At 34.5% G+C, this 125,700-nt stretch overlaps 9 protein-coding genes and 1 long non-coding RNA gene across 10 annotated transcripts; 5 read left to right on the top strand and 5 right to left on the bottom strand.

Annotated features, from left to right (window-relative positions):
- Positions 1-12,391: 12,391 nt before the first annotated feature.
- LOC115981910 lies at positions 12,392-16,199 on the top strand. The gene is made up of 6 exons (XM_031104339.1): positions 12,392-12,562; positions 12,729-12,881; positions 13,740-13,823; positions 13,918-14,043; positions 14,275-14,355; positions 15,771-16,199. Exons 1-6 carry the CDS (start codon positions 12,469-12,471, stop codon positions 15,845-15,847), a joined length of 615 nt encoding a protein of 204 aa, XP_030960199.1. The 5' UTR covers positions 12,392-12,468; the 3' UTR covers positions 15,848-16,199.
- Positions 16,200-23,221: 7,022 nt separating this feature from the next.
- Positions 23,222-33,980, bottom strand: LOC115981761 (PITH domain-containing protein At3g04780). The gene is made up of 8 exons (XM_031104107.1): positions 33,842-33,980; positions 33,076-33,162; positions 32,531-32,654; positions 25,098-25,146; positions 24,956-25,013; positions 24,765-24,811; positions 24,580-24,657; positions 23,222-23,602 (listed from the first exon to the last, which is right to left on the bottom strand). Exons 1-8 carry the CDS (start codon positions 33,878-33,880, stop codon positions 23,548-23,550), a joined length of 537 nt encoding a protein of 178 aa, XP_030959967.1. The 5' UTR covers positions 33,881-33,980; the 3' UTR covers positions 23,222-23,547.
- Positions 33,981-35,127: 1,147 nt separating this feature from the next.
- On the top strand, positions 35,128-37,135 carry LOC115980040 (probable ribose-5-phosphate isomerase 3, chloroplastic). Its single transcript, XM_031102237.1, has 2 exons — positions 35,128-35,630; positions 36,378-37,135. The coding sequence occupies exons 1-2, from the start codon at positions 35,273-35,275 to the stop codon at positions 36,878-36,880; spliced, it is 861 nt and encodes a 286-aa protein (XP_030958097.1). The 5' UTR covers positions 35,128-35,272; the 3' UTR covers positions 36,881-37,135.
- Positions 37,136-40,359: 3,224 nt separating this feature from the next.
- LOC115980039 (peptide-N(4)-(N-acetyl-beta-glucosaminyl)asparagine amidase) lies at positions 40,360-52,245 on the bottom strand. Its single transcript, XM_031102236.1, has 17 exons — positions 51,971-52,245; positions 51,830-51,883; positions 51,564-51,752; positions 51,332-51,430; positions 49,904-49,990; positions 48,289-48,371; positions 45,285-45,398; positions 44,347-44,401; positions 44,179-44,265; positions 43,484-43,539; positions 43,317-43,376; positions 43,115-43,202; positions 42,208-42,960; positions 42,032-42,092; positions 41,356-41,458; positions 40,867-41,001; positions 40,360-40,789 (listed from the first exon to the last, which is right to left on the bottom strand). The coding sequence occupies exons 1-17, from the start codon at positions 52,046-52,048 to the stop codon at positions 40,705-40,707; spliced, it is 2,187 nt and encodes a 728-aa protein (XP_030958096.1). The 5' UTR covers positions 52,049-52,245; the 3' UTR covers positions 40,360-40,704.
- Positions 52,246-57,006: 4,761 nt separating this feature from the next.
- Positions 57,007-60,192, top strand: LOC115982257. The gene is made up of 2 exons (XR_004089576.1): positions 57,007-57,314; positions 59,883-60,192. It is a non-coding gene; the product is annotated as an uncharacterized LOC115982257 (long non-coding RNA).
- Positions 60,193-67,389: 7,197 nt separating this feature from the next.
- On the top strand, positions 67,390-67,860 carry LOC115980629. The gene has a single exon (XM_031102859.1). It carries the CDS (start codon positions 67,390-67,392, stop codon positions 67,858-67,860), a length of 471 nt encoding a protein of 156 aa, XP_030958719.1.
- Positions 67,861-70,645: 2,785 nt separating this feature from the next.
- LOC115980088 (protein ECERIFERUM 2-like) lies at positions 70,646-74,624 on the top strand. The gene is made up of 2 exons (XM_031102361.1): positions 70,646-71,239; positions 73,554-74,624. Exons 1-2 carry the CDS (start codon positions 70,817-70,819, stop codon positions 74,511-74,513), a joined length of 1,383 nt encoding a protein of 460 aa, XP_030958221.1. The 5' UTR covers positions 70,646-70,816; the 3' UTR covers positions 74,514-74,624.
- A 60-nt stretch (positions 74,625-74,684) lies between these two features.
- LOC115980089 (probable aldo-keto reductase 1) lies at positions 74,685-80,632 on the bottom strand. The gene is made up of 7 exons (XM_031102363.1): positions 80,253-80,632; positions 77,915-78,082; positions 77,509-77,712; positions 77,154-77,326; positions 76,857-76,953; positions 75,738-75,891; positions 74,685-75,067 (listed from the first exon to the last, which is right to left on the bottom strand). Exons 1-7 carry the CDS (start codon positions 80,310-80,312, stop codon positions 74,889-74,891), a joined length of 1,035 nt encoding a protein of 344 aa, XP_030958223.1. The 5' UTR covers positions 80,313-80,632; the 3' UTR covers positions 74,685-74,888.
- An 8,940-nt stretch (positions 80,633-89,572) lies between these two features.
- Positions 89,573-96,025, bottom strand: LOC115979450 (probable aldo-keto reductase 1). The gene is made up of 7 exons (XM_031101499.1): positions 95,733-96,025; positions 93,086-93,253; positions 92,678-92,881; positions 92,335-92,507; positions 91,878-91,974; positions 90,744-90,897; positions 89,573-89,986 (listed from the first exon to the last, which is right to left on the bottom strand). Exons 1-7 carry the CDS (start codon positions 95,790-95,792, stop codon positions 89,808-89,810), a joined length of 1,035 nt encoding a protein of 344 aa, XP_030957359.1. The 5' UTR covers positions 95,793-96,025; the 3' UTR covers positions 89,573-89,807.
- Positions 96,026-113,887: 17,862 nt separating this feature from the next.
- On the bottom strand, positions 113,888-120,051 carry LOC115979228 (probable aldo-keto reductase 1). The gene is made up of 7 exons (XM_031101206.1): positions 119,731-120,051; positions 117,247-117,414; positions 116,833-117,036; positions 116,492-116,664; positions 116,195-116,291; positions 115,058-115,211; positions 113,888-114,277 (listed from the first exon to the last, which is right to left on the bottom strand). Exons 1-7 carry the CDS (start codon positions 119,788-119,790, stop codon positions 114,099-114,101), a joined length of 1,035 nt encoding a protein of 344 aa, XP_030957066.1. The 5' UTR covers positions 119,791-120,051; the 3' UTR covers positions 113,888-114,098.
- Between the last annotated feature and the right edge of the window lie 5,649 nt (positions 120,052-125,700).

The raw sequence follows: 125,700 nt of genomic DNA on the forward strand, positions 1-125,700 counted from the left end.
TCTGTTCTTCTTTTTTCTTTTTCTGTCCCGATCCCCCTCCTCAGGTTCTTCTTTTAATTTATATACTCCCCTTTGCGCTCTATCCTTACCGCACACGTGTAGGTTGTGTCCGGAGGATTTCTTTTTGTCCCATCTGGTACCTCCTGGAACTTCCTATGGGCAGCTGTAAGGCTGCTTCCTTACTGTTCAGGTATCACCTCCACATTAATGCAGCCAGAGAGTTGGTTGAGAGGTCATTAATGCGGAGGCAGCTGTAGTTACAGATATTTGTTTGCCTTATCTCTTTCATCTTTAGTCGGCTACTCTATCCTTTGTGGTGACCTAATTCTGAGATCTGATCGCGGTGAGACCACGTCCTGATCGTCCTCGGACGCATACTGCCGAGGAGCATGGTGTCCTCGGACGGGTTTACGGCCTCGGATGGGCCACGGGCCCAACAATCCCGAACCAATTCTGAACCCTATGGGCCCATCAATCGAACGGTCCCCACAAGTTTCATTTAGAGTAGCTATGTTTATTATCTTTAGTGTATTTATACTGTGCTACATGATATAGGGAGAAAGAAAAAAAAAATGAGAGAGAGAGAGAAGATGTTTGAACGCTTTGGTGCAATCACAGCCGGTAGCAAGGCACAATGTTTATTATATAGTATAATAATAAGACATGATTTGGATATGAACTTCTATAATATTAATTTTATTACTATTAAATACTTTTGCAGTGAAAACTGAAAAAATTAAATGATTATTTTTAAATAATTTCGAGTGTGGTTCTAGTTAATTCAACTAGTAAAATTTTTTATGGTTGAATAAGAAATCTAGGTTCAATCATCGCCTACACCAAAAACTGATTAGTGTCTTGGTTTAATGATAAAAAGTTATTATCAAAAGTAGAAGTCATAGATCTGAGTTAATTGTGAGTTGTGATTCATTCAGGTCATGAATTGAAATGGTTTAGAAAGTTTATGGTCTTTAACTCTTAAGTAAAATTTTTTAAATTTAAAATGTACATTAACTTTGAGTGCCAGTTGATAATATCTTTTTGAAATAATATCTCTTCCAATTAAATCCCTTAATTTTTATTTAAATGTAAGATATATCATATGTGACATTTAAATAAATAAATAAAAGTCATGTATCGCACATCCAATTAAAAATAAGAGGGAATCAGAGGATTCGTTAAGGGGAGATCCTCGGTATAGAAATTATAATGTCTCCAAGAGGATGTGTAGTTTCAATAGTGTATTGAAAAAGAACCCTTTGGTTTTCTTAAAACCATAAGTGTAAAAGATAAAGAGCCATTTGTCAAGGACTTGAGAAATCTAAAATTCACTTCCAAATAGAAGCTTCTTAAGAGTCTTTCATATCAGCATACTGGATTGGTCTTAACCCCACAAAGTACTTCACCAAAAAAATATAAGAACATAAAAAAAAAAAAAAAAAAAAAAAAAAAAAAAAAAAAAAAAAGAGAAATGAAAGCTACATGTGAAAGTCACGCAATTCATTTTTTTTTTCTTTTGTTTACGCTTTGTTACTCTTTCACTCCTTATATATGTATGTAATGTATCTGTCTGTCTTGACTTATTCCTTCACCACAAAATTAATTTTCTTATTTCTACAAATTTCTTTGTTTTGAGGCCATTGTTCAATTCACCAACTTTTGTACAATTTTGACTTTTGAATCCTAAAGAAGACCTTAATCGGCACTCTTCTAACATCAGTTTCTTTCTAGATTTTCTCCAAAAAAGGAGTTCGGTAGCACACCGGCAAATAAATTATACTTTGCCGTCTCTATAATTATTGAACAGTGTTCAAATTTTAGACAAATCAAAGATTCACCAAATTTGGAAAAAAATATATTTGCCGTCTCTTTAGTTTATGCCGTTCATTATTTTCTTTTAGAGAACTTGCTTAGCAGTTAGCACTTGAAAACCTTTCTAATGATCATTTAATATTTATAGAAGTTTCTACAAATAAAATAATAATTTAATCCATTAATAATTTTTTTAAATATAAATTATAGTTTGTGTATATATATATATATATATATATATATACACACACACAATATTCATGAAAAAAATACTAACAACTAAGTAATATAGTACTGTGGGGCCAGAGAACTTACGACCCGGCCCACTTTCCACTAGGGCCCAGGGCCCGTGCTGAGGAGAGTAGTTGCCGAGGATAAGCAGTTAAAAACCAAATAGCCTATAGATGCAGCCGAGGATGACCCTATCCTCGGCATCTCAAAACTCCGAAAGGAAGAGCGACATGTCGTCAAAGGCAACCTCCAAGGCGCCCTCAGCTAAAAAGTCGAGTAGAATGGGACTCGCATGAGGGTACGGAGTGGGAGTGGTTCAAGGAAAAGACGTCCCCTTTGCATTGAATGTGCTCATAGACGTCCTAGCTGTATTAATGGGAAAAGACTTCTGAATAGGGTGGCTTCGATTATTGCAACTAACAGAAAGTAGAGGGGGGCGGCCGATGGGACAGGTACTCAAGTAGGTACCTGCCTGACTAACAGATGGAGGGTTAAGATCAATTGAGAAAGGCTATATAATGTGAAGGCTTATGCGCCAAAGAGAGGGGCAGAAAAAAGAGAAAGACTTTTGGAGCAAACATCTAGGAACCTTAAGCTACATGGATAAGATCCATGGACAACTTTAACTCGTCCCTATGTAACCGCCATAAGTACCACTACTAGTCTCATTCCGGTGACCAAGGTCTAGCCTTTCAAGCCTACACTCTACAAATTCTATTGTTTGGGCCCTTAACATGCGAACCCAATATCATTTTAGGGTCGTTTCAAATTGAGTCCTTACAATTGGCGCCGTTTGTGGGAAAGGCTTGTGTGTTGGCACTCCATCACTTCCAGAGGACCGTTGTTGTGCCCTAACATAAAGTCCCACTAGGGGCTACGCTTTGAAGTGTCAGTAGCGCGGACGGTTCTAGGGGCTTCCAACCTCAGATCAACGTCCCACACCTTGGCCGAGGGGCTAATCCCCCCAAACTTAAAAAAGCTAAGTTTTGGACAGAACTAAGGTATTGCATGGTCCTCGGACTCAAACCTATGGGGAAACCAACTACTTAAAAAGCTAAGTTTTGGACAGAACCAAGGTATTGTATGGTCCTCGGACTCAAACCTATGGGGAAACCAACTACTTAAAAAGCTAAGTTTTGGACAGAACTAAGGTATTGTATGGTCCTCGGACTCAAACCTATGGGGAAACCAACTACTTAAAAAAGCTAAGTTTTGGACAGAACCAAGGTATTGTATGGTCCTCGGACTCAAACCTATGGGGAAACCAACTACTTAAAAAAGCTAAGTTTTGGACAGAACCAAGGTATTGTATGGTCCTCGGACTCAAACCTATGGGGAAACCAACTACTTAAAAAGCTAAGTTTTGGACAGAACCAAGGTATTGCATGGTTCTCGAACTCAAACCTATGGGGAAACGAACTACATAGAGGAAATCTAGGCACCAAATTAGGCCTAACAATACATATGACCTCTCGGATGATGCCCATATCTCCATTGAAATATGTTCAGACCCCAGTTCAACGCCCTATGGGCACAGGTAATTTAGAATGCCAGGATAAGATCCCAAATATATCATATGCGCAACCATTCATATATATTAAGATAGATAGTTCACAAAAAAAGAAAAAAAAAATCATCATGAGATATGCAACAATAGTAAGTATCGGCAAGGGCAGCTGACATGTAGTTTAAAAGCAAAAGGAAGAAAAGAGTTTCATATATGTGTTCAATAGGTTTAACTATGAGCAAATTGTAAGGTTTTCAAAACAAAAAGGAAACTAGATAAAAATTAAACTAAAAGCAAATACGAAGGCTGGCCAAGGCTTCTACTTCTTCAATTTCATTTTGGCCACATCTTGGGAAGGCCGAGTAGGATTAACTTCGGAGCCCTGGGAGACATCCCCTTCTTGGGAAGGCTGAGCGAGATCAGTTTCGACGCTATTGGGGACCTTAGTAAGGGGAATTTCCTGTAAGGGCTGGGCAAGGATGGCTGGTTCCTCGGCACCAGAGATCTGAGCATTGACTTTAGGCTCAGCACCCTCTTTGGGCACCTCGGGAGTCAGACCTACAGGTACTTCTGTTGCATCATGAGGTTCTCCGCCTTCAGTCGACTTGCCGGAGGGGACGATGGTCTGAGCAGCTTCTGACTGAACAGCACTGGCCTCTTGTGGATCGCTCATAACCTCGGAGCTAGCGGATGGCTGGAGGGTAAAATACGCTCTCCGCCTTCCACAAGTCGGACGAAGCCTTCACCCCAGCTTGTTTGAGGGTCTCTTCCCAAACCTGAGAGCAGTATAGCCTGCATACACCTGGGATTTGAACTTTAAGGGAGGCTTGGGTTTCAGCTACTCCCATCTTGTAACCCTCCTCCTCGGCCTTGTCCCTAGTAGTTTCTGCCTCGTTTCTGGCAAACTCAGCCTCCTGCTTGGCCCTCACGATTTTGTCCCGAGCATACTCCGCCACGCCCCTAGCGTTGTCTATCATGATCAGTTTCTCCTTCAAGTCACTGATCTGCTCCTTAGCTATCTGCAGCTGCTCCTCAGCGGCGAGTAGGCACTTTTTCTGTTCCTCGGCTTGCGTTTGGGCGCCCTTTAAACCCGTTAGGGCACTATCCCTGTCTCGGGTAGCATCCTTCAAGTCCTTCCTAGCCTTCGCGAGGTCAGTCTCGGAAGCTTTGAGGGTCCGCGCAGCATCTATGCGTTTGGTGCATTCACTCTCAGCGGCCTTACTCTGCTTATTAACTTCTTCCTCCATCCTATAGGTGGCCTGGAGAGCCTATCAAGTGAGATAAATACATCGTGAGTAATAGTCCGGGAGCAAGAGTTAATAGAGTTTTACGTTTCAAGAGTCTTACCATACCCAAGTACCTCTTCGCGCTGAGGAAAACCTCCTGCATCCTTATGTTCTTCAATCCTTCCACATCGATGGGAAGCAGCATGGTTCTCCCTAATGCGTCGGCCACATAACTGCCCTCGCCATCTCCAAGGTCCCTCATGGACGCGGTTTCTAGCAATGGCTCCCCGTGGAGCATGGGGGCAGGAAGCCAAGCACTCGGCGCGGATTAGGATTCGATCCCTTTCCCCTTGCCTTGGGCGGATTGAGCCCCGGTCCCTTTTCCTTTGCTTTGGTGCCCAATCTTTAGCTGTTTTTGGGCTCGCGAGGTCTCATCCCTCTCTTGAGAGGATTGGGAATTTCCCCCTTCCATGGGCTCCTTCCCCTTGGGACTTCTCTTTCTCTTTAAGTCGGTGGGCTCCGGCCAAGGAGGCAGAGCTAATTGAGGAGGAGCAGAAAGTTGGGGACGAGGAGACTGTGGCTGCGACTTAGTAGACGAGGACCTAGTCTAAATGGGCTGAGGTTAAGGCGGGGGAGTTGGAACACTGGATTGTGGTTTTCCCTGTGCACCCTTCCCCGGTTGACCCTCGATGAGGTTGAGTAAGTTGGTCGGGAACTTTCTCTTCAGACCCATCTCGGCTCGAGAGGATGTTCCCACTGACGATAGTTCCGCTTTGGATAAGGCTGGGTCTCCTAGATCACCAGAAGGATCTTCAGACAGGTCGGCTTGGTCAAATACCCCAAATCCCTCCTCGGACGGGCCCAACTCACCTTCGTCCTCCGCTGCCTAGGGAGATGGGGAAGTGTCCACCAATGGGATGCCCTCCGGGATAGGAGATCCTTCAGAGATCAGAAACCCTTGTTCGACTATGGTAGTTTTTGGAAGCCGAGGATGGTTAGCGTTGATCATGTGCTTCAGGTCGGCAAATGACTTCTGAAGAGGAGCGTACCGTAAGATTTTGTGAGCGGCTCTAACTTGACCGTCCTCATCGTTTACAAAAACTGCCGCTTGAAGAACAGTCTCCAAGTCTGCCCGGTTAACCAGATGAAAGTGTCGATGAAAGGCATTTGGGTCTGCAAACAAAAAAAAAAGGAAAATGTACATGGTTAGTAACCGAACCACATCAAATCAAAATGGCGCAAAGGATTGACACCCTTCTACTCTCTATACCACACCTGGTTCTCCCTCCACCATTGGGCATGGAAGACCATCATGTCATTCCCCAGATACGATAAGAAAGTCCTTGTTCAACCCCTTGTTAGAGTCGGGGAGGCACTGGATTAGCCGAACCCTATCATCTCTAGTCTTCATTTAGTAGGTTTTGCCTTTTAATTTTTGGAGATTGTAGCACCAATTCATGTCATGATGGGTCAGTCTTAGCCCCATTTTTTCGTTTAAGGCATCCACACAACCTAGAATCCAAAACATATTGGCGGCGCACTGAGTGGGAGCCAATCAGAAGTGCCTAAGGTAATTCTTCATTACTGGCCCCATGGGGATTCTCATACCCCCCCTCTACGAAGGCGAGAATGGGGACTACTACCTTACCCGTCCTTCTCAGAAGATGCCACTCCCCCATCCTACAGTGCCTCAAACTAACGTTAGGGGGAATCCTATAATCGGCGATGAACTTTTCCATCACCTCTTCAGTATCAACCAATTTTCTCAGTTTAACTATCTCTAAGAGCTACTAAACAAATTCAGTGGATGATGGGAGAAGGAGAGGAACCAGAGAAAAATAAACCCAGAAAAGAAAAAAAAAAAAAAAACACATGAGTTAGTGAGGGCAGAGAACTTATAGGAAAGAGGAAAGGTATCTCGGATAGGCTTTTTTTGCTGGAGATAGACTTGAATTCGGATGAAAGTTTGGGTAAACCCAAGATATATGCGCTAGAACTCTTAAGTGCGAAAGTGAAGAGACAAACTGGTTCCAAAATCATTTATACCTCCCATCGAAAGTAACTGCCCGAATTTTACCGCCCATAAAGGCAAGGGAATCTCCACCATTAGATCCCCATCGCGTCGTTGAACGTGGGAAGCATAGAGTCACCTGCATTTAATGAGGACACGCTTCACCTTCCAAAGGCTTCAGGAACGTGTCTCGGGCAGACGAAGAGTCTCAGGAAACGATAAGTGACAAGGATTGACAAGTTTTGACAGAGGCCTAATGTCATCAAAACCCTCCTATCCGTCTGAGGAGCCGGATAGTAGGATTTTGAGGGGCTATTGTGGGGATAGAGAACTTACGACCCAGCCCACTTTCCACTAGGGCCCAGAACCTGTGCCGAGGAGAGTAGTTACCGAGGACAAGTAGTTAAAAACCAAATAACTTATAGATGCAGCCGAGGATGACCATATCCTCGGCATCCAAAGACTCCGAAAGGAAGAGCGACATGTCGTCAAAGGCAACCTCTAAGGCGCCCTCAGCAGAAAAGTCGAGTAGAATGGGACTCGCATGGGGGTACGGAGTAGGAGTGGTTCAAGGAAAAGACGTCCTTTTCGCATTGAATGTGCCCACAGACGTCCTAGCTGTATTAATGGGAAAAGACTTCTGAATAGGGTGGCTTCGGTTATTGCAACTAACAGAAAGTAGAGGGAGGCAGTCGATGGGACAGGTACTCAAGTAGGTACTTGCCTGACTAACAGATGAAGGGTTAGGATCAATTGAGAATGGCTATATAATGTGAAGGTTTATGCGCCAAAGAGAGAAGCAGAAAAAAGAGAAAGACTTCTGGAGCAAACATCTAGGAACCTTAAGCTACATGGACAAGATCCATGGACAATTTTAGCTCGTCCCTACGTAACCGCCATAAGTACCACTACTAGTCTCATTCCGGTGACCAAGGCCTAGCCTTTCAAGCTCACGCTCTACAAATTCTATTGTTTGAGCCCTTAACGTGCGAACCCAATATCATTTTGGGGTCGTTTCAAATTGAGTCCTTTCAAGTATTATACCATGGTAATACTTTTTGCTGATATAATATTTTGAAAATTCCCTTATTAGATTGCATGCTTTATTTGTTATTAACACACGTATTGAATCTTGTGTCAATTAGATATTATTTACTATTCAATTTATTAAGTCATCTTTTTTGCGTAGTTTAAAAACAAAAAACCAAAACTTGAAATTTATGGATAAGAAAGTTAATGATTTTTTATCATATTGAAATTTTGCAAACAATATTGATATAAGAAGAAAATTTTCAAAATTCATATCTAATAAAAAATATATTGAGTAAGGTAACAATTTTTAAAGTTATATCATGTATAATTTAAACCTTACCTATATTTATGTAATTTTTTTTTTAATAAAAAGAATTCTATGGTATATTTTCATTTTTTAGGGTAAGGATCCCATAATTATCATAATAAGCTCAATCTCTAAAGAAGGCCTTTTTTTTTTTTTTTTTTTTTTTTTTTTAAGTTTCAGGCCAAAACACCAAATGAGGTTCATTTTAATAAGGGTAAAATTTGAATCAAGTCTCTTATCGACAACCTTACAAGTCTTTCATAAATTAGAGAAATTATACAGTCCTCATGATGGACTACGCTATTTGTTTATCATTTTATTAAAAAACTCTCACTTGTTTAAAATTGCTAGGACGATCTAACAATTTTTTTTTTTTTTTTTTTTTTATCATAAGTTGACTTAACAAATTTAAATATGTGAGAGTTTTTTAGTGGAATGATAGACAAGTGACATGGTCTACCATAAGGATTATATAATTTCTCCATAAATTACTAGTTTGTTTTTGTTTTTATTTTTAGATAGTATTATATCTTGGTTTTTTGTGGGTACCTAAGGCATGCTTAGGCATGCTTGGGCATGCTTGGCAACGTCCTAGGCATGCTTGCAATGTCCTAGGCTGTCCTCGGCATGCCTTGCAACGTCCTCGGCATGCTTTGCAACGTCCTCGGCATGCTTGACAACATCCTTGGCCGACCTAGGCATGCTTGCAACCTTTGCGTCCCACATCGAAGGAAAGCCCCCCCACTTTCTGCCTTATAAGCTGTGAAGCAAAGGGAGTAGTGTACCACCAAGCCTTCTGCCGTTTGATTTAGATCTCACCGTCGAACGTGGGAGACAGGGGCGTTGTCAAAATTTAATGTTGCCAAAATCGGGATGCTGAAACGTCAGAGGCATGCCCAAAAACACGCATAGGTACGGGCTTATGACGTCAAAATCCACCTTCTATCTCGAGGAGTCGAAAAGTAGGATTTTGAGGGGCTATTGTGGGGGCCGTTCGATCAATAGGCCCATTAAGGTTAGGATTGTTGGGCCTGTGGCCTATCTGAGGATGCATATCCGTCCGAAGAAGCCAAGTCCAGTCATAAGGTAATTATTGAAAGGGGTGGTAGTCAATATCACGAGGGTGAGGTGCTGTATTCGTCCGAGGACGCTATACTCCTCGGCACTGTGCGTCCGAGGACGAACAGGGCGCGGTCTTGTGGCAGCCGGGCCTCAGAATTATATCACCAATGCAGATAGGATCACAGACCAAGGGTAAAAGGGAAAAGATAAACAAATATCTATAACCACAGCTGCCTCCGCATTAATGACTTTTCAACCAACTCTCTGGCCACATTAATGTGGAGGTGATACCTGAACAATAAGGAGGCAGCCTTACAGCTGCCCATAGGAAGTTCCAGGAGGTGCTGGATGGGACAGAAAGGAATCCTCTGAACCCAACCTACACGTGTGCGGTGAGGATGGAAGGCAAAGGGTGGTATATAAACTGAAAGAAGAACATGCAAAAAGGAGGGATCGGAAGAAAGAAAAGAAAAGAAAAACATAGACAAAGGAAAAGAGGAAAAAGAGAGAAAAAAGAATTGTATTGATTACCAAAGAAAAACGATCGTTGTGCCAACTTTAGACTTTCAATATACGTGAGAGTGAATCTTTTTATCATCCAAAAATTAACCCAGTTCTTTACACCCACGCTCTACAAATCATATTGTTTGGGTCTTTTTACGTGCGAACCCAATACTATTACGGGTCGTTACAAATCGTATCCTTACATAAGCAAAAATTAGTCTAAATTGAAATTTACACTCTTGAAGTTTGGGGTAATTTTGAATTTTTCTCTTAAAATATTAATTTTTTTATTCATAACCCAAAAATTACCTATCGTTGGGAAGTATATCCTTCTATTCATATCCGTTGATGAGTTCTCCATCAAATGCTAACTCATCCCAAAACGATGTAGTTTTAATGTACACCATGTCATTTTGTCCCAATCGATAAAAAAATAATTCAACATTTTATTTTATTTTCTTGTAAAAAAAAATTGTTTATCTCATGTTCCAAGAAAATCGAACAAGTATTTGTTCACATAACTAAAACTCATTAAAAAGGCTCATCTCCATGAATCTCACGTGGTTGAACATACTCTCATCCTCTAAAATCAATAAATGAGTTTCAACCATGAAAATACCTTAAAAACCAAACCATAACAACCTAGCTAGCACCAATTCAAGCTCAAAATATAAATAAACAAGCCTCATTTCTAGTTGAATTCAACCTCTTTTCACAATGGAGCCTATTCACCCCATTCTATTGTCATTTGCTGTTGCATATATAATTCATACTTCAATCTCTTAACATTGCTGCACGAGTAAAATGAGGGAGAATGATTTTTTTTTTTTTTTGGGTTTTTTTTCCTTCTCTTTTTTGATAAATGCTAATTTTTATTTATTTATAGGTGTGTATTTTAAATAACTATATTTCAATTGGACGAGGCTTTAATGGGCTCAAAACAACTGTAATATTAGTGTTAAAACTAGCCAACTTGTTAACGGGTATAGCCATGGAAGGATTTTTTTTTTTTTTCCCCCCCCAAATATTAGGTAACATTAGGGGGGTACGGATCGAATTTTTGAAATTTTAGTGAGACAAAATTTAAATCATTTGAGACTTTTAGGGTGTAAATTAAAATTTAATCCAAAATATAAATCTAACTTTGATTTAACGTAGAATCAACCTATGTAACACAAAGAAGAAGAAAAAGAATCCTAAAGTACTGGACAAGCTATTATACACCTGTACTCTTGTAGTTCATCCCTGACTTTACAAACCTCTGGATGGGGTTAACGCCACCAATTTTTTAGTGTATTTGGGCAAAAATGAATATGCATGCACATCTCTTCACGTTTTGTTAGGCGCAAACTGAGACTTTTGCCTGATTATTATTATTATTATAGTAATTAACTTATTTTATATTTTATAAAATGTCAGGAAGTAATTAACTTAGTAGCAAAAAATCTTCTCAAAAAAGAAAAAGAAAAACTTAGTAACAAACAATATAAAGTGTTGAAGTCGTTTAAGAATGTCATGCACTTCTAAAACCGTGTTTTTAATTAGATACAATTTTAAGTTTGGTAGAATAAAGAAATTATACTTTTATAACACGATTTTATATAATAATGTAAACTCATTAGTTTAAAAGATGATTTTAATTAAAATATACACACATATAATTTTCAAGGGACAAAGTTTGATAACAAATTTGGTTGTAGTAAAAAACTACAACTCCACTCAATATATTTTTTTTATTAAATGTGAATTTTAATAAATCTACTATTAGATTATATTTTGTTTTTATATTCTTTATACTTGCAAAATTTCTAAAAAATTCAGGATAATTAACTAATTGTAAAAGATAGTTAGATTTTTAAAATATGTAATCTCGTTAAACTTTTTAGTAGAAACAATATAGTTTGTAGTCAAACTTTATCCACTTGAAAGGTATGATATTTTTAGAATAAATTATTCAGCAAGATACGGCAGACTTTGTGATCAAAAAATAAGGAAGACTTGGACCGCTATCTCTTCTGCAGCTGACTAAACCTTCACGCGCGAAGTCATTTCACTACCAAACCCAAAAGGAAACTTGAAGCCCAAACTTCGCTTAACGAAAAAAAAAGAAAAAAAAGAAATAGACGTGGTCGAATGGTTCTCAATATAATATTAGTTCAAATTGCAAAAGCTTATGAAAATGTGCCAAAAAAAATCCCAAAAATTATTCAATCAAATTGGTTTTCTTTTTTTTTTTTTTTAATTTTTTATAGAGGTAACTAAATTAAACCTTTCAGCGTATACCATATGATATGACAACAAATAACATTAATATTTTAGTATTGAGGGAACAATATATTTTGGTAAGGTAATAAGAGAACTTAGAGATTACTATACGTTGCATGCATTTAGAAATCCTTGTTAATTATGCTCATCAAGTTTATGTGATTTGAAAGATAGAAATATTTCTACCAAATCCATTTAGAAAATATATTTAGTCAACTAAACAAGATAAATCAACATAGATTATTTATTGGGCAGGAATGATATAGATTGTAAAACAAGGTATAATCAATAGACTACAAACGATCCCTAACTATGAATATGACCAGTTTAGCAAAAAAAAAAACTATGAATATGACCAAAAAAGTCACCATTTCACAGAAGCTTCTACGAAGAAAACTTCAAATTCTGAGGTCTTTATATAGCCATAATGATATGGGATCACATCTCTTCAGCCCTCACCTTCTCTTTCAAAACCTCTCTCTCTCTCTCTCTCTCTCTCTTGGTGAAAGAAATGGCTTCCTCTAAGTTAGTGGCTTTTCTAGCTGTGCTTGTGGTACTGCTTCCCATGTCTGCACTAGGAGCAAATAATACTGATCCTTTCTTAGGTATTTCCACCCTCTTCTTTGTACTTTTAGCTGATTGTTTTGGGTGTCATATACACATGAACATGTTACATATAAGCGTACGCTTTGATCTTCTTACTCAAAAAGATCATAAAATAAACCCCAGAAACACTCAATAATGCTTTTTTTTTTTGGGTTTGAATTGCAGCAAGGGTGTGTGAAGAAGTGGAATGTGGAAAGGGAACTTGCGTAGCAGATCTAAGTTACCCACTTGGTTTCCAGTGTCAATGCGATCAAGGTTGGAAGCGTAATGATGATGGTTATGCGGATCTCGCATTTCTTCCCTGTGTGATACCTAATTGTAAGTTCTTTTTTCTTCATTTTTTTAAAATAAATTATTTATGATTGTATACTATAAACCTCTCCCACAAGAAATACTCTTTATTATTATTATTATTTTCTGAGTTACCTTTGCTTGATAGAGTACTATACAACTTAGGTGCATATAAGAAATTAAGAATGGCCCCACTCATTAGTTTGGATGGTACCTTCTCATGCACTGAGTGCATGAGTATGTGAGGAGTCTTAATTCTGGGGCGGATAAAGAAAAAAAGTCAACGGCATAAGAGTGAGTAATATTTGGCCAAACCCAAATTGTTGTAAGGAAAAAAAAAAAAAAACCTTAGGCCATAGAACTTACAGAGAGCGATGCTATAAAATGTAATCAAGTCTTTATAAAATTAAATGACTTATATAAATATTGTCTCTATTCTCATTTATTAGAAGAACCAAGGTGCGAATATCTCTTTTTCTATTATTATAAGTTATAATTATCGAATTATTAAAATAATAAAATTATTATGAACCATTGGTACTTTGAAACCCAGACTCAAAGGTATTTTCTCTTCTATTCCTCTTTGGATACTGATCATCCTAGTGAATCAATCTCATATACCGTGAACAAAGTTGGGGGAGAAGAACTGGTTGACTTTTCACCCACTATGAACAAGGAAATTCAACTAAAGCTGCACAAAAAACATCATTGTCCACAATAGTTTGGCACCATAAATGAACATATAGACATATGGTCCAATATTTGTATAGTTGAATATTATTAATTAGAAAAAAAATAAAAAAATCTGTGATTTTAATTAACAAAATAAGTCAAATTTTCATGCATGCATGCCTTTTAACTCTTTTAAATTTCTTGTTTGTGCAGGTACTTTGAAATACTCTGGGTGCCAGCCAACCCCTCCTCCAGTTCCAGAAAAAACGAATCCATACAACCTATCTGCCTTTGACCGTAATTACAATATAATAATTTTGATTAAATCTTAATCAATTTCTCTACCTTTGGACTAATTTATAAATATTTTCTTATTTATTTATTTTTATAGCTTGCTACTGGTCCTATTGTGGACTAGGGTCATGTACCCGGAACCAGACATATAGACATCTCTGTACATGCCAGTCGGGTTCTTATAATCTTCTCAACATATCAGTCTTCCCATGCTACAGTGAATGTAAAAACCTGAACCTCTTATTTTTTTTTTTAATTTATTCTTGAAAAACCTGAACCTGTTGTGTTAATTTGTATAAGAAGAATAAAAAAAGTTTTTAACTATCATTTTTATTCCAAAACTTAATGAGAAGTGGTGCATTTGATTATTTAATTAATATAATAATGATAATCATGCAATATATATGAAAAATAGTAAAATACTGACTGGAGCTTTGGAATTTTGTGTATTAAGGTACACTTGGATCGGATTGTGCATCGCTTGGGATTAAAGTTTCAAATAGTAGTTCTTCAGGTGGAAGTGGGACTAGTCAAGGTGAGAATATTGAACGTGCAAAGCATTTCTTCTTGATATTTTTTTTTCAGTCTCGGGTTCGGGCTCCTTTTTTTTAAGGATTTTTTTTTTTTCATTTTTTATGAACATGGTAGAAATTAACAAATCTACGTGGATAATAATTATTTTCTAGGAATTGAAGATTTCATTGGGTCTTGATTTATTATATTATTATGAAAAAAGTTTTTTTCTTTTTACCAAAAAAATAGTTTGGAAAGAAATTCTTTAAACTCTTACTAAAAAATTAACATGGTTATATATTTTGAAAATCTGCATGTTCTCTGTGTTCTTAACCTGCATATCAAATTTCGTTCAAATCAAGATGTTTATTACTATTCGATCTATAAAAATATTTTTTATACATAATTTAAGATTAAAAAATTTTGAAATTTAAATGATTGATGATATAACTTTTTTTTTTTTTTTTCCTTTTTGAGAAGATAATATAGTTTTTAATTTTTAATTTTTTTGAAATTTTACAAATATAGAGTATAATAAGAAAATATAAGAATTTGTTAAAATTTACATCTAATAAAAAGATGTAAAGGAAGTTTGAAGAGTTCCTAAATTTTGTCGAAAGAATATTCCCTAAGTTTTTGCAAGACTTGGCCGGCTTTAAAGAATTGTTCAAAGACAGATGTCACATACCGAATTGTTACATAAGATTTTTTGCTTTTCTGGGCAAGCAATTGTTACATAAGCTTAAACGTCTACACAGTTGACTTGAGTGCATCTTGTATTGTTGTGTTCAAATTAACACCTACCAATTGGTTAATTATGTTATGATGATAATATAGACAATAATGTAAAGTCAAAATTAGCCCAATCTATGTTTAATTATTATGGCTTTTGTGTGGAGTTTGTAGTATATATATTAGAACCTCATTTTTTCTTCTTTGTGTGTGAGATTGTTTCTAACTTTATACATATAATGCCAAAACAAAACCTTCCAATATAATGGTCCTTCTCACATCTTAATTTTTTATGAATGCCCACGTCTTAAAATTTAACAATATCACTTTAGGCCAAACTATTTCAAACAAGAATTATTGCTCCTAGATCATGACTAAATATATATATAATAAGCAAGATTATTTTTTTAAGTGTTCTTTCATAAGTTCTCAAAAGGAGGATAAATAGAAATTTTGAACAAAAGACTTTTACTTTATGAGATGTGTACTCTAAACAATTATGCGCTATCTCTTGATATCATAATCAAATTATGTACATGTAAAATGGAAATATTGCAGACATAATCCTAACTAATTTGATTAGGATTTATTGTTGATCCCAAAATTTTGAGATTAAAACTTTATTATTGTTGTAAAAAGAAAAATTGCATTAACTGACTAAAAAGTCACAAATCTGATGTTGATCTCCTTTCTTTTTGTTTCCAGCAAACTCATTTCTGCCAGGAAATTTCCATTGGATGACTCTATTGATGGTGTCAGTGGGTCTGGTCTTCTGGAAGTAGTAGGTTGCATAGTATTACATGAAGATCTAGCAAGCTTGTCTCTCCTATACGGCTTCTAGTTCCATCATCACATATAGTGCGAGATATTTGACATACACATATACGTATACAAATTCATTTGGAGCTTTTGTTTTTGTCTGAATCATATGGAGCATTGTTGTTTTCATTTTTCTCCTGCATTTTTATGTACAAAGCTTGTATTAATAAGTCTGAAACACAGTCATGGGTGGAGAATGGCTGCTGTATAGAAGACAGTAGAATAAAAATTAGGATTATCTGTAGTTGTTTTGTCTATTAAACACTGATGTGCATACATCATCATTTATTTATATATTTATTGGAACTTAGCTTATTCTACTTTTTTTTCTAAAATTAAGAAGAAGGAAAAAAAAAAAGAAAAGAAAAAGCCAAACGAAATGTACAAGCACTTAGGGCACGTTTGATACTTAATGATCCATAATATAATAGTTATTCCTAAAGAATAACCAATCAATTGTTATTGCAGCTATCAAGACCCAAATCCCTAGAATATGAATTTAGATGCATGACAACTTACTGAGCTTACATAACTCAATAAACATAAATATTCCAAAGATTAAATAAAACTCTCAAATAAACAATGCTCTTAATAAACCTCTTACAATATCTAAAATCCACAATTTAGAAATAATCTTCAAATGCTGAAAAATCTTAAGCGAAGTAAAAATAACAAAAAAAAAAAAAAAAAAAAAATCCTATAAGGCTTCAAGCATTATTGAAGTCGCCTAAAAACTCTCATGCTCTACCTTGCACCTTACGAAGTGATCCAAAAGTTCTGTTTTCCAACTAAACTTTAATCTGAAAATTGTAATGATGGGGTGAGCCACACATTTAGTAAGCAATTATACACAATACACAACAGAATAGAGTCAAACAAAACAGGAGTATTTTGATTTCACAAATTCACTCAATGATATCCAATATGGTTTTCCAAAACATATAATGAACCACTTAATACATAAGTAATCAAATCTTAAAATCATTCAAAAACACATACAAATAATTGATCAGAGCACAATGTCACACATATACACATATTACATATTCTCACATACAATTTTTGAGCGGATACCAACATCTAACCTCTACTGATGAGGGATCAACATTTATTCTCACATACAACCCTGTGAGGTGACTTACACATATATCTGATTAATTCTAAAAACACTTATTTTGAGTCACGTATCACAAAAGCAAAGTTTATACAAAATAGAATCATTTATTTGATATTAACAATTATTCCAAATACAGAGGCATATTGAAGATCACAATATCAAATTGAACATAAATCAAATGATGCTTGACTCTCATAGAAAATGAATAAGAACTGAGGAGTTTATATAAATATTTTATAATTCTTGAGTAAGTTTGAAAGCTCAATTTGCTAAAAGAAATGTTTTAAATACCATTTGGAAAAAGAAAAAATAAAAAGGAATATGACTTTGAAAATCACTTGGATTTTAAACAATTTATAGAACAAGAATCTTTTTAGAAAACTTACATTGAAACACAATTCTTTTCGGAAAATACTTTAGTTTAGAAATCATCTTTTAAACAAGATTTGGACATTCAAAATGTTATTTAAAATTTGAAGTTTCTCTTTAAAACACTATTTAAAAGTCGAAGTTTTTCTTTCAATGATGAAAAAATACTTTCGATAAACTTTAGAAAACGTAAATTTAAAAACATTACTTTTGAAAACCTTTGACATCTAAGAACCTAAAGGATAAAATTTGTGCATATTATGCATAATTATTTACCTCTCTTGCAATACATTTGAACACAGTTGAACACTTTAATCTTCCGTAAGTTCTAAACAAAAGAATGTTTTAATCAGTAAGCATGAAATCTAATCCTTACAAACCTTTTGTTTCCTACTGTCCTACAAAAATTAGGTAAGAAAACTACTTTCGTATGTACCATTGAATTAAGCAATTTAATATTCCTTATCAAAGTCCCACCGCAACAATATTTCCCCAAAACTAATCTGTACTACTAGAGTTCAGACAAATTTCTATAACCACAATTGATATTCTAGGCCACCCTGAAATACTCTATAAGATCCAAATATATATTTGTAGTATCCATGGAAAATCTCTACCCGTAGGACTTAGCAACCTATAGCATGTATTGACTAAAATTTTTGAAACTTGAAACAATATTATAGATTACAATAAGAGTCAAGAATTCAGCACTACTCCAAGGTTGTGTTAACTCCAGGAACTTTTGAGACTAAATCCTTTTTTATATTTATATATAAAAAATCTCTATTCATCGCACTGTTATGAGCATTCAGGGATTTCGTGAAAAAAAATCACTTAATAACATAAAAACAAGAATTTTTGAATCTATATATTGGCCTTATCCAAACAACATTACTAAAATTGTAAGACACAAAACTTCTAAAGGCTTATCACCTATTCATGCGTTCATATGGAATAATCATGCAAGCCTTTTTAATTTTTGTCTCTGACAGTGAGAAATCATATCTTGAACAATTTGTTTGCCTCTTTAATTGTATGTGTTTTAAACTCCAAGGGAAAAATACACCTCCTAGCCTTCTTGGTGATGAAACTCTAATTCATCTCTTCCTCTACCCTATATTTAATGCATCAAAAATGTGGACTTAGTGGGGTAATAGGTTGCAATTACTAACAAAAGTACTTATGGCCTATCGATTATGTGTGTATATATATATATAATAACTTCAAATAAAGATATGTGGGGGCATTACAGCAGCACTTACTATTACCTCAAGATTTGACCTTTAGAATTAAGCTAATTATGATTTATGAAAATAAAAAGATTCATGTATCAAGGAAAAAGTTACTTTTGACTAAAATTGTGTAATAAATTCTATACAAAAATCTTTACAAAATTATCTACTTTAGAAGTACAATCAAAACCATGGGCTGTGGTTACAAATCAAGGCATTAAGGGTTTATTTGGATACCACTTATTTTGCTGTAACCAAAAATTTATTGTTGAAAGTACTGTAGATAAAAGTAAAAATTAGCTGAAATAGTACAGTGGAGCCCATGAATAGTACCAAAAAATGTAGTGGGGCCTATGAATAGTACTAAAAATAAGCTGAATGATGAAATAATTTTTATTTTTCATTGGTATCCAAATGGAGGCTAAGTAGAATGGTTTGAAATTTTTAGTTCATACCCAAAACCAAAGAGAATCTTGATTTGGTTGGTCGTGATCCACTCTAAATACAATAATGTCTCCTCTTTAGAGGACTTTTTATGATTGTAGCATCTAAAATCTGAGAAATTATTAGGTCCACCAGGAGGACTACTGACGTAGTCCTCTTTGACCTCCCAACTAATAAAATGATTTTATTTATGCAAATGTGACATCACTTTGTATTTTTTATTTTTTATTTCTTGTGTTGATTAGGAAGTTCACTCACGCATTTGCATAAATGATATTATCTCATTGATTGGGAAGACCACATAAGTAGTCTTCCTAAAAGACCTAATAATTTCTCCTAAAATCTCTCCTAAAGAAAACCCAAACTTAACTTCCCTTATTTATGTTTCACTTCACTGCTAAAGAAAAAAAAATCCATTATTTTTCTTTGCTTAGTAACACACACTGCACTCACAAACTCTTCTTCATTTGTGAGCTCTACAAAAACATGCAGAGAAAATCCAAGCTTTATTGTCTCTTTTCTTGTGCTACCTCCCAAGTGAAAAATCAATTTCACTAAATTATAAACTACACTCTTAAAGTTTGGGGGTGCTTAGATTTTATACCATGAAGTTTTAAAATTTGGATTTTACCCCATGAAGTTTTATTCTATTTGCACCAATGGCCTCTTCATTCATAAATTTGGTTAAGTGTCACGTAAACTTGTCACGTGTATTTAGTTTGTCCAATAAAATGATGTCATATCATTTTTGTAGCCTAAAAAAATTTAAATAATTAAAAATGACAATGCAAAATAAAAATGACGTGACATCTTTTTTTATTGGATAAACTAAATATGCGAGGCAAGCTTATGTGGCACTTAATGAAAAATATGGATGGAATAACTACTAATGCAAATAGAATAGAACTTCAACATATAAAATTCAAATTTTGAATCTTCCCAGTGTAAAATACAAATACCCCAAATTTTAACGGTGTAATTTACAATTTAGCCAATCAATTTTTATCTCTCTTAGTTTCATACCTAATTATACCATAGGAATGACTCTTGCGCGAAAGCCATCAAATCCTATTTATAGAACTTCAATCCTTATTTCTTAGCGAATGAGTACATTACTTCTTTGACATAAAATACCAATTATTTATTTAACAAAAAAAAAAAAAAAAAAATACCTTCCTTCCACACCAACAAGAAAATCCAATTAACTTTTTAAGTTAAAATAAGAATTTGAGACAATTTTCCAATATAAAATTCCTCAATTTGAGGTTTCAATGTAAAACATAAATCATTAATTAAAAGTCATTAATTAAAATTGAAGCAACAAGTTCTGTGACTTATCCGAAATTTCGATATTCTCTTTTAGTCTTTTTTTCAACTTTTTCCCCCTTAAGGGACTGGCTTTTAAGACGAAACTTTCTTCTTCTTCTTCTTCCTTTTTTTTTTTTTTTTTTTTTTTTTTTTTTTTTTTTTGGGGGGGGGGGATAAAAAATAAAAAATAAAAAATAAAAAATAAAACCGAAAACACTAAAATCATGTTTGGTAACCTTCTCCAATCTAGAACTTCTAGAACCTCAAAAGCGACTGAGCACCCTTTGTCAAATGTAAAATGTCAAATCGTAAGTACGAATAAGTAAACAGTAATTAGATTGTTGAAAGGAACTCTTGTTACATTTACAATTTTTTCATAGACAAATAGGTCAAAATCAGATTAGGCCTAAATTTTAATCCAAAATGTTTTCTTCTGGGGCACTGATTTTAACACGAAAAGTTTTTTTGTCCACTTGGTTTATTTTAGGTGGGGGATCATGCTGAAACTTGCAAGTAAGCATGTGACTTATTTTAATGGTCTGAGCCTACTTAATTTTATTATATATATATATATATATATATATATATATATTTTTGTCATAGTCTTTCTTTTGAGGGAAGTCATCAGAATGGATGAATTGGTCAACCAGTTTGGGTATGCACATCTCTCTAAATTTTAGAGTGAAAAATTGTACCAAACCAATTAATTTGTAACCCCATGCATATAAATGAGATATGTTTAGAAATAAATATAAATAAAATTTCCCAAATTTATATATAATACATGTGATGTTTGTATATTTAAAAATATAAAATAGCTACTTATAATATAAATATAAATTTATTTAAAATAAATGAAAAAAATCATTTAAATTGTTATTCATGAAATTCTCAATTTTAATTTGTTCCACTATCCTGTTCCCTCTACTTCTTTTCAAACCAAATGAACCATAAGTCTTATTATTTACACTTTAGGGTAAATTCCACAAACCTACCCTGAGATTTGTCATAATATCCAACTAGGTCCAACACAATTTAAAACCTACCAATTTCATCCTAAAAGACCATTTTGTCCCTAATTTTTATTATCTCTTCTTTCTCTCTCCTGTCTCGTTACTCTCCCTCTCTGTCAACTCTCTTCTCTGAGTTCTCTTTCTTAGAACTCTCTCTCTAATCGATGAAACCCATGAGTTTTGGTCACCGGAAACACCACCCAGCAAAGGACTTCCCGATTCCCACCGTAGGTTTGAGTCGTTTGACGCCATCAGTGCTATTTAACGGACTCTTGTCCCTCTCAGATCGGAACCCACGCGGTGGTGATGGTACTTTAATCTGGTCACCGGCGAAACCCATAAGCTCGGTTATCGATGTCAGCAACACCACCATGCAAGGGTCTTCTCGATTCCCATCAAGTTTGATGCCATCAACAGACTCTCGCCCCTCTCTCTCTTATCAGAACCCATGTGGTGGTGGTGGTGGTGGTGATGGTGCTTCAATCTAGATCTCTCCATTGTCTTTGCAGCGGCGGCATGGATCTTGGCATGGGCTTTAGATTTCAAATTTGGGCAATGTTCTTCAGGGGATGATGACCCAATCTCGTGGTGTGGTTTTTTTTTTTTTTTTTTTTTTTTTTTTTCTCTGGTTTCTATTTTGATGTTTACAATGGGGTCTTGGGTGGTTTTGTATTGATTTTCTGTGTTGTGTTTGGTTGGGATTTTTTCTGGTTTTTGGGGATTTTTGTTGGGTTTTTCTGGAGATTTCAATGGGGTTTACAAGCGGATTAATGGGTTTTGAAAGAGTGATTTTTATGTGCTTTTTTGTAGCATTTTCAGGGGATCTTCAGTGGGATTTTGGTATTGTTCTTTTGGATTCAAAAATTTGGGTTGGGTATTTTCGGTCAGAGAGAGGTTTGAGAGTGAGAGATACGAGAGAGAATAGAGAGTTTGTATGTTTAGGGGCAAAGTTGTCTTTTTAGGACCAAATTGGTGGGTTTTAAAATGTTCTGGACCTAACTGGTATTATCACAAACCTCAGGGTAGGTTTGTGGAATTTACCCTACACTTTATTATATGGGGATTTTCCTAAAACCTCTTATAAAACGATGACTACTGATTGTGGTCACCAATTTAGTCAACTGTAAAGTCTTTTGTCATCAAATAAAAAATCTGAAATTTAATATCCACCTACACCAGTTAAGTTGTCTAGCCAAAATGACGAAGGAAGAAAAAGGCTACATCATAATTGATTTCGAGTATCTTATTGCATCTTTTGAGTGTCTACAAGCCTCTGCAAACATTACCCTCAAGTCCGGTAACTAGGACTTCAAGCATTGGATAGAGATCTTGGCTCATTCAGCTCCAGGTTTCAACGTGAAAGATGTGATATGCTTAAAGACATCTTCATTCAGTGCATCATTGCTTTGATTAACTCTCTAGGATTCTTGTATAAAAGGTTAGTTTATCTTTATCCAACTCAGAACAGTCAATATCTTCCTATTGACTGGTGTGCTGTACAGAATGCTCTGAGAATCAAATGTTACATGTGATTGTTTTGTTTCCTTACATTACTGAAGATGCACTATTTAGTTGGACAATCAAGCCAACTCTACTGAGAAGATAATAAGACCCAGCTATTAAGAAAAGGTTCTGATCAAACTTTCCAATCAAATTTTATACAAGTTCATAGTTTAAATTATTCAAGGCAACTAGGCAGTGGTTGAAATTACAGGACAAGGAATATAGAAACTACTTTTATGGAAAAATCATTAAGAATTATTCCAGATGTCAGTACAGAAAGGTAGTAGCACAGCCTGTGGCACTTAATCAAGTATTGAATGGAAGACAACACACCTAATGCAGCCACACATCTCAAGCAAGGCAGAAAATCATATCAAAATAAAAAATTTGATCCCAATTTCATGCAGTTGGCAACTTTGTTTCCAAGATAAAGTTTCAAGGCAATCCATAAACACATACCTCAACGGGATTTAAATGTAAGCCCAAGTCATTAATCCATCAAATTACCACTACCACACAGATAAAGGTATGTCAGAAAGCCATATAACTTTTCATGCATGAAGCTGTCTATGCTGTAAAACCTATAAAAAAATTTAAAAGAAAAATGAGAAGCTTGTACATGTGTCCTAGTGATCGAACACATATATCCAACCCCTTTTATATTTTTTCTTTTCGGGTCAGTGCTGATGATCCTCAATCTTCTTCAAACCCTTCATGTCTGTCGTCTCCACCCTGCATTACAAAAGAAATATTACCAAATTCATTTGATATATTTATCGCGGACACTTTGTGACATGAAAAGGAAAAATGTATCATTAACACCTGACCATGTAATAACCAATATTAAAATGGTGTCAAATTCTAAATCACATAATAGGTTAGATTCTAAGAAAACTGAGTACTAAAATGTTTGCTCTGTTTCAAATGCTGAGTTAAAGTAAGAATATGTGATAAAGAAATGTGACATTTGACAAGAAATAAAGGGAATACAAAATTGTTACATGTGTTACTGTTTATTCTGTAGAAAAGACACGGATACCTCCCAACTAAGTTGCATAGAGAAGAACTAAACTAAAATAAACTGTAGGGAATAATGGGTGAAACCCTGCTCAGAGATATCAAAAGATTAACCAGCGATAGAAAGTCAGGGAGAATGCATTCTAATCCACCAAAACATTTTATGATAGTTTATAACAGTTGCTCTATGAATCTGTCAGACATTTGGCTTGGTCTGATCAGATCATCAGTCTTTAGACAATACAAATTGCAAATTTCACTTTTGCCCATATTGCCATTATTTGTCAGTCAAATGCAATAGCACATATGTGAAGGAAACAACCCTGCCCCCCTTTTCTTTAATGGATAATTCTCTAATATGCCCTTCAATATTAATTGAAACAAACACACCCAAAAGCATACTAATACAGGCATAAACACTCCATGTAAATTAAGTATAACTAGCTCTCTTTTTTATTTTTCTTTTAATTGGGTGGTGGACCAAAAACTGACTAGATAATTAAATTATAAATTTACAACAATTTATCTTAGTATTGAACATTACTTTCTTTATTATCAAAAGGAATCTGAACATTATAATTTCCTTTAGAGAAGAGAGAGTGGTTTTAAAGCAACTGAAGAAAATGGATCTGAAGGGGAAAATAAAGAAACAAAGGAAAAGGGAAAATAAACATAGCTGGTTAAAAACTTACGTTGATCCAAAAAGGGCAATCTTTTGAACTTTTGTGATGTCAGAACCAGATTGATTGTCCTCAATAAAAATTGTCAAGCTGATCCAAATTATTAAGATGGATCAATTGTTAACTTTTACTACAAAAGCAAAATTATTAAAAATAAATTTAAAAAAGGAGCAAATCAAAACCAAGAGATAACATACCTACGAACATTTTGAAATTTGACATACTTCAGAAGCACTGGCTTCCCCTGCAAAAGTATACCAATAAAGTATAAATGGAACACCCAACTGTACATCAAGCATTCTAATATTATTTTGTCAAAGTATCTTGAACACATATTTTCATGAACGGGAAAAACCCTTGCCATAAAAGCCTAGACACCAAAACCAACCTTGATATTGTCTGGGGACAGAACAACTGTGTCACTTGGAGGGAAGTCATTGACATTGCTGCCATTATCATCATGAAGTACAATCATGAGTTATTTACATTGTTGGTCACTAAATATAACAGTAACTATCCTCAAACCATACCTGAAGCCCATGTGCTCCTTATTTGAATAAAGTTTCACTGTTTTAGGACCTGGAAAATATTGGTAATGTTAGAAAACTAAATATAACAAAAGCCAACAAGTGGGATAATGTAGAGTTCAAAGTCTATGCAGGATACATATATCTGAAGATAATGAATTCACTCAAAATTGACTAAGAAAATGCTGAGATAAATAAGGACAGCACACTGTTGGGAAAACTATGCAAGGGAATAAAAAGTGGCAGCATGACAATAACCATATCAATGGAACCTCATCAGATAAACTTTCAGCTCAGAAATAACATATTTTGATTTAAATAAGTAGTCATAGAATAACATCCTTGGCAAATGTGCAGATAAATCATTTTTGGAGGAAAAAAAAAGTAATGTGATCTTAAGGCTGAACATATGAAATATTCTGATATTCATCCCCCCAAGCAGTATTCTGTATTCAAGCCAGATTATAGAGTACCCCATTGCCCATTAATATCTAAAGGCCAAGATGTAAACCTTCTAATATCTAAATTTCCAAATAGAAACTGATCCTACTACTCCTTTTGATTTTTTTTAAGCAAAAGTAAAAAACAAAGGTTGCAAGCTGACTGGCTTCTTTTATATTTATTATTTTATTAAAAATCAAAGATTTGTTCCCAGGAAAATTTTGAGAACACAAACTATGTCATCAAATCTAGAAGAAAATTGGGATAACTGGGCCATGTGGGGTGGCTTTCATATCTCATATTGATATAAAAGTTTCTAGTTTATAAGGGGAGAGCAAATTACTTCATAAAAAGTAATAGGGTTCATCTGATTAGATGCTTCAGAGCTTGTAGATGTACAAGTTACAAAAGTAATAATACATAATACTAAAAGAAGGGCCCAGAAGAAGTTTTTTTTTTGGATAAGTAATGGAAATTTTATAGATAATAGTCGCCCAAGTATGCAAAAAGTATACAACTGGGGACCATACAATCATTCATGCAAATTACATAAATCTATCAAATCAATAATAGAACATAAAGACTGACAATGAAAAACTGACATCCAAACTAGCAAAGTTCCAAGAAAAAATAATTTGAGATGAAGCATAGTTCTCTCTGTATCTTTGAAACTCTAGTTGTTCCTCTCCCTCCACAAACACCACATCAAGATGAAGAAGAAAATTACAAGATGAAGAATTAAAAGAAAGTACATGAATATAATAACCATTACTTTTCTGTCATTACCCACACGTGAAGGGTGAAACTGTCGTTACAGTATCTAATATAAATAGCAAACCCACGCGTGAGTTTATGTTTAAGTTGACTACTGACAACTTGGCGCTGAGGGTGTCTAAATCAGATGGGGGAAAACGAGTGGTATCTTGGATGAACCCAAATACTTCTCACAAGTCCAATAAAAGCGGGCCTGTTATTTTAAAAAACGTTTCTGTGCATGACAAAGCCCATTTAGTTGACCCGAGAGGTAAGGCCCATGTGGAGGTTTCTTATCCTGTTAGTTTGGGCGTGAGTGTGCATGGCGATCAGAGGGAGAGTGTAGTAGGCGAGAGTTCAACGCTACCGATGGAGTCAACAGTGGTATCGGTGATGCCTGAGGCTCCAACGGGAGTTAAATCGCCGATGTCCAGTCTCGATCAAGCTACGGAGCTTCTCGCCTCCAACCCAATGGGTTCGCACCCTGATAGGGAAGGCGGTATCATCGCTCAAAGAACAACGGTGGAGTTGCGACACCCTGGGTATCTTGAATTTGTGGGCTCAGGGTCGAATCCGGCTCAAGGTCCTCAGTGGGAAGACTCGAATCGTTTTTCTCTGATGTCCAACTTGGATAGGGAGGGGGACCCTTAGTCTGAGGAGGAAGTGGAGGATGTTTTTACGGAGTCCCATCACGAGGTGAACGATGGTGGTGCCTCCCAAATAGGTATGATGTCATCAGGTGTTGAGCTTGTAGATGGGTTGCAAAATGGGGGGTCGAGGCTTTTGCTTCTTCCATGGGAGCAAAGTGGAGCGAAATCTAGTGTTTCTGGTAGTGGGGAGCAAGAGAGTGGTCCTCTGGAGTGTGTACCGCTATCTTGGTGGGATCCTAAGGTAGTGAAGGATAAGGTGTTGACCAGGGTTGATGAAGAGGGTGAACAATCTAAATGGGTGTCCACAATGATGAGAAGTTTTTGCAAAATGGTGGGTTTTCCTATTGTACAACATGAAGCTCAATGTGTGGCTTTATTTCGTCTACTGGAACAAGAATGTCTTGAGGTCGTAAACGAGGGGTGTGTTCAAAGACCTATTAAACTTGGTCAAAAAGGTCTTAGAGAACTTCGGGGTCTAGTATCCATAGAAAATTACGATGGGTCCTCTTCTCGTTATAGAGGTTCGTCAAACTGTTTTAGGGCTATTGGCAGTTATAAATGACTTTAAGACTCCTTTCTTGGAATGTTAAGGGTTTGAATAATCCTCGAAAGAGGGAGGTTTGTAAGAATCTCCTTAGGGAATGGAGGTGTGATATAGTTTGTCTCCAGGAAACTAAGCTTTCTTCAATAAATTCTGCTGTCTTGCGTAGCTTATCGGGTAGTCCTTTCACTAATTGGGCTGTCCTGTATGCAGTTCAAACATCTGGGGGGGTTTTGCTGCTTTGGGATAGCGGGTGGTTGAGAAAATTGATGTGTTGGTTGGTTAGTTCTCGGTTAGTGTACTTCTTAGGGGTGTTTTGGATGGTTTTGAATGAGTTTGCACTGGCATTTATGGTCCAAACACAGACCTACATAGGGCTGCTTTGTGGGAGGAGTTATGAAGGGTGCGTACTCGATGGAACAAGGCTTGGTTTTTATTTGGTGATTTCAACGTTATTAGATATCCTTGCAAGAGGCTTGGCTGTGACTCTTTCAGCCCAGCCATGTTTGCTTTTTCAGATTTCATAGAGGATAATTTCCTAGTGGATTTACCATTAGATGGGGCTTCTTTCACTTGGTTTAGGGACTCTGAACCAAAGTCTATGTCCCGTATTGACAGGACTTTGGTCTCTGCAAATTGGGAGGACCATTTTGGAAATGTGTCCCAGAGGGTGCTTTCTCATGTTATTTCTGATCATTGTCCGCTTTTGGTGGAAACTGGTGGTGTGGGTAGGGGGCGCTGTGCTTTTAAGTTTGAGAACATGTGGTTAAAGGTTGAGGGTTTTGTTGAGATGGTTCAACAGTGGTGGAACAGTTATTGCTTTACAGGTTCTCCAAGCTTTGTATTGGTTCAGAAATTAAAGGCTCTTAAAGAAGACCTGAAGAAGTGGAATAAGGAGGAATTTGGTGATTTGGCTTTTAAGAAGAAGAGTTTGCTGTCTGAATTATTGGGTTTGGATGCCAAGGAAGATATTCTGGGCCTTTCGCATGAGGAACAAGCTCTTCCTCGAAAGAGACTTTCTGGAAACAAAAGTCCTGTGCTCTGTTTGTGAAGGAAAGAGATAACAATACATGCTTCTTTCATAGATTAGCAAATTCTCATAGAAGAGCTAATCATATTAGCAGCGTTGAGGTTGATGGTGTTTTATATGAGGATGTACGTTCTCAGGTGGTCCAATTTTATTAGGAACTTTATACAGAGACAGACATCTGGCGTCCAATTGTGGATGTGTTGGATTTTGCTTGTATTGGGGAGGATGATAGGTTGTCCCTTGAGAGGGATTTCTCAAAAGCAAGGTTTTCAGAACCGGACCGGACTGGGAGGTCGGACCGTGAAAACCGGAAACCGAGATGAAAACCAGTTTTTTAAGCATAAAGAGCCGGATTTTTTGTTAATTCCGTGAACCTCTAAAATTGGGGTTGGACCGCACGAACCGGTGGCAAGAATCGTGCGGTCCAACCCCTTTGCAATTTTTTTATTATTTAATAAAAACAACTTAACACAATTTTATTCTACTTTATTAAATTATCCATCTCTTACAAGGAATAAAAAAAAAAAATTATAATTAAAATCCTTCAAAGATATTCAACTTTACTTCAAAAATTAATCATAAATTTTAATATTTTCATGGTTATTATTTTATTTTATTAACTTTCTTATTTAATTATTAAATATATGCTTGAAAATCATTAAATTTCCCTCAAATATATAGATATATTAGTCAATTTTGCTAGTTTTATAAATTTAATATCTATATTTAGGTTTTAATTAATTATTAAATTAATTATGATGTCATCACGGTTCGACCCTAGTTCGACCTCAAAAACCTTGAACCTCTCTCTTTTATGGTTCAATGAACGGTCTGGGTCTGAAAACCTTGCTCGAAAGAAGTCACCTAGGTTCTGGCAGAGATGGAGGGGGATAAAGCCCCTGGTCCGGACGAGTTCACCATGGCATTTTTTCATAAATGTTGGAGGGTTGTGGAGGCTGATGTTATGGCTGTATTCAAGCATTTTCACAAGTATTCAGTTTTTGAAAGGTCTCTAAATGCTTCTTTTCTCTCTTTAATTCCTAAGAAATCTAATGCTGTCAATATAAAGGATTTTCGGCCTACTAGCTTGGTGGGCAGTGTTTACAAGTTGCTGTCTAAGGTGTTGGCGAATAGGTTGAGAGTGGTGTTAGACAGTCTAATCTTGGAGACTCAAAATTCCTTTGTTGGTGGAAGACAAATTTTGGACTCAATGTTAATTGCGAATGAGTGCCTTGACAATAGATTGAAGTGTCATTCCCCGGGTGTAGTTTGTAAATTGGATATAGAAAAAGCCTACAATCATGTTAATTGAGATGCCTTACTTTATTTGTTGAACAGGATGGGCTTTGGGTTGAAGTGGAGGGAGTGGATTAAGGCTTGCATTTTTACTATTCGCTTCTCAGTTCTTGTGAATGGATCCTCGGTAGGCTTTTTTGGAAGTTCTCGTGGGTTGAGACAAAGTGATCCTTTGTCCCCTCTTTTTTTCCTTTTGATTATGGAAGTTTTATCTCGGATTCTGAAGAAAACTAAGGATAGTGGTCTACTTCGTGGTTTTCATGTGGGACTAATTAACTCTATCGGGGTTTGCATATCACATTTGCTGTTTGTAGACAATACTATTTTGTTCTGTGATGCTTCTAGAGACCAGTTGTTGTCCATTAGACTGGCTTTGTCTTGCTTCCAAGCTTTTACTGGTTTGAAGGTAAATGTGGGGAAGAGTGAGATTGTCCCGGTGGGTGAGGTTGGTAATATAGGTGCTTTGGTTGACATTCTTCTTTGTAGGGTGGGTAGCCTGCCTATGAAATATTTGAGAATGCCTTTGGGCACCCCGTATAAAACTGCATCCATTTGGAATCCTATTTTGGAGAAAATGGAGAAGAAGCTGTCTAGTTGGAAGCGTCTATATTTGTCTAAGGGTGGTAGACTTACACTCTTGAAGAGTACCCTCTCTAGTCTTCCTACATACTACCCATCCTTATTTACCATCCCTGTAGCTATGGCTGACAAATTGGAGCGTATTCAGAGGAATTTTTTGTGGGGGTCTTCGGAGGAGTGTTTTAAACATTCTTTGGTGGCTTGGGAGAAGGTGTGTTCACCTCTAGAGACGGGTGGTTTGGGGGTTAGGAAGTTAGTTCACTTCAACCAAGCCCTATTAGGGAAATGGTTATGGAGGTTTGGCCAAGAAGGAACTCATCTTTGGTGGAGGGTTATTGCCACCAAATATGGAGAGGGTCAAAGGGGGTGAAATACTAAAGAATGCAGAAGAGCCCATGGGTATGGTCTTTGGCGTGGTATTAATGATGGTTGGGAGAGGCTCTCCAAACATTTGGCTCTTGTGGTGGGTGATGGCTCCCGCATTCTTTTTTGGCATGATAGGTGGGTTGGGGATACCTCACTTAAAATGCTCTATCCTCAGTTATATGCGTGTTCAAATGACAAGGAAGCTTGCATTTTTGATTTGTTGGGTCATCAGGAGGATGGGAGTAATAGATTTTGGAACTTGAGATTTTACAGGAATTTTCATGAGAGGGAATTAGAAGATGCTTTCTCTTTCCTAAATTTCATTCAGTCTTGGATTCCAAGAGGCATTGGGTGTGATAGTCCCCATTGGTGTCTTAATGGGAATGGTAAGTTCGATATTCGGTCTTTTTATAATAAGATCAGGGGTACATCTCTCTCTAGCTTCCCTTGGAAGGGGATTTGGAAAGTCAAGGTTCCTAAAGGGTGGCTTTCTTCTTGTGGACCGCAGCCCATGGTCAGATACTTACCTTGGATAATTTGATGCTCCGGGGCCTCCCTTTGGCGAATAGGTGCTGTATGTGCTGCTATTCTGCGGAATCTGTGGACCATCTTCTCATTCACTGTCCTGAGCTTATTCTTTGTGGGTGCAAATGTTACAAGTTTTTGGGATTCAATGGGTCATGCCAGGTTTAGTGGAGAGTTTGGTGTTTTGTTGGAGTAATTGGTTGGGGAAATTTTTCTCGGACATATGGAATATGGTTCCTGGCTGTTTGATGTGGGTTGTTTGGATGGAAAGAAACAAGCGCTCTTTTGAGGCCATAGAGAAATCGCTTGATCAGTTACAAACTCTCAGCCAAAGTACTCTTTTTGAATGGGCTAGGAGCTAGGGTTCCTCAAACTGTTTTTCTACTCTGGAGTTTCTTACTTCCCTTAGAAGTGCCCCTTAAGTTGCTTTTCTTAATTCTGTTGTTTTTGTTTGCTGCTTTTTGTGTTCACCATCATGAACACCTTGTATTTGCTGTTTTCGTTTTTTCTTCAAGATTAATATAATTCTTATTACTTATCAAAAAAAAAAAAAAGGTAGTTTGGCCTTTCCTTTTAAATGTAATCTAACTAATACATATGTAAGCCAAAGACCATTGGCACTATTGCAATTTGACTATAAAAAATTATGAATATTCCTAGGGGATGGAGAGACGGAATTATCTATTACTCCATTGTGTGGTGGTCTATGAACTCCAGTCCTTTGATTTCTCTATGACTGGGGCACGTTGGGTAATGCCTAAAATGGTTCTAAAAGAACTAGGTGGGTGGAGGAATTTGTTTGATCAGCATAGGAGCTTAATTTGAAATATGATCCCCCTTTGATTAATGGGTAGTTTGGAGAGAAGGAATTGGAAGAGCATTTAACGATGTTAGGTTGAAATCATTGATTGAAAGAAGATTGCTTCAGAAAATCAGTGTGCTCAAATGTTTGATCACACTAACACATGTTCTGGTTTAGAGTTTATTGATTAAGCTTCTTTTAGGGGTTCTTCAGGTAGACACCCTATGTGCATAAAGCTCCCCTGAATCATTCATTGAAAGAAGATTGTTTCAGCGGGCTCGAATGTTTGATCACACTGATGCATGTTCTGTTTTAGATTTTATTGATTAAGCTTCTTTTAGGAGTTCTTTACGAAGACATCCTATGTACATAAAGCTCCACCTTTATTAGTAAGAGTGCATGTATAATAAATGTACATATGTACATATTCAAAAAAATTAAATTGATGAGTACCTTCCTCTTCAGATCCTTTAATCAGAATAGAATGCAGTTTAATAACTTGGGTGAAAGGTATATAAATCAAAAGCTGCTCATCAGCATCACTCTCCAGATTCAATCCATCATCTTCTCTGTAACCCTAATCCATAAAGAAACATACCAACTATTACTGTATTACCTTCCAACCAATGTTCAGCTACTAAGAAGAAATACAAAAGGGAAAATAAAAAAATAAGATTTCATAGACATAAATTTATAGTCACCAAGCGTAATGTAACTATGTCGCTCTCAAAAAACCCTTTTGCACTTAAACGGCCAGATGATAAAATAAACTTAATCTAATTCTTTCCCATCAAATTTATAAGCATCCATGCCAAAAGTAATAACAACTATCAGCAATATTAATTTACAAATAAACGCCTCCCGAATTGTTTACCTTTTAAACTCATAATCTTCCACACAAAGAGTAAAACATTTTACTCAATTTCAATGATGCTAAGTAAATCAAGAATACCAATGTTTAAAAGAGAAGAAAAGAGTCTTAAACTCTGAATAATTACCTGTTTAAGTGCATTGGGAACAGAGTGGCTAGTGCTTTGGTTGAGGCATTCAACCCCAGACCAGTCTATGAAGTCCACTAAATCAACCTGCCATTACAAAAAATTGCAATATCAGAATTAGCACTTTGAACCTAACCCAGATTGGTTACCTAAAAACTACAAAAATTTCAACTGGGTTTCCATGCTCAAATACCCAGCTCTTAGATTCCAAGTTTTTCAATTCAGTTTCCCACTATTTCCAAGCAACCAAACAATTAAAAGGAAAACTAAGTTCAAATACTCAGTTCCATTGTGCCCTTCAGTTTGTTGACAAAAACTATGGTTAAGGAAAAGAAAATTGCAAATCTTAATTCTTAAAGCTGGGTTTACAAACTAAAGAGACCCACTTTCTGAATCTTCAAGCTAAAAAAAGAAACTGTGATATTGGAAACTGAGCTTTCAAAGCATCCAAAACACGTTTCTCAGATACCAAACTTTTCCCAGAAACCAATCAAAAATTAAGAAAAATTGGAACTAAGATGTTATCTCTTCCATTGTCCTCTCTAATTTGGTCGCCAAAAGAAATTGGTAGAAAAAATTTATAAAAAAAAAAACTTGAAAGTGGGTTTTTAACCACAAAGAAGAAAGATTATTTCTTTATTAAAAAAACCCAGTTCACAGATTTTAAAACTGGGTTTTTCCATTGATTTTCTCAGGGTTTCTGAGCAAACAAACAAAGGAAAATTTAAAAAAAAAAATGGAAAATTTGAGAACCCAGAAAACGTACCTGGTTTCTGTGAATTGCACTGGCTGATTCCCCAGACATGGCTTCTCTGATTGTATGAGAGAAAAAGAGAGAGAGAGTCTGGAAAGAATGAGAAGGACAAAAGATTATGTATAAACGAATCCAAGAGGCAAAAAGAATATATGAATACCTTTTATGAAAAGAGAAAAATTAATATATGAAAACCTCTGAACGACATCGTTTGTTAATTTTTGGTATTTTGGCTGAGTTGGGTAATTGGGTTGTGGTTGTGTCCGGTTGGGTTGGACTCTGTGTTTTGCGGTTTTTTGCAACCCAAACCAAGACTCAGAGTAGCTGTGAAAAACAAGCCAAATTTGAGTTGAATTGCAACATCCAATTTTGCTTTAATTTCAATTTGGTCATGCAACTTTTAATTAATTCATTCAATATTATAAATTTTATTTTTATTTAATGTAGTATTTTCATCTAAAACTATGTCAAAAATTCAAGAATACTAAAACTAAGTTATTTTAAAACTCTTAATAACAATCATTTTATTGGAAGTGAATGGAAAGACTACATTAAAAATGAACGTAAGTTCTAGAATTGAAATGAATAAATTAAAAGTGACAAAACTGAATTCAATATTGAACCAAAAATAAATAAATAAATAAGTCAAACTAAACACACTAAAAAAAGCTTTCACTAAATGTTCCTACAAGTTCAAAGAAGCCCCAACCACATGGGCTTACATTAAGTGAACATTTGGGATGCACTTATAATATTATTGCGATGTTTCTTACTATTTTGCAAATCCCATGTAAATCATCTACTTAGTGATATTTTTTTCTACTATGTGTAGGTCTCACATGACATGAGCTACATATTTTATTTAATTTTTTACATTTTATAAACAAACACTAAATTCTCAAAGTTGTTGTGGGTCACGGACTCTCATAGTAAAAGGATTAAGGTGTTTGAAATTGAACGACAGGTAACAGCAAATACTTTAATGGAGAAAGCATAAATGGGGTTAGCATAGCTGCCATTTAGGTAGCAGCAAAAGGAGCAGCTTTAGAAAACAATTAAGAAAGGGAGAAGTAAATAAATAAATATAAACTGTGAAAGCCTTTATTTATTATTATTATTATTATTATTAAAAAAATAAAATTAAGAAAAGGAAAGAAATCCCCTAGATCCAATCTGCACCAAATGATCCTCATCACCAAGACCACCTATGACTTTACCTACCCAACAAAAAGTCTCTTTCATAGTATCTCTTCCAAAAAAATACCCACCAAACCCCACAATACAAAAAAAAATACCCACATCCCAAAGCCAACTAACCAAAATGAGAGATACAGAGAATTCATAGATAGAAGAGAACCAAAACACAAACACTCACAAATTTCTATATATTTTTTCTCTCAAAGTCTCTCACTCTCCACCCAAATACAAAAAAAACCTACAAAAATGGCCTCCTCTTCCTTATCTCTCTCCCTCTCCTCTCTCCACCACCACCACACCTCCACCACCCCACTTATCCTACGCACCTCCAAGCCCCTTAACCTGCGCACCACCACCCACACCTACAGACCCAACTCCATAAAAGCCTTTTCTGCACCAGTTCTCACCCAAGATGACCTCAAGAAACTGGCTGCAGACAAGGCTGTGGAGTACGTGAAGCCCGGCATGGTCCTCGGCCTCGGCACCGGCTCCACCGCCGCCTTTGTCGTCGCCAAGCTCGGCCATCTCCTCAAGACTGGTGAGCTCTCTGACATTGTTGGTGTCCCCACCTCCAAACGCACCGAGGAGCAAGCTCGCCAACTGGGTATTTTTCAAATTTTGACACTTTTTACTGAGAGAATTACTTGGTGTCAGTACTTTGTTTGATATGAACATGTTTGAATTGAGACACTGTAGCAGACAGCATTGATGGTAATTTGATGACAAAGTGTGGCAATTGGGTGGTGTTAGAAATTTGATATTGAGAATTCTTGGTGCCGAGTGCTTGATATAACATGTTGGGACACCATGGCATTTACCTATCAAAAAAAATGTTGGGACACCATGGCATTGTAGAAATTTGATAAGATTGGTCAACTGGGTATTTTGTTAGAAATTTAAATGTTGAGAATTCTTGGTGTTGAGTACTTGATATAACATTTTGAGACGCACCACAGCATTGTTCAAATTTGATAGCTATTGCTTACTGGCCATTGTTAGAAATTTAGTTCTGAGGATTCTTGGTGGGTTGTTGTTGGCATAACATGTCAAGGCACCACAGAAGGCATTGTAGAAATTTGATAACATTTTGCTAACTGGTTTTGTTGGAAATTTACTATGGAGGATTCTTTGTGTTGAGTACTTGATATATAATACGTTGAGATACCACAACATTTGATAACATTCACTAATGGAGAATTTCTGGTGCCAAGTACTTGATATAATATGGAGAGAAACTACAACATGGTTGGAAATTTAATGTTATTAGTTTTAGAACAACAATGTTATGTCAATCAATTGTTCTTATGACTATTATCCGGTGTGGGACTTAATTATCTGAATTACTCAACAGGTATCCCTCTCTCAATTCTTGACGACCACCCTAGCCTTGATCTCGCCATAGACGGGGCCGATGAGGTTGACCCAGATTTGAACCTTGTGAAAGGCCGCGGAGGAGCACTTTTGCGAGAGAAAATGGTGGAAGCTGCCTCGGACAAGTTTGTAGTGGTTGCAGATGATACGAAGCTAGTGACAGGACTAGGAGGAAGTGGGTTGGCAATGCCGGTTGAGGTGGTGCAGTTTTGCTGGAAGTATAACTTGATAAGGTTGCAAGAGTTGTTTAAAGAAGAAGGGGTTGAGGCAAAGTTGAGGTTGAGTGAAGGTGGGAAACCATACGTGACGGATAATTCCAATTATATTGTGGACTTGTATTTCAAAACACCAATAAGAGATGCATTGGCAGCTGGGAAGGAGATTTCGACATTGGAAGGGGTTGTGGAACATGGGTTGTTTTTGAATATGGCGACTGCGGTGATTATTGCAGGAAAGAATGGGGTGGAGGTGAAGAATAAATGAGATTTTGTGGTTTTTGACTGTTTGAGGTTTTATGTGACTGTTGTTGTTCAATATATATATTTACTTTAATGATTTTGGGCTTATTGTTGCCACTCTTAGATGGGTAATCCGGGCACTTGTTTGCATTACTTGGGCATTTTGAATTGTATCACTAGAATTTGAATAATGTTTAATGAGGGGAATGGGATAAAGTGAAATTATTTAATGGAAAATTTCATGCTAATGTGATTTTGGGGCATGCATTTATGGTTTAAACTTGGAATCTATTCTCTTTTAATATGTTATTTGAATTTTATGAGTGAAATAATTATTTGCGATTTCAATGAGTTATATTATAGGATTTTCTTGATTTCTTTTGAAATTAGCCAATAAAGATGAAGGTATTATTCCATCCTCAAAATGCTTTACATCTTTATGGATTTTTGTTTGCCAATTGTTCCTTACAATACACGTGAACTTGGGAATGAATGAAGCTAAAAATGTTGATTTTTTTTTTTGTTTCCTTTCTTTTTTTTTGGTTGTTGGGGGGGGGGGGGGGTTTAAGAGAAAATTGGACTGTTAGCATGTTAGATACAAAGAACACTGATCTGATATGTTCTTGAACAGTAACATGGCAATTGCAGGTTCTTCAGTGGCCTCTGGTTGGTACCTAACATTTTTGTTACGACTTCAATTTAACAATCTTGTAAAAATGACACAGGAAACCCTTACATTCCTTCAGGATTCAGCTGTCAGAAACTCTGGTTTTCATTAGTGTCTCTGTAAATTGCAACTTTGGTAAGGGCATCAGATATTCTTTCAACTTTTGACTAATTGTTTACATTTTGCACTCAGGAATACTAGGTATTATGGGCACAGTCAATGGCAACTAGTGAAGAAGCAAGTGTAGTTATGTTTTTTTGATAAGTGAAGAAAGTGTAGTATGTGCAATGGAGATTATAATAAATGAGATTTAAGATAGTTTAGGCCATTTTCTGTAAAATGCCTTCTGCAAAATCTCTCTCTCACTCTCTCTCTCATGTATGTGAATCAAGAGTAATATTAATACAGATATATACTTGCACCACCACCTCTTATCTTTCACTAGCCTGTTTTACTTACTCTAGGAGCTTTTCTCATAATATCCTTTCAAATTTCCTCACATGTCACATGGCTGTTTTAAGATCACTGATATTGAAGATGAAGCTCAGCATATATTTAATCTTGAATGACTATAGTGGATTTTCTGTTATTTTTGTCAATATGTCAATATAATCAAATTTGCTCCATGACTGTGTTTCATTGCTTCAGGTCATAAACTAAACATGAATGTGGCATTTCTTTTCATTTCATCTTAATGTCACATATCTTTATCCTTCAGGTTCATTGCATTTACTATATTTTTTTAGTCAGTTTGCTTGTTTTGAGTTGAAACATTTTCAGATGCCGAGCTAACATTATAGCATTTGCAGATTTTAGTTATCAGATTTTTCTGAGTTTGGACCTTTAGTTCTGAGTTTGGACCTTTAGTTCTGATTCTAATGAGCTGAAAGTCATCTCTATGGTTTTAACATACTATTATCCTCTCCCAAAGAAGAAAAAGAAAGAAAGAAATAAAATGCCAGAACAGTAGATCTTTTTTTAATAATTATTTATTATTGGTAAGTTACATATGCAGTTATGCACCCAATGGGTCTTGAACCCAAAACGTCACCCTCCAACCAATTACTATGGGAGAAGAAAGGGTCAATGGATGGAATTCCTGCTTGAAATTTTTAAGATATCATTAAGACATCTGCTTCAGTTACCATGATTAAAAGCATCTGAAGAGAAGATTTTGTATATGTTGAACTTCATCACTTATTGAAATTTCTTCTCATTCGTGGTGACATCCACAACGTGATGTTTTGTGTTTTTTCTTACAATAATGGCAGGCACTTGATACCCATAAGTATGTTGTCTTGTAAGCTTCTCTTATCTTGGTTATTTAGTTCATAATTGCACTGATACAAATATATGTGTGCTGTAACTTTTTGTCTTCATTTGCTTTTTTTACCATCTTTGCTCACATATTCTGAATTTCCTTTCAAGCATAATAGTCTAGAATGCTGATATTGATGGCTTAACTGAATCTTTAGAACTGCAATGGTGGTGCTTCTGTTATGTTTTTTCCCCTTTGCTTTCAAGATTTCACTTTGTATACCATACATGCATGTCTCTCTCTGCTTTTCAGTCATTGCGCATGACACTGGTCCTTCTGATATATTGCTCAGGAATATATTTTCATTTCTAAACACATAAAGAAGGAATATGTTATTGTTCAGTCTGCATTTTATATGTTCGAAATATTTTTTATCTTCTGAACTTGAAGACTATATATGTTCTGAGCTGCTGTGCTATGTTGTGAACTTTTGTAATTGTTCATGCTCGGGCAACTTCCCATCTTTAAGGTTGGCCTCAGCTGTGATTCTACTTTAGCTAACAATGATCATAACTAAAAGTTGTAGTGTTAACTGTTGTCCAGTTCATTATTTGGGGTTCTCATTCATGCAATATAGTCAACATGACTTATATCCTTGCCTGGGAATTCTAAGCAAATTTCAGTAAATGTAGTCTAGATCAAGGGCAGATGGAAATAGTAGTCTTCTTAATACAGCTGCTATTTAATAATTCACATAACCCTAGTTGTAGCTTGTAAGTCCTTGACTAGTGTTGCCTGGAGTGGATGTTCTGGGATATTGGTTAAGCACCTTTGTTCATCAAGAGTCAACTTTCAGGTGAAAATGGAGTGAGTAGGCTGATGTCAAATAAAGAGTCTTGTGAGTTGTGAGGCTTTTATAGATATGCCATAATTAACATTGGAAGACCTTTGTTGTCAGTGCTTAGGATGGTTGATACTTGATAGTTAAATTGAATTGTGGCTCAGTCTTTTAGTTGAAAATTTTTGAGTGCTTAGTGTGTTCACAATCGCATTCACTTGGGCCTTCTGCAATCTGCACATGCTATTGTTAAATTACATCTTATTTTTTTGTTTTCAATGGAGATAAATTTTAAAGTTAACAATGAAGTACCTGCTATAAAGTTCCCTTATAATAATGCCAGTCAAAATGGAAACTGAGAAACCCAAAGTAAGAGAAACTCAGCTACTTCTACTCAAGTCATTGCCATTTCAACCGCATCTAATTTAGCCTACTGATTGCAGAAACATCAACTTCACATAAATCCACCAAAATGCACATTTTAGGTCACCTATGGTAGTCCTCCTATGCCCCTCTCAAATTGATGACAATACTACCTATGTTACAGAGGTGAAAGCACAGACTTTTACAAGAATAATACTGAGAATGACAAGAAACATCTCAACAAGAAAATCTGCTGGAAATTTTGACTTTCTATTAGACAAAAGCATTGATGTTCAAAAAGAAAAGGAAAAAATCGAAGTTTCAGATCCCACAATATTCCAGGACTCTACAGTACATGATACAGTCAGCAATCGGCAGTGAGGGATAATATCATAGTTTCCTTTATTTCTTTTTAGTATTACTCATTAATCAAGCATTTATCGTATTTCAGTGTTGGCCAAATAATGAGAAAAACAAACATTTGAATCATCTAACATACACACCTAAGACCATAGGGCTTAGATCTTCTACAAGACTTTGCAAATTGCGGACGAAATGAAAGTAATGATTACAACCAATCAGAAGAACATTTTCATGCTTCATTAACTTCCCTTGGAGTTTTCCTTACTTTCCAATGAGGTGATCATAAAAGCAATGCATCATCTCAATTGAGAAAGATATAAAAAATCATCCAACTGGGATACCAAATTCCAGTCTATCAAATTAACTGCCTTTGGCATATAGGTCAATGCTACCAAGTTGGAGCCGTGAATTGTCTTTAACATCTCGAACCGCCAAAAACCTAAACCTGTTAAACAAGCCAATAATTCAAGGACGGACCAGATGATGAACATGTTTGAACAGATTTTGAGAAAATATTTTTACCTGAAAACATTGAATTGAAGCCCTACTGGTGTAATCTTAAATGTTCTATGCTGGAAACGGTCTTCAAACATCTGAGAAGTTTGTTTATCCAGAAGGTGCCAGCTGGATCTACCATCATTGCTTCCCTCAACAACCCTAAATAAGAAAAAAAAAAAATAGATGATTGACAAAATCTGGATGCAAATAGTGGGTAAAGACTAAAGACCTTCAAGGAAATTTATAGTTGAAGATGGAGTTCACAAAATTAAAGAAGAACAGCAATTTAAAATGTCTTAAGGAAACCTCAGAAGGAAGCCGTTTTTTCTCTTTCATACTGCTATTCATAATAGCTTCACTATACTCATTTGAAATACAAAATGAAAACAATAGAAAACAAAACAAAGGCTAGGGCTCAGAGATATGCCCCATGTTGCACGCACTGAGACAGATGTAAGCCAGTAATTATGCATCAGACATCAATTAGTGATTGGATATTCTAAGAGAACATACCAATCCCTTGGATCCCTTTCTGGTACATCATTGGCTGACATTAACTCATATGCCACAAGTTCGTGCATCTTATCATCTGCTACTTCATACATAATCCAACAACCTACAAGATCAAATAATTTGCCATACACCATTAATCAGGTAAACACATTAATTTGTTCATATTCTCTGCAATAAAAAAAGCCCCCCCCGGTACAACACATCACTAGAATTATACGTTGGCCAAGGTCAGTCAATCATTAATCAACCTTTGAACCCTACTAATGTTACCAGTATAGCTTCAATCCAAAATCTATATTGCTGCTAGCAACTTTTGATCACTTTGCAGTGGCATAGACCAATTATCACCTTTTAAGTTATGTATCTAAAACATAGAAATAAGGCCTCTTTTAAGTCCTTGGAATTACATAAACTCATCTCAAGATTTAGAGACATGTAGACACCATAGTGATGGTCAGTTATCCTTGGGGACTATGACAGTGCCAGATACGGTAACTTGATGGATGGCAGAACAAAAATGATGGAACATAAGTAGTAAGAAGCATTAAGCATTCCTTCTCAAAATCATGTAAGAAATTATTTACATAATCCTATACTTCCTTTTTTTTCGCTTTGCTTGTGTTTATCTCAGTTCCAATGCAACAATGGGGTGAAATATTTATTTGTTATGTAGTACCTTTTGCACCATTAGGTTCTTCCCATTTAAAATTGCGAGTTCCATCAAATGCTGATGTGGCCTGAAATATGAGAAGATGGGGGGAGTCACATGGAGATTCATTTGAGGTGCACATGCAGTATATTCTAAAACTAGTGAACAGATGAAACACAAATGCAAGGGAAAAAAGAACTCACAATTCCCACAGGAAGCTCCTCACCACTTGCACGGACAAAACCGGAATGTATTCTGTTTAATTTCAGAAGTGGCAATGATAGAGAATCTTCAACAAAGTTGTCAATTTTTTTAAGGTTCTGGATCATGTCATCCAAAGCATCCAACACAACAGGCAATCCCAAAGAGGTTTTAACAGGATCACCAGCCAGACAAATGTCAACCCTCCCATCAGGGTCTGCCTTACTCTTCAGAGAGAGAGCATTAAGTAACTCAGCAAAAGAAGGTAGCAACTGATGCACGATAGCTTGTATAGTATTTGATGCTGAATCTATGGAGGCCTTCCTCATTTTAAAAGGGGTATTCTTGAGATCCATGAGAATTTTTTTAAAAAACTCGAGTGCTTTAATGGCTTTAATCTTAGGATTTTCTTCCTTAACAAACTGAGAAAGTACTGGACAAAATGCATTGTAAATCCTTGTAACATGCTCATCTACACATTTACGAACCGGGCAAGAAGAAGTACTTAGAGAATCAGAGCCAAGTTCTAGTCTAGACTTGCGCCATTCTTTGTCTCCACTTTGTCTTCCAGGTAATGAGATTGATGCATCATCTGTAGAATGTAAATCTCTCTCGAGTGCTTCTCTTTCCATTTGGTCACACTTGTCAAGCTCAGAAAGCACCTGAGAACTAATGCCTCTTCTACATTCTTGTGTTATAGTAGCAAGGAGAGCAGACAAGGCAGGCTCTGTAATGATGTTTCGTCGGGGCAGAACCTGTGAATTTAGACAACTCATCCTCATCAACAATTCAATCTAATAGTGTGTGTCTCTTTCTAAACGAAGATCTTTTATTTTTATATTTTATTAAAAAAAATGTTAATGAAAATCTTGATGATGAAAAATGCCACAATACTATTTTTAGTATTACCTCATGCCACTTCCTTGTGTAGCGTTTTGTAACATCACAGACCCCATCTTTTGAAATGGCTATTGCATAATTTAATTTCTTATTCCACCTACAAGAAAGGCATGGGTTCTGATGTAATATGAATGAAGAATGGACATAAGAGCTTGTCTGGTATGACAACACAGCAAAGAAGTAAGTTTGGGTTGGCAAAACTTAGAAGTACCCCTTTTCATATAACAATGGTTTGTCATATACTCCTTCACAAGGATCAAGATGCATCCATCTGCACAATAATGGTTGTTAGAAAACATCCACTAGCACAATAGTGAATATTTTCTGAATGCTCCAAAAGAAGAAACTGAAGAGCAGCAATTGGTAAATGAAGCCTACCTTCCTAAAAGCTGTGAGAAGCACTCTGTCCAAACATGATCACCAAAATCCAATATCTGAAAAATGAAGTGTTATAGTACCAAGAAAACTTCTATTCTCTCAAGCCTCAAGTACTTCCACATAACCAATAACTAAAAATTCCATTGAAGGTCATAATGCTTAGAAACACCAGCCTAAATACTTTGAAAATTATATGGTACCAACATGATCTATATTCAAAAAATTAAGAGCAGAGAACTTCTCATATCCCAAGCTTGATTTAACAAATGAGATGCTAAGCGAAAATTATTGTACAAGTATCCATATCATTGTTACCATATTATGGTATGAATCTATTGGACAACATTGTTAGATAAGTGTTTGATGTGAAAGACAATGCTTTATCACTTATAGGATTATAGCCATGTCATTTCAGCACAACACGTAATTCGAGGATTTTAAGGTGTCCATATAGCATAGGTCCTAAGGTGCAGAACTTTGTGATTTTCCATCCCATTCTATTAAGGGCCATCCTATATCCTATTGTTTGGATATAATTCTTTTTTTTTTTGATAGGCTATTGTTTGGATATAATTCATTATTCCAAAAAACCTAGGCTCTAATACAGATTTGCTCAACGCAAAAGAAGTGTGAATTTTAGTGTGAATAATTATAAGATGTTTGGTAGTTTATTAACAAGCTGAGAACTGACTAACCAGACGTGATTCATAGCCAAAAGCTCGACAATAAAACGTAAAGCAATTGGCCCACTCCCCGCAACGCCCTCTTCTTGTTTCCAAAAGCTGCAAATAGGATGAGAGAAAATGAAAATTCTATGAAATAAAGCATAAACTTCTTCCCCAAGTCAGGAAACTAATAAGTACCTTTAAAGGATCATTATAGCGTGGGAAACGAGTAATTTTTGAGCAAATTTTGCACCTGGGAAAAAAGTGACAGATAATGGAGTGGACCAACAGGTAAGACATTGGCAAAGAGCATAAAATTAAGTAAAGAAATAACAGAAATCCATTTCTGATAGACCCAACTATTTGCCACTGAACTTAGAAGGGCTTTCATAAGCAGAAAAGTAGAAGATGGCCAACATCAATCAGGTCAATCTATGAAATGCTTGTCACAAGTTCTCCAATTGACAATCAGACAAGGTATAGAAACACTTAACTTGATTATATACCAATACATAGATTACAGACTAAGAAACTGGCTTTAAAGAACTTCAAGAAAAGCAATATTACAATTTATATGCAGAATTTTTAAGGAAATAGAAGCAGGAAATTGATCCTAACACGAGATCTTTAGTCAAACATTGGTCACAAACAATAAGTGACACAATTAGCAAAGATACATGAAAAATCTCTAATGAAAAGTAGAGACTCAGGCCTCGGCCAAGAAGTTTGCTCATTCTTGACCATGCAAGGATGGTTTAAACTCATCTTAAAAATGATTATGTACAAACAAGATGGTTAACCGTAGTAACAGTAACATATAAGTGCCAGTCAGTTGAACTACACAATACAGAAAGTTACATCATAGACTTTCCATAGCAAGTAGCCCAGTAGAAAGACTGGACATGGTATCCCTTCCCCCTCTCCCCATTGAGGAAAAAAATCAATGATTACCGATTCTATATTGGAAATGCATTAATTATTTGCTTATTGGTATGTCCTAGGAAATAGATTAAAAAGAAACAGATTACATATAATGTGGGTTCCAATGAAAGTCATTAAACCACATATGACAAAAACTAAAATTGAAATCTAGAACAGAACAATCATATTAGGAAAAAGTAGATTAATATTCATACCGATATAGTTCAACTCGAGATGCTCCATATTGACTTTCTGAATCATCTGGAGACCCCATGCCTTGATTTATGGTTTCACTGCCACAAACATCACAAGGAGGCACATTGACCCACCTACGATTCCAAAGCATATGGAAAATATACAAAAGCAAGATTCAGCCTGTCAGCCATTCATTGCAAAAGGAAAAAAAAAAAAAAAAACACATGACAATGAAATATTATTCTTATAGGTCTTCAAGTTTCCAAAAGCAAAGTTTGCACATATTACTTGATTATAAACTTCCATAAATGTATTTTAAGGAACTACTTATCAAAAATAAATAAATGTATTCTAAGGAACTCTACAATTCCACTTCTAAAGCAACTAAAACCTCTTAAATTTAAAAACCCAAGTCATACTGACATTTTTTCGATTTAAACTTCAACAAACTGATCCTGTGACCAAACTGGCAAAATTTGACACTAAAAAAATCTTTTAAGAGTATTCCATAACTCTGTCAGGCAATGCACCACTTTCCCTAAGATACAGGAGCTTTAAATTGATTTCAACAACCTCCACATAAAACTTGATATTCAAAATGAAACCACCATACCAACTCAGGTAAGTTCATCAAGCATCAAAAATGTCTGAACCATTCAAACAATCCTCACTAACAACTAGGCCCTAAAACTGGATCATAAGGGGGTATTTGGTTTAGCCATTTTCATCACTCAATTCTAAAATTTTGTGGGTCCCACCTCAGGTTCTCTTCTTTGGTTTCATTTTTATTTTCAATTCTTATATCTCATAACTCAAAAAATTGAGTTATAGCAATGGAAACTGAAAACAAGTTTTGTTAGTTTTCAAGTTATAAGAAATAAGTTAAGCTTGTAAAAAAATTTAAGTTGCTGGGACCCACACAACTGACCGATCACTATCAAGTCAGATGGCACTAAACTCATTTCATCTCTATCTAATATGCAGTAGAAGAAAACACACACACACCATTCACCTCACAGAAAAATTTTCTCCTGATCTCATCTCTGATCTCTCAGTCTCTCTTTTGATCTCAGTCCAACAGTTGTTTAGTTGATCTCATCTCAGGAGAACGCAAATCTCTCTATCTCTCTAATTTCACTTTCTCCATCTTTCTCATTCTCTCATCTCTTTCGGCCTCTCATCTCTCTCAATCCTACAATCCTACAAAATCTATTTGATTCAGATGTTTATGTTGAGAAATTGGGCTTTGATTTAGATGAAAAACCATGTGGGAACATGAGTGATGCACGTAAGTTGTTTGATGAAAGTCCTGTTTTGGAATTGGTTTCACGGAATTTGATTTTTGGCAGGTTATGTTCAGGTAGGGAATGTGGAATGTGGAGAATGCCAAGTCTATATATGAGCTTGGTAAGAAAATCATACTGAAAAAAATACAAAGAAAAAAAACTTGCAGTTAGTTTTGAAACTTGGCAGGAAAATCATTGACAAAATGATTTGGTTTTAAAATCCCATGCCTAATGGATGGCTGTGGCTTTCACTTCTTCCCTTTTGTTGCTCTTTGCTGGGTTCTGAGATGTAATGAAGTACAGGAACAGTCACACGGGTGAGTTAAAGTAGAGGACAACATTACCATTCTGACTAAACAGTAGACGACGGTGAGTTAAATTAGCTTTTTTAAGAGAGAAAGCCAACTGTATTTGGGATGCCAAACACGGTGAGAATGAGTTATGAGGAAATAGCAAAATGAATATGAGTTCTGACTTATAAGATGTGAGTTATGAATTGTGGGTTGTGAGTTTTGAGGGGATTTTTGCAAATGGATTTTACTTGATGGGAGTTTCCCCTATCTAAAACTACTTACAAGAGAACCAGTTTTTGGAAGAAAAACATGCACTTCTATCAAAAGTAAAAAAGATATACATTTGACTGAAAACTTTGATTAACTTCCCATTGAGTTAGAAATTACCATATAAAAATGAGTGACTACTTCATGTTTAGATGACAACACCAAGGGGTTCAAATTAACCAAATTGGGCACTATTTTTCTTCTTCTTCTTCTTTTTTTTCTTTTTTTTTTTTTTTTGTGGGGTGGGGGTTGGGGTTGGGGGGGGGGGGTTACAAATCAATATATAAACATTCAAAATCCAATGGGCTGGATCAAGAATTTAAGAAAACTAAGGACATGATAGCAGCTTCATATTCAGTTCTCTCTATAAGGTCAATTATTTTGGCATTAAATTTTTGTTGCTAATCAAGGTTTAAGAGTTGTGGGTGTGTTTTTAGTTCATCACCTTTTCACCAAACTAGAAATACATCATTGAAGTTTATTGGAGGAAACATTTTCATAATATACCAGAAGTATGACATTAAAATCAAGCCAAAGAAAAAGTCGGTAGATATTCAACTGCTAATGAGAAATTGATCCCTTCACCCGACCCTTTTCCCCTTGTTCAGTTCTAGTGAAACCTTCCTGTATCTGACTTCTGCTTGTTTCTAACATACTGTACTCTTTTCCTTCTCCACTTTTCCTATTGGAGAACTACTAAGCTCTAGATTCTTCTCATCACCAAATTTTGTTCACTAATATTAACATAATTCTTGTGCAAAATCTATGATCCCACATAATTCATTAATTACATCAAAATGGAAAAGACTAATGACATTTCTTTTTCTTTTTCGTATTTTATTCCCTCCCGATTGAAGATAAATAAACAAAGAAAATTACTTGTGTAGGATAGAGTTCCCAAAGCTACCCAAATTACCCTGGTGTGATGTCACACCATTGTAATATGTAGTTCTATGCAATCCTGAAGTTATAGAAGAAATATATTTGTAAGAAAAGAAAAACATGATTCACACTATCAACTACTTGTTATTGCCATGTTAAGAGATGTGCAGATTTTTTTCTTGGGTGGGGGGGGGGGGGGGTGGGGGGAGTTTGCCTGCACTATGATATGCAATTGCAGTATTCAATATGTTTGTGTGGAAGTACAAGAGCAAAAATAGAAAAGTAAGAGAAAACACCTAAAGGATTTTTTGAACCAGAAAAGCAGCTGCAGCAGGAAGGCATGATCTTGTTCCACTTTTGATGGTTCAAAGTTCCCCTCCTAAAAACATATCCAAATTACCAATTACATTAAAAAAAAAAAATTTGCTCATGATCAATACAGTCTTTGCAAAAGAATCATTTGTTATTGAGTCCTCAATAATAATGTAATTTCAACAACATCACAAATACAAATATCCAAGAAAAGCCTAGCCAGATAAATTAATAATAACAAAAAAAAAAAAAAAAGGCAGAGAACAGAAATTTCTATTGGAAACTACTTCTTGTTAGAAAGTAGTGAAATTCACAGAAATCAGAATTGCTCCAGTGCCAAATAATTATACTGCTATTCTGACAGACTGGAAACGTGAAAGGGATAGATCTCATTCTAGCTTAACGAAACCCTTAAATCCATAAGGGGCCCTTGAATCCACAAGGAAAACTTGAAATCCACCAGTAAATAAATAAATAAAACCTCTCTGGAAAATATTATTGAATTTTCGTTTTACATAGTGCAGGTAAGTTCCAAAAAAACACCTAAAATCAAGGAAATAATATCACTAAACCTAAAATAATGAAAATTACATAAAAAATCAATATTAACGCCATAGCTTTTCCTACATCATATATTTTTCAGGAAGTGTGTAGGGTCAAAAGTAAATTTCCATAACACATTACATATTCATTTAATGTTTCTAATGCATACTTGGTAATTTGCCAGGTAAACCCTAGTAATTGGCTCCACAAATACATTCTTACTCATAACGTATACTAGGCCAAAGGGTCTGCAAAATGCAAACAACAAACCCGGAATAGTCCAAGGCTCAAGAAACACAACATACAACAAGTTCTGATTGAAATAACACACTGATAGAGTTGGCGAAAAAAGAGTCAAAAGACCTACTCCAACGTTTTTAGTAAAGTACACCTCAGAAGAAAACCTTTGTACTACTACCTCTACCTCTCAAACATTTAACTACTTTTTTTTTTTTTTTTTTAAGAATACTAAGTATTTTTAACACACACGGGGAGAGGGGAGAAGATTTTTTATAGAAACTTATAGTGGTATATCTAAAAGGGCCTAACTCTTAGATACACAACACAGGCTTTAAACCTCTTTAAAGCACACTCATTTTCCAATATGAGATTAACCCACTGTTTTTTCTTTTGAGAATACTAAGTATTTTTAACACACATTTAACTACTTCAAAGCATCAATTGAGGCAAGGTTCGCTGCCTAAGTAAGGCCGTTACAAATCAAAAGGAGTAATTTTTGCTAGGCAAAGGATTTGAAGGGATTCTACCCCCGGCATGCCACACCAATAGGTGAAGATTCATATAGACAAGTTTTATGTTCACCCCCCCCCCCCGCGGTGGCCGAAAACCCCCCTCCACCCTCCATTTTTAATCAGACAACTGACAAAATATATTACAAGTTCTAGGATTCGTAAGCTACTCACACACCGGTTGAGGTCCAAGGACTTGAACCAATGACCTCACCAAGTTATTATCTTACAAAGGTGTGACATACCAATGTGCCTAAGAATAGACTTATCCATTTAAATCTCAAAAATAAGAGATAGCTAATCTTACCCTGGCCAGAGCAACTAATGCTTTCTCCTCAAGCTCATCAACAGGGGCTGTTTTCCGAGCAGCCTGCTGGTACACTGGGTCCTCATACTACACCAAAAAAAGTTATAAATATCCAATAAAACATTGATTTTTCAAAAACACCGCTGGTTGCAAAAAATAAATAAATAAATAAAACTCAAACAAAAACAATACACTTCAGTCCTATCAGACTTGGTTAAGTAGAACTTTAGGCATATTGGTTTTGGAATAATTAGTTTCAAAATGTCAAAATTCTCATTGGCTCACAAAAAAATTGACACAAATCACAAAATACAAAGCAAACCCCAAAAAATAATTATAATAATATTAATAAACAACATGTTTAAGTGGCCCTTTGGAAGGGCAGTTTAAAAATGGATTTTTTTAAGTAAAGTTTTCTAAAAAGGTAAAAAACCACTTTTTTTTTCTAGATACAATTTTTTCAAATAGCCCATTTTCATAAAAACTGGAAAATAATGGCACCAACACTGTCTTTTATTTTTTGTTGTACCAATTATCAAACAATGAGATTATCAATATTGAAGACTTCAAATTCTTTTTATTTTCTCCCCCTACATTTTTTCTTGGCAGCCAAACAAGCTGATGATGAAAATAAGAAAAAATCTGTAAATTGAAGTGATCATATCATACACTGATAAAGAAAGCGTTTAACTTGCAAACTTTTGGTTTCAAAACAATAAGAGTTTCAAAATGCCAGATTTCTCCTCAGTTACTAAGATTATTGAATTTTAACAAACAATGAGAGTATCAATATTTCAAAAGACTGAATTCCAACTTTTTTTTGTCTATCGCTGTCCTCCCACGTTTTTTTCATGGCAGCCAAACAAGCTGATAAAGAACACAAAAATTGAAAATTAAAGTGATCATCATCATCATCATCATCATCATACGTTGATAAAGAAAGCCCTTAACTTGCAAACTTTTGGTTTCAAAACAATGAGGGTTTCAAAATGTCAGAATTATCCTTGGTTACCAAGAAAATTGAATTTTAACAAACAATGAGAGTTTTTCAATATTTCAAAACACTGAATTACTACTTTTTTTTTTCTTTATTGTTGTCCTCCTACATTTTTTCTTAGCAACCAAACAAGCTAAAAAAGAACATAAAAAGTGAAAATTGAAGTGATCGTCATCATCATACTTTGATAAAGAAAGCATTTACCATGCGAACTTTTGGTTTCAAAACAATGAGAGTTTCAAAATGTCAGAATTCTCCTTAGTAAACAATGAGAGTGTATCAATATTTCAAAAAACTAAATTACTACTTTTTTTTTTTCTTTATTGTTGTCTTCCTACATTTTTTTCCTTGGCAACCAAACAAGCTGATAAAGAACACGAAAAATTGAAAATTGAAGTGATCATCATACATTGATAAAGAAAGCAACATACCATGCGAACTTTATCAACATAAGGCCTTATTTGCTTCTCGAAATCTTCAGTACTCCCCCCGGCAATATGCGGCTGCAACATAAGCGCTTCCTCCTCCGCCTATAAACCACCAAAATCAAAAGCATTTTCAAGAAAAACCACTTCCAAAACCTTAAAAAAAAAAAAAAAAAAAAAAAAAAAAAAAAAAAAAAGAGTGAAATTTCGATCATGATTTTTGAATTAGAGGACGAACCTGCAAAATTCTAGCTAATTCCTCATCGGACATTAGCAATGCGGCGGCGTTTCCCGCAATGTGACTTGACGATTGCGGTTGTGGCTGCTCGTTGACTTCATCGTTGACCGATACAAGTCGGAGTCTCTCGGCAACCGAAATGAGATCGGAGTCGTCCGATAAAACTCGATTTTCATCGACGGCGATGATCTGTAAAAGTACAATTTACCACAAATTCTTGAATATACACACACACACACAAAAACACGTAGAGGAAGAGAGAGGACCTTTTGGTCGTCAGGGACGACTGAAGTGAGAGAGAAGAGCTGGAACTTGAGAGTCTGTAAAAAAACCAACAATTTACAATTTTAGAGAGAGAAACTGATAGAGTTTTTAGAGAGAGAGAGAGAGAGTGAGAAATCGAGAACCTCGAAGCCGTCGTCGGTGTCGTAGTCAATGACGAAGTCAGCGTCGTTGTGGCGGACCTGGAATTTCCGAGCAACCATTTTCTCTCTCTCTTTCTCGCTTTTTCTCAGTCACTCTGTGGCTGTGGAATTTGATGGAAACTTTTTTCATTCACAAGGGGAATTTGATGGAGTTTTGAGACCAAGAAAAGGAATCTGTTTCCACTGTACTTTCTATACCTTTCTTGCTCGTAGGTGAAAATTAAATTCTCACTTTTTCTTTTTCCAAAAGAAATTCTCTATCATAGAGATTGATTTTCTTTTTATTTATTTATTTGAAGTTTTTTTTTTTTTTTTTTGCTGAATGTTTATTTATTTGAAGTTAGAACTTAGGAATAGAGATATCATAATCTATAATCTTATTTTGGATAATGTAGTAGTGTATACATTATTTTAACCAAAAATAATAATAATAATAGAATACATTATTCTATGACAAGGTGTCGTAATAATATAATAAATTATTATTAGCACGGGAAAATGTGTGACATCTAGTTAATATGAACCCAATTATAACTTGTAATTTTTTCAACCACAAATAGAAGAAAAAAAAATGTGCATGTGTTTTTTTTGGTGTGAAACACCCATTTATTGAATAAGTGATAAAGTTTTAAAAAATAATTAGTTTAATAATATAAAATCTACTAATAAATCTATCGTTCATCTTTGAAAATTGCTATTCTTTGACAATTTTACTATTAAAATTTGGTTATTGATTTGTTAAAAAAAAAAATACAAGTATTTAGTTAATTATGAGTCAAGGATGGTCATATTTATTTGGTAATGGATATCTAATCATTTTCAATCTAAATATTAAGTAATACCCGATTTTTTATGAGCAAAAGATAATTTATAGGATTTGAATATTATTCGAATTTTTCGAATAGTAATTAGATATTATCCAAACCCGATTCAGACTAGGAAAAACCATTGCTTGCTCCTATTGATACTCCACTGCGACTCTCTCTATGCTACTGCGCCATAGACACAGTTTTTTTTTTTTTTTTTTTTGGTTTGGGAATTAATTAAAAGACTAAAGATTCTTTAACTTGATAAAGTACAAAACAGTCGCGAAGTATATTGGTGAAGATAAAAGCCAAAAAATGATTGGCAATGCATGTATGAATACAAATATACACACGTTTACAGCTTTTTTTTATCCTTCTAAAAAGCCTCGGCTATTGGTCGGTGATGATGTAAAAACAAACTGCTATGAAGAATAAAACGTTGGGTTTGGTTTGGATTTCCCAAAGATACAACCAAAGCTCATCGAAATAATCAGAAGTTTTGGATTTCTCACAGATAGTGGATTATCAAAAACAACAAACTTTCCTCTAATTTTTTGATGATCAAAAACAAATTAGAACACATTGATGGCTCAAAGTTTAGTATATAACAATGTCTTGTCAATTATTTTTGATAATTGCTATGGCTTCCACACTGGGAAATCCATAGCAATTATCAAAAACAACAAACTTTCCTCCAAAACAAAGAAAACCCACTTGTCCCCCAAACTCACTGAGACTAAAAGTCTTCGATTTTTTTAGCTAAATCTCAAAGAAAAAATTCACATCGATCATTCAGTAAACCACTTCAGACCCATCATTTCATGTGAGGCGCAGTTACAAAAAAATGCAGAGAGCTTGATGAGTGAGTCTGAAGAAGAAGAAACCGATGGTAATATTAAAAAAAAAAATTTGAAGACATGGTAATTTTATTTAAGTACTAATGATAATGAAAATGGCAGAAATTTGACTATAACTCCTAAATTTTTTAAACTTTTAAAATAATTATTTAAAAAAAAAATCGGATTTGGGTCAGGTATGAATATTCTTAGATAAATAAACTGGATAATAATTGGGTATGGATATCAAGTAAAGTAATCAGATATTTATGGGTAAACTAATCAATTGAGTATGAGTAAGTACGATTATGTCTTATCTATAAGTTATGTTTAGTTAGAAGCAGAGCCATAAATGTTTCTCAAGGAAGGCCAAACTAGATGAATTATTGTATTTCAGTATCCTTGATTATCTTATATAAATGCATATAACTTTATTTTTTGGAAACAAAATAAAAAGCTAAAAAGAGATTTACTTATATATTTGTATAAACTTATGTTTTCTATTTCTAAAAAAGAAAAAAAAGTATAAACTTATGTTTTAAATGCTCCTAATATTAATGATTTATATAGAACAAAAAAAATCAATTTTAAAAGAAAAATAAATGAGACAATAATCAATTAAGAAGTATTTATACTTAAAAAAAAAAAAAATATATATATATATATATATATATATATGAAGGAGGCTGTTATCAAAAAAGAAAAGAAAAGAAAAAGAAGGAGGTCATTACCTAAAATTTTTTCGAATTTTTGACCATAAAATAAAGGGTGAGCTGGTGAGAGCCATTTTTACATGTCTAATCGTCTCGCACAGAGATGAATAAATTATATTACCTATTGTATCTTCTTTTACTTGTTTAAATGCAAAGAAATCTTTTTTTTTAGAAGCTTATCCTAAAATGCTGAGCTTCTCATATGAATTACACACAACTTGCTTTGTGTCTTTACCAAAATAAAAAATGAAAAAAAATGGAAAAAAATGATTAAAAAAAAAAATGCTTGCATTATCTTCAATTTGACTCAAATTAGGCCACTCATTGTTGCAAATAGCAAACTGGTGTGTTAATCTAACTAAACCCAGCCGTTTACTCCATTTCAAATAGTTTCTTAAAAAGTCCTTCATGTATAAACTCACTAACAATAGATAAATTCAAATTGAAAAATTATATTAAACTCAAAATAAAAAAAAGAGCCTTATTGCACGTGTGAAGAGCTTGTGATAAGGCTAGTCTGTATATATTAAGAGGATTCAGAAAGTTAGTTACAATTTCAAAAAATGTCAAAAATACCCCTAATCTAATTAGTTAATCATTATTCTTAAAAAAAAAAAAAAGGGGTTAAAATTGTAATTCAACAAAATTCAAAAACAAAAAAACTATCAGATAAACTTTTTTCCTAAAATTTAGCACTCTCTATTTGAATGTATAATATATATTTTTCTAATAACTAGCACATATTAAACCCATCATTCCTGTGTAATCTCACTAATAATAGATAAATTCAAATTAAAAAATTACATTATACTCAAAAAACAAAAAGAGTTTCATCACATGTCCAGAGCACGTGTGATGAAGCTAATATATAATATGAGAGTTGAAATGTCTCTTTAAATTCAAAATACATTTTCTTTTCTGTTTTCATTCCAATTTGAGGGGATAAAGATTGGTGGGCTTGGGTGGAAAATCCCCTGACTCTTCCTTTTCTCTCCCCTTATATCTTTATTAACCAAATGAGTGAAAGTTGTTTCTTCTCCCCTTTTTCCCCGTTATTTTCCATTCACTCTCTTTTCCACCCAACCTAATGGACTATCAAAGAAAACCAAAGGAAAAAGCAAAGCACGCTTAATACATTCTAATCATGTGACTTCTATTCTTGGCTTAACAGTGTAAGAATACACGGAGGTTGTTTGAATTGTACTCCTTTGATATTCCTCCATCACTAGTTTTAGCTTTTGCTTTGTCATTTAGAGAGTTATCGCACTCTCATTTAGGTCATGCATCTCTGCATCATGATAAAATTCAAGCCTTATACTTCGTTTAGGAGTTCATAAAAGAATGAGAATGAATGAGTAAATTATAAGGGAATGGAAAAAAAATGGAACATATTAAGTAATGAAATGGAATGGAAAAAAGAAAATATTCGAATGGAATGAAGCAATTTTGTTTGGATGTTTTAAAATAAACAAATGGAAAGAAATTGAATGTAAGTGGCAATGTTTGAGAGTAACATAAAAGGAATGTAATGAAATCATTTTATAATAACATTATTGTAGAGGTGGTAGGCCTAGTAGTATATATCTATGTACACATTGGTCTGGGGGCCCAATTCGAGGACATTGAATAGTCTGAGGACCGAGAAACATTGTCATAGGAGTCCGTGTTAGTGAGTGAAGAGGTGAGGTATGGTCATAAGAGTCCAAAAAAGTGATCCGAGGAGGAATGCCTCCTCGGCTGATCAAAGCCGAGGTCCGAGGCTATGATCTACCTTCTAGGGCAACATTCTAGGAGATTCTACTGGTAAGGATACACATCCATAAGGTACAGGACAAAGGAGGACCATGAAATATCTAAGAGAAAGCTGCTACCACCGCATTGAATATTCTGCAACTAACTCTCTGGCTGTATTAATGTAGAAGTGATATGTGAACATTAATTTTCAGCCTTACAGCTACTCCCAAAGATTTGAAAAAGGTGCTGATGGGACAATGATCAACACTAGCAATCTAATCTACATGTGGAGGGTAGAGATGAAAGAAAGAAGATAGTATAAAATAGAAAGAGGACATTGAGGGAAGGGGATCAAAGAATTGAGAGAAGAATACTGTAGCACTAAGAACTATACTTGTTATCAAATTCAAGAAATATATGTAACACCCTAACCCAAATTTATAATTAAATTATGTGTTTGAGTGGTTAATTATTATTTTTAAGCCACTTACTTTCTAAAATTAATATAAGAGTATTTAATAAACATATTATTTATAATGCCATTAAATAAGAATTGTAAAGATTATAAATAATTGAATGACTATTTGTATTATGTATATATACCAAGTATATACAATACTATATTAAGTGGTTTAAGTTATTAGATACATAGTTGGTTTTTTAATTAAGCATGATACATGAGATAGTATAGTAGAAATTTCACCCACATGCAACCAATGGGAATTCAACACATAATGCCAAAGTTTCATGCATGTTGACAAACCCAAAGACCAAGAATTGGTTGGCCATGCAATCACCAAGTTCCACCTTACTTCTTCCTTGACTTTTCTCAAGACAAACATCCAAGAAACACACTTCCTCTCATTTTCCACGGGTCCGAGCAAATCAGAAATTTCAGAACACTTTGCACTCTTTTCTCTTAAGAAAAGAGCTAGGAAGCTCCCTTGAGTCTTTCTCTTGAGTCCACGGGTTCACACACACTAAAAGAAAGATAAGTCTCCATTTTATCTCTTATTTGACTCTTTTAAAGCAACTACAACAATCAAGAACTCTTTCCCTCTTTCATTCTCACGAGTCCAACACCAAAAGAAGGAAAAGTTCTCAACTCTTTTCTCCCTTTCACACCTATGAGTCCAGCAACAAGGAAAGATGTTTCTTTCAATTCTTCTCAAGATTTTGTACCCAACTTGAAGCTAAAGTGATTCTAGCTCTATCACTCCAAGAATCCATGTCTAGGGTAAGGGGAAATATAATTCTTTTAGTCTATTGTCTATTGTCTATATATATATATATAGTGTTTTAAGAAGTTTTAAAATTGTGTTGATGGTTTGTTGAAGGTAGATTAGGGTTTTTACTAATTAATGATTTTATATGATTAAGGAAGTAAGAAAAAGTTAGGATGAGTATTTTTTATGCTGCTACTGGGATTTTTGTTGTGTGTATTTTTGCTCTAAATGGTTAAATGACTGTATGTAAGCGTTTTCTAGCATGTCTAATGAGTGTATAAAAATCCACATATGATAATAAAACTATTTGCAATCATTTTATGATTTTACAAGAAAATGTTTCAGAGTTGCCTCTATAACAGATTCTGTGTTTAAGCATGATAAATTATGTATTAAATTGTATACAATGAATTTGGATGCTAGGGATATTTCCTATGAAATCTAAGACACATATGGTTGTAATGGAAGTGGTCTCACAGAATTTGGATCAATATAAAAATAATGGTTTAATTTCCAAGTTGCATGAAATTCTGTCAGAAGAGATTTGAGTACGTTTTCTTGTATGATTTTTAGTAAATCATGGTTTTATTCTTTGACTCCGAAATTTTTATGGTATATACTATACATATAGGGGAGTGATTCTGTAAAATTGCATGACATTTGGATGTGTATGGATAGCCCATTTGTATTTTACAAATGGGGCATATGCTACTGAAATGAGCAGTGAACAACATATGCTACACCTGACTTTGAGGATTTAATTTCAAAGTTAGGGTGAATGTTTTGAGTTATAATTTAATATGCTTATCTTTTGGTATGTCTCGATTATAAATTAATTTTGTGTAACTTGTTTTGAGGTTTAGTACTCAAAGGAGGGGTTCTAAACCATGTGACAATTGTATTTATGAAGCTGTTTTGTCCGACGTGTTGTATGTTACCATATGAATGTATATAATTACATGACCATGCTTAAAAGAGTTTATATTTATGCATGCATTATTGCCTTAATCTCAAGCACATTTTGAAATGAAGTTGGCACCTCTGGAGATATGATATAAATATGAGAATGATGATTTTCTTTAGTTTGGTACATTATTTGTTGATGTGTGCATAATATGTTTGTGGGAACCTCGTTGAGGTGGGAATAGGATTTTCTTGATTATAAGAGATAAATTTTGAGATGAATGTGTAAGTTTATGATAAGGAGTAATAGATAGTGATAAGTTTTGATATTTAGTTTAGGTATTACCAGTTCCTTAGGTGTAAGCTCCTTCGATTGTAGGCTCTCAGTTCCTCTGCTTTCAGGTAAGGGATAAGTTATATGGGTTTTTGGTAAGTCATGAGATTATTTTAAAGTATATTATGTATTAAAAGGTTTTTGATTAGAAATATGACATATAATCATTATTCTGACAAAGATATGTTCGTGAGATTTCGAAACCTTATGTATATAATTTAAGCATATTGATGCCATTACTAATTTCCATGAACATGACGTTTAAAGAAAAGAATGGAAATGCTATTATTATGAAATGTTATGCAAAATAAGAAATTTCAGTATGATATATAAGTATGAAAGGTTTTCGGGTTATGTCCTCTGGTGATCTGAACTCGGCCAGTAGGAGTTAATTACTGGCTTTACATGGAAAATGTTATCTGTTTGGCCATTTAAAGTAGAAGAAATGAGGCTGCCCGTAACTCTAGACCATTTAAAGTAAAGGAAATAGGGTTGCCTGTAACTCTAATCTGAATAAGGCCTTCTCCCCAATGTGTACGGACAGCGGGGAGGAATAAAATCTTGAAGGGATGTGCCATCAGGCCTCTCAAAGAGAACAATATCATGCACACAGGGGCACCTAAATGTGATGAGGCCTTCTCTGTACAAACTTATCAGATATGGACTAACCAATATGTTATGAACAGCTATATTATTTTATTGATCATGAGAGAATGATTATGTTTAAATGCATGATGAAAAGTTAAAAGCTCTCATAAAAAGAAGTTTATGATGAAAAGAAAAGTTGTTCTTTAAAGATAAGAGTTTCTGAAGTTTTGTTACGTTTTAAAGATGAAGCTTCTGATGAAAGTACAAGTTTATGTTAAAAGGTTATAAGATATTTATTCTTTATGAAACGTTGAGTTTTATGACTATGAAAATTATAATATTTTACTAGAAGAAGTTTAGGAAGAAAGGTTTTGTTATTCTTAAAGATGCTTCTAGTTTAAGACAAAGTTATCAATTATCTGATTTAAGTTAAAATGATTATTTTGTAATGAGAGTGCATATATATAGATTTTAAACAATCAATATTACATTTGGTGACTTTGTAAGAAATGAAAGAAATTAAATCCGAAAAGTTTTGGTAATATTATTCTAATAAGAAAAGAGAAAACAATTATTTTCCTATGAAAAACGTATAAGTTATTATTATGAATAATATAAAATACTATGCATGAAAAATTATTCTCTTATTCGAATATTCATAGAATGAAATGATCTGATTTATATGCATCCTTATTAAATTCTCATATATCTTACCTTTATTGAGCTGTGTAGCTCATTCCTTCCACCTTTTCAGTTAGCAGATTTTATTTTGGAGCAGAGGGAGTTTTAGTCGAGTTTGGAAGGAGCTGGTTTTAGTTTATATGTATAGATCCTAAATTAGCAATATGATGTTTAAATTTGTAGTATGGTGTATTTTAGGATCTAATGAAAGTTGTGTACCTTAAAGTATTAAGAGATGTATTATGTGAAAGTGTGGAAATTAAATGACTGGTGGTTTATGTTATTCTTGGAGTACAGTGTAGATACTCTGAATGTCAAGTGAAAAGTTATATCATTTAAGTAAGAAAACAAGGATGAAAAGTAAGAGGGAAGCTTTTGTAAAAGTTTTGTAAAAATTAAGTTGGTTCTTGTTAATATCAGGTTTAGGCTTGATATTAGCATGTCAGTCATAGTCACAGATCCAGGTATCGGGTTTGGGGCGTGACAATATATACAAGAACTTATCTCCTTGGATTGTGCCGAGACAATTTTCTTTAGATAAAATCAGTCTATCTTTACTTTGTTGTCATTGGAATCCCCTATAATTGTTACCCAACTCGTTAAAGCCTAGTTTTCCAACCTACTCTCTACAAATTTATTGTATTGGGTTCTTTGGGCCTAAATCATTTTACCTTTTGGACTTAGGAGTCAAATTGCGTCCTTACAATTACTATTATACCCCTATTTTAAAATGAATAAATAGTTAGGGGTATTTGGGATTTAGTAAAAATTTCAATTAACCTAATTTCATTCCATCTGATTCCTCTCAATTTTGAGGGGAATGAAAAATTTACAATTTTGAGGAAAATGGGAGGAATGCGTGTTCCCTCTTACTTATTCCATTCCCTATTACTTAAACTTTCAAACAAGATAATAAGTTTTTTATTCATTCCTTTAAAACTCTCAAACAAGATAATAAAAGGAATTTTTCAAAATGATTGTTTTTTTTCATTCCATTCTTTCCCCTTCTCCGAAAACAGAATGTTAGTATCTAAGGCCCCATTTGGTTGGGGTGATTTTAGGAGGGATGGAAAATGGGGAAGAAAATGATATTTTTGCGTATTTGGTTAGAGAATAAAATAGGAGAAAAAATTAATAGGACCCACCAGCCTAGGTGTTTTCTCCCTAGGCCCACGAAAAGTAATCTCCCCAAGATAAAGAGAAAATGCACGGCGAAAAAACTTGCATTTTGGACAATTTTGTCCCCTTTGAAACAAAATTTTTTTTCTTTCCTCTTTTTTTTTTTTTGGTCTTTTTCTTTTATCAACTTCTCAATAGTTATCATTAGATTCTTTTTTCTTTTTTTTCAATATGTTTTGGAGGTTATTTTTCTTATCCCTTTTTTCATTATCTTGTTTTGGGTTCTTGTACTTTTTTTTTTAATAATGAAGTACTCATATATACACAATTTTTTAATAAAAAAAAAATGTTTTTTTTTCCCTTTCTAATATATTTTTTTATCATATTGTTTTTCTACTCAATTAAATAAAAAAGTTTTTCATATCTCTACTTTTCCACCCCAACCAAATACCATGAGAGAAAATTAAGATCTTTCCTATCCTCTCAATTTTTTTATCTCCTCCCAATTTTCTATTCTTCAATTTTCTATTCTTTCCTACCTTTAATTGCATGCCATGTCAACTAGGTAAATAACATGTGTTGTCTTTTAATGAGAGTGAATGTATATTATTAAGTACACCTACGGACCCTAAGGTTTTGTTTTTTGATAACCACCCTAAGTTTTTGTTAGATTTGGTTTCTTTCCTACCTTTAATTGGGCAAACAACATGTCTCGTCTTTTAATGAGAGTGAATGTATTTTATCAACACCTTTTTACTGCATTCATTCAAATGTATGTGAGTCCTCTTTGTCTCCACAATAAGGGTCACGGTACTTTCATTAAAAAAAAAGGGTCACAGTACTTTGTTATTTTTGTGAATGATTTTCAAGATACACGTATATTTATTTAATTAAAAATGGTTTTAAAAAATCTCAACTATCTATTGTGACTTTGCCAAAATAAAACTCTGTTTTCTCAAGTTATTAACTCTTAATTTGACGTGGATTAGAAATTCATATAACAATCCTTTGTTGGTAATAGAGAAAGTTTATAGACAAATTTTTTTTTGAACACAAGTTTGTAGACAAAATTTTGACATATGGTGATATAATATATTGTAAGTGGTAGGTATATATATATATATATATATATATATATTAACGCTGAGCTTAAATGAAAATTATTAAATATTTACCCACTCAAATGTTATGAAAATGTAAAATTTTGTGGGAATATTACTCTTGGCCTTTGGCAATAAAGTCTCACTCTTATGAAAAGTAGTAAATATTTAAATGCTTCTTATAACAGCACCGTTAGTGCGCAGAAGATGACATATATTAGGGAAATAAACTAAAGAGTAGTGGTGTTGTTGGAAAGGAGTCAAACTTTCTCTCTCCCCTGTAGGAGCTGTTTTCTCTCGTCTGAGTTTTCTCTCCCATTCATTCGCCGTCTGGGATTTTCCTAGGGTTTCGACTCTTTTCTCTCCCATCACTGCCATGGATCAAACAGTGGTGGAGGGTTTACTCAACCTGCATCTCACTAAAGAGGAAGAAGAGGAAATCTCAATAAAATCAAGATGTAAGTCAGATTTACTTGAGGAATATTCCCTTAGTCTTTTCGGTCGGCTATTGACTGATAGGAACCAAAATCAGAGGGCATTGAAGAACACGATGAGGTTAGCGTGGAAGATGGGCTCGAATTTGCAGATTGTGGATGTGGGAAATAACGTCCTGCAATTCAAATTTGGGTCTGAGTATCAACTGAAATGGGTTGAACAAAATGGGTCGTGGAACTTTGACAACAATTTGCTATTGCTATGCAGAAGAGGGCTTTCAGCTACAAATATCAAGTTCACCCATTCCCCTTTTTGGGTTCAAATATGGGGACTCCCTTTTGAGCTCATGTTGGAGGAGGTGGGCAGAGAGCTCGGCAATAGCATTGGGAGATTTATTGAAATGGATCGACGAGCAAGGCAATCCGAACAAGCCAAATTCATGAGAATCAGAGTTGATCTTCAGTTGGACAAACCCTTAAGGAGAGGGGGCAGAGTGGCTAGTGTTGAAGGGAAAAAATGTTGGGTTAGTTTCAGGTATGAAAGGCTCCCTGTCTTTTGTTTTCAGTGTGGTAAGTTGGGACACGATGAGAGGCATTGTCTGGAGCTTCCAGACCAACAAAATCCCAAACAATATGGTGATTGGCTTCAGGCTCAAAGGAATACAAGGTTGGGAATGGAAAGGTCTAAATCAACCAGTAGTGGAGAACAAGATGGTGGTAGCGAGGGTGGGATTGAAGAAAATACAAACACTACAACTAAATTCTCTGCTGGTTTAGTCTCCAACAGTGGTAAGAATCACTCTGGTGATATAGGTTACCGGAAAATTCAAATGAAGGGAGCACGGGACAGTATGACGTCAAAGTGGGTGACAGTTTTCAGGGTGCAACACGTGATTTTCTTGTTCAGATGGGACAGAATGCTACAAGGAATTCAGAGTCACGTGAGATGGGTTTTTTCTCTTCAATTGGCATCCCACGTGACTTGGGAGAAATTAAAGGCTTTGAAGATGCACTATCTCTAGTGGGCCGGTAAGCCCATTCTGAAAAAGAGCAAATGGAAGTGTCTAGTCCAATGAAGTGTAATGCTGGGCTTAATGAAGAAAAAAGAAGCACACCTGAGCCCACGGGGGAGATAGCAAGGAAAACAAAGGCAGAGGCAAATTGGAAAAGAATTGCTAGGGAAAAAGAGAAGAATAAAAGCCTAAAGTCAGATGCCTAGTTTTTAAGTTCTGGTTCAAAGAGGGCGGGGAAGTTAGTTTTTGAAGAAGAGGGGATAGAAGTTTCACAGAAGAAGCAATGTATAGTAACAAATACAGCTCATAATCAATTTGAGGAGGGATCAGCGGTGGTTGCAAGGCAGCACCACCAGGAGCCATGAATCCCATAAGTTGGAACTGCTGGGGACTTGGGAACCCCCGATCAGTACGAGTGTTGCACGACATGGTGCGATGATGGAATCCCAAAGTAGTTTTTCTAATAGAGACAAAGGCAAAAATTCGACAAATAGAAAGAATAAAATGCAAACTTGGTCTAGCTAATGGTCGCATTGTCCCCTGTGTAGGCCGGAAAGGTGGAGTGGCTTTACTATGGGCTAGGGAGGTAGACCTGGAGATAAAGAGCTATTCTCAGAATCATGTCGACGTAGTAATCAATGATATAGAAAAAAGTTTCAAGTGGAGACTAACAGGCTTCTATGGCCATCCGGAGACACATCGAAGGTATGAGTCTTGGCACCTCATTGCTTTTCTAAATAATCAATTGCAACTTCCATGGTTATGCCTAGGAGACTTTAATAAGATATTATCTAACACGGAAAAATCGGGGGAGCTATTCGTCCCAACAACAAATGGATGGTTTTAGAAAGTGGTTGATTATTGTGCTTTTAAGAAATTAGGCTACTGTGGTTTTGACTTCACTTGGAGTAATATGCAAGGGGGGGGGGGGGATAACAGAATATATTTAAGGTTAGATAAGGCCTTCGCCAACTTAGAGTGGTTTGAAAAGTTTGGGGGTGTGAAAGTACATCATTTGCCTGATTCAACTTCTGATCATAGTGCCCTGCTTGTTTCTACTTCTGTTATTCAACGACAAACCTGAGCAAAGCGTTTCCACTTCGAGGCAATGAGGGTAAAAATGCAGAGTGCAAATCTGTAATTGAAAATTCTTGGGGTATGGATATTGATCTTAGCACTCCAGAGGGGGTGATGGCTAATCTCAGTAGATGTGCCACGGAGTTGTTGAAGTGGAGCTCTAATGTGTTTGGGCAGATTCCAAAGAAGATCCAAGAAAAAAGAAATGAGCTGAACTCTCTGACTCTTCAAGATAAGGATGGAGCTTTAAGTACCAAAATCAACAGTTTAAGAAGAGAAATTAATGACCTTCTTGATGATGAGGAGATTTATTGGGGTCAAAGGGCCAAGGCACACTGGCTTAAGGAAGGCAATAAGAACACAAAGTATTTTCACACCCAAGCCTTTGAGTGGCGTAAGCAAAACACTATAATGGGGATTTGGGATAGTCATGGCAGATGGTGTAATGAAAGAGATAGTATAGCTCAAGTTGCTGTTGATTACTTTGAGAATATGTATAAAACGGCCTCCCCAACATTGATACATGAGATAACTGCTGCTATTCCCACAAAGGTGACTGAAGAGATGAACGAAAGCCTAAACAAGAATTTCACAAGAGAGTAGGTAACCATTGCCCTCAAGCAGATTCACCCCACAAAAGCACTCGACCCTAATGGTATGTCTGCCATTTTTGATCATAAGTATTGGAATATTATGGGATGTAGCATTACTAATATGGTTTTAAATGTCCTAAATGGTAATATGTTTGTGGCTAGTCTTAACAGAACCAACATTGCTCTCATCCCAAAGATTAATAATCCCAAAAAGATGGCTGATTTTCAGCCTATAAGCCTCAGCAATATAGTGTATAAGCTCATATCAAAAACCATTGCTAATAAATTTAAGGCTCTTCTTCCTCATATTATTTTAGAAAACCAAAATGTTTTTACTTATGACAGGCTAATAACTAACAATGTTCTTGTGGCGTTTGAGTTAATGCACTTTCTAAATCACAAAAATGCAAGTAAGGAGGGCTATATGGCGGTCAAGCTTGATATGAGTAAGGCGTTCGACAGAGTCGAGTGGTGCTTTATTAAGGCAATTATGGAGAAACTGGGTTTCAGTTCTAAGTGGGTAAATCTTGTTATGAGATGCATCACTTCTGTGTCATATTCTGTTTTAATAAATGGTGTTACTTGTGGGAATATTACCCCTACCCGAGGCCTTCAGCAAGGGGATCCTCTCTCCCCAACTCTCTTTCTCATTTGTATTGAGGGGCTTTCTGCTCTTATTCATGAGGTAGCCCGTAACCAGCATTAGACTAGCATTTCTATTAGTAGGGGCTGCCCAAGAGTCACCCACCTTTTATTTGCGGATGATAGCATTCTCTTCTATAAAGCTAGTGCTGAGGAATGTCGGGTTTTGGAAGCACATCCTTCAAAAATATGAGGAAGCCTCGGGTCAGAAAATTAACACGGAGAAATCCTCAATATTCTTCAGTCCCAACACATATCAAGAAGTCAAGGATAAGATTTTTGCTACCCTAGGCCCTATGTAAGACTCTAGACACACGAGATACTTGGGCCTCCCATCCTTCATTGGAAGATCGAAGAAGCAAGTGTTTTCTATTCTTAAGGAGAGGATTGGGCAAAAGCTAGCTAGCTAGAAGGGTAAACTTCTCTCTATGGGGGGGGGGGGGGGGGGGAAGAAATCCTCATAAAAGCGGTGGCACAAGCAATCCCACGTACATTATGGGTTGCTTCCTTCTTCCCCAAAGTCTTTGCGAAGAAATAGAAAGCATTATGAGAAATTTCTGGTGGGGTCAAAAGCAGCAAGAAACTAAAATGAGTTGGGTTAGCTGGAAAACAATGTGTAAGTAGAAAGCAAACGGAGGAATGGGATTCAGGAATCTTCAAGCTTTTAACAAAGCAATGCTTGCTAAGCAGTCATGGAGAATTATATAAAACCCAAACTCTCTTGTGGCAGAGGTTCTCTAATCTAGATACTTCCCTACCAGAGATATCCTAAATGCTAAGCTTAGTAATTCTCCATCATACTCTTGGAGAAGCATCCATAGCAGCCTGGATATTATTAGAATGGGTACTCATTGGAGAGTGGGCAACGAGAAACTAATTCACATTTGGGATGACAAATGGCTACCAACCCCTTCCACCTACAAGGTCATTTTGCCTCCAAATGACATTCCCCAATTCCCAATGGTCTCATTTCTCATTAACCCAATAACAAGGTGGTGGAATGTGGATTTGATAAGAGCATCCTTCATTTCCTTTGAAGCTGACACAATCTTGAAGATTCCTCTAAGTCACACCCTTCCAAAAGACAAAATAATCTGGATTAAAAATAGACGCGGAAAATTCTTAGTTAAAAGTGCCTACCATATAGGCCACAATATGATTGAGTCAAATGATCGAGGTGAAAGTTCAAGTGGGGACTCATGCAAACCTTTGTGGAAAAGGCTTTGGCGTCTCAACCTACCAGCAAAAATCAAGGTTTTTGCTTGGAGAGCATGTGTCAATGGTCTCCCTACTTTGGATGCTCTTTTTAGCAGAGGGATTTCTTAGAATAAGGTATGCCTTGTATGTGGTTATGAAGCTGAAAATATAGATCATGCTCTTATTAGTTGTGATTTTTCATCCTTAGTTTGGAACCTTTGGCTTGAAAATTCTCTTCGAATGCAAGGCTTTGGAAAGTCCTTCCTGGACTTTACATTATTTATCCTCTCTCACTTAACACCTCAAGACTTGGAGCTCTTCTTTGCCATGACTTGGGCCTTATGGTCCAATAGAAACAGAATTGTGCACAAGGATGATAGCCTTTCCCCACTTCAAGTATGGCATATGGCAAAAAATGCTGTGGATGATTATGTTTGCTCTACCAGTTGGGATTCCGACCTAACAAGACCTGTCCCCTCTAAATGGGTTCCACCACCCCTTGGAATTCACAAAGTGAATGTTGATAATGCATCTTCAGAACAAGATAATTTTTCCAGTGTGGGAGTTACCATTAGAGACAACAATGGTCAAGTTGTGGGTGCTCTTTGCTTGCCACTCCAGTCTTATTATTCTACTAAGCTTACAGAAGTCTTTGCATTAGAGCAAGGTGTCCTTCTTGCTCGAGAACTTCAGTTGCCTCGGGTTATCTTTGAATCAGACTCTTTGGCTGTCATTCAAGCAATCAATGATAAGGCTATGGGAAGCACCTTTGGGCACCTTATTCTGGGAATTTTTCAGGTTTGTGATTCTTTCGAGTCTTGCCATTTCAAGCACCTAAGCAGAAACTACAACACAGTGGCTCACGAGCTCGCTTAATATGCCCGAAGAACTGGAAGCCTTCAAATTTGGAAAGGCGTTGCTCCTTCCTTTGTTTTGCCGTTTTTGCATTCTGATCTGGTGTAATTAGCTTGTCCTCTGTCTTGCTTAGCAGGTTTCTTTGTATGATTGTTATTAGTTTAATGAAGTTTTATTCCCTTTCAAAAAAAAAAAAAAAAAAAGAGTAGTGGTGTTGTTAGAGCATTCATAGTTGTGGTATTAAAATTACTCAAAAAAAAAATAGCCATGGTATTAAAATTGCTAACCTAAAACACTAAAAAACATGCTACATTGATGATGCTAAATTTATATTGTATTTTACCAACTTGCTATAGTAAACTGCTATCTCTAGCAGTTCACTTTAGCTAAGCTTGTATATTTTGTTTTAGATTTTAGATCTATAAATTTTTTTTATGGTCACTAAAATGAGGAAAATGCTAGAGTTACAAAATTTTTATTTTATTTTATAAATTACTAATGTAATAAGTGGTTATTGTTAAGTAAAAATATGATATAAGTGTTGGGCCCACATGCGAACTAATAAGAATTTGCTACCAAAATAGTTTGTAAAAATGTTATAAAAAAGTTTGTGAGTATAACATTACTCCTAGAATGTGTTTGGATACTACTTATTTTACTGAAACTGAAAAATTATTACTAAAAATACTATAGATAAAGGTAAAAGTTAGTTGAAATAGTATAGTGAGGCTCATGAATAGTGTCAAAAAGTGCAACGAGGCTCATAAATAGTAGCAAAAATAAGCTGAATAGTGAAATAATTTTAATTTTTCCACCTAACTCAAACACATACTTAAAAGAATTAATGATATTGTTTAAGAGAAGCAAAATGTAATTTTATAAAACAAAATTTCTAAAATTATCCACATATATATAATAATATTTTTTTAAAAAAATTAGGGGGGGCCATTGCCCCCCTTAGTCCAACAGTGGCTACGTCCCTGGTGGTGTGGATTTGTTGATGGTTCTTGCTTAAGAGAAGAGAGAGAGAGAGAGAGAGACAAAAAGGAAGAGAGAGAAAGAGAAAGCGAAAGCGAAAAAATAAAGAAAGAATATTTAAATGAAGTGGTAAAAAAAATAAAACTTTTGATGTTAAATATATTGTAAAGTGAGGTGATGAGATAAATAAAATAACTTTTTAAATTACTAAAAGCAAAATTTTTTAACATTACCAATGTGAATATCCTTAGGGTACGTTTGGTACACTGTAATGATTATTATATGGAAATAGGAATAAGTATTACAATGAATACATTAAGTTGGAATGTAATTAGTATTAATATTTATTAGTTTGATGACCATTTAAGAATAGATTCCAAAATATGCGTTCACAATTTAGTAGAGTATAAAAAAAATGTGTAATTAAATCATTTTTAAGTCAAATTTCCTAAAATATACTTATTTTAGGGTGTTCAAAATAGAGCTAATAATTAACAACAAGGAAAATTTAGTTTCTTTCCTTTTGAAGATGTGGCAACTAATGACTTTTTAGGAAATTTTTAAAAAAAAGTTATTACATAAGGTGAAAGAATAGATATTTAGTACTTTTGATAAGGAATAGTTATTCCTCATTTTAAAAAATAGTTATTCATAAGGAATAATTATTCATTGTAATAAAAGTATAACCAAACAGCAGAATAGTTATGCCATAAGAATATTAATTACATTACAGTGTCTATTACTAGGACATTAATGGGGATTACGACATGAATTGTAATCTTTATTACTAGGAATAAAATGTGTTATAATGTAATAACTAAACATATTCATAAGTTTGGTTGTGAGTTATAACATTAGAATAAAACTTAAGATTTATTTTAGGAAAAATCTTACTCATACAATTATATCTCCTTAAAAATTGTTATTTTTTTTAAAATTTAAGAGAGATATATGTTATTTTTTTATGATTTTTTATTTTTATAATTGTTATATGTATATAGAAAGTTTGTTTATTTGGAAATATATTAAGTTTTGAAATTATTACACTTACTAAGAAATAACTAATATAACCATTTTAAAGAGGAATAATTATTCCTTATTTTGAAAAATAGTTTCTAATAAGGAATGACTATTCTTGATAATAAAAATATAACCAAATTAAAGAATAGCTAAACTATATGAATATCTATTACACTACAGTGTCTATTACAGTCTACCAAACATGCATTTGGAAATTAATCTATAACACAAAAGGAATCTTGGTTTAAAAGCAATAAAACATCAATAGTAGGAAAATAGAAAAGACCCAAATCTTCCAATAATTTTGTTCCTCTCCTTGTTAAAGCACTTGATGAGCAACTAGAATACCATTCAATGTTAAAGAAATCATGTTAATCAAACATACAAAGTAAAAGACAAATACTTTTGATTGACATGCATACCTTCTTATTTTTTATTTTTTATTTTTTATATAGACACCTATACTCTCAATCTCTCCTCCTCATCCGCTATAGCCTTAACAGTATAATAGAAATGAATGTTTGAATCAGTTTCATGTGACTAGTACCAAAAATTGATTTATTAGCCTCATATATTAAAATTTGTACTATTATCTCTAACAATACCCATTCTTAGAGTAATTATTTTTAAAATTTTAATCATGCATTAATAAATGAGTGCGGACTTTACATTCACTATGAGTGGTCTAGAAGATCTCAAATTATTTTTTTTATTTTTTTTTATTTTTTTGGGTTTGAAAAATAGGATAAGTAAAAGTCAATTTGCAAGTACCAAGCCATTTATGAATCTCAACAAACCTCAACTTCCCTCTTTAATTCCCACCACCCCACAATTCATTCCCTGTCTCTGTCTCCACCAATCCCCATTCCCCATCTCTCTATATACACACAAACAACCAACATACAAACATATATGTAGTACCATATAGCTGAAATCACACATAGCATAAACTATTATACTCTCTCCTCTATTGGCAAATATGTCAAGCAAAAAGAGCAGAGTGAGTGTCCACTCAAAACTAACAGTAGTACCCAGCAAACCATCCGGGTCGGTCAAGACCAACCCGTTATCCTCGCTGGATCATGCCATGGGGCTCCATTCTCTCCACATGGTCTTTTACTACAAGAAAAACCCATTTGGGTCCTTTGAGTTGGACCCGTTAAGGGAGTCCCTATCGGGTGCTATTTCCCTGTACCCGAATGTTACGGGTCGGTTGACCCGATTGGAGAATGGTAACTGGGCAGTGAAGTGCCATGATGCTGGAGTTCGGGTCATACGGGCCGAAGTGAGTGCCACACTTGATGAATGGCTCAGATCTGCTGATGGGTCTGAGGAGAGAGATCTGACGGTGTGGGAGGACATGCCCCAGGAACCCAAGACATGGTCACCCTTTCGAGTCCAGGTTATTATTTTTATATATACACACTTTATTTTTCCCTAAAAAGAAAAAAAAAATCAAAATTTAAAATTTTAAGGAGTTCTCTTATAGAGTTCAGTATTTACATCTTGTTAAAAGTATTTTCTTTGCCAAAAAGAGAAGAAGATAGAAAGTCTTTTAATATATATGAGAAAGGATTAAATATATAACAAATATACTACCTTTTTTTTTTTTTTTTTTTTTTTTGTTTACTTGTATTAAAATATCACCTAATACCCACGAATTGATTTTTAATTTTCCAAATTGCTTGATGTAATATCAAATATGTATGTGTGAATCATTTATACGTTTTGTTCTTTGAAGTTAAATTCTAGGGTCGAATAAGATAATATGTTTGACATTAGAGATTAAATCTAATGGTAGGTTTCCCCATGTCATATGTTAACTCATGTTATTTTTTTCCTTCAAAAATGTTATTTTCTCTTGTAATTTTAGAGCAATAATAAAATATCACATAAAAATATATTTTGAAGAAAAAAATCTCACATAAAAAATCTATAAAATATTTTTATTATTTTTATAGACATTTTTTAAGTGAGAAAAATAATTTCATAATGACAAATTTTTAACATAATTAGATGAAAGGACTGAACTAAATAAATTTAAGACTTAGAGAATTTAACAAAAGTGAAGTTAGAGGACTTAAATCACCCTTAAAAGATGTAATTTGCATTTTAACTTTTATGTTTTTGACATATGACACGACATTAAAATTAAGAATTGCATTAATCACAAAGGGTTGACATATTGATTTCTAGGTACTCAGGAGATTCTTAAGATTTTAGGTTGAAATCTCTAACCAGCCTCTTAATATGTGTGTGTATGAGGCAGAGAGGGAACTTACACACATCTAGGAAATATTCAGACTCTTAAAAAGCTATAAACAACCCTGCTATGGGAATACTTCCTATAATTGCTTTGTGTTTATGGGATGGCGGACGGAACTTGCACGGATTTGAGAAATGGTCAAACTCTCAAAAAGCTATAAACAACCTTGTTGAGAGTTGAGAGGGGAAAAATAAACTACATTTTCTAAAATAAAAATTAAAAAATAGGTCATGTTAATGGATGCTTTTAGGACAAATGTTAATAAATCATATTAGGAAAGTTTTGATATAACTTTTATGAAAAATATAAAAAGTTGTTAACAAAAATAATTATTTTATATATTTCTAAAAATAGTTCTTAAATTAATATTTTTAAGACACTCGTTAATATTTTTCTTAAATGTATGATAACATGAAATCCAGTGATTCAAAATTATTAAAGCAAAATTTTGGTACATAATTAGTAGTATTAATAATTTCTAAGTACTATTGGGTAGTGGTAGTAACAATCAAAGTGGGTGTAATAAATATGTGAAACTTATTAATGCTTTGGCACCTGTTTTTAATACCACTACATCTACATGCAATGGTCCTACAACTACGAGAAAGATGGGACTTTGATTAAGTGGCTCAAGCAACTTTCGGTTGTCCTACCATCATCTAGGGTAGGTTGTCTATTTCCATTATTATTATTGCCACAGTGTACTCAAGGTATTTATTTCCATCTTCCTCTCTTTCTCACGGTACTTTTGTTTTTGAAGCTAAAAATGTGGATTGGCCAACACATTCTTTATGGTCCACTTTGGCATGATTTGCATGGTCCATTATTCACATTTTTAAAATATATATATTTTTTTTATATTTTTCATGAAAATGGTTTTAAAACTTTTCTAAAATGATTCATTAATAAATACCTTAAGAGCCCTTATTAACAAAATCATTTTTTATAATAAAAAAATGAATTTTTATTAAAGAATATCTTAAGAGCCATGGTTAGAATGTATTTAATGCTTTATTAAGAATATTTTTAATATTTTTCTATATTTTTTTAAAAATAAAGTTAAATTATATGTATGTATCCAAAAAAAGCACACAGAACTCAATAAAGTCGTGCATGTAAACCAATGAATTATTAACTTTATTTTTTAAAAAGTGTGCATTACAACTTATAAATGAATATTTATTAATTTTTAACTTATACCCTTAGGACACTTAGTAACAGGTCCCACATTCATACATCAATATAGTTTGAATGTATCCTCTAATTTTGGCCTAGAATTTGTCGAACAACAATTTTTGTATGGATTAAGAATTCACTAACATTGTCAGCTCTCTTTTACGAGAAAAAACCAAGATTTGAATCCTCCTCTTTATTACTTTCAAATTATCTGAAATAAATAAATGTGTACGGAAGCATGGTGGCTAACTGGCCTCTGTATCAATTTTTGCAGATAAATGACTTTGAAGGGGGTGGTGTAGCTATTGGATTAAGTTGCTCACACATGCTTGCAGACCTAACCAGTGCAACCTTGCTCTTCAAATCATGGACAGAGGTTAGCCGAAGAAAACCAATTGAGCACCCACCTTTCTTCAATTCATTAGCACTCCATGGCCAACTAGTTCCAAACAAACATACACAATTAGGCAAGTACTATGCTACCAAATCTGAAGAACAGTTTCAGGCCTCAGTCAAAATGGCCACAGCCACCTTCAAATTTTCCAATTCAGTGATCAAACAATGCCTCTATGAAGTCAATCAAAATTGTCCTAATGCAACTCCTTTTGAGTTGCTAGCGGGACTCTTTTGGTCACGTATCACACGTTTGAAAGGTCCTAAAAGTTACAATACACATTCCCTCTCAATTTGTATAGACTCTAGGAGGCTGTTGCAAGATCCACTCCCAATTGGGTATTTTGGCAATGCATTGCATTTTTCACAACTATCATTGAAGGGAGAAGATATAGGCCACTGTGAGTTAGGATATGTTGTGGAGTTGGTGCACAACCGTGTGTTGGGCATCAAGGACGAAGAGTTTTGGTCAGTTATGAATTGGTTTGAATCACAGAAGGGAGAGGGAGGGAAATTTGCACCACCCTTTAAAATGTATGGCCCTGAACTGACATGTATTAGCTTGGAACACATGCTTGTACCTAGCAAGGTGGCCGGAAGCATCAATATGACATCGTTGATTTACGCAGCAACATTTGACAAGGAAGAAAAGCCGGTTCATGTGTCGTGTCATGTAGGAAATGTGGAGGGAGAAGGTTTGATTGTGGTAATGCCTTCAATGGAAGAAGGGCTTGCAAGGACAGTGCTGGTGACTTTGCCTGAGAAGGAATTGGCTGAGCTATGTGAGGACCAAGCTATCCTGCGCCTAGAACCAACAATGCTCCTTGGTGGGAAAAGATAGTCCATGTTTCTTTGTATGGTTCAACATTCAATAATGGAGTCCAAGGATATGTTAATTTGCCTATGTTTCGGCCAAAAATTATGATAATAAAACAAAGGCCTTATTTCACTAGATTAATTATTAAAAAAAATAGTGAAGAACAAACTCCAAAAAATATATAATAAAAAAAAGTGAGAAACAAACTGCCAACATATTTACTAGAGCATGACAGAGAGCAACCATATTGGTGCCATTCTAAAAAAGATTACATAATAATGCTACTAATTTTGCAGTGTGAATGAAATAGCTAGTTATTAGTATATCTCTGGCCATTCATCTCACAAAAAACATAGCATTATTCAATTGAAATGGATATCATCCATGTGTAATGGAGAATTAAATTTTTGGAGGAGTGTTGCCATACTGCCATCGAAAATGCTCCGTGTTTTGCATGCTTATACAACCAGCTACCTCTTCTATTGGTACAGCGTCAGATATCTCTTTGAGGTCTTCTTCTGTAAGTTTCACCTTCAAAGAGCCAATATTGTTATCCAAGTTCTTGATCTTAGTCGTCCCTATAAAAGTTCAAGGCAAATGAACGAATGATATAAGAGATTTGACACATTGGAAAATAAAATCTTGCAAAACAGTTCCAAAGTTATCTGAAATCAGACCGAACCGTATATGAGCATATTAGTTAACATTGATTCATGATTTTATCATTCCACGAAACCAAAATACCACTCTTTTAAACATTTAGCAGCTAGAGAGATCTATGGCCAATGATGCCATAAAGATGCAATCACAAACATTAACCCATAATAAAATCTTATTTAGTTATGACAGCAATCTAACACATTTTTTATGAATATGTTGACATTATCTAAAATCTGAGTTTTTCTAAGGCAGTTATGACATTATGAGTTTACAAAAGGCATTATCTATGTAATTTCCAGCCATGAAATGGACCATTCACGTCATATTTATCACTTTCCTTGACTTTTAATGTCAAGTTTGTTTCTATAATATGCACTTTATCTTAATTCTACAGGTTGCAGATTAATAGAGGAAGATCATTACACACCAAGTCAACTTAATTTCAATTGGCAGCACATAAGAGAAAATAGTATTATTTGCATTAAATAGAACTTCAGCCACTTTTCTGTCTCTTTTTTGTGAGGAAAACTTAAAAATATGTTTGAAAAGATGAGGAAAAATTAATTAAAACAGAAGAAAGCCAATTACCAGGTATGGGTACAATATCATCTCCTTGTTGGAGAATCCATGCAAGTGAAAGTTGAGCAGGAGTGCATTGGTGCTTTCTAGCAAGTCCTTCTATTCGATTAAAAATGGCCTTGTTCTTGACCAAATTTTCTCCTTGAAACCGAGGGTGCATGTCCTTATAGAAGAAAGAGCAGGCAGTCAGTTTAGTTAAAGCATTTTCAATGTTATTATTACTATTATTAATAATATTAAAGAGAAAGGCAAATTTTTTTTGAAATTCTTATATAAGATGGTTCTAAAGTACTTTTTTAAGAGCCTTATCTCCCAAAACTCTGAGGTCAAGTATGGATCCTCAATAAACTAATCAGGAATTTGGGATTGGCCAGGTGTATTTATCTTTGATATTCTTTCATATCCAAAATCATATTCTTTGTTGTATTTTTAATTAATATGCCTTTTTTCTATTACTTCTACAAATGTTATTTTAGATCTCCTCCTAATTCTTTTTGTTCCCTTGACCATAATCAAATTGCTCTTCCTCATCAATGCAATAATCACTTTCTTTTGCAATTGACTAAACCATCTCAAGCAACTCCCCTTATCTTATTATCAATAAGATCCTTATATTTAAATGGGTTTCTTCAGTTTGTACCCTATTTTTCCTTATATGATAGCTTAAAAAATGAGATAAATAATGTATTTGCATGAAAATTTGTTTAGGGAAGATTCTTTTAAGAAAACATTTTCAACAGTAGATGTTACAATGTATAATTCTTTTAAATCTCCAACTAAAAAAACATCAGCAAAGATCCAACTCTTTAACATAGTTCATCCAAGTCATGACATGTTAACTGTTTAACATGAAATATCATCTATGGTACTAGTGAGGTCGACGAAAAAGTTTAATTGCAAATTTTCAAAATTTCAGGGACTTGGTTGCAAACTTTCAAATATTACAGATGAAATTGGAACTTGTAAACTTCAAGGACTGATATAGTGTGTGCCCTTGTAGGAATTTTTCATTCAACGAAGCTGAAGAATGCATTGTTCAAAGAAAAACATCATTTTTGCCTGAAAAATCATTCAGGCTATTTAAAAGTCTAACAAATAAACGACACAAAGTATTGGTGAAATTGGTACCAAAAAGCTATTCGCAGCCAAACTTTCCACAACTCCTTTGCCAGCAAAAAAACCACGACCAAGAGGACTGTATGGAACTAGCCCAATGCCAAGCTCTCTACATGCACAAAGTATCAAGACTCAAGAGAGCATTCTCATGCTTCAGGATAAGATAAAATTTTCCTTATTGTAGCAGTCATTCAAAAGAGGTAATAGTATTGGAAACCCAAGAAAGATTAGGAAAAACAGGGAGAGATTTTTAGGATAGATGCAATCTGATCAGTCAATTATAAAACATCATCCATGAACAGAACAAACCTGCAAAGTGGAATTATTTCATCTTCAATATCACGAGTCCAGAGAGACCACTCCATTTGTAAAGCTGTGATGGGATGCACAGCATGTGCCCTCCTTATCGTATCTGGGCTGGGTTCAGATAGACCAATATACTTGATTTTTCCCTCTTCTACCAGTTTCTTAAGTTCACCAACCTACATTCAAATAAGATGTATCTAAAATTTTGTATCTAAAATCTGCCACCAAAATCCCAACATCACTACAATGAAATAATAAATTTGCAGATAAATTGACAATTTCAAATTACAAACAAGAAATAATTCAAAAAGGCCAACCATTACAGGCTTGTGATTGAAAGGGCATGAGAATTACTTACAGTTTCTTCAATGGGCACTTTTGTGTCTACCCGATGCTGATAATACAGATCAATGTATTCCACATCAAGACGCTTCAAGCTAGCCTCACAGCTTGAGCGAACATACTCAGGGCTACCATTCACTTTTACATTAGGAAATTCCAGTGTTTGGATGCCAAATTTGGTGGCTATTTGAATTTTTTCTCTTGGCAACTGCTTCAAGGCCTGAAAGATATAAACTTCTTTCAGATAATATCACAGAGTTTTAACCTGGTCCTCAATTATTAATCAATGCTCTAGCAGATGATATAGAAAATAGTATCACAAAGATATTTCTACATCAGTGACCATTTTTAGATTTACCACCAGATAGGAACTAAAACATTTAACTTCTTGAGCTAGTAGAATTAAAATTGGTGTTTATTACCTTCCCAAGTAGAATTTCATTAATATGGGGTCCATAAATGTCAGCTGAATCGAAGAAAGTGATCCCCTTACTGAAAGCATGCTTTATTACTGCAATTCCATCTTCCTCGGAGAGAGGAGAATTGTAGGCTCCAGTCAGGGTCATACATCCAAACCCCAACTTTGAGACCTGAGAAAAAAAAGTCAAGAATTCAAAGAAATGAACAAAAAATTGACAAATATGTTGTAGAATGAAAGTAAAGCACAGCGAATTATTTTCGTAGAGAAAACTATTCCTTAAAACCTTTAGAACCTGAGCATCTTGAACAGTGGGAAAGACCAACAGCAAGTTACAAAACAATTTGAGGATTTATATTTTTAGTTAAATCTATTACAAAACTTTCATGGTTATAGGTTATTTATGCTGGTCCAATCTTAAGTCGAGAGTCCTTATAGAAGAAAGGAACAGGACTACATAAGGTCTGAAGTCTCCATCATTTTTTTTTTTTTTTAAAATTTCTCTGAAGCCTCCCTCATGACAACATATGAAGCACACAAGATTTGAAGGAACTTAATACATAAAAATATTAATGTCTGAAAATAGAAATGATGAAGGTGGAGGATTTTGTTGATTCCAGAATAGTGTAGATGATTACCCAATATAAAATTATTAAAATGAAACCCACAAACCCAATCAAATTGGTGTATGCGTATCAAATATATGAAATTTCTTAGTATACTGATACTAGGCAAGAGAATTCTAACTTCTTTTTAACAGATAGCATCTGTCATGCTCCTATCTTCAGAAGATTAAACAAATCTCTTTGGACTTAAACTTTACCTTAACAATTTGACAATCACCTCAATCTGTTTAGTTCATCATGTTGAGCTTGGTTTTCAGGTATACAGATGGTTGCATTGGTGTCATAACAGAGTTTCAAGGGCATTATAACCTCAAAACACCATTCACTTATAAGTATAACCAAATTGCTCTAAAGTAGATTCTTACTATGCCAAATCTATTTAGTTCATCATGTTGAGCTTGGTTATGGGGTACATGGATAGCAGTTTCGCTGTTGTAACAGTCTGTTAAGGGCATCATAGCGACAAAACACATTTCAATTATAAGTATGCAAATTGCTCTAAACAATTGGTTTTTTTTTTTTCTTTCCCACTTAAGCTTGCTGCCAAGGGTAGTTTCTCACTATGTCAATGCTTATAAGTAGCACTTTTCTACAAACTCATTCTCAATCTAGCATGTAACTTAACTAAATAGGCTCATGCAAATTGTTTCAAATTTTTGATGCACTATTCCTTGTTTCTAACTAACATGCTTAACTTTTGGTCCCCACAATATTCTTACAAAATATGCTGGACATACAGTTGCACCTTACAGCTTATTTTCATGTAACTGCACCTTACAGCTTCTGATCACACAGTTACTTGGCGACTCCCAAAATCGGTTTTAATTTTCTCCTAATCTTTCCTTTATTCAAACTAGCATGTAACTTGCACTGTGGGAACATTTTTTTTACTATATACAAGGGAGTTGTGGTAGCACTTGGACCTTTTTTTTCTATAGAATTTCTGAGAAGTAAAATTTTTAATAAGTCTTTTATTTATTGGCTGAATAAAATGTTAATTTATCTTGGCTTCAGATAAAAAAAGTTAATTTATCCTAGAATTTGGCATATTCCTTCAACTTATCTAGTACATTGCTACTTAAATTGATGCCATAGAGTCTTGATTCTAGGAGTTCTAATTTCTAATTGGATTGATGTCATGCAATAGATTAACTATAGGGAAAAAATAATTTTAAATGATATGAAACAAACATTTCTTAAAAGTTCTTTTTTTGTTCGTTGTCCAAAAGTCTAATTTGACATGTTAGACCAATTTTCTGTTTCCAACTGCTTAAGATCCCTAGTTCTAACAGAATAATAGATTCTAATCCTAAAAAAATTTACATAGGGGAATAAATACTTGCCCAATGAGTAGTTAATATAACATTAACATATAAGAATTCCATTTATCTCGAAAAACTTAAACCTATGATTTGAGCCCAGTTATATATTAATCACTCATTTTTGTCATTAATATCTAATATGTGACTTCACTACTCAAGTATTCATGATTTGGGACCGAAACTAATAATTAATGAGTATTGAGTTGCTGTAGAGTGTAGATGGATTATTGTAAGTTTGTAACTTAAAAAACTTGAAAAAGATCAAATTATGCAGATGGGTTTCCAAAGAAATGTGACTTGAACATATACAAAGTGGAAGTTTTTTGAAAAATAAAAAAATAAATAAGAGATAAAAATTTGAAATGGGTATTCCAGGAATACCGTTGGGTTTTACCTCAAGGCCTTGATTGCCCAGTTTCACCCTTGGAATTTGGAGTTCGTTCACTTCTGCCATCTTTCAAATTGCGTGTTTTTCTGTTCAAGATTTTCAATGTGTGAATCTGTTTCTAGGATGATTTCCCTTTCCATTTCTCATTACAGTCTTAAGATATATAATTATATATATAGTAAACAGTAACAGAGTAGAGCTATAGACCACAGGAACAAGCTAGAAGCTACTGCGTGGGATCGCTATGCATATAATAAAAGTAATGTTGGACTTTTTGAAACAGTGGCTCAAAACGTCATCGCTGATGGCAACCAGAGAATGCTAACGACATGAACGAACGTACAGTTCAATATTTTTTTTTCTATTTTTGATTGAAAAACTGTAGGGGTTGAACTTGCAAAACTTTTAGGAAAGTGACAAAGTTGCAGTTCATGCTTTTCCAGGCAAAGTAGGTTTGTTTGACCAATATAAAAAAAAAAAATACTAAAATAGTATTATATTTTGTGAAGAGAATTAATAATAAAAATAAGAAATTTAAATTATTATATATATATTTTGTCCTAAGAAAAGTTTATATATATATTTATTATTTTTAATAATATGATAGTTGGTAGAAAGAGAATTTGAACATTAGATGTCCTTGTTGGAAGTAAGCATAAGTTTTTTTTTTTTTTGGAATGCGGAAATAAGTATAAGTTGAACTATAAAACTGTACACAAGTAAACTTTTTAAAGTCTCTTATAGTTACTACCGGGTTGTCAATCCAATAAAAATCTTGTCATTGCAATAATGGGTAACAATTTGTGTTGGCATGTCTTGTTTGTGTCAAGTTAGGGATTTTTGTGTGATAAAAGCTGAGTTAGGGATATATGACTACATAAGTTGACATAAATATGATATATTTAATAATTGTGTAAAATTATTTTACCTTAAAACAAACACAATTATTAAGTGGATATACATGAAAAATTTAAATAATGGAAAATCAAATATTTTAAAATTATATCTAGAATGACCGGAAATATAGAAATAAGGCCGGATATAATTTGATCATTATGAGCAAATCCAAAATCTTTGTAGACAAATCCAATCATTAGTGAACCCGCTGCCAGTCATATAGAGTGCTCCGCCCACCACCACATATGTAGAAAAAGTAGGAGTAGGGAAGGAAGAAAATGACCAGACATATCTAGTTGTGATTAGATGTAGGAGAAAAGCTTTTCTAGGAGCCACCACATACGTTTACTCTTGAATAGATTCGTGAGATTTGCGATCGCTCTTTCCCCTCGCCTTGTTGGTCCTCAAAATCTACATGAATATTCAAAGAAAAGTTGTTTGATCATCAATGGATAAAGCAAGCAAGGTGCCTGCATAAACATGCTTATATTTAACAAGATCCATTTCAATTCATTTGATAAACATATTAGTTTTCTCAAAAAAAAAGAAAAAAGAAGAAGAAGAAAATAAACAAATTAGGATGACACAAATGCAACTCATTTTAACCTATTTAATAAAGGGAAAATCTTGTCATGCACACTTTATTGCATACTCCATGAATACTTCCTTTGAAATCATGTTTTGAAAACATGATTTCACAATTTTAACTGAAATTGTATTTTAAAACATGATTTCAAAAGGAGTGTGTAATAGCGAATGTGAGATAATCATCACTCCTTAATAAATATGATCAAATAATTAACATTTTATTTATTTATTTTGCAAGCACATCAATTAAAATACTAACAATACAACCTTAAAGTTTTTATACTCAATTCAATGAAATTCCATGCAATTTAAAAACTAAATACACAATCTAAAAAAAAAAAAATTGTAATGCAAGTTTTTTTCTTTATTTGAATAAAAGATTAAAACTGTTTAAAGTTTTACATAACAATTACCAATATAACATTACACTAACTTATTTACACTGTTGAAGTTTTTTTGGACAAAGTTTAGTTACAAAATTGATTCTCAAAAAAGTTTAGCTACAAAATTGGTTTTAACCTAAGACTACAACCTTACTCAATATCTTTTTATTGGAAATGAATTTTGACAAATCCACCTGTGGGTACCTTGGATGTATTGATTTTTAGCCTTTGACTTTTACACAGCATCCTTAGAGTCCCACATCAAAGAGAACTTTCCCCACTTTCTACCTTATAATCTCTGAAGTGAAGGAGTAGTGTACCATCAGAACTTCCCCCACTACTCCTTCGCTTCAAAGCTTATAAGGCAGAAAGTGGGGGAAGTTCTCTTCGATGTGGGACTCCGAGGATGTTGTGTAAAAGCCAAAGGCTAAAAATTAGCTTCAGTGCTAGGTACCCACACCACCATTAGATTAAATCTTCATCTTATATCCTCTATACTTGTAAAATTTCTAGAAAATTAAAGATAAATAGCTATCTCATCAATAAATTGTTTAAATTGCAAGTTTTTTATAATTTAAAATTATGCATAAAATATAAACTTATAGATTATATAGTAAATGTTAGAGATATATATTAGACATATTAGTCCAATGTAATAGGCCTAAGCCCAGTCCTGCTTGTACTAGTAGTCTAGGATTTAGTCGCCTATATATACTCATGTTAGGGTTCATTGTAACATAGGTTATTGTACTATACTCTTATACATAATAAAGATATAGCCCTTAAGGGATTCCTCCGTGGATGTAGGCCGACAAGACTGAACCACGTAACCCTCGTGTTCTCAGTGTTCCTATTCTATGCTTTTCCTTCCGCATCCACTCTAGCATACACAATATGGTATAACACATCGCGTTGCTAATAATAATTTTATTTAACAGTAAATAATATCCAATTAATACAAAATTTTACATATGTATTAAAAATGTAAATAACATACAATTTAACGGTTAAATTTTCAAAATATGTAATAATATTTATTTTATTAGGTAAGGTTGTAGTCTTAAGCTACAACTAATTTTGTAGCTAAACTTTGTCCAATTTTTTTCTATGTTTTGATTGGAACTCATTTACACTAACTTAAAAAAAAAAAAAAAAAAATAGTGTTGTGTTGGATCAAAGTGGCATCTTCTAAAAAAAAAAAAAAAAACCCAGACTACTTACTAGGAGTGATATCGGGTTGGGTTCACAAATACCCACAACCCGGTCAAATAAAAATTGGTTTTGCTTAGCAGAAACCCAACTCAACCCGAAAATTCGGGTCTAGGGTCAGATCTTTTTTTAATTTAAACAAAAATATATATTTTATTTCCTTCTTGAATATATTTCCAATAATATCAAAAATTCTAAACTAATTATTGTAATAATTATTGCTTAGATTTTTTTATTCCTCCTTTAATGAAATTTTATTCAAACACCAGTTATAGAATTACGAGCATAATTCTTGGTAATTATTGTAATAATCATTTCTTCGGAGTGTTTGACCAATTGCACAACTATAAAATTATCTTATTTTTTAAAGAAAAAATGAAAAAAAGAAATTAAGTTTCAAGATAAAAGTTTGTATTAAGTGTTTAATTTCCTTTTAAATTCCTCTCTTAATTTATATAAGATATAAATTTTACTCTAACCTAAATACCTAATCTAAGTGTATATGTATGTGAAGCTCCCTCCTGGAAACTTAAATCATGTCCCTTGCCCCCTACAAGCACTTATACTTGTAGAATGACTATTGCGCTAAGGATGCATGGTAGTGTAAGTTTTAGAGTTAATGTCTTAAAGTTATGCCATTTGACTAAATTAAATACAAATATGAAGTAAAAAAAATGCACATAAAGAAAATGTAGAAAATAATAATAAAAAAATTGCATTACTTATATAGAAGTCAAGATATATATATATATATATATATATATATATATATATATATATATATATTTGTGGGGGATTTTCCCGCGCGTTTATTATCCGCTTTGGGGAGCCAAGCTCGCACGGTTTTGTCCTCGACCTCGAGTATGGGAAGACTTTGAGTGCAGTCCCACATCGGTTGGAGAAGTGCCCCATATCGGTTGGTACACCATGCCTTCCTCCAAGGGCTTATAAGGCATGTGTGGGGCGCTTCTCCAACCGATGTGGGACTGCACTCAAAGTTTTCCCATACTCGAGGTCGAGGATAAAACCGTGCGAGCTTGGCTCCCCAAAGCGGACAATGAGCGTGCGCGGGAAAATCTCCCACAATATTAATAGGTAAAGTTAAGAGAAAATCCAATTAAATTCTAAATTGAGTCTTATTTTACGCCACGTGTTTCATCTAATTTTTAAATTTGTGTGTCAAGTGAATTATTATGTGCAAAAATCAAATAGTCTAAATTCAATTAGATTCTAAATTGAAGTTCAATTTTGCGCTATGTGTCCCATTTAATTTTTAATTTTTGTGGCAAATGAATTATTGGATGCAAAAATCAAAAAATCTAGATCCAATTATATTCTAAATCATATATATATATATATATATATTTAATTGTGATCGTTTTTAAATGTACTCGTGCATATGAATGAGATTACACATTAGTATATATTGATGAAGAAGTCAAGCTATATATTAAAACCATGCTTATATAAAAGTCAAAGCTATATATTATACCATACTTGTATAATTGACATATACAAAAGATGCATTAAAAAACAATAATTATGAGCTCTTAATTTCTTTGTAGATGTGTTATAGAGAGTGAATGTAAAGTTTGTATAGATGCCATCAAAGCTGGTGGGAACTCAGTTTTAAGGAGACTTTTAAATTTTGTTAACTCAGTTAAGAATGTAATTAGTGACTTTGACCACGTATTTTTTAATTGGGTTTATAAGGATGCTAATCAAGCTGCCCATGTGCTAGCCAATTGGTCCCTTAACCAATTTTTGTTTGGTTCTTTTGATCTGGGATTTGGCCCACGAAGTTTTGTTAATGTTATCTCAGTTGAGGCATCCCAAGCTGTTGTATTTGGTGTGGTTTAATAAAGTCCTTTATTCAGCAAGGGAAAAAAAAAAAAAAAGCGTTTAGAAAATAATTCTAGAGAGCAAAACTTGGGAATTGCGTTAAAAGTAGTACCATCCATGCATTTTTTTGAGATAACGTTATTCATACCTTTGTTTTATCATTGAATACGTCATTGAGCTATTTCATTAACCCTTCGTTTCATCATTGATTATGTCATGGCTGTTTAGCAAAAATAAATGTTATGTCTCTTTTCTTCTACTAGACCACTGTTGTACAAGAAAGGAAAGATTTCTGAATTAAGTTACTAATAATTCTAATGAACAATGTTTTCCATGAAAAGGCTATTTGGCATGACAAAAGCAGCTTTTAATCAATGTAATCTTGCAAAGCAGAAATGTACTGGAACTTACGTTTTGTTTGTTTCGGTAGAAAACATATTTTGGAGTTTGGTATCACGGAAAATGTTTTATTTGATCAACGGAAAACAAGCCTAAAAAAGTGGAAAATGTTTTTTCACTTTTAAAGAACAGAAAATGTTTTTTTTTTTTTTTTTTTAGTATTATATACTTAACAAACCATTACAAATAAACTTCACACTAAAAAAGCTCTCCCAATGTAAAATTTTCTCTTTGCTTTCTTTCGCCATCAATTGTTGATCACCATTTTCCAACCGTTGACTCTTTTTTTTTTTTTTTTCAAACCAACCTTTTTCTTTTTGACTTAATTTTCCATGTAAATTTAGAATTTGTGGCTTGTTTTCTAATTTAAGGCTCATAAATGGCTCAAAAATGAAATCTATTTGGAGTTTGTCTTTAAGAATGAAAATTTTTGTTTATATAATTATTTAAAATTACAAAAAATATTAATGGTTTTTTTTGTGAAAGTCAAATAGCAAAAAATGTTTTGTAACTCATTTTCTGGATTACCGAACATAAGAAAACGAGTCTTCCTCAAAAAGAAAAGAAAAGAAAAGGAGTTAATTTTTGAACGTTTTTCCTAAAAACAAAAGGATGGTATAGCAAGTGTACCCTAGTCATGGCCCTCATGACCAAAATATAAGCCTTTCTTAGTAGCTTTTTTGAAAAAAAAAAAAAAAAAAAACACCTGCCATTAACATGTGCAATTTTGACATTTAAATGACTAATTGTAGAGATTTGCTGCTGTGGAAACTTTATCAAGGTAAATTTGTCACTCAAAAAGGTTAAGTATCTTTCAAATACTTTGTGATAAATCTCACCATACTCAAGTAGGATACTCAAAGGAGTTATCAATAAAATAGAAATTTTAGTGATGCTTAATACATAGGGCCGGCTCCATGTTAGAGCCAGCCAGCCAGGGGGTGGTCACAGGACCAACTTGAATTGAAAAAAAATTTATTATATATAAATTTTGAAAACTTTATGTTATTTTTTTTCAATCCTTAAAAATATGTGTGACCACTCTAAATTTTTTTAGGCCAAATATAATTAAACTTTAGACAAAGTTGGGGCCGTTTGGCAACAAACTTGGTTAAGATTACAACTCTACTCAATATTTTTTTATTGGATGTGAATTTTGATAAATCTACAGTTGGATTATATTTTTTTCTTATATCTTTCATGCTTGCAAAACTTCAAGAAAATCAAATGTCAATAGCTTATGTCATCAATCAAATATTTAAATTTTGAGTTTTTGTAGTCTAAAATAATACACAAAAAATAAGTTTATGAATCAAATAATAATTAATATCTAATTGGTATGAAATTTGACATATGTTTTAAAAATATAAATAATATAATATTTAACGGTTAGATTTTCAAAATATATAGTCATGTTAATTTGTTTAGTGAAAGTTGTAGTTTTAGACTTCAACTAAGTTGGTAATCAAACTTTATCCTCAAACTTTAGTTCTCCTAACAATATATTAGACTCTTACAAACAAAAAGAAAAATACAAAAAAAAATTATTTAACTAAAGACAATATATTACACACACTTTGCTACAGGCGCCACTCGCACTATTTCTCTCTTGCTTTCCCTTAAAATTTTTTTAATTTTTAATTTTTATTTTTATAGGAACCCTTACACTTGTTGAATAATACTCTTTGTAGAAACATCATTTATTGGACTACGACACATTTCTTGGATAGCGAAAGAGCAACAGATAGAGATATCACTTCTTTCTTATTGGATACCTTTATACATTCCGTTGCTTTTCTTTCTTATTGGATGCCTTATACTGTTACACATTCCGTAGCTGACCTTATGTAGACTACGAAAGAGACAAGAAAACAAAGCATTAAATGCTACCCCCTAAAAACAAATGAAAATAGAACTGCACTAAAAGTTAGAAAAAATAGTAACAGGAAAAGTCAAGAAATATACTTCTCTTCGCCTAATATGTATGCAAACACATAACACATGAAAAATATTTCACCGTCCAAACTAGGGTCCGGCTTGTGTCCAGTGAAATTTCACTGGACACGTTAGATTTTGAACACGTGTCCACTCTTGAACATGTGTCCAAATTTTACTGTGTCCAGTGAAAATTTTCGCTAGACACAAGCCTTGCCCTCCAAACTAAAGCTGGTGACAATGAATCCTATACTAAATTCATTTAATTTTGTTTATTGTCATTTTATTGTGGAGGAGTTGTCCTTTTTTTTTTTTTAGGTGCTTAGATTCATAGCACACTTCTTGATTTTGAGGCATTATTTTGTGATCACACAATTGTCAAGTCTCACACATGGGATCTAATTATTTGTTTTGTTTTGTTTTGTTTGGAAGCCTACATGGGATTTAATTGTTTTGTTTGGAAGCCAACATGGGATCTAATTGTTTTGTTTTGTTTTGTTTGGAAGCCTACTGTAAGATACAAATTAGTGCATTAGATCAAGATTCTCTTTGACGAATTTGTTAAGTGTCATAGGGCCCAGCTTGTTACTAAACAGTTCTTAAGAGTATAACATTGATATGCCTACCATTGAACACCTCTATTATGTGGCACTCTCATCTCGGTCATGCTTAATTGGTAGCTAAGGTACTGTTAGCTCGAGTCAATTCTAAATCATTTGATTGTATTTTATGTCAACAAGGAGAATAATTAAACGATTGATGAACAATGGCTTAGAGGCACGAATTGACGTTGTTCTTAGATAATATTTGCTCGTACACAAATATTGCTACAAGGTTGTTGCAATTCTTTTCTCAGGATACTACTAAGAGTCATATTTTTATGTAATTGGTATATCCTATGACAAATCACATTATGCTTGTAGTCGGGTATTTTTTAAGTGGTTTCAAGAACAACAAAACAAGTGGTATTGTTAAAGACATGAAGATTATTCAAGCTACCTTGTAGAAAGAACAAAACAGAAAGTATCATCAATACCTATCTCAACACCTTCGATCTTCGACATTTAATAAACCTCGTTACCTCTCTTGATCTATTGAGTTGAGAGATTTCTGATATAGCCTGCGACATATTCTAATTGGCTATTTGTTTATGGGTTTGTTTAAATCTAATAGGAATAGAAGAGCCCATTTAAATGGCCAATTAAGCTCATATTTAAATAAGGTGGTAAAGAAAAAAAACCCTAACCCTAATGCTTCATAAAGTTTTTTTATTTTTATTTTTTATTTTTATTGAAACCCTAGTCTCCACCTTTTGAACCTGTGAGTTCAAAAAACAGAAGAAAAACATCTTGTGGTGACTCTTGTGCACCTTTACCACTTATTTTTACCTTTTTATCTCTCTACTACTCTATATCTTAACTTTACAATTCTATCACCCTTTCATCTTCCTTTTATTTTGACTTTTCTTCTCCCACACAAAATGTGACTTTTCTTCTCCCACACAAAATGGTCACGACTACCTTCCCAATTCAATGATAAAAAATGCCTCTAAGAAGTCCATGAAATTTTTTTGTTATGCTACTCCTTTTGAATTGCTAGCAGCACTCTTTTGGTTATGCAGTACATGTTTGCAAGGTCCTAATTGACGTGTATTTTAACTTTTAGGACCTTTCAAACAATCACTTATTAGGTAACCAAAAGAGTGCTGCTAAGAATGCTGCTAAAAGTTACGTAGTACATGTTTGAAAGGTCCTACAGGAGGGAAGGTATTTCACCTAATGTAATTCCTTTGAATGGTTGAGATTGATAGTTATAAAAAGTAACTTTCAATTTCAACCATTGATTCAAAAAAGTTAAGAAAAATTTTAAAGAAGTAAAAAGTGAAAGTTAAAATGGTGAAAAGTGAATAAAATTTGTGAGTGAAATTGGTGAATTGCATGGTATTACACTGGATCCTAATCCCCAATAGGAGAGTCATGAGGTACTTTGGCGCACTCATTGAAAAGATAATTAAAATATAAATAAAAAAGTAAGAAACTAGATTTATTATTATAAAAAAGTGAAGAACAGACTCCAAAAATTATAAATAAATTAAAAGTGAGAAACAAACTGCCAACCTATTTATTGGTGCATGACATATATAGAGCAACCACATTGGTGCCATTCTAAAAACGATTACATAATAATGTTGCCTGATTTTGCAATGTGAATGAAATAGCTAGTTATTAGAAATATATCTGGCCATTCATTTCACAAAACAAATAGCATTATTCAATTGAAGTGGACATCATCCATGTGTAAAGGATAATTAATTTTTTGGAGGAGTGTTGCCATACTGCCATCGAAGATGATCCATGTTTTGAAAGCTTATACCACCAGCTACCTCTTCTAATGGTACAGCATCAGATATCTCTTTTAGGTCTTCTTCTGTAAGTTTCACCTTCAAAGAGCCAATATTGTTATCCAGGTTCCTGATCTTAGTTGTCCCTATAAAAGTTCAACACAAATGAACGAACAATATAAGAGATTTGACACATTGGAACATAAAATCTCGCAAAACAGTTCCAAAGGTATCTGAAATCAGACCCAACTGTTTATGAGCATATTTGTGAACATTGATTCATTAAGTTATCATTCCACGAAACCAAACTACCACTCTTTCAAACATTTAGCAACTAGACAGAGCTATGGCCAATGATGCCATAAAGACATGATGATCACAAACCTGAACCCATTATAAAATCTTATTTAGTTATGAATGCATGCAAACACATTGTTTATGACTATGTTGACATTAACTAACATCTGAGTTTTTCTAAGGCTGTTATGACATTATAAGTTTATAACAGGCATTGTCTATGTAATTTCCAGCCATGAAATGGACTGTTTTTATTTTTATGCCAAACTTTGAAACATGAGGCAGGATATTGGATCAGGATAGTTTTGGCTTTTTTCCTTGACTTTTAATGTCATGTTTGCTTCTGTAAGGTGCAGTTTATCTTAATTCTACATGTTGCAGCATAATAGGGGAAGAGCATTACACTCTTGGAGTCAAATTGATTTCAATTTGCAGCACACAAGAAAATAGTATTAGTAGCATTAATGAAGAGAACTTCAGCCACTTTTCTTTCTCTTTTTTGTGAGGAAAATTTAAAATTTTTTTGATGAGATGAGGAAAACTTAATTATGTAAAACATTTACAGGACTCAGAAAAAGAAAAAAGAAAAAAGAAAAAGCCAATTACCAGGTATGGGTACAATATCATCTCCTTTTTGTAGAACCCATGCAAGTGCAAGCTGAGCAGGAGTGCATTGGTGCTTTCCAGCAAGGCCTTCAATTCGACTAAAAATGGCCTTGTTCTTGTCCAAATTTTCTCCTTGGAACCGAGGGTACATTTCCTTATAGAAGAAAGAGCAAGCTGTCAGTTTCGTTAAAGCATTTTTATTGTCATTATTACTGTTATTAATATTATTAAGGAGAATGGCCAAAATTCTTGAAATTCATATATAAGATGGTTCTTATTGTAATTTTTTTTTTAGAGCCTTAACCCCAAAACTCTAGGGTAAGGTATGGATCCTCAACAAACTAATCAGGAATTCGGGATTGATAGATGTATTAATCTTTGATATTCTTTCCTATCCAAAGTCACATATATATATATATATATATATATATTTTTTTTTTTTACATTTTTAATTAATGTGCCATTTTCTATTACTTCTATTGATATTATTTTAGATCTCCTCCTATTTCTTTTCGTCCCCTTGTCTAACGTCAAATTGCCCTTCCTCATTAATGCAATAATTAGTCTCTTTTACAAACGACTAAACCATCTGAAGTGCCTTATCCTATTATCAGCAAGATCCTTATCTTTAAATGAGTTTCTTCATTTTCTACCCTATCTTCCCTTGTATGATAACTTAAAAATAAGATAAATGGTTCATTTACATGAAAACCTTTTTAGGGAAGATCCTTTTAAGAAAAAAGTTTCAATAGTAGATGTTACAATGTATAATTCTTTTAAATCTCCAACTAAAAAAACATCGGCGAAGATCCAACTCTTTAAGAAATAAAGTGTGGAATATTAATATAGTTCATTCAAGTCATGTCATGTTGGCTATTTAACGTGAAATGTCATCTATGGTATTAGTGAGGCCAATAGAAAAGTTTAATTGAAAATTTTCAAAACTTCAGGGACTTGGTTGCAAATTTTCAAATATTAAAGATGAAATTGGAATTTCTTGTAACATGGGAGGACTAAAATAGCGTTTTCCCTTGTAGGAATTTTTCATTCAATTATCATTGTTGCCTGAAAAATTATTCAGGCTATTTAAAAGTCTAACAAACAAATGACACAAAATATTGGTGAAATTTGTACCAATAAGCTATTTGCAGCCACATTTTCAACAACTCCTTTGCCAGCAAAAAAACCACGGCCAAGAGGACTGTACGGAACTATTCCAATGCCAAGCTCCCTACATGCAAAAAGCATCAAGACTCAATAGAGCATTCTCATGCTTCTGGATAAGATAATTAAAATACACTGAAATCAAAGATACACATTGGACACATCCCAATTAAATTTCCCTTATTGTAGCAGTCATTCAAAAGAGATAACAGTATTGGAAACCCAAGAAAGAATAGGAAAAAATACAGGATAGATTTTTAGGATACATGAAATCTGTCAATTATAATTGTTCACATTGTCACATCAAAAACTGACAAAACATGTCACTGGTGTATTCTTGGAAGATTTTTAAACATGGAAGCACTGAAGACACAATTTTATTTTTTTATTTTTTTATTTTAAAACATCATCTGTGAACAGAACAAACCTGCAAAGTGGAATTATTTCTTCTTCAATATCACGAGTCCAGAGAGACCACTCCATTTGTAAAGCTGTGATGGGATGCACAGCATGTGCCCTCCTTATTGTATCTGGGCTGGGTTCAGATAGACCAATATACTTGATTTTTCCCTCTTCTACCAGTTTCTTAAGTTCACCAATCTACATTCAAATAAGATGTACCTAATTAAATTGCCACCAAAATCCCCCCATCACTACAATGAAATAATAAATTTGCAGAGAAATTGACAATTTCAAATTACAAATAAGAAATAATTCAAAAAGGCCAACCCTTGCAGGCGTGCAATTGAAAGGGCATGAAAATCTCTTACAGTTTCTTCTATGGGTACTTTTGTGTCTACCCGATGTTGATAATACAGATCAATGTATTCCACATCAAGTCGCTTCAAGCTAGCCTCACAGCTTGAGCGAACATACTCAGGGCTACCATTCAATTTTACATTAGGAAGTTCCAGTGTTTGGATGCCAAATTTGGTGGCTATTTGAATTTTCTCTCTTGGCAACTGCTTCAAGGCCTGAAAGATATATACTTCTTTCAGTTAAAATCACAGAGTTTTAACATGGTCCACAATTATTAATCAATTCACTAACAGAAACTATAGAAAATGGTATCACAAAGATATTTCCACATTGGTGACCATATTTTTGGATTTACTGCCAGATCGGAACAAAAACTTTTGACTTCTTGAGCTTGCAAAATTAAAATTAGTGTCAATTACCTTCCCAAGCAGAATCTCATTAATATGGGGTCCATATATGTCAGCCGAATCAAAGAAAGTGATTCCCTTACTGAAAGCATGCTTTATTACAGCAATTCCATTCTCCTCAGAGAGAGGAGAATTGTAGACTCCAGTCAGGCTCATACATCCAAACCCCAACTTTGAGACCTGGGAAAAATGAGTCAAGAATTTCAAAGAACTGAGCAACAAAAAGTTAACAAAAAACTTAGTAAAAAGTAAAGCACAACGAATTATTTTAGTAGAGAAAACTATTCCTTAAAACCTTTAGAACCTGTGCATCATGAACGGTGGGAAAGATCAACTGCTAGTTTGAAAACAACTTGAAGAATTTATAGTTTTAGTTAAATGTATTACTAAACTTTCATGGTTATAGGTTATCTACGCAGGTTCAACCTTATGTCGTGAATCTTTGTAGAAGAAAGGAACAGGACTACATAAGGTCTGGAGTCTCCATCATTTCTATCATTTTTAATTCCTTTGAAGCCTCCCACATGACAACATATGAAGCACACAAGATTTGGAGGACTTTAATACATAACAACATTAATTTCTGAAAATAGAAATGATGAAGGAGGATTTTGTTGATTCCTTAATCTTGTTGTAGTCTCTATTATATAGTGTAGATGATTACCCAATATAAAAATATTAAAATGACATTAAAACTCAACGTCCCCCCACCCACAAAATCAAATTGGTGTGTTTGTATCAATTATATGAAAATTTCTTAGTATACTAGGCAAGAGAATTCTAACTACTCTTTTAAGTTTAACAGACAGCATCTGTCAGACTGTCACACTGCTGTCTTCAGAAGATTAAACAAATCTCTTTGGATTTAAACTTTACCTGTACAGTTTGACAATCACCTCAATCTGTTCAGTTCATCATGTTGAGCTTGGTTTTCAGGTATACAGATGGGTGCATTGGTGTCATAAAACAGAGTTTCAAGGGCATCAAAACCTCAAGAGACTATTCAAATATAAGTATAACCAAATAGCTCTAAAGTAGATTCTCACTATGCCAATTCTATTTGGTTCATCATGTTGAACTCGGTTATGAGGTACACAGATGGCAGCTTTGCTGTTATAACAAGTCTGTTAAGGGCATCATTACATCAAAACACATTTCAATTATAAGTATCCAAAAACTCTTGTTTTAGCATTCCCATTTAAACTTGCTGCCAAAGAATAGTTTCTCACTATGCCAATGCTTATAGATTGCCCATTATTAAATCATACCTCTTTTTTTGAGGTTGAATCAATTAAAAAAATAACCTACAGAACCGCTGCCATTAACTGCTTATGCTTTTATTTAAGAATTGTGTTTCTTAGCAATGACACAATTCCTGCTGCAGTAGGAAGTTCTTGTTGAAGAGCACGAAATGAATAGAAGACATAATAATTGCAGCCACATCTTAAGATTGGTAAAGTTTAGCACTTCTCTACAAACTCATTCTCAATCTAGCATGTGACAAACTAAATAGCTTCGTACAAATTGTTTCAAATTTATGATGCACTGTTCCTTGTCTCTAACTAACATACGAAACTTGTCCCCAAGATATTCTTACAAAATATACTGTACATACACGGTACCATGTGCAAAAGGATTATTTTCATATAATTGCAGCTTAAAGCTTCTGATCACACAAAAGGTTACTTGGGGACTCTTGAAATCGGTCTTAATTTTCTTCTAATCTTTCCTTTATTCAAACTAGCCTGTAACTTGTATTGTGGGTACATTCTTTTTCTATATATTTTTTAAAAGTCTTTTAGTGGTTTGGTTTTTCTTAGAGTTAAACTCATCCAACAATCTTATAGTAGCACTTGGACCTTTTCTTATTAAATAGTTGAGAAGTAAATTTTTTAAGAAGTCTTTTATTTATTGGCTGAAAAAAAAGTTAATATATCTTGGGTTCAAATAAAAAAGGTTAATTTATCCTAGAATTTAGCATATCTCCTCAACCTATCTAGTGCATTGCACCTTAAATTGATGCGATAGTCTTGATTCTAGGAGTTCTAATTTCCTTTTGGATTGATGTCATGCAGTTGATTAACTAAAGGGAATTTTTTTTTTTAATGATATGAAACAAACTTTTATTATTATTTTTAATCACTGTCCAAAAGTCTAAATTAATGTTACATGTTGGACTAATTTTCTGTTTCCAACCCCTTAAGATTACTAGTTCCAAAAGGATAATAGATTCTAAATGACCGTCTTAAAAAAATTTTTATTGGAGAATGAGATGAGTAGTTAATATAACATAAAAGATGCCACTTATCTTAAAAGCTTATCATATGAGTCTGAGCCTAGTTATGTTATATTAACTGCTCATTTTTTTCATTAGTATCTAATGTGTGACTTCACTTCTCAACCATCTGCATTTCTTAAACATGAATATTCCAACAATAATAGATAATAAATATGCAAGATTGGAGACTCAAACTAGTAATTAATGAGTACTGAGTTACTGTGGATGGATTATTGCAACTTTAAAAACTCGAAATAGATTAAATTATGCAATGGGTTTTCAAAGAAATGTGACTTGAACATACACAAAGTGGAAGTTTCTTTCAAAAAAAAAAAAAAAAAAAAATTGAAAAGGTATTCAAGGAATGGCATTGGGTTTTACCTCAAGTCCTTGATTGCCCAGTTTCACCCTTGGAATTTGGAATTCGTTCGCTTCAGCCATCTTTCAAATTGTGTGTTTTTCTTTGCAAGATTTTCAATGTCTGAATCTGTTTCTGGGATGATTTTCCTTTCCATTTCTCAATAAAGTCTCAGAAATATATATAGTAACAGATCGAGTAGAGGTAAAGACCACTGGGAACTAGCTGCTGTCTGTGAGTGTGAGATGGCTATGCATATAATAAAAAATAACGTTGGACTTTTTGAAACAGAGCTCAAAACGTCATCAGTGATGGCAACTGGAGAATTCTAACGACATGTTCGGACGTAAAGTTTTTTTTTTTTTTTTGGGACCGAAATATTATTTTAGTCCTGATTCAAATTATAGGTAATTAGTGGTTATTGGTTCAAATTTGAACTTAATACTGAGATTACTTTTTTACTCCAATAATAACAATCAGTAATAACCTGCCATTTAAGATTTGTTGTAAAAATATTGTGAAAATATTATTGACATATCATTTCTCATTTAATAAAGGGAAAATCTTGTTACACACTCTCTATTTTGGATAATTATTAGGTAATCTTGAAGTACCATAAATGCGTACTCCTTCCTCTCATATATGGTCCTACTAATTAAATTTATAGTAGGACCTACAATTCATGTAAGAGGGGAAATATATATTTATATTACTTCCGAAATATTCAATAATTTTTCATCTATTGCACACTCTGCACACACTATCTTGTAATACTCATTACTCTTTTCTAAATATGATCAAATGATAACATGATTAACATTTTTTGTTTAAAATATTTTGTAAGCACATTGATTGTAATAGTAAGAAATAATTTTTTTTAAAATTTTTTATAAATTCCATTTCATAAAAACATCAATATAACATCAACTTTATTATAATTACTCAATTTTATATTTAAAATTTAAATCTATATTGAATTAAAAAAAAAAAGACTTTTATTTATATGGACTAAATAGGTTCAATTTCAAATGGGTTATCCCATCATGACACAAATAATAAACCGAATCATTTTGGGTTGATTGTAGATAAAGGAGGTCATCACAAATTAATTAATTATCCATTATGTTTTGATGGGAAAAACTTCATTTACACTTAGACTAACTTCCAAAAATAGTGTTGTGTTGTGTCAAAGTGGCATCTTCTAAACATAAAAAAAATCAGACTACTTACCAAGCATTTTGGTCAAAGTTATTCATTGTTTCATCATTTTTTTTTTTTTTTTTTTGCTGAAATCATTGTTTCATCATTGATTATGTCATTATGAGTTATTGTCATTAACCCATTGTTTCATCATTGATTATGTCATGACACTTTTCTTCTACTAGACCACTGGTGGCTGGTGCTTTGACGGTCCACAATTTGAATCTTATATTCTAATATAATAGACCGTGCATATTTAATACCTTGTTGTACAAGAAAGGCCAGATTTCTGATCTACTTATTATGAACAGGTTTCCCAGCTCGATTAAGTGAGTAATAAAAGCTCTCTAAAAAAAAAAAAACTATTTTACCACCAAAGAACCAAAAAATCATGTCTTATTGGAGAAGCAAAATATAAAAATTTTGTAACTATAGTAAATTGGTATAAATACCAATAGACTGTAGCAAGTTGTTAAAAATAAAATAAAATATTTGATTAAAATTATATCTCTTCCTTCAATTAAAAAAAACTTAAATTCTCTCGCTTCTTTTATTATTTTAATGAATTGTTTATATTATTTTAAATGACATTATAAAAAAAGAATATTTGATATTGGGTGTATAGTAAAGTGAGGTGGTAAATAGATAAAGTAACTTTTTGAGGTGCTATATGCTAACATTTTTAGCATCACCAACGTGAATACTCTAACTTCAACAAAAAAAGAAAAATCCTAGCCAACCTAATATTAAAAAAAAGACATTATTTTTGTTTTTGTTTGTCTTTGTTAGTAAATGATTGCATCTTAATGTATTTAGAAAAAACCACATAGCAGGGATATTTAATGCCGATGATGAGTGGTGCAACACGGATGATGGTATTGCAAATGCAGCAGAGCAGTACTTTCAAGCCTTGTTTACCTCAGCACAGCCAAGTAATATGGAGACTGTTTTGGACCTAGTGGAAAGACTAGTAACCCCTGACATGAACCAACAACTGCTACAACCTTACACACCAGAGGAAATAAAACGTGCTTTGTTCCAAATGCACCCATCCAAGTCACCGGGCCCTGATGGTATGTCCCCATTCTTCTTTCAAAAATACTGGCATATTGTAGGGAACAATGTGGTTAGAGCTGTTCTTTCTATTTTGAACTCGGGCCACCTCTTGCACAAGATGAACTATACCCACATTATTCTTATCCCCAAGAAGAATGAGCCCCAGTACATCTCAGATTATCGCCCTATCAGCTTAGGCAATGTGGTATCACGCTTATTCTCTAAAGTTTTGGCTAACCGCATTAAATTAATATTCCCTAATATTATTTCCGATGCTCAAAGTGCCTTTGTTCCTAATCGATTGATCACTGATAATACCACTGTAGCATTTGAGTTGTTACACAGGATGAGAAATAAGAGGAAGGGGAAGAGAGGTTAGATGGCGGTGAAGTTGGATATTAGCAAAGCTTACGAGCGGGTTGAGTGGTCGTTTTTACGGAATATGATGAGCAAACTTGGGTTCGATGATACATGGATACGGTTGGCTATGGAAACGGTTTGCACTGCTTCTTACTCAATCCTCATCAATGGAGAGCCTCGTGGTTTGGTCCAACCCTCTCGTGGAATCAAGCAAGGCGATCCCCTCTCGCCATATTTGTTCCTGCTTTGTGCCGAAGGTTTGTCTGCAATGCTCTGAAGGGCGGAAGTGAATCGGTCTCTTACAGGGGTTGTATCTTGTCAGCATGGAGTGCACATCTCACATTTGCTCTTTGCCGATGACAATCTACTATTCTGTCAAGCAACGGTCCAAGAATGCCAAGTGTTGCTCAACATCTTAGCTCAATATGAATCGGCTTCTGGACAGGCCATTAACCGACAGAAAACGTCCCTCTTTTTTAGCCGAAACACCAAACAGGACACTCGGGATGTGATCAGAAGTTTGCTTGGAGCCAGAATCATGACGGGTTGCGAGAAGTATTTGGGCTTGCCGATGGTAGGGGGTAGAGCTAAGACAACCACGTTTAGAGAGATCCAAGAGCGAGTTGCTAAGAGAGTGTTAGGATGGAAGGAGAAATTCATCTCCAAGGCTGGCCGAGAAATACTTATAAAGACAGTTGCGCAGTCCATACCGACTTACTCCATGAGCTTATTCAGGCTTCCAAAAGCAATGTGTAACGCTATCAACTCGACCTTGGCCAATTATTGGTGGGGACAGAAATATGATGAGAGAAAGATCCATTGGGTGAGCTGGCAGAAGTTGTGTACGGACAAGAATAGAGGAGGTATGGGTTTTCGGGACATCGACGCTTTTAATCTTGCAATGTTGGCCAAGCAAGCATGGCGTCTGCTTCAGGGCACTCAGTCTTTGTTTTATCGAGTGTACAAAGCACGTTATTTCCCTAACTGCACATTCTTGGAGGCCCAGCTGGGACACAATCCTTCTTTCATATGGCAGAGTCTTCTAACTGCTCGGGAGGTGATCATTGCGGGATCAAGATGGAAAATTGGAGATGGAAAGCATATTGGTGTCACTACGCACAAATGGTTGTCCCATGACCCTATTTTCAACGGTGAACCCGCTCCTGAGTTGAAAGTTAGTGATTTGATAGATGAGGACACAAGACAGTGGGACAGAGGCAAGATTCACGCATTGTTCACGGCTAGAACCCGGACTGAGATTCTAGCTTTCCCCCTCAACAATCTCCAAGCTCGGGACTCCCTCATTTGGATGGAGAATAAGGCAAGGACCTTCTCAGTAAAGACCGCCTACCATGTTGCACTTCGACTAAAGCAACAGCAGGTAGTGGAGCATTCCAAAGCTAGGTCGGACAAGTCAACCTGGAAGAAAATCTGGACTTTGAATGTTCCTCCAAAAGTCAGAAATTTCATTACTGCTTACCTACTCGGGCCAATCTACATAGAAGGAAGGTTCACGTTGAGGTGGTGTGTGATTTGTGTAAGCAGAAACCTGAGACCACGGGGCATATTTTGTGGGAGTGTCCGCTTGCCAGGAATGTTTGGGCATTGGTGAAGGGAAAGATTCAGAAGTGCAACAATGAGGCTCGGGATTTCTTCCTACTGTTCGGGTTCATGGTGCAAAGCTTAGATCAACGTGACCTTGAACGTTGGGCTACAGTGGCATGGTCTATTTGGAATGCCCGAAATAAGTTCTATTTTGAACATAAACAAACCCACCCAAGGGCTATCTTGAACGGTGCAGAGAGTCTACTAGATGAGTACCAAAAACTGATGGCGTCTCAGAGATAATTGGTTAGTATAGCCTCAGTCTATGGCCAGCTGCTTGTAGCTGGCCTTGGATTTATACAAGCTTTCTTTACAGAGTTAATTGTTTAATATGAGTCCTTTCTTAGCTACGGTAGTGTAGCCTCAGTCTATGGCCAGCTGCATGTAGCTGGCTTTGGACTTATACAAGTTTTGCTTTATACGTGTACTTCCTTTTAATTTAATAAAATTTCTGACCTGTTCTCAAAAAAAAAAAGAAAAAGAAAAAAGAAACAATGATAAACCAGCTACGTTTTCCCCCATAGAGTTGAAACTTGAGAGCAAAAGCCCATTTAGTCAGGAAACATTCTCACAATTTTGAACTTTAGGGGTGGAGATATGGGTACATGGGAACCTTCTCTCTCTTTCTCGGATTTAGATCCTCTAGATTTCCTAGGATACTCTACCAAATAGATTTTCTTAAATCCTAACCATTCTTTATTGATTTAATGGTCTAGATTCTGTCATATCAGCATTCCATTAACAATATTCTTAATTGTTTTGTTTGTAATATTATTTTATTATTTTAAAAATATTGTTAGTGGAATGTTGACATGGCAGAATCTAGATCATTAAATCATTAAAGAATCGTTAGGATTTAAGGAAATCTATTGGTAGAGTACCCTAGGAAATCTAGAGAATTTGAATCCCTCTTCCTCACAATCTCTCTCAATTTCCTCTTTTCGCTAACTGTGGGTCAAAGTTTCAGACCTGTGTACTTTTTCTGCAATTTCTTATATTTCAGTTATGACATTTTGATTTCTCTCTTGTTAAAGCACCATTAGCCTTTTGTTCATTATACATTTGGAATTTTGGGCTTGATTCTCCACAAATAAACATTTCTAAAGAACCCAAAGGGAGATTTGGGCTAATATCACATTTTTGGCCCTTGTCACAAAAATGTCCCTAACATCGAACATAAGAAAACGAGTTAATTTTTGATTGTTTTCCCTAAAAACAAAAGGATGGTATAGCAAGTGTACTCTAGTCATGGCCCTTATGACCAATGAATATGTTTTTTTAGTGGCTTTCTTGAAAAAGAAAACACTTGGCATCATATTAGAAGTGGCAACATGTGCAACTTTGATATTTAAAGGACTAATTGTAGAGATTTACTGCAGTAGAAACTTTATCAAAGTAAATTTGTCACTCAAAAAGATAAGTATCTTGTCAAATATTTTGTGATAAATCTCACCATACTCAAGTAGGATACTCAAAGGAGTTATCAATAAAATAGAAATTTTATTGATGCTTAATACACAAGGGCGGCTCCTCGTTAGAGCCAACCAGCTAGGGGGTGGTCACAGGACCACCTTGAATTGAAAAAAATTTATTATATATAAATTTTGAAAACTTTATGTTTTTTTTTTTCAATCCTTAAAAATATGTGTGACTACTCTAAATTTTTTTAGGCCCAATATAATTAAACTTTGGACAAAGTTGGGGCTGTTTGGCAACAAACTTGGTTAAGACTACAACTCCACTCAATATTTTTTTATTGGATGAGAGTTTTGACAAATCTACAGTTGGATTACATTTTGTTTTTCCTTATATCCTTCATGCTTGCAAAACTTAAAGAAAATCAAATGTCAATAGCTTATGTCATCAATAAAATGTTTAAATTTTGAGTTTTTGTAGTCTAAAATAATACGCAAAAAATAAATTAATGAATCAAATAATAAATAACATCCGATTGATATGAAATTTGATATATGTTTTAAGAATATAAAGAACATAAAATTCAACGGTTAGATTTTCAAAATATGTAGTTATATTAATTTGTTTAGTGAAAGTTGTAGTTTTAGGCTACAATTAAGTTTGTAGTTAAACTTTGTCATTTTAACAATATATTAGACTCTTACAAACAAAAAGAAAAATTTTATTTAACTAAAATTTTGAAAGAGATGTAGATTGCAGTATTGATAATGAGATTATCATGCAGCAATTTAAAAAAAAATTGTAGAAGGAAATTATAAGACTTCATGTATTTGAGTGTTTTTTTTTTTTTGTTGTTGTTGTCAATATATGACATTATTTTTTTATTAGATTTTGTAAAATTTAAGTTTCTTAATAATCACATTGGGAAAAAATTTCTGCGAGATGCCATTGTTAATACATTACACACACTTTGCTACACACGCCACTCTCACTATTTCTCTCTTGCTATTTCCCTTACAATTTTTTTTTTTTTTTTTTTGAGGAACCCTTACACTTGTTGAATAATACTCTTTGTAGAAATGACATTTAATGGACTACGACACATTTCTTGGATAGCGAAAGAGCAACAGATAGCTATATCACTTCTTTCTTATTGGATGCCTTACTGTTATACAATATACATTCCGTAGCTGTACAAAAGAGACAAGAAAAGAAAGCATTAAATGCAACCCCCTAAAAAAAAATCTATATCGTTGAAGCATAGCATTTAATGTTGTTACGCTCACATTGAGTCACGTTAGCAGCCATGTCATTCCCATCCTCTTTCCTAAATTTATCCTACAATTTTAGAATAGTTTTTATCAACTTTAAAATACTAATAAAACTAAAATTATTTCCAGCTTATCTCCACCATAAAGCGCACTTCTTTTTAATTTAATTCCATTAGCCTACTTCTTCTAAACTTAATTCTAACTTAAAGTCCAAACCCAAGCCTTCTAAACTGAAAACCCTTAGAAAACCACGATTACAACCTCTGGATTTCCTTCCCTTTTGTTTCTCACGTGTTCCTTCCCCTTCCCACCTTCTAACGGCAGATTCCTCATGCAAACTGTGTGACTTCCCCTTCCCCACATTCTAACTGCAAACTTCTTGCGCAGAACGTGTTCCTTCCCCTTCCCCACTTTCTAACGGCAGCCTCTCTGTCTTCCATACTCCTTTCCTCATAGTATATAAATACTAATAGAAGCTGGATGCTTCAGTTTAGGTTTCTCTAAATCCCAGTTTGTTTTTCTGCTCTATTCTTTTTGCTTGATTGCTTGATGTTTTTTTATTCCCTTCCTACATTTTGTTACTACCTACTGCCTCTTAAGTATTGTGATGTGACTCAGATTAGTTCGTGTAGTCTGTGCAAAATAAGACAATATTGTTGCAGTTGAAATAATTTTCTGTGTATTTATTACAATGCCAAATATTGTAGCAGATCTCTTCTGTGTATGTATCAAATTTTCTACATGATTGATCCCCCCCTCCCCAATAAAAAAGGGAAGGCTTCACATGGCGTTAGGAATACCAAGAAAAAAAAGGTTACTTGCTGATAAGAGGAATGGTGTCTCTTAAGAATTGTTTTCCCTTAACTTAACAGTTATTATTTTGATGTTCCATGTGTTACGGTCTACCATGTCTGACCCTGCCAAAGCATTTATCAGTATTGGAAGCTCTGTTTGCTGATTGAGATAAGAATTTTCTGACTAACACATGTTCAACTCCACCTTTTAGTGGTAACTTCATTAATTCTTAGTTTTAAAAACTAAGAATTATTAAATTAAGTCCAAACAAAAAAGATTTTGGTTATGGTTTTTAATTTTTTGTTGGCTATGTTACGGGATGTAGCAATTCTTATATTTCAGTTTGGGAAGCTTTTTAATTTGAAGTTTTCTTGATGTTAAATACCATCTTGGATCTATGAATGCTTTAGTTTTGTTTTAGAATATTCCTTGGTGTGGCTTTGAGAAACAAACACTGAAACACACCTGTCGTACAAGGTTGCAAAGTACAGTTAACTCTACAGTGTTAAAATCTTCAAGTCACGAGCTAACTACGTGATCACTATAGTACAAGTGTATTTTTTGATAGTTAGTAACATTTGAGTTGATAATGGATTTTTCTTTGCATGTTTCCCTCATTAGGCACATCCCTTAGGCTTGTTTAGTTGCACGTGACTGATTAAAATTTCAGTCTATTTAACTGAGTTGGGTTTTTAATTTTGATGATCTCTTTTTTTTTTTTTTTTTTTTACCGTGCATTGAAACCAAGGTCATTCGATTAGAGTTTTCAATATTGTAGCAAATCTCCTTTGTGATAGTGTGATGAGAAATCTGTGTATGTATTCCAATTTTAAAAAAACTGTATCAAATATCTATATCATTGTAGATTGATATTGCAGGTAATTCGATTGGAGTTTTGAATATTGTAGCAGTTTTCCTTTGTGATTGTGGGATTAGAGTTTTGACTTTGTTGTTTGTCTCCACTTCTATCAAGTGTTTTTTGTTAGTGTAGATTGATACCCAAGGTAATTGGGTTAAAGTTTTTACTTTGTTGTTTGACTCCACTACTATCAAATGTTCTATCAGCCCTATGTAGCTATATGTCTCCATCAAAGTCCCTCAAACGGTGCCTTGAGCAGTAAACTGTCTGTCTTAGTCATTTTTAGCCTTGAGATGTATCCCAAATTATTTATTGAGTTGTTTGGATTTAGGGAAATCAGATTTGTTTTTGGGAATTCATATCAGGTTCTGTGATATTAAATATGCATAGAATTGGGTATGGTGAGGGAAAACTGGTAGGGATTAGGTATGGAGTGGTGTATATGAGTTTCTTGGGGATGGAAGAAGAACCAGATTATGTAGATTGGAATTTTTGATCTTTCTAAAATGGAAAGAGGAAAGAATTATGTTATTTTGAAGGTGGACTTAATTATGTTATTTTGCAGCTGTTCATACTCCTTATCGTATTTCTTCAAGGCCTAAAGGAGGGTCCTATTCTTTGTTAGATTGATAAGAAATTCCATACTTAAGAGGATAAAGACTTAGTATATAGTTAGCATTTTCAATATAATTATAGGAGTATAAGAATTAATCTTTGAGAGCTAAATTTCCAAGCTTTAGAGCTAACTAGTCGCTAACCCGTGCGATGCATAGGAAAATTCAAAAAAATGTTCAAGAAATTCATTTTTTTTTTTTTTAAATTCACCTTCCTCTAGATTGATGAAAGCTATAAGATTAATTCCTATTATTCATGTACTTAAACAGCAAGTTTAAATGGTTAAATGTTGCAAGTTTGATGAATCCATAATCATAACCTTTAAAAATACTTCATTCCAGACGTACAAAAGTAAATTTATGAATCTTTACTCCTCCTTTAGCAAGCAAAATTATTTTCTAATTAAATCTCCTTTCAAATAGTGTTTCTCAGTATTGGTACATTTTGTAGTTGGAAAAGAGATATGCAAGTCTAATGTTTAGTTCATATTGCAAAGTTACATACTACTTATAATTTGTTTCTAAATATTTGAAGATTGATCTATTTAATGAGGCATGTTATACAAACTAATTCATTAAAAAAAAAAATGTCAAATGTTTCTTGAAAATTCAACTGGTTGAAAACACAATCGGTGCTATCTAACAAATTTCCACTTTGAATTCATTAAATTTTATTTAAAATGCAAAATCCCATTTAAGACTAACAGGTATTTGCTAAACTATCTAGCCATGCAACTATATAACTTGATGTGTATATATTGTGTGCGGGAATGTGGATATGCATACACAAAAACACACAAAATTAAATACAAATCTTGTGTTCCTACTTCTCTATAAAATCTAAAAGGAATAAAAACCAATATCAAAGTTGAATAAAAGTTGTATCTGAAAGCATAATGTAAAAGACATTTCTTATTAACTTATATCCCAAAATTTTAAGGAACATCTCAAGTAGCTAACATAGCTTTTAGTAACTATAGCATTCAGCAAGAACTTTCAATATCTAGCCTAATTTACAATTTTTTTTTTCAATAAGTAACCTAATTTACGTACATGATAGCTTAGCAACTGAGAGAAGACTTCCACTAAAACTTCTATGGCACCATCAAATCCCAAACTTGTCAACATGCACTAATCCAAAATGATTCCTCTTTCCTTTAGATTCAATTTTTCCACCATGTTCTATAATAAGTTACATTCAATCATCATAGAACTCCTAATCATAACTTGAGGCAAGTTTTCAAGAACTCTAGTTTATGGTTTTCTTCCACTCTATCTATGTGTGGGAGTGCACCATTAGGTACACAATTCAATGTAAACATTCGTCTCTAGTCTAGAAAAAAAAAAGGTAAATAATCATCAGTTGAATTATTTCCATTTAAAATAGATTTTGGATGCATGCTTGATTTAATAACTCAGTAAAAAAAAAAAAATTAATAAGAGTTTCTTTGAATATATTATGTTGAACCTATGACTATAAATAGAATTTAGATAATATTTCAAAGAAACTATTATGCATTTATAGCTTGATATAAAGGAAAAACAAAAACCTAGAGATAGAAGACAGGTAGCTCATTATCTTCGTCTAAGTCCCCCCACATCACCATTCACATCCAGCAAATCAATACGAACTACAAAACACAAACATATAATACTCATCAAATTTTCCCCACAAGTAAAACAATAGTACAAATACAAAATAAGTTTGTCACTGAATCCTTAACATTGAAACAGTAAGTAATGAAAATTAATAAATCAGAGAGAGCTTTAAAAAAGAGCATCAAGAACTCTCATTTACACCTTCATGTTTGTGTATTGAATTGATGTTAGTTGCATTGAAAACTATACATAAAATAAAAACCCATAAACAATTTCATCTAGAATAAGAAAATTGTGTTATTTCAATTTCAACTAACAAATCAAACAGCAAAGCTATATTAGGGGAAGGAAAAGAATTGAAACAAAAACATGCCAACAAACTACCAGGATGTTCATGGCCTTCATGCTGGACTTAAGTTGTTCATGGCATTCTTGTTAGACTCAAGTTGGCTTCCTAGGCAGTAAAAGTTTATAAAATTTTCACACTATTACATTCCCCAAAATTCACCAAATTTGAAACAATATTCTAACTGCAAAATTTATTAACTAAAACCCCAATAACATGCTCAAAATTTAAAATTTAAAAATTAAAACCTTTTTGGGTAAACTCTATAAAATAAGCAAATTTAAGAGGAAGAGAGAGAGATTTATCGTGCACAAAATCCCTAAGAAACTCAAGCCTTGCGGAACATATAGCTAAAAATTATAAAAATTGAAACCCAAAAAAAAAAAAAATAGAAGTAAAAATCTCATTTAACCAAGTATAACATAATATTTAACTTCTCCAACTAACATACTACATATATAGTAGTACATTCTTTTGGAGCAAAAAAAAGAAAAAAAAGAAAAAAAAAACAATTAATAAAGAATCATATGTAACCCCTGCTTAATGTTGTACAGCTACAAACATGAAAAATAAAAAAAATGCAAGCATCTGCAATGAAAGAAGAAGTTATTAAGGTGTTCATCTCTTGTTTGAATAACTCTTGGCCTTTTCTGTTAGTTTATCTACTTTATTATCAATTTATCATAGCTGAATGTGGCAATATCTAATTACGTGACAATTAAATCAATTAGACATTTAAATACGTCCAATCAATGCACACTCATCTATATAAAACAGGAAATTAGTATTATTGATTAAGGTATGGATAAAGGCTTCGGTACAATCCATAATGACCCTCCCACACAACTCAGCAAGTGGCAAAACTACCAAATTGACACAGAAGATAGACATACAAATAACAAAGTCATGTGTATTATGGCTACAATCTAACGATTAGATCATAAACTATCCACTATAGCGTGATGAGAATAATGTAAACCACATATGGAGATTGACCTGCAGGCTGCAGCTATTCAAAAACAATGAATCTTGATATGTTCCTTCTTCACAATGCCAGCCAGCACAAGGAAGGTGGAAACATTCTTCCTCTGATCTCCCTGAAGTTGTATAACCTCAACTTCATATAAGCCTAATAAAAATAATCACAAATTGGGGTAATTTTCCTTACCCTAATTTCTGAACTTTTCTTTACAGCCAACGGCAACAACTAAAAATATAAAAAATTGTAGACCATAAACTCAATACCCAAACAAGAAAACACAGAAGAATTAACCCTAAAAATTTTAAATATACATAGAAAATAAAATTTAAGTATACCTCAACTTGATATACAGACCTTGTAGCGGATGTAGATATCGACGACTCGTACAGAGGAGGCAGCTAATAACTCCTTGCCATTAAAGTTGATGTTGGCCTTGAACCTGGGCCTGTAGTTTGACCAATTTGCCTCTCGCAAAAGGATACGGATAGGAAACTAAGTGTTGATTGAATTACTGAAATACAAAAGAGAGAGCAATGCGTCTAATAATTGAAATTAGCAAAACCCACTACAGGGCTCCAAACCCATCAATCTAAGCAAATCATTCATAAGAAACACTCCCAAATGAAACATGAACAAAGGTGAAATACCTGAAGTGAATCATCCACATTCTGTCAGAATTTCTGAGCTCTTCTATGAATATGCTGTTTTCTAATTCAATTAAATGAGGAGTTTTGAAACCGTGAAAGATAGGAAGAGCAAAAAGGAGTGATTCACCTAAATAAAGAGAGGAAGAGACGAAGGAGGGAAGAGAGAGGTTGGAGTTAGAAAGTTGAAGGTCTGAAGTATCTATTGAATCTATCTTTGGAAGAGAGAGAGGTTGGCATTAGTCATACTAAAGGTCTGAAGAAGAAGAAGAAAGGGTTGGCATTTAGGGTTTGTTTGGATACCTTTTATTGCTGAAAACTAAAAACTGAAAATTGAAAATACTGTAGCAAAATACTTTTTAAATATGTGAGTAGTATCGTGAGACCCAGTTTTAAAGTCGTTTTTGTTGAAAAAAGTACTTGCGGATCTCGTGAATAGTGCACGGGACCCACTTCTTTAAAATGCACCCACTGGGAAACGTGCAATACGCGCTTCCCAAACAGAGGCTTAAAAGAATAAGGGGTTGGGTTTGGGCTTAATGGTGCAAAGCAACGTAATATTCATTTTTTGGGCTTTATGGTCATCATTATTAAAGCTATAAAGATTGGGCTTTATGGTGGAGATATGACTGGAAATCATTTTCTTTTTAATAGTATTTTAAAATTACGGAAAAATTTAGTAAAAGTATTTTAAAATTATACGAGAAATTTAGAAAAAAAAAATGGAAATGACATGGCGGCTGATGTGGCTTAACAGGAGCGTAGCAACATTAAATGCTGCGCTTCAGCTTTTGGTAATATATAGATGTGGGCTTTAATCTTCAATACGTGTTGATTTGCATTTACATATCTATTGGACTTAAATGAGGCACCTGAGGAATGCAATGAAGGTGTACATCTTTTAGTATAGTAGGACAATATAACCTTGGTGTAAAGAAACTGAAGGACATTTGTCCTTCGCCTTTTGATATAGTTTATCTACAGAACACCCCCCACCCAACGCTCCACCAAAAAAGAAAAGAAAAGAAATCAACTTGAGGGTAGATGCAGCAATATAAAAAGAATAGATAACCCCAATAGCAAGCAAACTTTATAAGGCCAATCTTTTGCAAGCCATGTTCAAAATGTATATGCAAAAGGCCATTCCTCAAACTTATGCTTTATATCTAATTTTTAATTTTCAGCTTGCATTACTTTTGTAAATTACAGGGTTTAGGGGTTTATATGATTAAAATTTTATTGAATTATCTCTGACTCTGGAGATTATGCATATTGTAACTATTTAGTCAAAACCTCTCTAACCATTGAGATTATAATAAGATTTGCTTCAATCCAGCACTTTGTTTTGTGGGTTAGTCTTGCTGAGTGATAAAAGCTCACACTATTGAGAAAGAGAAGCCACCATCAATGTTACGACTCAATTCCGGAGATAGTGGCTGAAACATTGCTTATCTAGATGAGGCGATCGTTTTTTGGTGGGGTTATAATTGCTTTTGAGAGATTGTTCAAAAATTGGGTGTGAAATGGATCTCTACTCTAGGTGGATTTTGTTCTCTTTAATCATTTATTTGTTTTTTTGGGAATGTTTCTTTTTCCTCTGGGATTTGTTATTTTTGAAAGGATATTTATGTTGTGTTTGTTTGGTTTTGTTACTTTCTTGGAAAACTAGCCTATTTTCCACTGAATTAAACAAAATTTGTACTGGTTTATTAATTGATTTATTTTGGATTGGTAGAGGAATTCTAATTATGGGTTTTGGTGATAAAAAAGGATATTTGGATGACCAATTTAAACAACTTCAAAAACTGCTTCAAAATGAGAACAATCCAAATTTTGTGGTTGATTTTCTATTTTCTTCGATGATTTTGAGAAGCTCTTAAACGATATTTCTAGAGCTCTGTGAGTATTTGTTATCTATGTGGTTGATTTTGGAAAAAAATTTGCTTAATGATTTATTTTTTGTTTATGGGTAAAATGAAATACTTCACTAATAAGTATTATGTTTAAGAAGATAAATATATGTCTTATGCTTCGCAATTGTTCATAAGTCATTGTTAGGAAAATTTTAGCTTCACAGTTATGACATTGATTTAAGGGCATCTTTGTAAGTATGTGTTTCCATGTTCTTACTATGACATATTTTACAAGGTTTTTCATTCTCTGCTCACTTGCATCATGACTGCTAGCACTACAATTATTGATTCGAAAACAAGATGTAGCATTGCTTTTTAGTTATGAGAGATATAAATTTTTTGTTTATTATGTTGTATATATAGGTATATACATGGATAGGTTGTAATAATAATGTTTGAGTTTGGAGAATATTATTTCATAAAGTGAAAATTCAAGTTCTGAAATTTTCTAAGTGAAAATTTGAAATACAACATTTTCGATCAGTCGAAACTTTGGCTCGATCGATCGAAATGGTAAAGAAAAAATCCTGGAATCTTTGGATGTCTCGATCGCTGCTTCTTGTTCGTTCGATTGAAAAGAGCACTTGATCGATCAAAAGTAATTTTCCGATGGAAAATCATGAAATAGGATTTTTCTGCAGAATTTTTTGGTGACTATTCAGAGAGTTTGAAGAGGTTTCAAGCCTTATGAACGGTTTTATAAAACATTTTAACTCTCCATACGTGCCTTTTGATGAAATATAACCCTATGGGTATAAATAGAGACTTATGTTCACTTGAAAAATAGTAAGTTAGAGAGAAACACAAGAAATTCTGTGGTCATTCTCTAGAATTGCTATTTGTAGAACCCAATATCTTGGTTGTATCCTGAGGACAAATTTGCGATAACCCTTTAGCAACAATAGTGCAGGGGGCAAATATTGTCTAAGGAAAATGATATTATGTCTCCAAGTTATCTATTTCTATTTGTCTTTTGTGTTAACCTTGTTCTTCCATTATTACTTTGTATAATATCTCCAACATATTATAATGCAATGAATTACTTGGCGGATGAATTTGCTTGCATGGCCTCCTACCCATGATTGGTTGCCTAAAAAAACAGTATGTATCATGGTAAGTTTCTTATGAACATAGGTGCACTAGAATTTTCTTAACAGTAATTTATGAACATTATGTGTGATGTCAACTGTCAAGTTTATGCTGCATGTTAATTTCTAAAATATGCAAATTATGCAAATTGATGATTGTGGTCATGTTAGATATACTTATCATGGAAGATTGTTGAAGTACTGTGTTAAGTGATTTTGAAGCAAACATCATATTCAAAGAAAGTCACTATCCAATAGATAATTGCACTATTGTCTTTTTTTAATGAATCCCGTGCATTACACGGGTTACCGACTAGTGAAAATAAAATTGCACTAAAAGTTAGAAAAAAATGGCAAAATGAAAAGTCAAGAAAGGCAACACGTTTGCATCTTGAACTTCTCTTCACCTAGCCTTAAACTATTGTCCCTATTCCTAATATGCAAACACAAAACAACACATGGAAATACACTTCTCTTCACCTAGACTAACCTATTGTCCCTAATATGCAAACACATAACACATAACACATGAAAAATATTTCACCGTCCAAACTAAAGTTGGTGACGATGAATCTGAAGAAATTTTCAATAACAAGACTGATTTAACAAATCAAGAAAACGTTACTAGCAATGAAGGTAGGATTGTATCTGAGAAACTTAAAGATAGAAAGTGTGAGAAAGTGAGAGAAAGTAAGAGAAAAGAGAGGAAAGGAGAGAAAACTTGTACTAACTATTTGAAATTCTTCTCATAATAACAACTGAGCTTGATGCTCTGTATTTATAGTACACAATAATCATAACTACTTAATTAATCTTCAACATTATACATATCTAAACCCATAAACCTAGGGAATTCTGATCAGTGGCTTTAACTGAATTTCGCGCCAACCAACTGCTCTTTGAACTGAGTAAAAAGACCCGTTTCACAACTAACGCTCCTTTTAATGAAACGACGCGTTTAGCGCAATACCTTTCCTTTTAATGAAACGATGCGTTTAGCGCAATACTAAACACTGTCATTTTGATCCTCAGAAATCTTCAACCTCTGTCGTGGCCTCTGTACAGGTCTGTCTTCAACAGAATCCTACACTAAATTCATTAAAGTTTGTTCATTGTCATTATTTTGTGATCACAAACTTGTCAGGTCTCACACATGGGATCTAATTGTTTTGTTTTGTTTTGTTTGGAAGCCTACTGTAAGATACAAGTAGTATCACATCAAGATTCTCTTTGATGAATTTGTTATAGGGCCAGCTTGTTACTAAACAGTTCTCAAGAGTATAACATTGACTATGAGGAGACCATTATTCTTGTTGCACACCTCTATTATGTGGCACTCTCATCTCAGTCATGCTTGGTCACTAAGGTTTTGTTAGCTCTAGTCAATTCTAAATCATTTGATTGTATTTTATGTAAACAAGGAGAAAAATTAAACGATTGATGAACAATGGCTAAGAGGCACACATTGACGTTGTCCTTAGATAATATTTGCTCCTACACAAATATTGCTACAAGGTTACTTTTCTCAGGATACAACTTGTAAGGGTCATATTTTTATGTAATTCGTATATCCTATGACAAAACACACTATGCTTGTAGTGGGGTAGTTTCTAAGTGGTTTCAAGAACAACATAACAAGTAGTATTGTTGAGGACATGAAGATTACTCAACCTATAGTGCAGAGAAGACAAAACAGAAAGACTCAATACCTATCTCAACACCTTTGATCTATCGAGATTTAATGAACCTTGATACCTATCTTGACACCTTTGATCTATCGAGATTTAATGAACCTCGATACCTATCTCGATCTATTGCGTTGAGAGATTTCTGATATAGCCTACAATGTATTCTAATCGGCTATTTGTTTATGGGTTTGTGTAAACCTAATAGGAATAGGAGAGCCCATTTAAAATGCCAATTAAGCACATATTTAAACAAGGCGGTAGAGAAAGAGAACACTAACTGAAATGCTTCATAAGGTTTTTTTTATCGAAACCCTAGCCTCCACCTTTGGAACTTGTGAGTTCAGAAAACAGAAGAAAGAGATCTCGCTGCGACCCTTGTGCGCCTTTACCACTCACTTTTACTTTTTTATCTCCTCACTACACTATATCTTGGCGTTACAGTTCCATCACCCCCTTCATCTTCCTTTTATTCTGAATCTTCTTCTCCCACACAAAATGGTCACAACTACCTTCCCAATTCAGTGATCAAAAAATGCCTTAAAGTCCATGAAAATTTTTCGTAATGCTACTCCTTTTGAATTGCTAGCAGCAATCTTTGGGTTACTTACTACATGTTAATATATATATATATATATATATATATATATATATATATAAATAAAGTAGAGATCTTAGGTAGGAGAGGCATTAGGTTATGTAGCGCACTCATTGAAAATATAATTAAAATCTAAATAAAAAAAAGTGAGAAACAAACTGCCAACATATTTATTAGAGCATGACATAAAGCAACCACATCAGTGCCATTCTAAAAAAGATTACATAATACTGTTGTCTGATTTTGCAGTGTGAATGAAATAGCTAGTTATTAGTATATACCTGGCCATTCATTTCACAAAACACAGCATTATTCAATTGAAGTGGACATCATCCATGCGTAAAGGATAAATGGATAATTAATTTTTTGGAGGAGTGTTGCCATACTGCCATCGAAGATGATCCATGTTTTGAATGCTTATACCACCAGCTACCTCTTCTATTGGTACAGCATCAGATATCTCTTTGAGGTCTTCTTCTGTAAGTTTCACCTTCAAAGAGCCAATATTGTTATCCAGGTTCCTGATCTTAGTTGTCCCTATAAAAGTTCAATGCAAATGAATGAACCATATAAGAGATTTGACACATTGGAAAATAAAATCTTGCAAAACAGTTCCAAAGTTATCTGAAATCAGACCCAACTGTATATGAGCATATTAGTGAACACTGATTCATGATTTTATTATTCCACGAAACCAAAATACCACTGTTTTAAAGATTTAGCAACTAGACAGATCTACAGCCAATGATGCCATAAGACGCAATCACAAACCTTAACCCATAAGAAAATCTTATTTAGTTATGACAGCAAGCTAACACATTGTTTATGAATATGTTGACATTAACTAAAATCTGAGTTTTTCTAAGGCTGTTATGACATTATGAGTTTAAAACAGGCATTATCTATGTAATTTCCAGCCATGAAATGGACTTTTTTCTTTTTTTGTTTTTATGCCAAACTTTGAATCCTAAGAATAGCACCAAGTCACAACATTAACGTCATATTTACTTGAGAGCTCTCTTCCTCATTTTCCTTGACGTTTAATGTCATGTTTGTTTCTATAATATGCACTTTATCTTAATTCTACAGGTTGCAGATTAATAGAGGAAGAGCATTACACACTGAGTCAACATAATTTCAATTTGCAGCACATAAGAGAAAATAGTATTAGTAGTATTAAATAGAACTTCAGCCACTTTTCTGACTCTGAGGAAAACTTAAAAATATTTTTGAAAGATGAGGAAAAATTAATTATGTAGCACATTTACACTAATGCAATTAATCAGGACCCAAAATAGAAAAAAGAAAGCCAATTACCAGGTATGGGTACAATATCATCTCCTTGTTGGAGAACCCATGCAAGTGAAAGTTGAGCAGGAGTGCATTGGTGCTTTCTAGCAAGTCCTTCTATTTGATTAAAAATGGCCTTGTTCTTGACCAAATTTTCTCCTTGAAACCGAGGGTGCATGTACTTAGAGAAGAAAGAGCAGGCAGTCAGTTTAGTTAAAGCATTTTCAATGTTATTATTACTATATAATATTAAAGAGAAAGGCCAAAATTGTTGAAATTCTTATATAAGATGGTTCTAAAGTATTTTTTTTAGAGCCTTATCCCCCAAAACTCTGGGGTCAGGTATGGATCCTCAACAAACTAATCAGGAATTTGGGATTGGCCAGGTGTATTTATCTTTGATATTCTTTCAGATGCAAAATCATATTCTTTGTTGCGTTTTTAATTAATATGCCTTTTTTTGATTACTTCTACTAATGTTATTTTAGACCTCCTCCTATTTCTTTTTTTTTTTCCCTTGACCATAATCAAATTGCTCTTCCTCTTCAATGCAATAATCACTCTCTTTTGCAATTGACTAAACTATCTCAAGCAACTCTCCCTTATCTTATTATCAGTAATATCCTTATATTTAAATGGGTTTCTTCACTTTGCACCCTATTTTTCCTTGTATAATAACTTAAAAAATGAGATAAATAATGCATTTGCATGAAAAACTGTTTAGGGAAGATTCTTTTAAGAAAACATTTTCAATAGTAGATGTTACAATGTATAATTCTTTTAAATCTCCAACTAAATAAACATTAGCGAAGATCCAACTCTTTAAGAAATAAAGTGTGGAATATTAACATAGTTCATCCAAGTCATGACATGTTAACTATTTAACATGAAATGTCATCTATGGTATTAGTGAGGTTGATGAAAAAGTTTAATTGCATATTTTCAAAATTTTAGGGACTTGGTTGCAAATTTTCAAATATTTGAGATGAAATTGGAACTTGAAAACTTCAAGGACTAATAGTGTTTGCCCTTGTAGGAATTTTTTATTCAATGAACCTGAAGAATGCATTGTTCAAAGAAAAATATCATTGTTGCCTGAAAAATCATTCAGGCGATTTAAAAGTCTAACAAATAAATGACACAAAGTATTGGTGAAATTGGTACCAAAAAGCTATTTGCAGCCAAACTTTCCACAACTCCTTTGCCAGCGAAAAAACCACGACCAAGAGGACTGTATGGAACTAGTCCAATGCCAAGCTCCCTACATGCACAAAATATCAAGACTCAAGAGAGCATTCTCATGCTTCAGGATAAGATAAAAATTTCATTATTGTAGCAGTCATTCAAAAGAGAAAATAGTATTTGAAACACAAGAAAGAATAGGAAAAAAAAGGAGAGATTTTTAGGATAGATGCAATCTGATCAGTCAATTAGAAATCATCATCCGTGAACAGAACAAACCTGCAAAGTGGAATTATTTCATCTTCAATATCACGAGTCCAGAGAGACCACTCCATTTGTAAAGCTGTGATGGGATGCACAGCATGTGCCCTCCTTATTGTATCTGGGCTGGGTTCAGATAGACCAATATACTTGATTTTTCCCTCTTCTACCAGTTTCTTAAGTTCACCAACCTACATTCAAATAAGATGTATCTAAAATTTGCCACCAAAATCCCACCATCACTACAATGAAATAATAAATTTGCAAAGAAATTGACAATTTCAAATTACAAACAAGAAATAATTCAAAAAGGCCAACCATTACAGGCTTGTGATTGAAAGGGCATTAGAATCACTTACAGTTTCTTCAATGGGCACTTTTGTGTCTACCCGATGCTGATAATACAGATCAATGTATTCCACATCAAGACGCTTCAAGCTAGCCTCACAGCTTGAGTGAACATACTCAGGGCTACCATTTACTTTTACATTAGGATATTCCCGTGTTTGGATGCCAAATTTGGTGGCTATTTGAATTTTTTCTCTTGGCAACTGCTTCAAGGCCTGAAAGATATAAACTTCTTTCAGATAATTACACAGAATTTTAACCTGGTCCTCAATTATTAATCAATGCTCTAGCAGATGATATAGAAAGTAGTATCAAAAAGATATTTCTACATCAGTGACCATTTTTAGATTTACTACCAGATAGGAATTAAAACATTTAACTTCTTGAGCTAGTAGAAATGTAGAATTAAAATTGGTGTTAATTACCTTCCCGAGCAGAATTTCATTAATATGGGGTCCATAAATGTCAGCTGAATCGAAGAAAGTGATCCCCTTACTGAAAGCATGCTTTATTACTGCGATTCCATCTTCCTCGGAGAGAGGAGAACTGTAGGCTCCAGTCAGGCTCATACATCCAAACCCCAACTTTGAGACCTGAGAAAAAGAGTCAAGAATTCAAAGAAATGAACAACAAAAAATTGACAAATATGTTGTAGAACGAAAGTAAAGCACAACGAATTATTTTAGTAGAGGAAACTATTCCTTAAAACCTTTAGAACTTGTGCATCTTGAACGGGGGAAAGATCAACTGCTATTTTGAAAACAATTTGAAGAATTTATAGTTTTAGTTAAATGCATTACTAAATTTTCATGGTTATAGGTTATCTATGCAGGTTCAACCTTATGTCGTGAGTCTTTGTAGAAGAAAGGAACAGGACTACATATATCTGAAGTCTCCATCATTTCTATCATTTTTAATTCCTCTGAAGCCTCCCATATGACAAGATATGAAGCACACAAGATTTGGAGGACTTTAATACATAAAAACATTAATTTCTGAAAATAGAAATGATGAAGGAGGATTTTGTTGATTCCTTAATCTTGTTGTAGTCTCTATTATATAGTGTAGATGATTACCCAATATAAAAATATAAAAATGACATTAAAACTCAACTTCCCCCTATCCACAAAATCAAATTGGTGTATTTGTATCAATTATATGAAAATTTCTTAGTATGCTAGGCAAGAGAATTCTAACTACTCTTTACTGCTGTCTTCAGAAGATTAAACAAATCTCTTTGGATTTAAACTTTACCTTAACAGTTTGACAATCACCTTAATCTGTTCAGTTCATCATGTTGAGCTTGGTTTTCCGGTATACAGATGGGTGCATTGGTGTCATAAAACAGAGTTTCAAGGGCATCATAACATCAAAACACATTTCAATTATAAGTATCCAAAAACTCTTGTTTTAGCATTCCCATTTAAACTAGCTGCCAAGAATAGTTTCTCACTATGCCAATGCTTATAGATTGCCCGTTATTAAATCATTCCTCTTTTTTGAGGTTGAACCAATCAAAAAAATAACCCACAGAACCGCTGCCATTAACTGCTTATGCTTTGATTTAAGAATTGTGTTTCTTAGCAGTGACACAATTCCCGCGGCAGTAGGAAGTTCTTGTTGAAGAGTGCAAAATGAATATAGAAGACATAATAATTGCGGCCAAATCTTAAGATTGGTAAAGTTTAGCACTTCTCTACAAACTCATTCTCGATCTAGCATGTGACGAACTAAATAGCTTCATACAAATTGTTTCAAATTTATGATGCACTGTTCCTTGTCTCTAACTAACATACCAAACTTGTCCCCATGATATTCTTACAAAATATACTATACATACACGCTACCATGTGCAATAGGATTATTTTCATATAATTGCAGCTTAAAGCTTCTGATCCCACAAAAGGTTACTTGGCGACTCCCGAAATCGGTCTTAATTTTCTTCTAATCTTTCCTTTATTCAAACAAGTCTGTAACTTGCATTGCGGGTACATTCTTTTTCTATATATTTTTTTTAAAAGTCTTTTAGTGGTTTGGTTTTTCTTAGAGTTAAACTCATCCAACAATCTTATAGGGGAGTAGTGGTAGCACTTGGACCTTTTTCTTATTAAATAGTTGAGAAGTAAATTTTTTAAGAAGTCTTCTATTTATTGGCTGAAAAAAAAGTTAATATATCTTGGGTTCAAATAAAAAAGGTTAATTTATCCTAGAATTTATCATATCTCCTCAACCTATCTAGTGCATTGCACCTTAAATTGATGTGATAGTCTTGATTCTAGGAGTTCTAATTTCCTTTTGGATTGAGGTCATGCAGTGATTAACTACAGGGGAAATTTTTTTTTTTTTTTTTAATGATATGAAACAAACTTTTATTATTATTTTTAATCATTGTCCGAAAGTCTGAATTAATGTTACATGTTGGACCAATTTTCTGTTTCCAACCCCTTAAGATTACTAGTTCCAAAAGGATAATAGATTCTAAATGACAGAGTCTTAAAAAAATTTTTATCGGTGACAATCGCCCAATGAGTAGTTAATATAACATATAAGATGCCACTTATCTTAAAAGCTTAACATATGGGTTTGAGTTCAGTTATGTTATATTAACGGCTTATTTTTGTCATTAGTATCCAATGTGTGACTTCACTACTCAACTATCTGCATTTCTTACCCATGAATATTCCAACAATAATAGCTAATAAATATGCAAGATTGGATACTCAAACTAGTAATTAATGAGTATTGAGTTACTGTAGATGGATCATTGCAACTTTAAAAACTCGAAATAGGTCAAATTATGCAGATGGGTTTTCAAAGAAATGTGACTTGAACATATACAAAGTGGAAGTTTCTTTCAAAAAAAAAAAAAAAAAATGAAAAGGTATTCAAGGAATGGCATTGGGTTTTACCTCAAGTCCTTGATTGCCCAGTTTCACCCTTGGAATTTGGAATTCGTTCGCTTCAGCCATCTTTCAAATTGTGTGTTTTTCTTTGCAAGATTTTCAATGTCTGAATCTGTTTCTGGGATGATTTTCCTTTCCATTTCTCAATAAAGTCTCAGAAATATATATAGTAACAGATCGAGTAGAGGTAAAGACCACTGGGAACTAGCTGCTGTGAGTGTGAGATGGCTATGCATATAATAAAAAGTAATGTTGGACTTTTTGAAACAGAGCTCAAAACGTCATCAGTGACGGCAATTAGAGAATTCTAACGACATGTTCAGACGTACAGTTCTATGTTTTCTTTTTCCTTTGATAGAAAAATCTAGGAAAGGAAAGTTCTACCAAACAAATTCAAACGTATGATTGTGTGGACCCATATAATACAAATAATATTATTTTCTCCAAAGTGAATTAAATTCAATTAAATCATATATTTGAATTTTTTTTAGAAGTAAATCATTTATTTGAATTTGATTAGAAATTTAAGGTACCATATCTAAGTTTTGTCCAAATAAAAGTGTATATATGTATATAAATATATATTTTTGAATAATTTGATAATTAGGAGAGGAAGATTTGAACCCCTAGTGTCCTCGTTGAAAATAAGTGTATAGAGTTACTATTAGGCTATCAATCCAATAAAAATCACGTCATTGCACTGATGGATAACAATTTGTGTTGGCAGGTTTTGTTTGTGTTGAGTTAGGGATATATGACCACATAAGTTGACATGAATATGATCTGTTTAATAATCATATTTTTCTCCAAAAAAAAAAAAAAACATAATTATTAAATAAATTGACATGATATGACCCATATAAAAATGCATATATTCAACACGATTCGTTTTAATTCATTTGATAAACAAATTAAGTTGACATAAATATAACTCATTTCAACTTATTTAATAAAAGGAAAATCTTGTTACACACTCTCTATTACACACTTTCTATTGCACACTCTGCACACACTATCTTGTTGTAGTGTCAGTTTTTAGAGCCCAGGCCCAGCAAGTTGGTGATTCTGGCCCAAAGAACCCTAGACAATGAATTTGTAGAGAGCGGATTACAAAACTAGGACTCAACGAAGTGAAGGTTAGTTAATTTTGAGCCATGCAGCGATTTGAACGTAAGAATATCTCTTTTATATCCACTGGATGTTCGGTCCGAGGAAATATGTGGGTGCACCTATGTTCTTGATTCAAGGCTATAGTCTTTCTTTCTTTCTTATGGCTTTTTTCGATCCCTTCTTCATGGGGATGTCCTTCTCTTATATAGCCTCCTTAAAGTAATAAGAGCCTTACACTTGTTGATCATCTGGACCTTCACTTGAGTGCCTGTCCCATCGGACATCCACCCTACCTTTCTGTGAGTTGTAGTGGCCAAGGTAACACTGTTTGCCTGTCCTCTCCACATTAATGCAGCCAGAAAAGTAGCTTCCTTGCATTTAATGCGACAGTTGTGGTTTCCCTCTGGACGTCCTACATTCATTTCCTTCTCCTGGCTTTATGAGGCTCATCCTTGCTACCAATATTCGTTTGGAGTGATTCCTCATTATGGATAGGGTGCACGTTGGGCCCATATTTGGTACGTCCGAGGAGACATTCCTCCTCGGACGTATTTTTAAATAAGCTTGGACTTATCAAAGTTGAGCTAGAATTCTTTTTGGTGCACCATTTTCTCCTCAGTCGTGGCTGGGCTCTGTATGGGGTTCAAGGCCCATTGTTCGACTTGGGGGTTTTACTCTTACAATAGTCCCTCAAAATTCCGGTTCTTTCTCTCTTATCCGAGGAAAAAAGGCGGGATTTTGATATTCATAGGGTCATTTATTGGGGATTCCTGCTTCACCCATGCGGAGGTATGCTCCCCACGTGCCTCATTACTGCTAAATGCGTTTCGTAACTCACGAGGCGCTAATTATTGCACTTAGCGACTTTTTATTCTTTCAATCCAACGATGGGGCACTAGATCAACGGTTGATATTCTTTCCATTTCTCTAGGTGGGAGTAAGTCCGTTTAGCTTCTCCCGTGTATATAAGATTTTTAAAGGAACTTACTCCCATTTTTTGGAAAAGCATTTGAGCACTCAGAGCACTTCAGCACCTTCTCTTTCAAAGCGTTCAAACCTCCGCAGACATTCCCTTGAAGATTCCCAGCGAGTTCCTCACCCATAAGTGCCCATTTCCTTTCCGTTGCTTTTCCCGGCGTCTTTCCTTAAGTAAATCGTCTTCACGTCACCTAGGATTAGGGGGATGGGTAAGCTTGAGAAAATGGTAGATTCTTCGACCGGTATGGAAGGCTTCAGGGCTAAGTACCGTATTCTGCCGGAAGTAGGTCTAGAGTATTGCTCTTTGGAGGAAATCTTGCTCAAGAGAAGGACGGGGCAGGTCGCCATTCCAATGATAGCCTTTGTGGAAGGAGGAATGACGATCCCTATGGGGAGGATAACTAGGGATTATTTGCGTGGTCATAGGTTGGCCCCTCATCAATGCGTTGCGAACATGTTCCGGATCCTGGGGTGTATAGATGCCTTGAACGATCAGATGATCCTCGGCCTTTCATGGCACGACGTGGTTCATCTATATGAATGCCATAGCCTCGGCGAGTCATATTACCTAAAATCCAGGTTCGAAGAGGTGAGGTTGATATCCTACCTTCCCAAGTCCAACAAAGGCTTGAAGGATGACCTTTTGATCGTCTCCGGACCATGGCACGACGGTATTCACTACCCGGTCAAGGCAGGGACACCAGGTGGGGCGCCGTAGAATTAGATCCCCTAGAGGGGACCTTAGCCCTGAGTTTTTTTTTTTTTTTTTTTTTCTTTTCTTTGTTTCAGTTTTGGTTTTGCTTATTTACCTCCTCGGACTAACGTAACCCTTCCTTTAGGCTTCGCAGACAAGGAGCGAATGTCTCCTTGGCTAAGTTTGGTCAACGTTCCGGTACTCAATTTCCTCCTGAGGTCTGAAATCTTCGTGAGCGCGGATGGGCAACTGTGGGCTGCTCCCCTAATCTTGGACTACGAGCCCCTTTCGCGCGCTCTAGTGGACGCTGGTCAAGCCATCAAGGCCGGTAGTCCGCGATTAGCACGCATCGACGTCTCCATACCAGGATTTCTCGCTTCCAGAGACTTACCTCCTGTCCGACTGCCTGTTCAGCGTGCTCTTCTTGCAGCAGTTGCCCCAGGCGAAGAAGCTAGTTCCTCGCATTCGTCCCTCGAAGATCAGATAGACCAGTTCCACTTCGCCAAGGAGGGAGAGGTGTCGACTAGGCCAGTAGAACTTTCGGACTCCGATTCAGACTCAGAACGTGCTTCGGTAGCCCCCAATCTTGGTTTGGTAATTGCCCAAGTCGATACCAGCCAAGAGATCGAGGAAGAAGGCATGGATCTAAAATCAAGGTCTGGTCTCAGGGGCCTCCTTTCTAACAGAAATAAGGGGCAGTCTTCCAAGGATGCCCCAAAGGAACAGGCCACCTCCAAGGCTCCTCCTCCTCCTCTTTCTCCCACGTCTGATGCAGCATTACAGCCTATGCCCAATTTGAGGCGGAAAAGGCCCGTGGAAGAATTGGAGGAGGGCGAGGTTGGCCCTGAAAAGGCCAAGCACCAGAAGAAAGGTAAGGAGCCCAAGGATAAGAGGACTAGGTCCATTGACAGCCGAGGCGAGGCGGCTATTCGGAGGGAACAGCGGACCTGGTCGCCACGGCTTAAGTTGGATGGCGCTCCAATTTCCTGGGACGCGACTCTATGGGAGTCCCAACGAGGACAGATGTCCTTTTTGGCTGAGGCCCTGCAACAGCCCCTTCTTTTGCCTCGCGATATGGAGGGTCTCTGGGCTACTCGGCAACTGGACCTTTTCATGTCGCTGAAGAGAGACATGGCTATGGTAAGTGAAGATTTCATTCATCTAGTTTTCTTATTCCGTATTTGTTTACTCATTATTTTCTTTTAACTAGGCCTCCATTTTTTGGCACGGGTCACTCAACAAATTTTTGTTGTCGAGGAGTAGGCCAAGAAGGCTCGCGAGGACCTGAACAGTGAGGCTCAGTCCCGCCTTACTGCTGAGAAGGTTGCCGGCGACCTTAGGCAGGAAAAGGATCACCTGAGTAGCAAAGTCAAGGAGGCGCAGAAGGGTCGCGCGAGCGCCGAGGCTGGATTGAAAAATACTACCAAGTAGGCTGAGGATCTGCGCCAACAGCTCCATCAGTCTGAGGCAAAACTCGCGACAGAGAAGCAGACGGTCTCAGATCTCACGGCCGAGCTGGCAAAGGTTAAGGAAGCAGCTCGCATGGCCAGGGAGGCGGTTGAGTCTGCAGTGGTGACCTTATACGATCGTGGAGTCAGGGATACTGAGGTTAGGCTAATCGAGGAGGTGGCCGCCGTATGTAGGGATTACATCACCATGTCTTGGGGTGTAGCTTTGGATCGGGCGGCAGTTCCTGCGGACTCCGATCTCCGAAAAGTTGAGAATATCTTTTTTCTGGAAGATATTCGTGAGATTCCGGACTCGGTTGCCCCTGAGGAGCCTCTCTCTTCGAAGGCCTTAGCCTCGGACTCCCCTATGCCTGAAGCTGAGGACACGCAGCTGGCCACGAAGGACAAATCGCCCGAGGACAGTCTCTCAATCAGGGATGTTGTCGCGCAAGCTAAGGAGGCTGTTCTGGGACCTCAGGCAGGAGATGATCAACCTGAGCTTACTCAGGATTTAGACTTAGGAAAGTAGTGTAGGACTTTATTTGTAGCTGATTTCTTTACCCTTTACATTTTGTTCCGTTAATGTTTGTAAAAGAACGCTTTTGGATTTCAATGAATGATGTCGTTTTCCTTTAAATTTTGTTGTTCTGCTTTCTTTTCTGCTTTCATCATGAACGAATGTTTATTCTGCCACTAACTGTTAAGAACCAAGCATGAATGAATATGTAAAAAATGATAGTCAATAATTAGATAAGACTGCTTCGAGGTTAATTTCCCCCAAGCCTGTGATCCGAGGAACCAGGCAAGACTTGGGTTCTGTTTAACACTTAGTGAAAATGGTAGAATTGTTAATTTTCCCCAAGCTTGTGGTCCGAAGAGTTAGGCAGGACTTGGGTTCTGTTTAACACTTAGTGAGAATGACTTCGAGGTTAATTTCCCCCAAGCCTGTGGTCCAAGGAGCCAGGCAGGACTTGGGTTCTGTTTAACACTTAGCGAAAATGGTTGAGTCGTTAATTTCCCCCAAGCCTGTGGTCCGAGGAGCCAGGCAGGACTTGGGTTCTGTTTAACACTTAGTGAAAATGGTTGAGTCGTTAATTTCCCCCAAGCCTGTGGTCCGAGGAGCTAGGCAGGACTTAGGTTCTGTTTAACACTTAGTGAGAATGGTTTCGAGGTTAATTTCCCCCAAGCTTGTGGTCCGAGGAGCCAGACAGGACTTGAGTTCTGTTTAACACTTAGTGAGAATGGCTTCGAGGTTAATTTCTCCCAAGCCTGTGGTCCAAGGAGCTAGGCAAGACTTGAGTTTTGTTTAACACTTAGCGAAAATGGTTGAATCGTTAATTTCCCCCAAGCCTGTGGTCCGAGGAGCTAGGCAGGACTTGGGTTCTGTTTAACACTTAGTGAAAATGGTAGAATTGTTAATTTCCCCCAGGCCTGTGGTCCGAGGAGCCAAACAGGACTTGGGTTCTGTTTAACACTTAGTGAGAATGGCTTCGAGGTTAATTTCCCCCAAGCCTGTGGTCCAAGGAGCCAGGCAGGACTTGAGTTCTGTTTAACACTTAACGAAAATGGTTGAGTCGTTAATTTCCCCCAAGCCTATGGTCCGAGGAGACAGGCAGGACTTGGATTCTGTTTAACACTTAGTCCAAGTAGCTGTACAGTAGTGTGGCGCCAAGAATTATGTCTTTCATTAATAACAGTACATTTTCAGGTTATTTACATTCCAAGGGCGTGGCACTACACGTTCAT

The sequence above is a fragment of the Quercus lobata genome, chromosome 3 (assembly GCF_001633185.2).
Source record: "Quercus lobata isolate SW786 chromosome 3, ValleyOak3.0 Primary Assembly, whole genome shotgun sequence".
NCBI lineage: Eukaryota > Viridiplantae > Streptophyta > Magnoliopsida > Fagales > Fagaceae > Quercus > Quercus lobata.

What these genes read in the sequence shown, in the direction of transcription:
- LOC115981910 (XM_031104339.1), top strand. Translation starts at nt 12,469, where the DNA reads ATGGCTTCCTCTAAGTTAGTGGCTTTTCTAGCTGTGCTTGTGGTACTG. An exon ending in TAATACTGATCCTTTCTTAG is followed by an intron (nt 12,563 to 12,728) that starts GTATTTCCACCC and finishes TTTGAATTGCAG; the next exon opens with CAAGGGTGTGTGAAGAAGTG. An exon ending in CTTCCCATGCTACAGTGAAT is followed by an intron (nt 14,044 to 14,274) that starts GTAAAAACCTGA and finishes TTGTGTATTAAG; the next exon opens with GTACACTTGGATCGGATTGT.
- LOC115981761 (XM_031104107.1), bottom strand. Translation starts at nt 33,880, where the DNA reads ATGTCTGGGGAATCAGCCAGTGCAATTCACAGAAACCAG. An exon ending in GTGCAATTCACAGAAACCAG is followed by an intron (nt 33,163 to 33,841) that starts GTACGTTTTCTG and finishes TTGTAATGGCAG; the next exon opens with GTTGATTTAGTGGACTTCAT. An exon ending in AAGGAGCACATGGGCTTCAG is followed by an intron (nt 25,014 to 25,097) that starts GTATGGTTTGAG and finishes TGATAATGGCAG; the next exon opens with CAATGTCAATGACTTCCCTC.
- LOC115980040 (XM_031102237.1), top strand. Translation starts at nt 35,273, where the DNA reads ATGGCCTCCTCTTCCTTATCTCTCTCCCTCTCCTCTCTCCACCACCAC. An exon ending in GGAGCAAGCTCGCCAACTGG is followed by an intron (nt 35,631 to 36,377) that starts GTATTTTTCAAA and finishes ATTACTCAACAG; the next exon opens with GTATCCCTCTCTCAATTCTT.
- LOC115980039 (XM_031102236.1), bottom strand. Translation starts at nt 52,048, where the DNA reads ATGGTTGCTCGGAAATTCCAGGTCCGCCACAACGACGCTGACTTCGTC. An exon ending in AGGAGCTTCCTGTGGGAATT is followed by an intron (nt 42,093 to 42,207) that starts GTGAGTTCTTTT and finishes CTCATATTTCAG; the next exon opens with GCCACATCAGCATTTGATGG. An exon ending in AGAACCTAATGGTGCAAAAG is followed by an intron (nt 41,459 to 42,031) that starts GTACTACATAAC and finishes TTGATCTTGTAG; the next exon opens with GTTGTTGGATTATGTATGAA.
- LOC115980629 (XM_031102859.1), top strand. Translation starts at nt 67,390, where the DNA reads ATGGCAAAAAATGCTGTGGATGATTATGTTTGCTCTACCAGTTGGGAT.
- LOC115980088 (XM_031102361.1), top strand. Translation starts at nt 70,817, where the DNA reads ATGTCAAGCAAAAAGAGCAGAGTGAGTGTCCACTCAAAACTAACAGTA. An exon ending in GGTCACCCTTTCGAGTCCAG is followed by an intron (nt 71,240 to 73,553) that starts GTTATTATTTTT and finishes CAATTTTTGCAG; the next exon opens with ATAAATGACTTTGAAGGGGG.
- LOC115980089 (XM_031102363.1), bottom strand. Translation starts at nt 80,312, where the DNA reads ATGGCAGAAGTGAACGAACTCCAAATTCCAAGGGTGAAACTGGGCAAT. An exon ending in ATGAAATTCTACTTGGGAAG is followed by an intron (nt 77,713 to 77,914) that starts GTAATAAACACC and finishes TATATCTTTCAG; the next exon opens with GCCTTGAAGCAGTTGCCAAG. An exon ending in TGGCTGCGAATAGCTTTTTG is followed by an intron (nt 75,892 to 76,856) that starts GTACCAATTTCA and finishes TTCTTCTATAAG; the next exon opens with GACATGCACCCTCGGTTTCA.
- LOC115979450 (XM_031101499.1), bottom strand. Translation starts at nt 95,792, where the DNA reads ATGGCTGAAGCGAACGAATTCCAAATTCCAAGGGTGAAACTGGGCAAT. An exon ending in AAGTACCCATAGAAGAAACT is followed by an intron (nt 92,508 to 92,677) that starts GTAAGAGATTTT and finishes ATTTGAATGTAG; the next exon opens with ATTGGTGAACTTAAGAAACT. An exon ending in TGATATTGTACCCATACCTG is followed by an intron (nt 89,987 to 90,743) that starts GTAATTGGCTTT and finishes GAACTTTTATAG; the next exon opens with GGACAACTAAGATCAGGAAC.
- LOC115979228 (XM_031101206.1), bottom strand. Translation starts at nt 119,790, where the DNA reads ATGGCTGAAGCGAACGAATTCCAAATTCCAAGGGTGAAACTGGGCAAT. An exon ending in TGGGCAATCAAGGACTTGAG is followed by an intron (nt 117,415 to 119,730) that starts GTAAAACCCAAT and finishes TCTTTTTCTCAG; the next exon opens with GTCTCAAAGTTGGGGTTTGG. An exon ending in TGGCTGCAAATAGCTTTTTG is followed by an intron (nt 115,212 to 116,194) that starts GTACCAATTTCA and finishes TTCTTCTCTAAG; the next exon opens with TACATGCACCCTCGGTTTCA.